The 144,179-nt window shown below is 41.3% G+C and overlaps 3 protein-coding genes across 3 annotated transcripts in view; 1 reads left to right on the top strand and 2 right to left on the bottom strand.

Annotated features, from left to right (window-relative positions):
- Positions 1-2,173, bottom strand: part of LOC136121549 (zinc finger protein 709-like) — a 2,811-nt gene extending 638 nt beyond the window's left edge. Inside the window, 5 exon segments of the mRNA XM_065875444.1 lie at positions 75-476; positions 479-583; positions 586-781; positions 1,153-1,213; positions 2,131-2,173. Coding sequence (XP_065731516.1) covers positions 75-476; positions 479-583; positions 586-781; positions 1,153-1,213; positions 2,131-2,164 — 798 coding nt within the window. The 5' untranslated portion in view covers positions 2,165-2,173.
- An 83,520-nt stretch (positions 2,174-85,693) lies between these two features.
- Positions 85,694-117,621, top strand: LOC136120413 (adhesion G protein-coupled receptor E2-like). The gene is given in 12 exon segments (XM_065873824.1): positions 85,694-85,778; positions 97,973-98,044; positions 98,047-98,079; positions 98,269-98,489; positions 98,673-98,852; positions 101,548-101,745; positions 102,024-102,259; positions 110,284-110,350; positions 110,714-110,805; positions 111,787-111,955; positions 112,039-112,149; positions 117,370-117,621. Coding segments are annotated over 12 exon segments (1,716 nt in total).
- Positions 117,622-118,739: 1,118 nt separating this feature from the next.
- Positions 118,740-137,752, bottom strand: ZNF333 (zinc finger protein 333). Its single transcript, XM_065875443.1, has 10 exons — positions 137,635-137,752; positions 137,115-137,210; positions 133,699-133,781; positions 130,512-130,628; positions 129,208-129,295; positions 122,156-122,244; positions 121,429-121,555; positions 120,917-121,012; positions 120,340-120,416; positions 118,740-119,837 (listed from the first exon to the last, which is right to left on the bottom strand). The coding sequence occupies exons 2-10, from the start codon at positions 137,152-137,154 to the stop codon at positions 118,740-118,742; spliced, it is 1,815 nt and encodes a 604-aa protein (XP_065731515.1). The 5' UTR covers positions 137,155-137,210; positions 137,635-137,752.
- Positions 137,753-144,179: the final 6,427 nt, after the last annotated feature.

The raw sequence follows: 144,179 nt of genomic DNA, 5'->3' as shown, positions 1-144,179 counted from the left end.
AACAAACTGGGACAAATGGAGGCTTTCCCAGATTCCTTACGTTTATAAGGTTCATCTCCAGTATGTGTTATCATGTGTGTACGAATGCTTGAAAGAGAAATGAAGGCTTTACCACATTGCTTACATTCATAGGGTTTCTCTCCAGGGTGAATTCTTTCATGTATTCGCAAACCTAGAGGAGAACGGAAGGTTTTCTCACATAGTTTACATTCGTATTGTTTCTCTGCAGTGTGAATCCTTTCATGTCTTCGAAAGGAACTGGGACAACTGAGGGCTTTACCACACTGCTTACATTCATAGGGTATTTCTCCAGTGTGATTTCTTTCATGTGCTCGAAATGAAGTGGAACAACTCAAGGCTTTCCCACATTCCTTCCATTTATAGGGTCCTTCTCCAGTGTGTGTTATCATGTGTCTTTGAAAGGTTGTGAACCATGTGAAGGCTTTCCCACATTCCTTACATTCATAGGATTTCTCTCTCCAGTGTGAGTCCTTTCATGTCTGTGAACAGATTTGTGGTAACTGAAGGCTTTCCCACATCCCTTGCATTTATATGGCTTCTCCTCATATTCACGATACTCATATATGGTTTGTGTCCACTGTGAGATCTGATGTGCCTATTAAGGAATGAATGACGTACGAAGACTTTCCCACACACGTTACAGTCACATGGTTTTACTCCAGAAAGAGTTTTCTGGTTCAGATTAAGATTTGGAATCTGGCTGACAATTTCTCCATCTTGATTACCTTCTTTGCTTTCACAGAGTTTTTCTACCATATGACTTCTGTAAAAAAATGAGAAATTATCGATGATTTCTTTAACAATTTCACATTTATTAGTAGGGTATTAGAATTACATTTTTATATTTTATAGCAAAAGTGAAGGTTTTTTGCCCTTTCTGAATTTTTTGAGGGTGATTTATATTGAAAGCTCTGTAAGAGGACTTGACATACCTATTATGAAAACAGTAATATTAATATATTGGGTTTCTTAATATTGTTTCCAAAAACACTGGACATCTGTGTCACATTTAAGTAAATGTTTTTGGTGAAAAAAATTTATGGATAACTTTGAAGCTGGGGTTGTTTTAAAGTTTATGACATACCAGGATTCTCATGTGGCACACTGCTATCTACTGTGTGTGTGACTCACCTTAGTTTTCTCCCTTGGATTTTGTACCAATCTTCAGTGTTATGATTGTCCTTTTTTTCCCCTAAAATGCAGACCCAGAAAAATAATGCAAATTATTAGAAGTTATAGAAATATTTTAGGTCCACAATGAACTGTGACCATGCTTAGTTTATTTACCAATGTACAGCAGTTCCCCCTTACCCACAGTTTCGCTTTCGGTGGTGTCAGTTACCTATGGTCAATTGCAGTCTGAAAATATTAATTTACGCTGTGCACCCTTCCAAGTAATATGATGAAATCTTGCAATGTCCAGGTCTGTCCTGTCCAGGATGTGAATCATCCCTTTGTTCAGTGTATCCATGCTGTATATGCTACCTGCCCATCAGTAACTTAGTAGCCATCTCAGTTTTCAGATCACTGTGGTGGCATTGCAGTGCTTGTGTTCAAGAAGTCCTTATTTTAATTAACGATGGCCCCAAAGTGCAAGAATAGTGATGTTGGTAATTAGGATATGCCAAAGAAAAGTTATAAAGTGCTTCATTTCAGTGAAAAGATGAAAGTTCTTGATTTAAGGGAAGAAAATAATCATACATTGATGTTGCTAAGATCTATAGGAAAAATGAATCTTCTATCATGAAATTGTGAAGAAGGAAAAAGAATTTGATCTTAGTTTTGCTGTCTCATCTCAAACTGCAAGTTATGGACACTTAACACTTATGCATGTTAAGTTCATGTCTATTTTACATGTTCTATTCTTAGTTATTATCAATCTCTTACTGTGCACCAAATTTCTAAATTAAACTTATTATCATAGGTATGTATGTATAGGATTCAGTGCTATCTGCAGTTTCAGGCATCCACTGGTGGTCTTGGAATGTATCCCCTGCGGATAAGGGGGGACTACTGTATTACTTTTCCATATTCCACATCTTGGAACAGTATTGATGGGCAAGAAATACTTGTTCTCTAACTGAAGTGAAGGAATGTTGTCATGCTTACCTATTGAGGCCAGGTTCCTCAAGATTTCCTGCATCACATCTCTATAAAGTTTCCAGTAAGATGTGTGAGTCTGACAGAACTGGGGATTTATACTCAATTTACAGGAAGATTACATATGATTCTGTCACCTTCATTTATTTATTTTATGTCTTGGTCATCAGAAACTGACTCTATGTCCTTACTTACTTCTTCATGAATTTAACAGTATAATGAACACATGCAATTTATTTATTCATTTTCACTGTGATTACTTTAAATGTTATTGCTCTCTGATGTCAGGGTCTAGAGCACCCTGGAGAAATGAGAGAAATGCTACACAAATGAATCATTTTAAACACATCAATCTCTTGTGAGAAAAACTCATCTCCTTTGTTATTACACACCATTTAACTCAGTACGCTCCATGATGTATGAGGTCAAATCTGCAGGAGCGTTCAATGAATAAAACACAGTGAAGAACTGGAAGCTTTTTCTTCTATTCTCATCACCAAACATGAGAGTCCAGGAGGCCTGTGGAAATCCAACTTGTGACAAGGATCAGTTTGCCATACTGGCCTGAGAATTACTCCAGGTGATAAGAAATAGCCAGGTGCAACTGGCTAGATTAAAGTATTCTTGTAAAGAAGTAGTACTTTTAGCTTGTGTAAAATTTATTGCAGACTCAGTTTCTCCATTCTCTCTCTGTCCCATTCATGGAGCTAGGAAGTTATTCACAAGTTAAGGCTCAGACAACTTTGCATGATATGACACGCTAAAAAGACACAGCTACTTAGACCTCCACAAAACCCTATACACAATGAGCCTCAGGGATGCTTCTCACTAGTTTTTAGCACACACAGGCACACATAATGAAACGATAAAGTGCTAAAACATTTCGTTTTGGTCAAAGCCCTTGCTAAATAACCTTGAGGAATGGGTTAAGAGCTGCATATTGCACAGGCATTCACAGCACTCCACAAAGGTCTGATGGTGAATCTGCCCATGATTATATAATACATAAAGAATTCACAGCGCTTTCCTCCAAACAATGTAAAACCTCCATTCTCTAATTTCAGATGGAAGTTTCCTGGCCAGCCACTCCAGAGGCAATCCTCCCAACATCTCTCACTTCTGAACTCCCATATGGTGCACAGAAGCCTAACAGCCCAGCCCCGAGTACAGGAATATGTAAGTTGATGACACCACACACTGCCAATAGTGTACAAAGGGTTTATTACTTCCATAATTGAGGTCTCTGGGGAGTAAGGCAGGCCTCTCAAGAAGGCATGAAATGGCTTGAGAGTGCAAGGAAAAGTACATGGACTTATTTTTTAGTTGAGGTTGTGGGTGGACTGAAGAGAGAGTTCACATACAAGGGCAGGAGCAGGCATGAATTGAATCTCTTGTCACTGCCACAGGAAGGAAACTAAGGCTTTCCTATCATCATGGATACATGTGGGTCACAAGAGGAGAAAGGAGGGATGAGGCTTCAAAGCTGTCAGCAGTCAAAAAACTTGAGTCAGAGACTTCTCTTTTCTTGTTCTTTGTATAAAGAACTTAGAAACCATCCTTCCTAACCTCACAAGAAGAAAAGCAAAGAACTGAAGACACAGAGAAAACCACTGTTTCCAAAATTGGAAAGAAAGAAAGAAGCTATTTTGAAATAACTATTCTTAACAAGGCCTATCCTCAAAAGAGACCGTTTCACCAGGGCTTAATGCAAAGACAAAAAAGAATACAACATCTAAGAACTTTGGGACAATGACAGCAGGTGTAAAATACACAAAATGAGAATACCTGATAGAAAAGCAAAAAGGAACAAAAAAAAAATAAGTGAAGCAATCATCACTGAGATTTTCCTAACATTAGTGATAGACAGCAAACCGCAGATCCAGGAAGCTAAGAAAAACAAAACATGAAAAAAAAAGAACACCAAAAACTGCACTGCCAAGCACATCATTTTCAACTGGAGAAAAATCAAAGACAAAGGGAACATTCTGAAAGAAGCCAGAGGGAAAAACAAACCTTAGTTTTACTTAAACAAGGATAAGAATTAAATCAGACCTCTTTTCAAAAACTATGCAAGCAAGAAATATCATATAACTGGAATCACATCGTATTTATCCTTTGGAATCTGGGTTCTTTCACTTAGCAATATATATATATATATATATATATACACACACACATAACTATACATATATATACATATATATATAAGATTTATCCATGTTGTTGCACATATTAACTGTTCATTACTTTTTATTGCTGAGTAGGATTGCATGTACAGATGTACTATAATTTATTCATTCACCAGATGACATTTGAGTTGTTTCCAGGTTTTGGTGATTATGAATAAAGCTGCTGTAAACATTAACATACCAAAACCAAACAAAACAACAACAACAAAAAACCCCAACTATGCCACCAAGAAGAGAGTGGAATGAAATATTTAAAACTCTGTGTCAAGCAAAATTATTCTTCAAAAGTGAGGGAGAATATTTTGTAATAACCTATATGTGAAAAGCATCTGGAGAATAATTATATATATATATAAAATAACTGAATATATATATAATAACTGAATAACTTTGCTGTATACCTGAAATGAACACACACTGTAAATCAACTATACTTCAATAAAAAAATATTAAAAAGCAGATAAGCCTTTGTAATAAAAAAAATCTCTAGGACTGCTGCATCTCAGGAAAAACAGTGACGGAGAAATACTTTCTGAGAAAAATTGAGGGACTCTAACATCAATACACCTGGTTTTACAAGAAACAGTAAAAGAAATTCATTAGAAGGTACAGGCATACCTTGGAGACAATGAGGGTTCAGTTCCAGACTACCACAGTAAAGCAAATCACATGCATTTTTTGGTTTGCCAGTGCATGTAAAGTTATGTTTATACTATTCTGTACTCTGTTAAGTGTGCACTAGCGTTATGTATAAAAATACAATGTACATACCTTAATTTAAAAATACTTTATTGCTAAAAAATGCTAACCATCATCAGAGCCTTCAGCAAGTGATGGCAGTAACATCAAAGATTACTGATCACACACCACCATAACAAATGTAACAAAAATTTGAAATACTGTGAGAATTACCAAAATGTGACAGACACACAAAGTGAGCAAATGCTATTGAAAAAAAGGTGCCGATAGATTTGCTTCACACAGGGTTACAACCAACCTTCAACTTGCAAAAAATGCATTACCTGTAAAGTGCAGTAAAGTGAATCACAATAAAATAAGGTATGTCTGAAAATGATATAAACAGGTGGAACATTAGAAAAGAGGACCCTTTAAGAGCTGTTCTCAGTTCACTATAGCCTTGTTGGTCTCATGGACACAAGCCCCACTGGTTTTCAAAGCTAGATGTTTTGGGACTTCCCTGGTGGTCCAGTGGCTATAAGATTCTACCCTTCCACTGCAGGGGACGTGGGTTCCATCCCTGATCAGGGAACTAGGATCCCACATGCTGTGTGGTTGTGCCCCCCATACCTGAAAGGCTAGATGTTTGGGGGACTTGTCTTCATGTGTGACTTTTAAAAGCTGGGGTGCCAAGTGTGGGGTTTAAACCCTTTGCTCCTTAAGGAGAAGCTTGGAGTTTTGAGTGCCTTCCTGAAGGTGGGGTGCCATACATGGGTTGGGGGTTGGTTATGGTAAGATAGTGCCTCAGCTTCTACCCACTTTGATGTGGGTGTTCTCATTTGCCCTATGCATAGGGAATTGCCAGTTATGGGCAATAAGAGATGAGTTGCTGTATGTTCCTATACGCATGACAACATCTGCTGCTGCCCTGCCTGGATCACACCCGGGTTCTCCAGGCTGTCTCTGCATAGCTAGACTGAGTCCTCTCCCAGAGCCTGTCTGCCCAGGATTCCTGGGGTGCTGCCCTGTGTGGGCAAGGACAATGGTTGCTTCTAGCTGCCCCACCAAGATCACACCCAAGACCCTTGGTCTGTCTTTGTGTACAGACTGAGTCTTTTCCCAGGGCCCAGTTGGCCCAGACCTCCCACCAGGCTGTGGCATGGAGTGTAGAGGGCCAGGGTGTTTGCCCAATTCACACTGGGGAGTGGCGAGGCATCAGCTGCCAGTGCCAGGCTCTCTTTGCACTGATGGTTGACAAGCCAGCATGTGCACACTCCTTGCGAGTAGCATCTTGGCTTCTCCAGCCCTTCTGACTGTCCCAGTGGTTCTCCGAGCAGCCAAGAGGGCTAGTCTCCTCTCTACAGGACCCCAGGGCTGGGATACACAGATTGTGGCTCCACCTGCTTGCTCCCCAAGGTGAGGGGCTGCCCGTGTGGACCTTCTCTTCCTTTCAGATCCCTCCCAAGGGCACAGATCCCAACCTAATGTCTTTTTTTCTGTCCTACCCAGTTACATGGAGATCTTTCTTGTGGCTTTGGTTGTACAGAAGTTCTTCTGGGGACCTCCCTGGTAGTCCAGTGGTTAAGACTCTGCACTTCCACTGTAGGGGCATGTGTTCAATTCCTGGTTGTGTAACTAAGATCCTGCAAGCTGTGCAGTGTGGGCCAAAAAAAAAAAAAAAGTTCTTCTGCCAGGTTCCAGTTAATTTTCTGTGAGAACTGTAGAAGTATTTTTGATGTGTTGTAGGGGTAGGGGAGTTCCACATCCTCCTACCCTGTCATCTTGATTCCCCTTTCTCCTTTCAAATTATTATACTATTTGTTATGGTGATCTGTGATCAATGATCTTTGATGTTACTACAATGACTCACTGAAGGCTCAGATGATGGTTGGTATTTTTTAGCTCTAAAGTATTTTAAAAGTAAGGTATATACACTTTTTATACATAATGCTGTTATACACTTAATAGACCATAATATAGGATAAACATAGATTTATGTACACTAGGAAACCAAAATTCATGTGATAATTGCTTCATTGTGATAACTGCTTTATTGCAGTGGACTGAACCTGCAATATCTCTGTGGTATACCTGTGGTATATACACAAAAGAAAAAGGTAAAGGAATCTAAGCATACCAAAAAAGACAGGAATCTAAGCAAGCAAAGGAGACAGGAAAATAGGAATTACAAAACAGCCAGAAAACAGTGAACAAAATAGCAATAAGGACATACCAATCAATAATTACTTTAAATATAAAACAAATAATAAATTCTCCCATCAAAACACAGAGTGGCTGAATGGATTGAAAAAAAAAGACTCACCTATATACTGCCTACAGAAACCTCACCTGAGGTACAAGTGCACACACAGACTGAAAGGATGGAAAAAAAATATTCCATGCAAATGGAAATCAGAAGAAAGCTGGGGCAGATATACTTGTAACAGTCAAAATATATTGAAGATAAAGACTGTTATAAGAGACAAAAAAGGTCATTATATAAGGATAAAGGAGTAAATCCAAAAAGAGAATATAACATTTGTAAACATTTATGCACTCAAAAAAGGAACATCTGAATATGTAAAACAAAATTTAACAGATCTAAAGGGAGAAGTAGAAAGCCATACAATAACAGAAAGGGGGCTTCCCTGGTGGCGCAGTGGTTGAGAGTCCACCTGCCGATGCAGGGGACACGGGTTCGTGCCCCGGTCCGGGAAGATCCCACATGCTGTGGAGCGGCTGGGCCCGTGAGCCATGGCCACTGAGCCTGCGCGTCTGGAGCCTATGCTCCGCAAAGGGAGAGGCCACAACAGTGAGAGGCCCGCGTACAGCAAGAAAAATTTAAAAAAATAATAAATAACAGAAAGGGACTTTAATACCCCAATTTCATCAGTGGATACATCATTCAGACAGAAAATCAATAAAGAAACACTGGACTTCAGTGACACATTAGTCCAGTCATTCCATCCAAAAGCAACAGAATACACAATCTTCTCAAGGGCACACAGAACATTCTCCAGGAGAGAGCATATGTTAGGCCACAAAACAAGTCAATAAATTTAAGAAGATGAAAGTCATATAAAGCATCTTTCCTGACCACAGTGCCATACAACTAGAAATCCATTATGAAAAGATACCTGGAAAATTCACATGTGGAGATTAAAAATGATATTGAAAAACCAATAGGTTAAAGAAATCAAGAGAGAAAATTTAAAAAGTACCTTGAGACAAATGAAACAGAAATATAGTAGAACCCCATTATTTGTGAGGGATACATTTCAAGACACTGAGTGCATGCCTGAAACCATTTATAGTAATTAACCCCACAAATATTATGTTTTTTCCTATACATACACATGCACACACAGTGTGTATACAATGAAAAAAGGGATGATTCATATCCCAGGCAAGATGGAGCAGGATGGCACAAAGTTTTATCATACTCCTCAGGACAATGCACAATTCAAAACTTTATTTTAAAAAATGTTTCAAGTATTTTTAAAATGTCTATTTCTGTAATTTTCCATTTAATATTTTCAGACCACAGTTGACTGCAGGTAACTGAAAGTGTAAAAAGCAGAACTTCAGGGCTTGCCTGGTGGCGCAGTGCTTGAGAATCTGCCTGCCAATGCAGGGCAAACAGGTTTGAGCCCTGGTCTGGGAAGATCCCACATTCCGCGGAGCAACTGGGCCTGTGAGCCACAACTACTGAGCCTACACGTGTGGAGCTTTTGCTCTGCAACAAGAGAGGCCACGACAGTGAAAGGCCCGTGCAGCGCCATGAAGAGTGGACCCAGCTCGCCGCAACTAGAGAAAGCCCACACACAGAAACGAGGACCCAACACAGCCAAAAATAAATAAATTTTAAAAACCTTAAAAAATAAAAAGAAAAACTGCAGGTAAAGGGGGACTATTGTGCAACATACTGAAACATACAGGATGCAGCAAAAGCATTTCCAAGAGGGAAGTTCATAGTGATAGTGATTAAATCAAGAAACAAAAAACCTAACTTTATATATTAAAAAACTAGAAAAAGAAGAAAAAGCAAATGGAAAAGTTAGTAAAATGAAAGAAATAACAAAGATCACAGTGGAAATAAACACTAAAAAGAGAGGAGAAAAACAATAAATGAAACTAAGATCTTTAAAAATATAAGGTAGATACCAGGAAAAAGACGTGGAGATCACTTTCCTCCACACAAATACACCACACATACATCTACATGTGGAACAACTACAGAACACCTACTAAACGCAGGCAGAAGACCTCAGACTTCCCAGAGGGCAAGAAACTCCCCACGTACCTGGCCGTGTGGCTGACAGGGTCTTGGTGCTCCAGCCTGCTGTGAGGGCTGAGCCTCTGAGGTGGGAGAGCTGAGTTCAGTACACCGGACCACCAGAGACCTCCCGACCCTATGTAGTATCTATCAGTGAGGGGTCTCCCAGCGATTTCTGTCTCAACCCTAAGACCAGGCTCAACTCAATGGCCAGCAAGCTCCAGTGCTGGACACCCCATGCCAAACAACTAGCAAGACAGGAACACAACCCAATCCAGTAGCAGAGAGACTGCCTAAAATCATACTAAGTTCACAGACACCCCAAAACACACCACTGGACACGGCCCTACCTGCCAGAAAGACAAGATCCAGCCCCACCCAGCAGAACACAGGCACCAGTCCTCTCTACCAGGAAGCCTACCCAAGCCCCTTAACCAACCTTACCCACCAGGGGCAGACACCAAAAGCAACGGGAACTATGAACCTGTAGCCTGTGAAAAAGAGACACCAAACACAGTAAGTTAAACAAAATGAAAAGACAGAGAAATATGCAGCAGATAAAGGAGCAAGATAAAAACCCACCAGACCAGGGCTTCCCTGGTTGCGCAGTGGTTGGGAGTCAACCTGCTAATGCACAGGACATGGATTCGTGTCCTGGTCCAGGAAGATCCCACATGCCGCAGAGTGGCTAGGCCCATAAGCCATGGCCACTGAGCCTGTGTGTCTGGAGCCTTTGCTCCACAACAGGAGAGGCCACAACAGTGACAGGCCCGCATACCGCAAAAAAAAAAAAAAAAAAAAAAATCCCAGAACACCAAACAAATGAAGAGGAAATAGGCAGACTACCTGAAAAAAATTCAGAGTAATGATAGAAAAGATGATCCAAAAATCTTGGAAATAGAATGGAGAAATACGAGAAATGTTTAACAAGACCTAGAAGGACTAAAGAGCAAAGAAACAACAATGAACAACACAATAAATGAAATTAAAAATTCCCTAGAAAGAATCAATGGCAGAATAAATGAGGCAGAAAAAAGGATAAATGACCTGGAAGATAAAATTGTGGAAATAACTGCTGCAGAGCAGAATAAAGAAAAAAGAATGAAGAGAATTGAGGACAGTCTCAGAGACGCCTGGGACAACATTAAATGCACCAACACTCGAAATATAGGAGTCCCAGAAGAAGAAGAAAACAAGAAAGGGTGGAGCTTCAAGATGGTGGAAGAGTAAGACGCAGAGATCACCTTCCTCCCCACAACTACATCAGAAATACATCTGCATGTGGAACTGCTCCTATAGAACACATACTGACTGCTGGCAGAAGACCGCAGACCTCCCAAAAGGCAAGAAACTTCCCACATACATGGGCAGGCCAAAAGAAAAAACAGACAAAAGAATAGGGATGGAACCTGAACCAGTGGGAGGGAGCTGTGAAGGAGGAAAGGTTTCCAAACACTAGGAAGCCCCTTCGCGGGTGGAGACTGTGGGTGGCGGAGGGGGGGAAGCTTTGGAGCCATGGAGGAGAGCGCAGCAACAAGGGTGTGGAGGGCAAAGCAGATAGATTCCCGCACAGAGCAACGGTGCTGATTAGCACTCACCAGCCTGCGAGGCTTGTCTGCTCACCTGCCAGGGCTGGCGGGGGCTGGGAACTGAAGCTCGGGCTTTGGTTGGATTCCAGGGAGAGGAGTGGGGTTGGCTGTGAGAACACAGCCTGAAGGGACTAGTGCACCACAGGTAGCCGGGAGGGAGTCTGGGAAAAACTCTGGAGCTGCCGCAGAGGGTAGAATCTTGTTATTCCCTGGTAGAATCTTGTTATTCCCTCTTTGCTTCTTGGTGCGCTAGAAGAGGGGATTAAGAGTGCCCCTAAAAGGAGCTCCAGAGACGGGTGTGAGCTGCGGCTATCAGCGTGGACCCCAGAGACGGGCATGGGATGCTAAGGCTGCTGCTGCAGCCACTAAGAACCCTGTGTGCAAGCACAGGTCACTCTCCACACCTCGCCACCCGGGAGGCTGTGCAGCCTGCCACTGCTAGGGTCCTGTGATCCAGAGACAACTTCCCCGGTAGAACGCACAGCGTGCCTCAGGCTGTTGCAACGTCACACAGGCCTCTGCCAATGCAGGCTAGCCCCGATTCCGTGCCCCTGCCTCCCCCCGGCCTGAGTGAGCCAGAGACCCCGAAGTAGCTGCTCCTTTAAGCCTGTCCTGTCTGAGCAAAGAACAGATGCCTTCAGGCGACCTACACACAGGGCAGGTCCAAATCCAAAGCTGAACCCCGGGAGCTGTGTGAGCAAAAGAGAAAGGGAAATTTCTCCCAGCAGCTTCAAGAGAAGCGGATTAAATCTCCACAATCAACTTGATGTACCCTGCATCGGTGGAATACCTGAATAGACAACGAATCATCCCAAATTAAAGAGGTGGAGTTGGGGAGCAAAGATATATATTTTTTTCCCTTTTCCTCTTTTTGTGAGTGTGCCTGTGTATTCTTTCTGTGATTTTGTCTGTATAGCTTTGCTTTTACCATTTGTCCTAGGATTCTGTTCATCCCGTTTTTTTTTACTTTCATCTTCTTTCTTTCATTCCTTCTTTCTTTCTTATTTTTTCTTTCTCTTATTCTGAGCTGTGTGGATGAAAGGCTCTAGGTGCTCCAGCCAGGAGTCAGGGCTGTGCCTCTGAGGTGGGAGAGACAACTTCAGGACACTGGTCACAAGAGGCCTCCCAGCTCCACATAACATCAAGTGGTGAAAAACTCCCAGAGATCTCCATCTCAACACCAAGACCCAGCTTCACTCAACGACCAGCAAGCTACAGTGCTGCACACCCTATGCCAAAGAAGTAGCAAGAGAGGAACACAATCCCATCCATTAGCAGAGAGGCTGCCTAAAATCATAATAAGGCCACAAACACCCCAAAACATACCACCAGACGTGGATCTGCCCACCAGAAAGACAAGATCCAGCCTCATCCACCAGAACACAGGCACTAGTCCTCTCCACTAGGAAGCCTACAGAACCCACTGAACCAACCTTAGCCCCTGGGGACACACACCAAAAACAACGGGAACTACGAACCTGCAACCTGCGAAAAGGAGACCCCAAACACAGTAAGTTAAGCAAAATGAGAAGACAGAGAACTACATCACAGATGAAGGAGCAAGGTAAAAACCCACCAGACCGAACAAATGAAGAGGAAATAGGCAGTCTACCTGAGAAAGAATTCAGAATAATGATAGTAAAGATGATCCAAAATCTTGGAAATAGAATAAACACAAGAAACGTTTAACAAGGACCTGGAAGAACTAAAGAGCAACCAAACAATGATGAACAACACAATAAATGAAAGTAAAAACTCTCTAGCAGGGATCAATAGCAGAATAACTGAGGCAAAAGAATGGATAAGTGACCTGGAAGATAAAATAGTGGAAATAACTACTGCAGAGCACAATAAAGAGAAAAGAATGAAAAGAACTTAGGACAGGCTCAGAGACTTCTGGGACGTTAAACGCAACAACATTCAAATTATGGGGGTCACAGAAGAAGAAGAGCAAAAGAAAGGGACTGAGAAAATATTTGAAGAGAGTATACTTGAAAACTTCCCTAATATGGGAAAGGAAATAGTCAAGTCCAGGGAGAGGAGTGGGGTTGATGCACAGAGTTTAATGTACAGAGTCCCATACAGGATAAATTCAAGGAGAGAAAAACGACAAGACACATATTAATCAAACTATCAAAAATTAAATACAAAGAAAAAATATTAAAAGCAGCAAGGGAAAAAAAAACAACACACAAGGGAATCCCCATAAGGTTAACAGCTGATCTTTCAGCAGAAAGTCTGCAAGCCAGAAGGAAGTGGCAGGACATATTTAAAGTGATGAAGGAGAAATATCTACAACCAAATTATTCTACCCAGGAAGGATCTCATTCAGATTTAATGGAGAAATTAAAACTTTCTTAGACAAGCAAATGCTAAGAGAATTCGATAGCACCAAACCAGCTTTACAACAAATGCTAAAGGAATTTCTTTAGGAAGGACACAGAACAGAAGGAAAAGACCTAAAATAACAAACTCAAAACAATTAAGAAAATGGGAATAGCAACATACATATTGATAATTACCTTAAATGTAAATGGATTAAATGCTCCAAAACAAAAGACATAGACTGGCTAAATGGATACAAAAACAAGACCTGTATATACACTGTCTACAAGACACCTACTTCAGACATAAGGGCACATACAGACTGAACGTGAGGGGATGGAAAAAGATATTCCATGCAAATGGAAATCAAAAGCAAGCTGGACAAGCAATTCTCATATCAGACAAAATAGATTTTAAAATAAAGACTATTAGAAGGGACAAAGAAGGACACTACATAAGGATCAAGGAATCGATCCAAGAAGAAGATATAACAATTGTAAATATTTATGCACCCAACATAGGAGCACCTCAATACATAAGGCAAATATTAACAGCCATAAAAGGGGAAATCAACAGTAACACAATCATAGTAGGGGACTTTAACACCCCACTTTCACCAGTACACAGATCACCCAAAATGAAAATAAATAAGGAAACACGAGCTTCAAATGATACATTAAACAAGATGGACTTAACAGAATACACTTTCTTCTCAAGTGCTCATGGAAACTTCTCCAGGATACATCATATATTGCGTCACAAATCAAGCCTTGGTAAATTCAAGAACATTGACATCATATCAAGTATCTTTTCCGACCACAGTGCTATGAGAATAGATATCAATTACAGGCAGAAATCTGTAATAAAATACAAACACATGGAGGCTAAACAGTACACTACTTAATAACCAAGAGATCACTGAAGAAATCAAAGAGGAAATCAAAAAATACCTAGAAACAAATGACAATGACAATACGACGAACCAAAACCTATGGGATGCAGCAAAAGCAGTTCTAAGAGGGAAGTTTATACCAATACAGTCCTACCTTAAGAAACAAGAAACATCTCAAGGAAACAACCTAACCTTGCACCTAAAGCAATTAGAGAAGGAAGAACAAAAAAAACCCCAAAGTTAGCAGAAGGAAAGAAATCATAAAGATCAGATCAGAAATAAATGAAAAACAAATGAAAGAAATGATAGCAAAGATCAATAAAACTAAAAGTTAGCTCTTTGAGAAGATAAACAAAATTGATAAACCATTAGCCAGACTCATCAAGAAAAAAAAGGGAGAAGACTCAAATCAATAGAATTAGAAATGAAAAAGGAGAAGTAACAACTGACAATGCAGAAATAAAAGGATCGTGAGATTACTACAAGCAACTCTTTGCCAATAAAATGGACAACCTGGAAGAAATGGACATATTCTTAAAAATGCACAACCTGCTGAGACTGAACCAGGAGGAAATAGAAAATATGAACAGACCAATCACAAGCACTGAAATTGAAATTGTGATGAAAAATCTTCCAACAAACAAAAGCCCAGGACCAGATGGCTTCACAGGCGAATTCTATCAAACATTTAGAGAAGAGCTAACACCTATCCTTTTTAAACTCTTCCAAAATGTAGCAGAGGGAGGGACACTCCCAAACTCATTCTATGAGGCCACCATCACCCTGATACCAAAACCAGACAAAGATCTCACAAAGAAATAAAACTACAGGCCAATATCACTGATGAACACAGATGCAAAAATCCTCAACAAAATACTAGCAAACAGAAGCCAACAGCACATTAAAAGGATCATACACCATGATCAAGTGGGGTTTATTTCAGGAATGCAAGGATTCTTCAATATACGCAAATAAATCAATGTGATACACCATATTAACAAATTGGAGAAAAACCACATGATCATCTCAATAGATGCAGAAGAAGTGTTCGACAAAACTCAACACCCATTTATGATAAAAACCCTGCAGAAAGTAGGCATAGAGGGAACTTTCCTCAACATAATAAAGGCCATATATGACAAACCCACAGCCAACAACATCCTCGATGGTGAAATACTGAAAGCATTTCCACTAAGATCAGGAACAAGACAAGGTTGCCCACTCTCACCACTATTACTCCACATAGTTTTGGAAGTTTTAGCCACAGCAATCAGAGAAGAAAAGGAAATAAAAGGAATCCAAATCGGAAAAAAAGTAAAGCTGTCACTGTTTGCAGATGACATGATACTATACATAGAGCATCGTAAAGATGCTACCTAGAAGCTAACTAGTAGCTCTAGAAAACTACTAGAGCTAATCAATGAGTTTGGTAAAGTTGCAGGATACAAAATTAATGTACAGAAATCTCTGGCATTCCTATACACTAATGATGAAAAATCTGAAAGGGAAATTAAGAAAACACTCCCATTTACCAGTGCAACAGAAAGAATAAAATATCTAGGAATAAACCTACCTGAGGAGACAGAAGACCAATATGAAGAAAATTATAAGACACTGATGAAAGAAATTAAAGATGATACAAATAGATGGAGAGATATACCATGTTCTTGGATTCGAAGAATCAACATTGTGAAAATGACTCTACTACCCTAAGCAATCTACAGACTTAATGCAATCCCTATCGAACTACCACTGGCATTTTTCACAGAACTGGAACAAAGAATTTCACAATTCGTATGGAAACACAAAGGACCCTGAATAGCCAAAGCAATCTTCAGAACGAAAAGTAGAGCTGGAGGAATCAGAATCCCTGAGTTCAGACTATATTACAAAGCTACAGTAATCAAGACAGTATGGTACTGGCACAAAAACAGAAAGATAGATCAATGGAACAGGATAGAAAGCTGAGATGAATGCATGCACATATGGTCATCTTATCTTTGATAAGGAGGCAGGAATGTACAGTGGAGAAAGGACACCCTCTTCAATAACTGGTGCTGGGAAAACTGGACAGGTACATGTAAAAGAATGATCACTCCGTAACACCATACACAAAAATAAGCTCAAAATGGATTAAAGACCTAAATGTAAGTCCAGAACTATCAAACTCTTAGAGGAAAACATAGGCAGAATACTCTATGTCATAAATCACAGCAAGATCCTTTTTGACCCACCTCCCAGAGAAATGGAAATAAAAACAAAAACAAATGGGACCTAATGAACTTCAAACCTTTTGCACAGCAAAGGAAACCATAAACAAGACCAAAAGACAACCCTCAGAATGGGAGAAAATATTTGCAAATGAAGCAACTGACAAAGGATTAATCTGCAAATTTTACAAGTAGCACATGCAGCTCAATATCCAAAAAATAAACAATCCAACCCAAAAATGGGCAGAAGACCTAAATAGACATCTCTCCAAAGAAGATATACAGACTGCCAACAAACACCTAAAAGAATGCTCAACATCATTAATCATTAGAGAAATGCAAATCAAAACTACAATGAGATATCATTTCACACCAGTCAGAATAGCCATCATCAAAAACTCTAGAAACAATAAATGCTGGAGAAGGTGTGGAGGAAAGGGAACACTCTTGCACTACTGATGGGAATGTGAATTGGTACAGCCACTATGGAGACCAGTATGGATGTTCCTTAAAAAACTAAAAATAGAACTACCATACGACCCAGCAATGCCACAATTGGGCATATACACTGAGAAGACCATAATTCAAAAAGAGACATGTACCAAAATGTTCATTGCAGCTCTATTTACAATAGCCAGGACATGGAAGCAACCTAAGTGGCCATTATCGGATGAATGGATAAAGAAGATGTGGCACATATATACAATGAAATATTACTGAGCCATGAAAAGAAACGAAATTGAGTTATTTGTAGTGAGGTGGATGGACTTAGAGTCTGTCATACAGAGTGAAGTAAGTCAGAAAGAGAAAAACAAATACCAGATGCTAACACATATATATGGAATCTAAGAAAAAAAAAAAGGTCATGAAGAACCTAGGGGCAAGATGGGAATAAAGACACAGACCTACTAGAGGATGGGCTTGAGGATATGGGGATGGGGAACGATAAGCAGTGACAAAGTGAGAGTGGCATGGACATATATATACTACCAAACGTAAAATAAATAGCTAGTGGGAAACAGCTGCATAGCACAGGGAGATCAGCTTGGTGCTTGTGACCACCTACAGAGGAGGGAGGGAGACGCAAGAGGGAGGAGATATGAGAACATATGTATATGTATAACTGATTCACTTTGTTATAAAGCAGAAGCTAACACACCACTGTAAAGCAATTACACTCCAATAAAGATGTTAAAAAAAAAAGAAAGGAACACTGGCCTTCAGTGACACATTAGGCCAGTCATTCCATCCAAAAGCAACAGAATACACAATCTTTTCAAAGCCACGTGGAACATTTTCCAGGACAGAGCATATGTTAGCCCACAAAACAAGTGTTAATAAATTTAAGAAGATTAAAGTCATATTAAGCATCATTCCCGACCACAATGCAATACAACTAGAAATCCATTATGAGAAGATAACTGGAAAATTCACACATGGAGATTAAAAATGATACTGAACAACCAATAGGTTAGGTTAAACAAATCAAAAGAGAAATTTTAAAAAGTACCTTGAGACAAATGAAATGGAAATATAGTAGAACCCCATTATCTGTGAGGGATACATTCCAAGACACTGAGTGGATGCCTGAAACCATGGATAGTAATTAAGCCCACAAATATTATGTTTTCTCCTATGCATACACATGCACACACAGTGTGTATACAATGAACAAAGGGATGATTCACATACCAGACAAGATGGAGCAGTATGGCACAAAGTTTTATCACACTCCTCAGGACAATGCACAATTCAAAGCTGTACTTTAAAAAATGTTTAAGGTATTTAAAAAATGTCTATTTCTGTAATTTTCCATTTAATATTTTCAGACCACTGTTGACTGCAGGTAACTGAAACTGTAAAAACCAAAACTGCAGATAAAGGGGGACTATTGTGCAACATACTGAAACTTACATTATGCATCAAAAGCATTTCCAAGAGGGAAGTTCACAGTGATAGTGATAAGTCAAGAAACAAAAAAGATCTCAAAAAACCTAACTTTACATATCAAGGAACTAGAAAAAGAAGATAAAGCAAATGCAAAGTTAGTAAAATGAAAGAAATAAAAAAGATCACAGTAGAAATAAGTGAAAAAGACTAAAAAGAGAGTAGAAAAACAAGCAATGAAACTAGGAGCTTTTAATATATAAGATAGATATCCAATAGAGATGGTGGAGGAGTAGGACGTGGAGATCACCTTCCTCCTCAAAAATACACCGCAAATACATCTACATGTGGAACAACTACAGAACACCTACTAAATGCAGGCAGAGAACATCAGACTTCCCAGAGGGCAGAAACTCCCCACATACCTGGCTGTGTGGCTGACAGGGTCTTGGTGCTCCAGCCTGCTGTCAGGACTGAGCCTCTGAGGTGGGAGAGCTGAGTTTAGTACACTGGGCCACCAGAGACCTCATGGCCACATGTAATATGAATCAGCGAGGGCTCTCCCGGAGGTCTCTGTCTCAACCCTAAGAACCAGCTCCACTCAATGGCCAGCAAGCTGAAGTGCTGGACACCCCATGCCAAACAACTAGCAAGACAGGAACACAACCTAACCCAGTAGCAGAGAGACTGCCTAAAATCATACTAAGTTCACAGACACCCCAAAACACACCACTGGACACAGCCCTGCCCACCAGAAAGACAATATTCAGCCCCATCCACCAAAACACAGGCACCAGTCCTCTCTACCAGGAAGCCTACACAAGCCCCTTAACCAACATTACCCACCAGGGGCAGACACCAAAAGCAACAGGAACTATAAACCTGTAGCCTGCGAAAAAGAGACACCACAGTAAGTTAAACAAAATGAGATGACAGAGTAATATGCAACAGATGAAGGAGCACAAGGAAAAACTCACCAGACCAAACAAATGAAGAGGAAATAGGCAGCATACCTGAAAAAGAATTCAGAGTAATGACAGAAAAGATGATCCAAAAAACCTTGGAACTAGAATGGAGAAAATACGAGAAATGTTTAACAAGACCTAGAAGGACTAAAGAGCAAAGAAGCAACAATGAACAACACAATAAATGAAATTTAAAATTCCCTAGAAAGAATCAATAGCAGAATAAATGAGGCAGAAGAAAGGATAAATGACCTGGAAGATAAAATAGTGGAAATAACTGCTGCAGAGCAGAATAAAGAAAAAAGAATGAAAAAAATTGAGGACAGTCTCAGAGACCTCTGGGACAACATTAAATATACCAAGATTCGAATTATAGGCGTCCCAGAAGAAGAAAACAAGAAAGGGAGGAGCTTCAAGATCATGGAACAGTAAGACGTGGAGATCACCCATCCTCTCCACAACTACATCACAAATACATCTGCATGTGGAACTGCTCCTATAGAACACCTACTGAACATTGGCAGAAGACTTCAGACCTCTAGAACACCTACTGAACATTGGCAGAAGACCTCAGACCTCCCAAAAGGCAAGAAACTCCCCACGTACCTGGGTAGGGCAAAAGAAAAAACAGAGACAAAAGAATAGGGATGGGACCTGCACCAGTGGGAGGGAGCTGTGAAGGAGGAAAGGTTTCCACACACTAGGAAGCCACTTCATGGGCAGAGACTACAGGTGGCTGAGGGGGGAAGCTTCAGAGCCACAGAGGAGAGCGCTGCAACAGGGGTGTGGAGAGCAAAGCGGAGAGATTCCCACACAGATGAATGGTGCCAACCAGCACTCACCAGCCCGAGAGGCTTGTCTGCTCACCCACTCTGGCTGGTGGGGGCTGGGAGCTGAGGCTCGGGCTTCAGTTGGATCTCTGGGAGAGGACTGTGGTTGGCTGTGTGAACACAGCCTGAAGGGACTACTGCACCACAGCTACCTGGGAGGGAGTCTGGGAAAAAGTCTTGAGATGATGCAGAAGCAAGAGACTTTCTTCCCTCTTTGTTTCCTGGTGCATGAGAAGAGGGGATTAAGAGCACCGCTTAAAGGAACTCCAGAGACGGGCGCGAGCTGCAGCTATCAGTGCAGACCCCAGAGATGGGCATGGGATGCTAAGGCTGCTGCTGTAGCCACCAAGAAGCCTGTGTGCAAGCACAGGTCACTCTCCACACCTCCCCTCCTGGGACCCTGTGTAGCCTGCCACTGCCAAAGTCCCGTGATCCAGGGACAACATCCCAGGGAGATCGCACAGCCCGCCTCAGACTGGTGCAACATCACACCAGCCTCTGCCGCCACAGGCTCTCTGGGCATCTGTACCCCTCCCTCCCCCTGGCCAGAGCCAGAGCCCCCAAATCAGCGGCTCCTTTAACCCCATACTCTCTGAGCAAGGAACAGACACCTTCAAGCAACCTACAGGCAGAGGCGGGGCCAAATCCAAAGCTGAGCCCCTGGGAGCTGTGAGAACAAAGAAGAGAAAGGGAAATCTCTCCCAGCAGCTTCAGAAGCAGCAGATTAAAGCTCCACAATCAAACTGATGTACCCTGCATCTGTGGAATACATGAATAGACAATGAATCATCCCAAAATAAGGAGGTGGACTTTGAGAGCAAGATTTATGATTTTTTCCCCTTTTCCTCTTTTTTTGTGTATGTGTATGCTTCTGTGTGAGATTTTGTCTGTATAGCATTGCTTTCGCCATATGTCCTAGGGTTCTGTATGCCCATCTTTTTTCTTTTACTTTTAAAAAATATTTTTTTCTTAATAATTAAAAAAATTTTTATTTGTGGTACACGGGTCTGTGACGGTTGAGGCCTCTACCATCGTGGAGCACAGGGTCCAGACGCACAGGCTCAGTGGTCATGGGTAACGGGCCTAGCCGCTCCATGGCACATGGAGTCTTCCTGGACCGGAGCACAAACCAATGTCCCCTGCATCAGCAGGTGGACCCTCAACCAGTGCACATCCAGGGCAGCCCAATAATTATTTTTTATTTTAATAACTTTATTTCTTAAACTTGCTTTATTTTATTTTTATTTTATCCTCTTTCTTTTTCTTCTACATTTTCTCCCTTTTATTCTGAGACATGTGGATGAAAGGCTCTTGGTGCTCCAGCCAGGAGTCAATGCTCTGCCTCTGAGGTGGGAGAGCCAAATTCAGGACACTGGTCCACAAGAGACCTCCCAGCTCCACGTAATATCAAACCGTGAAAATCTCCCAGAGATCTCCATCTCAAAGCCAACACCCAGCTTCACTCAAAAACAGGCAAGCTACAGTGCTGGATTCCCTACAACAAAGAACTAACAAGACAGGAACACAACCCCACCCATTAGCAGAGAGGCTGCCAAAAATCGTAATAAGGCCACAGACAACCCAAAACACACCACCAGACATGGACCTGCCCACCAGAAAGACAAGATCCAGCCTCATCCACCAAAACACAGGCACTAGTCCTCTCCAACAGGAAATCTACACAACCCACTGAAGCAACTTTAACCACTGGGGACACACACCAAAAACAATGGGAACTACGAACCTGCAGCCTGCAAAAAGGAGACCCCAAACACCATAAGATAAGCAAAATGAGAAGACAGAAAAACACACAGCAGGTGCAGAAGCAAGGTAAAAACCCACCAGACAGAACAAATGAAGAGTAAATAGGCAGTCCACCTGAAAAAGAATTCAGAATAATGATAGTAAAGATAATCCAAAATATTGGAAATAGAATAGATAAAATGCAAGAAACACTTAACAAGGACCTAGAAGAATGAAAGAGGAAACAATGAACAACACAATAAATGAAATTAATAATACTCTAGAGGGGCTTCCCTGGTTGCGCAGGGGTCAAGGGGCTTCCCTGGTTGTGCAGGGGTCGAGAGTCTGCCTGTCAATGCAGGGAACACGGGTTCATGCCCCAGTCTAGGAAGATCCCACATGCCGCGGAGCGACTGGGCCCATGAGCCATGGCTGCTGTGCCTGCATATCTGGAGCCTGTGTGTCTGGAGCCTCTACTCCACAACATGAGAGGCCACAACAGTAAGAGACCTGCGTACAGCAAAAAAAGAGAAAACAAAAAAAAGAAAAAAATACTCTAGAAGGGATCAATAGCAGAATAACTGAGGCAGAAAAATAGATAAGTGACCTGGAGATAAAATAGTGGAAATAACTACTGCAGAGCAGAAAAAAGAATGAAAAGAACTGAGGACAGTCTCAGAGACCTCTGGGACAACATTAAATGCATCAACATTCGAATTATAGTGGGCCCAGAAGAAGAAAAAAGAAAGGGACTGAGAAAATATTTGAAGAGATTATAGTTGAAAACTTCCCTAATATGGGAAAGGAAATAATCAAGTCCAGGAAGCACAGAGAGTCCCATACAGGATAAATCCAAGGAGAAACACGGCAAGACACATATTAAACTATCAAAAATTAAATACAAAGAAAAAATATTAAAAGCAGCAATGGAAAAACAACAAATAACACAGAAGAGAATCCCCATAAGGTTAATAGCTGATCTTTCAGCAGAAACTCTGCAAGCCAGAAGGGAGTGGCAAGACATATTTAAAGTGATAAAGGAGAAAAACCTACAACCAAGATTACTCTAGCCAGCAAGGATCTCATTCAGATGTGATGGAGAAATTAAAACTTTACAGACAAGCAAAAGCTGAGAGAGTTCAGCACCACCAAACCAGCTTTACAAAAAAGGCTGAAGGAACTTCACTAGGCAAGAAACACAAGAGAAGGAAAAGACCTACAATAACTAACGCAAAACAATTAAGAAAATGAGAATAGGAACATACATATCGATAATTACCTTAAATGTAAATGGATCAAATGCTCCCACCAAAAGACACAGACTTGCTGAATGTATAGAAAAACAAGACCCATATATATGCTGTCTACAAGAGACCCACTTCAGACCTAGGGACACATACAGACTGAAAGTGAGGGGATGGAAAAAGATATTCTATGCAAATGGAAATGAAAAGAAAGCTGGAGTTGCAGTTTTCATATCAGAAAAGTAGACTTTAAAGTAAAGACTATTACAAGAGATAAGGAAGGACACTACATAATGATCAAGGGATCCATCCAAGAAGAAAATATAACAATTGTAAATATTTATGCACTGAACATTGGAGCACCTCAATACACAAGGCAAATACTAACAGCCATGAAAAGGGAAATCGACACTAACACAATCATAGTAGGGGACTTTAACACCATACTTTCACCAATGGACGGATCATCCAAAATGAAAATAAATAAGGAAACACAAGATTTCAATGATACATTAAACAAGATGGACTTAGTTGACATTTATAGGACATTCCATCCAAAAACAACAGAATACACATTTTTCTCAAGTGCTCATGGAACATTCTCCAGGCCAGATCATATCTTGGGTCACAAATCAAGCCTTGGTAAAGTTTAGAAAATTGAAATTTTAGCAAGTATCTTTTCCGACCACAACACTGTGAGACTAGACATCAATTACAAGAAAAGATATGTAAAAAATACAAACACATGGAGGCTAAACAATACACGACTTAAAAACTAAGTGATCACTGAAGAAATCAAAGAGAAATTCAAAAAATACCTCGAAACAAATGAAAATGGAGACACGATGACCCAAATCCTATGGGATGCAGCAAAAGCAGTTCTAAGAGGGAAGTCTATAGCAATACAATCCTACCTTAAGAAACAGGAAACGTCTCGAATAAACAACCTAACCTTGCACCTAAAGCAATCAGAGAAAGAAGAACAAAAAAACCCCAAAGATAGCAGAAGGAAAGAAATCATAAAAATCAGATCAGAAACAAATGAAAAAGAAACGATAGCAAAGATCAATAAAACTAAAAGCTGGTTCTTTGAGAATATAAACAAAATTGATAAATCATTAGCCAGACTCATCAAGAAAAAAAAGGGAGAAGACTCAAATCCATACAATTAGAAAGGAAAAGTAACGACGCTGCAGAAATACAAAAGATCATGAGAGATTACTACAAGCAACTCTATGCCAATAAAATGGACAATCTGGAAGAAATGGATAAATTCTTAAAAATGCACAACCTGCTGAGACTGAACCAGGAAGAAATAGAGAATATGAACAGACCAATCACAAGCACTGAAACTGAAACTGTGATTAAAAATCTTCCAACAAACAAAAGCCCAGGACTAGATGGCTTCACAGACAAATACTATCAAAGATTTACAGAAGAGCTAACACCTTTGCTTCTCAAATTCTTCCAAAATATAGCAGGGGGAGGAACACTGCCAAACTCATTCTATGAAGCCACCATCACCCAGATAACAAAACCAGACAAAGATGTCACAAAGAAAGAAAACTACAGGCCAGTATCACTGATGAACATAGATGAAAAAATCCTCAACAAAATACTAGCAAACAGAATCCAACAGCACATTGAAAGGATCATACACCATGATCAAGTGGGGTATATTCCAGGAATGCAAGGATTCTTCAACATACGCAAAACAATCATTGTGATACACCATATTACCAAATTGAAGGAGAAAAACCATACGATCTCAATCAATGCACAGAAAGCTTTCAACAAAATTCAACACCATTTATGATAAAAACCCTGGAGAAAGTAGGCATACAGAGAAATTTGCTAAACATAATAAAGGCCACATATGACAAACCCATATACAACATCATGCTCAATGGTGAAAAACTAAAACAATTTACACTAAGATGAGGAAAAAGACAAGGTTGCTCACTCTCACCACTATTATTCAACATAGTTTTGGAAGTTTTAGCCACAGCAATCAAAGAAGAAAAAGAAATAAAAGGAATCCAAACCAGAAAAGAAGAAGTAAAGCTGTCACTATTTGCAGATGAAATGATACTATACATAGAGAATCCTAAAGATGCTACCAGAAAACTACTAGAGCTAATCAATGAATTTGGTAAGGCAGCAGGATACAAAATTAATGCACAGAAATCACTGGCATTCTTATACACTAATAATGAAAAATCTGAAAGGGAAATTAAGAAAACGCTCCCATTTACCATTGCAACAAAAAGAATAGAATATCTAGAGATAAACCTACCTAAGGAGACAAAAGACCTGTGTGCAGAAAATTATAAGACAATGATGAAAGAAATTAAAGATGATACAAATAGATGCAGATATATACCATGTTCTTGGATTGGAAGAATCAACATTGTGAAAATGACTCTACTACCCAAAGCAATCTTCAGGTTTAATAATGCAATCCCTATCAAACTACCATTGGCATTTTTCACAGAACTAGAACAAAATATTTCACAATTTGTATGGAAACATTAAAGACCTCGAAAAGCCAAAGGAATCTTGAGAATGAAAAACGGAGATGGAGGAATTGGGCTCCCTGACTTCAGACTACACTACAAAGCTACAAAATCAAGACAGTATGGTACTGGCACAAAAACAGAAATATAGATCAATGGAACAGGATAGAAAGACCAGAGATAAACCCACGCACATATGGTCACCTTATCTTTGATAAAGGAGGCAAGAATATACAGTGGAGGAAAGATAGCCTCCCTAATAATTGGTGCTGGGAAAACCATACAGGTACATGTAAAAGTATGAAATTAGAACACTCCCTAACACCATACACAAATATAAACTCAAATTGGATTAAACAGCTAAATGTAAGACCAGACACTATCAAACTCTTAGAGGAAAACATAGGCAGAACACTCTGTCATAATTCACAGCAAGACCCTTTTTGACCCACCTCCTAGGGAAATGGAAATAAAAACACCAACAAATGGGACGTAATGAAACTTAAAAGCTTTTGCACAGCAAAGGAAACCTTAAACAAGGCCAAAAGACAACCCTCAAAATGGGAGAAAATATTTGCAAATGATGCAGCTGACAAAGGATTAATCTCCAAAATTTACAAGCAGCACATGCAGCTCAATATCAAAAAAACAAACAACCCAATCCAAATATGGGCAGAAAACCTAAATAGATATCTATCCAAAGAAGATATACAGATTGTCAACAAACACATGAAAGAATGCTCAACATCATTAATCATTACAGAAATGCAAATCCAAATTACAATGAGATATCATCTCAAACCAGTCAGAATGGCCACCATCAAAAAATCTAGAATAAATGCTGGAGAGGGTGTGGAGAAAAGGGAACACTCTTGCACTGTTGGTGGGAATGTAAATTGATACAGCCACTATGGAGAACAGTATGGAGATTCCTTAAAAACTAAATATAGAACTACCATACGACCCAACAATCCCACTACTGGGCATATACCCTGAGAAAACCAAAATTCAAAAGAATCATGTACCAAAATGTCCATTGCTGCTCTATTTACAATAACGAGGACATGGAAGCAACGTAAGTGTCCATCAACAGATGCATGGATAAAGAAGATGTGGCACATATATGCAATGGAATATTAGCCATAAAAAGAAAGGAACTGAGTTATTTGTAGTGAGGTGGATGGACCTAGAGTTTGTCATACAGAGTGAAGTAAGTCAGAAAGAGAAAAGCAAGTACTGTATGCTAGCACATATATATGGAATCTAAGAAAAAAGGTCATGAAGAACCTAGGGGCAAGATGGGAATAATGACATAGACCTGCTAGAGAATGGACTTGAGGATATGGGGAGGGGGAAGGGTAAGCTGTGACAAAGTGAGACAGTGGCATGGACATATATACACTACCAAAGGTAAAATAGATAGCTAGTGGGAAGCAGATGAATAGCACAGGGAAAACAGCTCGGTGTTTTGTGACCAGCTACAGGGGTGGGATAGGGAGGGCGGCAGGGAGACCCAAGAGGGAAGAAATATGGGAACATACGTATATTTGTAACTGATTTACTTTGTTATAAGGCAGAAAGTAACACACCATTGTAAAGCAATTATACTCCAATAAAGAAAAAGAAAGAAAATAAAGATTTATGTACCAAAATGTTTACTGCATATCTATTTACAATAGCCAGGACATGGAAGCAACCTAAGCATCCACTGACAGATGAATGGATAAAGAAGATGTGGCACATATATACAATGGAATATTACACAGCCATAAAAAGAAATGAAATTGAGTTATTTGTAGTGAGGTGGATGGACTTAGAGTCTGTCATACAGAGTGAAGTAAGTCAGTAATAAAAAAGCAAGTACCATATGCTAGCATGGCCCTATGGAAAAAATAAAAACAGTCATGAAGAAACTAGGGGCAAGATGCGAATAAAGACACAGACCTACTAGAGAATAAACCTGAGGATATGGGGAGGGGGAAGGGTAAGCTGTGACAAAGTGAGACAGTGCCATGGGCATATATACACTAGCAAACGTAAAATAGATAGCTAGTGGAAACACACATAGCACAGGGAGATCAGCTCGGTGCTTTGTGACCACCTACAGGAGAGGGATAGGAGGGGTGGTAGGCAGGGAGATGCAAGAGGGAAGAGATATGGGAACATATGTATATGTATAACTGATTCACTTTGTTATAAAGAAGAAACTAACACACCATTGTAAATCAATTATTCTCTAATACAGATGTTTAAAAAAAAACAAACATTGCACTTCAGTGACACATGAGGCCAGTCATTCCATCCAAAAGCAACAGTATACACGATCTTCACAAGGGTACATGGAACATTATCCAGGACAGAGCATATGTTAGGCCACAAAACAAGTCTTAATAAATTTAGGAAGACTGAAGTCATATTAAGCATCTTTCCCGACCACAATGCAATACACCTAGAAATCGATTATGAGAAGATAACTGGAAAATTCCCATGTGGAGATATTAAATGATACAAGAACAACCAATAGGTTAAAGTAATCAAAAGAAATTTGAAAAATTACATTGAGAGAAATGAAATGGAAATATAGTAGAACCCCATTATCTGTGAGGGATACATGCCATGACACTGAGGGGATGCTTGAAACCATGAATAGTAATTAACACCACAGATATTATGTTTTTTTCCTATACATACACATGCACACACAGTGTGTATAAAATGAACAAAGGGATGATTCATATCCCAGGCAAGATGGAGCAGGATGGCAAAAAGTTTTATCACACTCCACAGGACAATGCACAATTCAAAACTTTATTTTAAAAAATGTTTAAAGTATTTAAAAACTGTTTATTTCTGTAATTTTCTATTTAATATTTTCAGACCACAGTTGCCTGCAGGTAATTGAAACTGTAAAAAGCAAAACTGCAGATAAAGGGGGACTATTGAGCAACACACTGAAACTTACAGGATGCAGCAAAAGCATTTCCAATAAGGAAGTTCATAGTGATAGTGATAAATCAAAAAACAAAGATCTCAAAAAACCTAACTTTACATATCAAGGAAGTAGAAAAAAAAAAGCAAATGCCAAAATTAGTACAATGAAGGAAATAACAAAGATCACAGTGGAAATAAATGAAATAAAACTAAAAAGAGAGTAGAAAAACAATAATGAAACTAAGAGCTTTTAAAATACAAGATAGATATCCAGTAGAGACGGTGGAGGAATAAGATGTGGAGATCAACTTCCTCCACACAAATACACCGCAAATACATCTACATGTGGAATGACTACAGAACATCTACTAAATGCTGGCAGAAGACCTCAGACTTCCCAGAGGGCAACAAACTCCCCACGTACCCAGCTGTGTGGCTGACAGGGTCTTGGTGCTCCAGCCTGCCGTCAGGCCTGAGCCTCTGAAGTGGGAGAGCTGAGTTCAGTACACTGGACCACAAGAGACTTCCTGACCCCATGTAATATCTATCGGCGAGGGATCTCCCAGCGATCTCTGTCTCAACCCTAAGACCCAGCTCCACTAAACAGCCAGCAAGCTCCAGTGCTGGACACCCCATGCCAAACAGCTAGCAAGACAGGAACACAACCCGACCCATTAGCAGAGAGACTGCATAAAATCATACTAAGTTCACACATATGCCAAAACACACCAATGGACACTGCCCTGCCCTCCAGAAAGACAAGATCCAGCCCCACCCACAAGAACATAGGCACCAGTTTTCTCTACCAGGAAGCCTACACAAGCCCCTTAACCAATCGTACCCACCAGGGGCAGACACCAAAAGCAACGGTAACTATGAAACTGTAGCCTGTGAAAAAGAGACACCAAACACAGTAAGTTAAACAAAATGAAAAGACAGAGAAATATGCAGCAGATGAAAGAGCACAAGTAAAAACTCACCAAACCAAACAAATGAAGAGGAAATAGGCAGCCTACCTGAAAAAGAATTCAGAGTAATGATAGAAAACATGATCCAAAAATCTTAGAAATAAAATGGAGAAAATACAAGAAATGTTTAACAAGGACCTAGAAGGACTAAAGAGCAAACAAACAACGATGAACAACACAATAAATGAAATTTAAAATTCCCTAGATGGAATAAAGAGCAGAATAAATGAGGCAGAAGAAAGGATAAATGACCTGGAAGATAAAATAGTGGAAATAACTACTGCAAAGAAGAATACAGAAAAAAGAATGAAAAGAATTGAAGACAGTCTCAGAGACTTCTGGGACAACATTAAGTCTACCAACATTCGAATTATATAGGTCCCAGAAGAAGAAGAAAAAAGGGAGGAGCTTCAAGATGGTGGAAGAATAAGACGTGGAGATCACCTTCCTTCCCACAACTACATCAGAAATACATCAGCACGTGGAACTGCTCCTATAGAACACCTACTAAACACTGGCAGAAGACCTCAGACCTCCCAAAAGGCAAGAAACTCCCCACGTACCTGGGTAGGCTAAAAGAAAAAAGAGACAAAAGAATAGGGACGGGACCTGCACCAGTGACAGGGAGCTGTGAAGGAGGAAAGGTTTCCACACACTAGGAAGCCACTCCGTGGGCAGAGACTGTGGGTGGCAGAGGGGGGAAACTTTGGAGCCATGGAGGAGAGAGCAGCAACGGGTGCAGAGGGCAAAGTGGAGAGATTCCTGCACAGAGGAATGGTGCCAATCAGCACTCACCAGCCCGAGAGGCTTGTATGCTCACCCGCCGGGACGGGTCGGGGCTGCGAACTGAGGCTCGGGCTTCGGTTGGATACCAGGGAGAGGACTGGGGTTGGCTGTGGGAACACAGCCTAAAGAAACTAGTGAGCTACATTTAGCCGGGAGGGAGTCTGGGAAAATATCTGGAGCTGCGAAAGAGGCAAGAGACTATTTCTTCCCTTTGTTTCCTGGTGCAGGAGAAGAGGGGATTAAGAGCGCCGCTTAAAGGAGCTCCAGAGACGTGTGCGAGCCGCGGGTATGAGGGCGGACCCCAGAGACGGCCATGGGACGCTAAGGATGCTGCTGCAGCCACCAAGAAGCCTGTGTACAAGCACAGGTCACTCTCCACACCTCCCCTCCCGGGAGCCTGTTCAGCCCACCACTGCCAGGGTCCCGTAATCCAGGGACAACGTCCGCGGGAGAATGCATGGCACGCTTCAGGCTGTTGCAATGTCACACCGGCCTCTGCCGCCACAGGCTATCTCCACTTTCCATGCCATTCCCTTCCCCTGGCCTGAGTGAGCCAGAGCCCCTGAAGTCGCTGCTCCTTTAACCCCGTCCTCTCTGAGCAAAAACAAACTCCTTCAGGCGACCTACATGAAGAGGCAGGTCTAAATCCAAAGCTGAACCCCGGGAGCTGTGTGAACAAGAAGAGAAAGGGAAATTTCTCCCAGAAGCCAAAGAGGCAGCGGATTAAATCTCCACAATCAACTTGATGTACCCTGCATCTGTGGAATACCTGAATACATATCGAATCATCCCAAATTGAGGAGGTGGACTTGGGGAGCAAAGATACATATTTTCCCCTTTTTCTCTTTTTGTTAGTGTGTATGCTTCTGTGTGTGCTTCTGTCTATATAGATGTGCTTTACCATTTGTCCTTGGGTTCTGTCCATCCGTTTTTTTTTTTACGTTTAAAATTGTTTTTCTTCATAATTTTTTTATTTTAATAAATTTATTTCATTTCATTTTATTTCTTTCTTTCTTTTCTTCTTTCCTTCTTTCTTTCTTATTTTTCCCCCTTTTACTCTGAGCCATGTGAACGAAAGTCCCTAGGTGCTCCACCCAGTAGTCAGGGCTGTGCCTCTGAGGTGGGAGAGCAAACTTGAGGACACTGTTCCACAAGAGACCTCCCAGCTCCACATAATATCAAATGGCGAAAATCTCCAAGAGGTCTCGATCTCAACACCAAGATCCAGATTCACTCAACAACCAGCATGCTACAGTGCTAGACACCCTATGCCAAACAACTTGCAAGACAGGACCACAACCGCATCCATTATCAGAGAGGCTGCCTAAAATCATAATAAGGCCACAGACACCCCACAACACACCACCAGACATGGACCTGCCCACCAGAAAGACAAAATCCAGCACGATCCAACAGAACATAGGCACTAGTCCCCTCCATTAGGAAGCCTACACAGCCCACTGAACCAACCTTACCCACTGGGGACACACATGAAAAACAACGGGAACTATGAACCTGCAGCCTGTGAAAAGCAGACCCTAAACACAGTAATTTAAGCAAAATGAGAAGACAGAGAAACACACAGCAGATGAAGGAACAAGGTAAAAACCCACCAGACTGAACAAATGAAGAGGAAATAGGCAGTCTACCTGGGACAGAATTCAGATAATAATAGTAAAGATAATCCAGAATCTTGGAAATACAATAGAGAAAACACAAGAAACGTTTAACAAGGACCTAGAAGAACTAAAGAGCAACCAAACACTGATGAACAACATAATAAATGAAATTTAAAATTCTCTGGAAGGGATCAATAGCAGAATAACTGAGGAAGAAAAACAGATAAGTGACCTGGAAGATTAAATAGTGGAAATAACTACTGCAGAGCAGAATAAAGAAAAAATAATGAAAAGAACTTAGGACAGTCTCAGAGAACTCTGGGACAATATTAAACACACCAATATTCGAATTATAGGGGTCACAGAAGAAGAAGAGAAAACGAAAGGGACTGAGAAAATATTTGAAGAGATTATAGTTGAAAACGCCCCTAATATGGGAAAGGAAATATTTAATCACGTCCACAAAGCACAGAGAGTCCCACAGAGAATAAATCCAAGGAGAAACACGCCAAGACTCATATTAATCAAACTATCAAAAATTAAATACAAAGGAAAAATATTAAAAGCAGCAAGGGAAAAACAACAAATAACACACAACGGAGTCGCCATAAGGTTAACAGCTAATCTTTCAGCAGAAACTCTGCAAGCCAGAAGGAATTGGCAGGACATATTTAAAGTGACTAAGAAAAAAACCTACAACCAAGATTACTCTACCCAGCAAGGATCAAATTCAGATTCAAAGGAGAAATGAAAACCTTGAAAGACATGCAAAAGCTAAGAGAATTCAGCACCACCAAACCAGCTTTACAATAAATGCCGAAGGAACTTCTCTAGGCAGGAAACACAAGAGAAGGAAAAGACCTACAATAACAAAGCCAAAACAGTTAAGAAAATGGGAATAGGAACATACATACTGATAATTACCTTAAATATAAATGGATTACATGATCCAACCAAAAGACATAGGCTGGCTGAATGGATACAAAAACAAGACCCGTATATATGCTGTCAACAAGACACCTACTTCAGACTTAAGGGCACATACAGACTGAAAGTGAGGGGATGGAAAAAGATGTTCCATGCAAATGGAAATCAAAAGAAAGATGGAGTAGCAATACTCATATCAGACAAAATAGACTTTAAAACAAAGACTATTACAAGAGACAAAGAAGGACACTACATAATGATCAAGGGATCGATCCAAGAAGAAGATAAAACAATTGTAAATATTTATGCACCCAGCACAGAAGCACCTCAATACGTAAGGCAAATACTAACAGCCATAAAAGGGGAAATCAACAGTGACACAATCATAGTAGGGGACTTTAACACCACACTTTCACCAATGGACAGATCATCCAAAATGAAAATAAATAAGGAAACACAAGCTTTAAATGATACATTAAACAAGATGGACTTGATATTTATAGGTCATTCCATCCAAAAACAACAGAATACACAGTCTTAAGTGCTCATGGAACATTCTCCAGGATAGATCATATCTTGGGTCACAAATCAAGTCTTGGTAAATTCAATAAAATTGAAATCATATCAAGTATCTTTTCCGACCACAGTGCTGTGAGACTAGATATCAATTACAGGCAAAAACCTGTAAAAAGTCAAACACATGGAGGCTAAACAATACACTAATAACGAAGTGATCACTGAAGAAATCAAAGACAAAATCAAAAAATACCTAGAAACAAATCACAATGAAAACACGATGACCCAAAACTTATGGGATGCAGCAAAAGCAGTTCTAAGAGGGAAGTATACAGCAATACAATCCTACCTTAAGAAAAAAGAAACATCTGATATAAACAACCTAAACTTGCACCTACAGCAATTAGAGAAAAAAAAAATACCCCAAAGTTGGCAGAAGGAAAGAAATCATAAAGATCAGATCGGAAATAAATTAAAAAGAAATGAAGGAAACGATACCAAACATCAATAAAACTAGAAGTTGGCTCTTTGAGACATAAAATTGAAAAACCATTAGCCAGACTCATCAAGAAGAAAGGGAGAAGACGCAAATCACTACAATTAGAAATGTAAAAGGAGAAGTAACAACTGACACTGCAGAAATACAAAGGGTCATGAGAGATTACTACAAACAACTCTATGCCAATAAAATGGACAACCTGGAAGAAATGGACAAAATCTTAGAAATGCACAACCTGCCAAGAAAGAACCAGGAAGAAATAGAGAATATGAACAGACCAATCACAAGCACTGAAATTGAAACTGTGATTTAAAATCTTCCAACAAACAAAAGCCCAGGACCAGATGGCTTCACAGGCGAATTCTAACAAACATTTAGAAAAGAGCTAACATCTATCCTTGTCAAACTCTTTCAAAATATAGCAGAGGGAATAACACTCCGAAACTCATTCTACAAGGCCACCATTACCCTGATACCAAAACCAGACAAAGATGTCACGAAGAAAGAAAACTACAGGCTAGTATCACTAATGAACATAGATGAAAAAATTCTCAACAACATACTAGCAAACAGAATCCAACAGCACATTGAAAGGATCATAACCATAATCAAGTGGGGTTTATTCCAGGAATGCAAGGATTCTTCAACATACACAAATCAATGTGATACACCATGTTAACAAACTGAAGGAGAAAAACCACATGATCTCAATCGCTGCACAGAAAGCTTTCGACAATATTCCACACCCATTTATGATAAAATCCCTGCAGAAGGTAGGCATAGAGGGAACCTTCCTCAACATAATAAAGACCATATATGACAAACCCATAGCCAACATCGTGCTCAATGGTGAAAAACTGAAACAAAATCAACTAAGATCAGGAACAAGACAAGGTTGCCCACTCTCACCACTATTATTCAACATAGTTTTGGAAGTTTTAGCCACAGCAATCAGAGACGAGAAAGAAATAAAAGGAATCCAAATTGGAAAAGAAGAAGTAAAGCTGTCACTGCAGATGTCATGATGCTATACATAGAAAATCCTAAGGATGCTACCAGAAAACTACTAGAGCTAATCAATGAATTTGGTAAAGTAGCAGGAAACAAAATTAATGCACAGAAATCTCTGGCATTCCTATACACTAATGATGAAAAATCTGCAAGGGAAATTAAGAAAACACTCCCATTTACCACTGCAACAAAAAGAATAAAATATGTAGGGATAAACCTACCTAAGGAGACAAACGACTTGTGTGCAGAAAATTATAAGACACTGATGAAAGAAATTAAAGATGATACAAATAAATGCAGAGATATACCATGTTCTTGGATTGGAAGAATCAACATTCTGAAAATGACTATACTACCCAACGCAATCTGCAGGTTTAATGCAACCCCTATCAAACAACCACTGGCATTTATCACAGAACTGGAAAAAAATACATCACAATTTGTATGGAAAAACAAAAGACCCTGAACAGCCAAAGGAATCTTGAGAACGAGAAATGGTGCTGGAGGAATCAGGCTCCCTGACTTCAGACTACACTACAAAGCTACAAAATCAAGATAGTATGGTACTGGCACAAAAACAGACATATAGATCAATGGAACAGGATAGAAAGCCCAGAATAAACCCATGCACATATGGTCACCTTATTTTTGACAAAGGAGGCAAGAATATACAGTGGAGGAAAGATAGTCTCCCTAATAATTGGTGCTGGGAAAACCATACAGGTACATGTAAAAGTATGAAATTAGAACAGTCCCTAACACCATACACAAAAATAAACTCAAATTGGATTAAAGGCCTAAATATAAGGCCAGACACTATCAAACTCTTAGAGGAAAACATGGGCAGAACACTCTATGACATAAATCACAGCAAGATCCTTTTTGACCCACCTCCTAGAGAAATGGAAATGAAAGCAAAAACTAACAAATAGGACCTAATGAAACTTAAAAGCTTTTGCACAGCAAAGGAAACCATAAACAAGGCCAAAAGACAACCCTCAAAATGGGAGAAAATATTTGCAAATGAAACAACTGACAAAGGATTAATCTCCAAAATTTACAAGCAGCACATGCAGCTCAATGTCAACAAAACAAACAACGCAATCCATAAATGGGCAGGAAAACTAAATAGACATGTATCCAAAGAAGATATACAGATTGCGAAGAAACACATGAAAGAATGCTCAACATCGTTAATCATTAGAGAAATACAAATCAATAATACAATGAGATATCATATCACACCAGTCAGAATGGCCACCGTCAAAATATCTAGAAAGAATAAATGCTGGAGATGGTGTGGAGGAATGGTAACACTCTTGCACTGTTGGTGGGAATGTAAATTGATACAGCCCCTATGGAGAACAGTACGGAGGTTCCTTAAAAACTAAATATAGAACTACCATACGACCCAGCAATCCCACTACTGGGCATATACCCTGAGAAAACCATAATTCAAAAAGAATCATGTACCAAAATGTTCATTGCTGCCCTATTGACAATAGCGAGGACAGAGAAGCAATGTAAGTGTCCATCAACAGATGCATGGATAACGAAGATGTGGCACATATATGCAATGGAATATTACTCAGCCATAAAAAGAAATGAAATTGAGTTATTTGTAGTGGGGTGGATGGACCTAGAGTCTGTCATACAGAGTGAAGTAAGTCAGAAAGAGAAAAGTAAGTACCGTATGCTCGCACATATATATGGAATTTAAGGAAAAAAGGAAAAAGGTCATGAAGAACCTAGGGGCAAGGTGGGAATAAAAACATAGACCTATTAGAGAATGGACTTGAGGATATGGGGAGGGGGAAGGGTAAGCTGTGACAAAGTGAGACAGTGGCATGGACATATATACACTACCAAACATAAAACAGATAGCTAGTGGGAAGCAGATGCACAGCACAGGGAGAACAGCTCGGTGTTTTGTGACCACCTACAGGGGTGGGACAGAGTGTTGGAAGGAGGGAGACCCAAAAGGGAAGAGATATGGGAACATGTGTACATTTATAACAGATTAACTTTGTTATAAAGCAGCAACTAACACACCACTGTAAAGCAATTATACTCCAATAAAGGAAAAGAAGAAAAAAAAAGTCGTGTACCAAAATGTTCACTGCAGATCTATTTACAATAGCCAGGACATGGAAACAACCTACGAGTCGATCAACAGATGAATGGACAAAGAAGATGTGGCACATATATACAATGGAATATTACTGAGCCATAAAAAGAAATGAAATTGAGTTATTTGTAGTGAGGTAGATGGACCTAGTGTCTGTCATACAGAGTGAAGTAAGTCAGAAAGAAAAAAGCAAGTACCGTATGCTAGCAAATATAAATGGAATCTATATAGAAAATAAAAACAGTCATGAAGAACCTAGGGGCAAGATGAGAATAAAGACACAGACCTACTAGAGAATGAAGTGAGGATATGGGGAGGGGGAAGGGTAAGCTGTGACAAAGTGAGACAGTGGCATGGACATATATACACTAGCAAACGTAAAATAGATAGCTAGTGGGAAGCAGAGGCATAGCACAGGGAGATCAGCTCGGTGTCTTGTGACCACCTACATGAGTGGGATAGGAAGGGTGGGAGGGAGGGAGACGCAAGATGGAAGAGATATGGGAACATATGTATAACTGATTCACTTTGTTACAGAGCAGAAACTAACTCACCATTGTAAATCAATTATACTCTAATAAAGATGCTTAAAAAAAAAAAGAAACACTGGTCTTCAGTGACACATGAGGCCAGTCATTCCATCCAAAAGCAGCAGTATACACAATCTTCACAAGGGCACATGGAACATTTTCCAGGATAAAGCATATGTTAGGCCACAAAAGAAGTCTTAATAAATTTAAGAAGACTGAAGTCATATTAAGCATCTTTCCCAACCACAATGCAATACAACTAGAAATCGATTATGAGAAGATAACTGGAAAATTCCCATGTGGAGATTAAAAATGATACAAAAACAACCAATAGGTTAAAGAAATCAAAAGAGAAATTTTAAAAATTACCTTGAGACAAATGGAATGGAAATATAGTAGAACCCCATTATCTGTGACGGATTCATGTCACGACACTGAGTGTATGCCTGAAACCATGAATAGTAATTAACCCCACAAATATTATGGTTTTTTCCTACACATATACATGCACACACAGTTTGTATACAACGAACAAAGGGATGATTCATATCCCAGGCAAGATGGGGCAGGATGGCACAAAGTTTCATCACACTCCTCAGGACAATGCACAATTCAAAACTTTATTTTAAAAAATAAAGTATTTAAAAAATGTTTATTTCTGTAATTTTCCATTTAATATTTTCAGACCACAGTTGACTGCAGGTCATTGAAACTGTAAAAAGCAAAACAGCAAATAAAGGGGGACTACTGTGCAACATACTGAAACTTACAAGATGCAGCAAAAGCATTTCCAAGAGGGACGTTCATAGTGATAGTGATAAATCAAAAAAAAGATCTCAAAAAACCTAACTTTACATATCAAGGAAGTAGAAAAAGAAAAAGCAAATTCCAAAATTAGTAAAATGAAGGAAATAACAAAGATCACAGTGGAAATAAAGGAAAAAGACTAAGAAGAGAGTAGAAAAACAATAATGAAACTAAGAGCTTTTAAAATACAAGATAGATATCCATTAGAGATGGTGGAGGAATACGGTGTGGTGATCAACTTCCTCCACACAAATACACTGCAAATACATCTACATGTGGAACGCCTACAGAACACCTATTACATGCTGGCAGAAGACCTCAGACTTCCCAGAAGGCAACAAACTCCCCCACATACCTGGCCATGTGGCTGACAGGGTCTTGGTGCTCTGGCCTGCTGTCAGGCCTGAGCCTCTGAGGTGAGACAGCTGAGTTCAGTACACTGGACCACCAGAGACCTCCCGAACCCATGTAATATCTATCAGTGAGGGCTCTCCCAGAGATCTCTGTCTCAACCCTAAGACCCAGCTCCACTAAACAGCCAGCAAGCTCCAGTGCTGGACACCCCATGCCAAACAACTAGCAAGACAAGAACACAACCCGACCCATTAGCAGAGACTGCCTAAAATCATATTAAGTTCACACATACACCAAAACACACCAATGGACGTTGACCTGCCCACCAGAGAGACAAGATCCAGTCTCACCCACCAGAACACAGGCACCAGTCCTCTCTACCAGGAAGACTACACAAACCCCTTAACCAATCTTACCTACCAGGGGGAGACACCAAAAACAACGGTAACTACGAACCTGTAGCCTGCGAAAAAGGGACCCCAAACACAGTAAGGTAAACAAAATGAAAAGACAGAGAAATATGCAGCAGATGAAGGAGCACAAGTAAAAACTCACCAAACCAAACAAATGAAGGGGAAATAGGCAGCCTACCTGAAAAAGAATTCAGAGTAATGATAGAAAACATGATCCAAAAATCTTAGAAATAAAATGGAGAAAATACAAGAAATGTTTAACAAGGACCTAGAAGGACTAAAGAGCAAACAAACAATGATGAACAACAGAATAAATGAAATTAAAAATTCCCTAGATGGAATAAAGAGCAGAATAAATGAGGCAGAAGAAAGGATAAATGACCTGGAAGATAAAATAGTGGAAATAACTGCTGCAAAGAAGAATACAGAAAAGAGAATGAAAAGAATTGAAGAGTCTCAGAGACCTCTGGGACAACATTAAATATACCAACATTCAAATTATAGGGGTCCCATGAGAAGAAGAATAAAAGAAAGGGAGGAGCTTCAAGATGGTGGAAGAATAAGACGTGGAGATCACCTTCCTTCCCACAACTACATCAGAAATACATCAGCACATGGAACTGCTCCTATAGAACACCTACTAAACGCTGGCAGAAGACCTCAGACGTCCCAAAAGGCAAGAAACTCCCCACCTACCTGGGTAGGCAGAAAGAAACAAAAAACAAGAGACAAAAGAATAGGGACAGGACCTGCACTAGTGGCAGGGAGCTGTGGAGGAGGAAAGGTTTCCACACACTAGGAAGCCCGTTTGCGTGCAGAGAATGTGGGTGGCAGAGCGGGGAAACTTCGGAGCCACAGAGCAGAGAGCAGCAACGGGTGCAGAGGGCAAAGTGCAGAGATTCCCGCACAGAGGAATGATGCCAATCAGCACTCACCAGCCTGAAAGGCTTGTACGCTCACTTGCCGGGGCGGGCGGGGGCTGGGAGCTGAGGCTCGGGCTTCGGTTGGATACCAGGGAGAGGACTGGGTTTGCCTGTGGGAACACAGCCTGAAGGGACTAGTGATCCACAATTAGTTGGGAGGGAGTCTGCGAAAATATCTGGAGCTGCCAAAGAGGCAAGAGACTATTTCTTTCATCTTTATTTCTTGGTGCACGAGAAGAGGGGATTAAGAGCACCGCTTAAAGGAGCTCCAGAAAAGGGCGCAGGTTGCGGCTATGAGCGCGGACCCCAGAGACGGGCATGGGATGCTAAGGCTGCTGCTGCAGCCACCAAGAAGTCTGTGTGCAAGCCCAGGTCACTCTCCACACCTCCCCGCTCAGGAGCGTGTGCAGCTTGCCACTGCTAGGGTCCCATGTTCCAGGGACAACTTCCCCGGGAGAATGCACGGCATGCCTCAGGCTGTTGCAATGACACACTGGACTCTGCTGCCTCAGGCTATCCCTGCTTTCTGGGCCCCTCCCTCCCCCTGGCCTCAGTGAGCCAGAGCCCTCGAAGTAGCTGCTCCTTTTACCCCATCCTTTCTGAGCGAAGAACAAATGCCTTCAGGCGACCTACATGCAGAGGCAGGTCCAAATCCAAAGCTGAACCCCGGAAGCTGTGCGAACAAAGAAGAGAAAGGGAAATTTCTCCCAGAAGCCAAAGAAGGAGTGGATTAAATCTCCACAATCAACTTGATGTACCCTGCATCTGTGGAATACCTGAATACACAACGAATAATCCCAAATTGAGGAGGTGTATTTGGGGAGCAAAGATACATATTTATTCCCCTTTTTCTCTTTTTGTGAGTGTGTATGTGTATGCATTTGTGTGTGATTTTGTCTATATAGATTTGCTTTTATGATTTGTCCTAGGGTTCTGTTCATCCGTTTTTTTTACTTAAAAAATTTTTTTTCATAATTATTGTTTATTTTAATAAATTTATTTTATTTTCTGTTCTTTCTTTTCTTCTTTCTTTCTTTCTTTCTTATTTTTCTCCCTTTTATTCTGAGCCATGTGAATGAAACACTCTAGGTGCTCCAGCCAGGAGTCAGGGCTGTGCCTCTGAGGTGGGAGAGTGAAATTCAGGACATTGGTCCACAAGAGACCTCCCAGCTCCACATAATATCAAATGGCGAAAATCTCCCAGAGATCTCCATCTCAACAGCAAGATCCAGATTCACTAAACGACCAGTATGCTACAGTGCTAGACACCCTATGCCAAACAACTAGCAAGACAGGAACAGAACCCCATCCATTAGCAGAGAGGCTGCCTAAAATCATAATAAGGCCACAGACAACACACAACACACCACCAGATGTGGACCTTGCCACCAGAAAGACAAGATCCAGCATCATCCAACAGAACACATGCACTAGTCACCTCCATTAGGAAGCCTACACAATCCACTGAGCCAACCTTACACACTAGGGACACACATCAAAAACAACGGGAACAATGATCCTGCAGCCTGTGAAAAAGAGACCCAAAACATAGTAAGTTAAGCAAAATGAGAAGACAGAGAAACAAACAGCAGATGAAGAAGCAAGGTAAAAACCCACCAGACCAAACAAATGAAGAGGAAATAGGCAGTCTACTTGGGACAGAATTCAGATAATGTTAGTAAAGATAATCCAGAATCTTGGAAATAAAATAGAGAAAACACAAGAAAATTCTCTAGGCAGGAAACACAAGAGAAGGAAAAGACCTACAATAACAAAGCCAAAACAGTTAAGAAAATGGGAATAGGAACATACATATTAATAATTACCTTAAATGTGAATGGATTAAATGTTCCAACCAAAAGACATAGACTGGGTGAATGGATACAAAAACAAGACCTGTATATACGCTGTGTACAAGACACCTACTTCAGACTTAAGGGCATATACAGACTGAAAGTGAGGGAATGTAAAAGATATTCCATGCAAATGGAAATCAAAAGAAAGCTGGAGTAGCAATGCTCATATCAGACAAAATAGACTTTAAAGCAAAGACTATTACAAGAGAAAAAGAAGGATACCAAATAATGGTCAAGGGATCGATATAAGAAGAAGATTAAAAAATTGTAAATTTTTATGCACCCAGCACAGAAACACCTCAATACGTAAGGTAAATACTAACAGCCATAAAAGGGGAAATCGACAGTAACACAATCATAGTAGGGGACTTTAACACCCCAATTTCACCAATGGACATACCATCCAAAATGAAAATAAATAAGGAAACACAAGCTTTAAATGATACATTAAACAAGATGGACTTGATATTTATAGGACATTCCATACAAAAACAACAGAATACACATGCTTCTCAAGTGCTCATGGAACATTCTCCAGGATAGATCATATCTTGGGTCACAAGTCAAGCCTTGGTAAATTCAAGAAAATTGAAATCGTATCAAGTATCTTTTCCAACCACAGCAGTGTGAGACTAGATATCAATTACAGGCAAAAATCTGTAAAAGCTCAAACTCATGGGGGCTAAACAATACACTACTTAATAACCAAGTGATCACTGAAGAAATCAAAGATGAAATCAAACAATACCTAGAAACAGATCACAATGAAAACTCGATGACCCAAAACTTATGGGATGCAGTAAAAGCAGTTCTAAGAGGGAAGTTTACAGTAATGCAATCCTACCTTAAGAAAAAAGAAACATCTGAAATTACAACCTAACCTTGCATGTAAAGCAATTAGAGAAAGAACAAAAATACCCCAAAGTTGGCAGAAGGAAAGAAATCATAAAGATCAGATCAGAAATAAATGAAAAAGAAATGAAGGAAACGATACCAAACATCAATAAAACTAGAAGTTGGCTCTTTGAGACATAAAATTGATAAACCATTAGCCAGACTCATCAAGAAGAAAAGGGAGAAGACGCAAATCACTACAATTAGAAAAGAAAAAGGAGAAGTAAAAACTGACACTGCAGAAATACAAAGGGTCATGAGACATTACTACAAACAACACTATGCCAATAAAATGGACAATATGGAAGAAATGTACAAATTCTTAGAAATGCATAACCTGCCGAGACTGAACCAGGAAGAAATAGAGAATATAAACAGACCACTTACAAGCACTGAAATTGAAATTGTGAATAATAGTCTTCCAACAGGGCTTCCCTGGTGGCGCAGTGGTTGAGAGTCTGCTGGCTGATGCAGTGGAAATGTGTTCTTGCCCCAGTCTGGGAATATCCCACATGCCGTGGAGCGGCTAGGTCCATGAGACATGGCTGTTGAGCATGTGCATGCAGAGACTGTGCTCCTAAACAAGAGAGGCTACAGCAGTGAGAGGCCCACGTACAGCAAAAGAAAAAATAATCTTCCAACAAACAATACCCCAGGACCAGATGGCTTCACAGGCGAATTCTAACATTTAGAAAAGAGCAAACACCTATTCTTCTCAATCTCTTTCAAAATATAGCAAAGGGAAGAACACTCCCAAACTCATTCTACAAGGCCACCATCACCCTGATACCAAAACCAGACAAAGATGTCACAAAGAAAGAAAACTAAAGGCCAATATCATTGATGAACATAGATGCAAAAATCCTAAACAAAATACTAGCAAACAGAAGCCAACAGCACATTAAAAGGATCATACACCACGATCAAGTGGGGCTTATTCCAGGAATGTAAGGATTCTACAGTATATGCAAATGAATCAATGTGATACACCGTATTAAAAAACTGAAGGAGAAAAACAATATGACGATCTCATTTGATGCAGAGAAAGCTTTCAACAAATTCAACACCCATTTGTGATAAAAACCCTGCCGAAAGTAGGCATAGAGGGAACTTTCCTCAACATAATAAAGGTCATATATGACAAACAGACAACATCATCATTAATGGTGAAAAACTGAAACAATTTCACTAAGATCAGAAAAAAGACAAGGTTGCCCACTCTCACCACTACTATTCAACATAGTTCTGGAAGTTTAGTGACAGCAATCAGAGAAGAAAAGGAAATAAAAGGAATCCAAATCAGAAAAGAAGAAGTAAAGCTGTCACTGTTTGCAGATGACATGATACTATACACAAAGAATCCTAAGGATGCTACCAGAAAACTACTAGAGCTAATCAATGAATTTGGTAAAGTAGCAGGATACAAAACTAATGCACAGAAATCTCTGGCATTCCTATACACTAATGATGAAAAATCAGAAAAGGAACTTAAGAAAACACTCCCATTTACCATTGCAACAAAAAGAATAAAATATGTAGGGATAAACCTACCTAAGGAGACAAAAGACCTGTATGCAGCAAATTATAAGATACTGATAAAAGAAATTAAACATGATACAAATAGATGGAGAGATATACCATGTTCTTCGATTCGAAGAATCAATATTGTGAAAATGACTCTACTACCAAAAGCAATCTACAGATTCAATGCAATCCCTATCAAACTACCACTGACATTTTTCACAGAAGTAGAACAAAAAATTTCACAATTAGTATAGAAACACAGACGACCCTGAATAGCCAAAGCAATCTTGAGAATGAAAAACGGAGCTGGAGGAATCAGGCTCCTGACTTCAGACTATACTACAAAGCTACAGTAATCAAGACAGTATGGTACTGGCACAAAAACAGAAAGATAGATCAATGGAACAGGATAGAAAGCCGAGATGAATGCATGCACATATGGTCACCTTATCTCTGATAAAGGAGACAGGAATGTACAGTGGAGAAAGGAAAGACTCTTCAATAATTGGTGCACGGAAAACTGGACAGGTACGTGTAAAAGTATGAGATTAGATCACTCCCTAACACCATACACAAAATTAAACTCAAAATGGATTAAAGACCTGAATGTAAGGCCAGAAACTATCAAACTCTTAGAGGAAAACATAGAAGACTCTATGACAAAAATCAGAGCAAGATGCTTTTTGGCCCACCCCCCAGAGAAATGGAGATAAAACAAAAATAAACAAATGAGACCTATTGAAACTCCAAAGCTTTTGCACAGAAAAGAAAACCATAAACAAGACCAAAAGACAACCCTCAGGATGGGAGAAAATATTTCCAAATGAAGCAACTGACAAAGGATTAATCTCCAAAAGTTACAAGCAGCATATGCAGCTCAAAAACATAAGAACAAACAACCCAATCTAAAAATCGGCAGAAGACCTAAATAGACATTTCTCCAAAGAAGATATACAGACTGCCAACAAACACATGAAAGAATGCTCAACATCATTAATCATTGGAGAAATGCAAATCAAAACTACAATGAGATATCATCTCACAACAGACAGAATGGCCGTCATCAAAAAATCTAGAAACAATAAATGCTGGAGAGGGTGTGGAGAAAACGGAACACTCTTGCACTTCTGATGGGTATGTGAATTGGTAAAGCCACTATGGAGAAGAGGATGGAGGTTCCTTAAAAAACCACAAAGAGAACTACCATTTGACCCAGCAATCCCACTACTGGGCATATACCCTGAGAAAACCATAATTCAAAAAGAGTCATGTACCAAAATGTTCATTTCAGCTCTATTCACAATAGCCCGGAAATGGAAACAACCTAAGTGTCCATCATCGGATGAGTGGATAAAGAAGATGTGGCACATATATACAATGGAATGTTGCTCAGCTATAAAATAAACAAAATTGAGTTTTTTGTCGCAAGGTGGATGGACCTAGACTCTGTCATACAGAGTGAAGTAAGTCAGAAAGAGAAACACAAATACCGTATGCTAACACATATATATTGAATCTAAGAAAAAAAAGGTCATGAAGTACCTATGGGCAAGATGGCAATAAAGACACAGACCTACTAGAGAATGGACTTGAGGATATGGGGAGGGTGAAGGGTAAGCTGTGACAAAGTGAGACAGTAGCATGGACATATATACACTAGCAAACGTAAAATAAAAATAGCTAGTGGGAAGCAGACGCATAGCACAGGGAGATCAGCTCTGTGCTTTCTGACCACCTATACAGGTGGGATAGGGAGTGTGGGAGGGAGGGAGACAGAAGAGGGAAGAGACATGGGAACATATGTATAACTGATTTACTTTGTTATACAGCAGAAACTAACACACCATTGTAAAGCAATTATACTCCAATAAAGATGAAAAAAAAAAAAAAGAAACACTGGCCTTCAGTGACACATTAGGCCAGTCATTCCATCCAAAAGCAACAGTATACACAATCTTTGCATGGGCACATGGAACATTCTCCAGGACAGAGCATATGTTAGGCCACAAAACAAGTCTTAGTAAATTTTAAAAGATTAATGTCATATTAAGCATGTTTCCCAACCACAATGCAATACAACTAGAAATCAATTATGAGAAGATAACTGGAAAATTCCCATGTGGAGATTAAAAATGATACTGAACAACCAATAGGTTAAAGAAATCAAAAGAGAAATTTAAAAAATTACTTTAAGACAAATGAAATGGAAATATAGTAGAACCCCATTATCTGTGAGGGATACATGCCAAGACACTGAGTGGATGCCTGAAACCATGAATAGTAATTAACCCCACAAATATTATGCTTTTTTTCTACACATACATATGCACACACACAGTGTGTATACAACGAACAAAGGGATGATTCATATCTCAGGCAAGATGGAGCAAGATGGCACAAAGCTTTATTGCATTCCTCAGGACAATGCACAATTCAAAACTCTATTTTAAAGTATTTGAAAAATACTTATTTGTGTAATTTTCCATTTAATATTTTCAGACCACAGTTGACTGCAGGTAACTGAAACTGTAAAAAGCAAAACTGCAGATAAAGGGGGACTATTGTGCAACATACTGAAACTTACAGGATGCAGCAAAAGCATTTCCAAGAGGGAAGTTCATAGTGATAGTGATAAATCAAGAAACAAACAAGATCTCAAAAAACCTAACTTTACATACCAAGGAAGTAGGAAAAGAAGAAAAAGCAGATGCCAAAGTTAGTAAAATGAAGGAAATGACAAACATAACAGTGGAAATAAATGAAAAAGACTAAAAAGAGAGGAGAAAAACAATCAATGAAACTAAGAGCTTTTAAAATATAAGTTAGATATCCAGTAGAGACGGCAGAGGAATAAGACGTGGATCACCCTCCGCCACACAAATACACCGCAAATACATCTACATGTTGAACAACTACAGAACACCTACTAAACGCAGGCAGAAGACCTCAGACTTCCCAGATGTCAAGAAACTCCCCGTGTACCCGGCCGTGTGGTTGACAGGGTCTTGGTGCTCTGGCCTGCTGTCAGGCCTGAGCCTCTGAGGTGGGAGAGCTGAGTTCAGTACACTGGACCACCAGAGACCTCCGGGCCCCATATAATATCAATCTGCGAGGGATCTCCAAGAGATCTGTGTCTCAACCCTAAGACCTAGCTGACTCAATGGCTAGCAAGCTCCAGTGCTGGACACGCCATGACAAACAACTAGCAAGACAGGAACACAACCCGACCCATTAGCAGAGAGACTGCATAAAATCATACTAAGTTCAGAGACACCCCAAAACACACCACTGGACACGGCCCTCCCCACCAATAAGATCCACCCACACCCACCAGAACAAGGCTCCAGTCCTCTCTACCAGGAAGCCTACACAAGCCCCTTAACCAACCTTACCCATTGGGGGCAGACACCAAAAACAATGGGAAGTACAAACCTGTAGCCTGCGAAAAAGAGACACCAAACACAGTAATTTAAACAAAATGAGAAGACAGAGAAATATGCAGCAGATAAAGGAGCAAGGTAAAAACCCACCAGACCAAACAAATGAAGAGGAAATAGGCAGTCTACCTGAAAAAGAATTCAGACTAATGATAGAAAAGATGATCCAAATATCCTGGAAATAGAATGGAGAAAACACAAGAAGTGTTTAACACGGACATAGAAGGACTAAGAGCAAACAAACAATGATGAACAACACAATATATGAAATTAAAAATTCCCTAGAAAGAATCATTAGCAGAATAAATGAGGCAGAAGAAAGGATCAATGACCTGAAAAATAAAATAGTGGAAATAACTGCTGCAGAACAGAATTAAAAAAGAAAGAAAGAAGTGAGGACAGTCTCAGAGACCTCTGTGACAACATAAAATGTACCAACATTTGAATTATAGGGGTCCAAGAAGAAGAAGAAAAAAAGAAAGGGAAGGGGCTTCCCTGGTGGCGCAGTGGTTGGGAGTCCGCCTGCCGATGTGGGGGGCGCGGGTTCGTGCCCCGGTCTGGGGGGATCCCGCGTGCCGCGGAGCGGCTGGGCCCGTGGGCTGTGGCCGCTGGGCCTGCGCGTCTGGAGCCTGTGCTCTGCAGCGGGAGGGGCCGCAGCGGTGAGAGGCCCGCGCACCGCAAAAAAAAAAAAAAAAAAGAAAGGGAAGAGCTTCAAGATGGTGGAAGAGTAACATGCGGAGATCACCTTCCTCCCCACAACTACATCAGAAATACATCTGCATGTGGAACTGCTCTTATAGAACACCTACTGAATGCTGCCAGAAGACCTCAGACCACCCAAAAGGCAAGAAACTCCCCACGTACCTGGGTAGGCCAAAAGAAAAAACAGACACAAAAAATATGGACGGGACCTGCACCAATGGGAGGGAGACGTGGAGGAGGAAAGGTTTCCACACACTAGGAAGCCCCTGCATGGGCAGAGACTGCGGGGAGTGGAGGGGGGAAGTTTCGGAGCCACAGAGCATAGCAGAGCAACAGTGGTGTGGAGGGCAAAGCAGAGAGATTCCCACACAGAGGGATGGTGTCAACCAGCACTTATCAGCCCGAGAGACTTGTCTGCTCACACAGCAGGGCGGTTGGGGGCTGGAGGCTGAGACTCGGCTTCACTTAGATCCCAGGGAGTGGACTGCGGTCGGCTGTGCGAACACAGCCTGAACAGACTAGTGAGCCACAGCTAGCCTAGAGGGAATCTGGGAAAGGGTCTGGAGCTGCCGAATAGGTAAGAGACTTTTGCTTCCCTTTTTTTCCTGCTGCTCCAGAAGAGGGGATTAAGAGCGCCACTTAAAGGAGTGAGCTGCGGCTATCAGTGTGGACCCCAGAGACGGGCATGGGACGCTAAGGCTGCTGCTGCAGCCATAAAGAAGACTGTGTGCAAGCACAGGTCACTCTCCACACCTCCTATCCCGGGAGCCTGTGCAGCCCGCCACTGCCAGGGTCCCGTGATCCAGGGACAACTTCCCTGGGAGAATGCACAGCATGCCTCAGGCTGTTGCAATGTCACACAGGCCTCTGCTGATGCAGGCTCGCCCCACATTCCATGCCCTTCCTTCCCCTCCCAGGCCTGAGTGAGCCAGAGCCCCTGAAGTAGCTGCTCCTTTAAGCCTGTCCTGTCTGAGCAAAAAGAGACACCTTCAGGCGACCTACACGCAGAGGCGGGTCCAAATCCAAAACTGAACCCCGGGGACTGTGTGAACGAAGAAGACAAAGGGAAATCTCTCCCAGCAGCCAAAGGAGCAGCAGATTAAATCTCCACAATCAACTTGATGTACCCTGCATCTGTGGAATACGTTAATACATAACAAATCATCCAAATTGGACTTGGGGAGCAAAGATATATAATTTTTTCCCCTTTTTCACTTTTTTGTGAGTGTGTATGTGTATGCTCCTCTGTGTGATTTTGTCTGTATAGCTTTGCCTTTACCATTGGTCCTATGGTTCTTTCCTTCTGTTTTATTTTTTTTTTAATTTAAAATTTTTTTTCATAGTCATTATTTTTTATTTTTAACTTTAATAATTTTATTTAATCTTCTTTCTTTCCTTCTTATTTTTTCTCCCTTTTATTCTGAGCTGTGTGGATGAAAGGCTCTAGGTGCTCCAGCCAGGGGTCAGGGATGTGTCTCTGAGGTGGGAGGTCCAAATTCAGGACACTGGCCCATGAGAGACCTCCCAGCTCCATGTAATACCAAATGGCAGAAATCTCCCAGAGATCTCCACCTCAACGCCAAGACCCAGCTTCACTCAATGACCAGCAAGCTACAGTGCTGGGCACACTATGCCAAACAACTTACAAGACAGGAACGCAACCACATCCTTTAGCATAGAGGCTGCATAAATTCATAGTATGTCCACAGACATCCCAAAACACACCAACAGACGTGGATCTGCCCCCAAGAAGGACAAGATCCAGCCTCACCCACCAGAATGCAGGCACTAGTCCCCTCCACTAAGAAGCTTACACAACCCACTGAACCAACCTTAGCTACTGGGGACACACACCAAAAACAACGGGGACTGTGAACCTGCAGCCTCTGAAAAGGAGACCCCAAACACAGTAAGTTAAGCAAAATGAGAACACACAGCAGATGAAGGAGCAAGGTAAAAACCCACCAGACTGAACAAATGAAGAGGAAATACGCAGTCTACCTGAGAAAGAATTGAGAATAATGATAGTAAAGATGATCCAAAATCTTGGAAATAGAATAGAGGAAACACAAGAAACGTTTAACAAGGAACTACAAAAACTAAAGGGCAACCAAACAATGATGAACAACACAATAAATGGAATTAAAAACTCTCTAGAAGGGATCAATAGCAGAATAACTGAGTCAGGACAGATAAGTGGCTTGGAAGATAAAATAGTGGAAATAACTACTGCAGAGCAGAATAAAGGAAAAAGAATGAAAAGAATTGAGAACAGTCTCAGAGACATCTGGGACAACATTAAACGCACCAACATTCGAATTATAGGGCTCACAGAAGCAGCAGAGTTAAAGAAAGGGACTGAAAATATTTAAAGAGATTATAGTTGAAAACTTCCCTAATATGGGAAAGGAAGTAGTTAATCAAGTCCAGGAAGCACAGAGACTCCCATACAGGATAAATCCAAGGAGCAACACGCCAAGACACATATTAATCAAACTGTCAGGAATTAAATACAAAGAAAAAATATTAAAAGCAGCAAGGGTAAAACAACAAATTACACACAAGTGGATCCCCATAAGGTTAAGAGCTGATCTTTCAGCAGAAACTCTGCAAGCCAGAAGGAAGTGGCAGGACATATTTAGAGTGATGAAGGAGAAAAACCTACAACCAAGATTACTCTAACCAGCAAGGATCTCTTTCAGATTTAATGGAGAAATTAAAACCTTCACAGACAAGCAAAAGCTAAGAGAATTCAGCATCACCAAACCAGGTTTACAAAAATGCTAAAGGAACTTCTCTAGGCAGGAAACACAAGAGAAGGAAAAGACCTACAATAACAAACCCAAAACAATTTAAAAATGGCAATAGGAACATACATATTGATAATTACCTTAAATGTAAATGGATTACAGGCTCTAACCAAAAGACATAGACTGGCTGAATGGATACAAAAACAAAACCTGTATATATGCTGTCCACAGGAGACCCACTACAGACCTAGGGATACATACAGACTGAAAGTAAGGGGATGGAAAAAGATATTCAATGCAAATGGAAACTAAAGGAAAGCTGGAGTAGCAATTCTCATATCAGATAAAATAGACTTTAAAATAAAGACCACTAGAAGAGACAAAGAAGGATACTACATACTGATCAAAGGAATGATCCAAGGAGAAGATATAACAATTGTAAATATTTATGCACCCAACATAGGAGCACCTCAATACATAAGGCAAATACTAACAGCCATAAAAGGGGAAATCAACAGTAACACATTCATAGTAGGGTATTTTAACACCCCACTTTCACCAATGGACAGATCATCCAAAATGGAAGTAAATAAGGAAACAGAAGCTTTAAATGATACATTAAACAAGATGGACTTAATTGATATTTATAGGACAGTCCATCCAAAAACAATACAGTACACATTTTTCTCAAGTGCTCATGGAACAGTCTCCAGGATAGATCATATTTGGGTCACAAATCAAGTCTTGGTAAATTCAAGTAAATTGAAATTGTATAGAGTACCTTTTCCGACAACAATGCTATGAGACTAGATATCAATTTGAGGAGAAGATCTGTAAAAAATATAAACACATGGAGGCTAAACAATACACTACTTAATAACCAAGTGATCACTGAAGAAATCCAAGAGGAAATCCAAAAATACCTAGAAACAAATGTCAATGGAGACATGACAACCCAAAACCTATGGAATGCTGCAAACGCACTTCTAAGAGGGAAGTTTATAGCAATACAATCCTACTTTAAGAAACAGGAAACATCTCGAATAAACAACCTAACCTTGCACCTAAAGCAACTAGAGAAGGAAGTACAAAAAAAACCCCTAAGTTACCAGAAGGAAAGAAATCATAAAGAGCAGGTCAGAAAGAAATGAAGGAAACAATAGCAAAGATCAATAAATTAAATCTGGTTCTTTGAGAAGATAAACAAAATTGATAAACCATTAGCAAGACTCATCAAGAAAAACAGGGAGAAGACTCAAATCAACAAAATTAGAAATGAAAAAGGAGAAGTAACAACTGACACTGCAGAAATACAAAAGATCATGAGAGATTACTGCAAGCAACTCTATGCCAATAAAATGGACAACGTGGAAGGAATGGAAAAAATCTAGGAAATGCACAAGCTGCCAAGACTGAATCATGAATAGAAAAATTGAACAGACCAATCACAAGCATTGAAATTGAAACTGTGACTAAAAATCTTCCAACAAGGCTTCCCTGGTGGCGCAGTGGTTGAGAGTCCGCCTGCCAATGCAGGGGACGTGGGTTTGTGCCCTGGTCTGGGAAGATCTCACATGCTGCAGAACGGCTGGGCCCGTGGGCCATGGCCACTGAGCCTGTGCGTCCAGAGCCTGTGCTCCGCAACGGGAGAGGCCACAACAGTGAGAGGCCCATGTACCAGAAAATAAACAACAAAAAAATCTTCCAACAAAAAAAAAGCCCAGGACCAGATGGCTTCACAGCTGAATTCTATCAAACATTTACAGAAGAGCTAACACCTATCCTTCTCAAACTCTTTCAAAACATAGCAGAGGGAGGAACACTGCCAAACTCATTCAACGAGGCCACCATCACCCTGATATCAAAACCAGACAAAGATGTCACAAACAAGGAGAATTACAGGCCACTATCACTGATGAACATAGATGAAAAAATCCTCAACAAAATACTAGCAAACAGAATCCAACAGCACATTGAAAGGATCATACACCATGATCAAGTGGGGTTTATTCCAGGAATGCAAGGATTCTTCAACATACGCAAATCAGTCAATGTGATACACCATATTACCAAATTGAAGGAGAAAAACCATATGATCTCAATCGATGCACAGAAAGCTTTCAACAAAATTCAACACCATTTATGATAAAAACCCGGGAGAAAGTAGGCATAGAGAGAAATTTGCTAAACATAATAAAGGCCACATATGACAAACCCATATACAACATCATGCTCAATGGTGAAAAACTAAAACAATTTACACTAAGATGAGGAAAAAGACAAGGTTGCTCACTCTCACCACTATTATTCAACATAGTTTTGGAAGTTTTAGCCACAGCAATCAGAGATGAAAAAGAAATAAAAGGAATCCAAATTGGAAAAGAAGAGGTAAAGCTGTCACTGTTTGCAAATGTCATGATACTATACATATAAATCCTAAGGATGCTACCAGAAAATTACTAGAGCTAATGGATGAATTTGGTAAAGTAGCAGGATACAAAATTAATGCACAGAAATCTCTGGCATTCCTATACACTAATGATGAAAAATCTGAAAGGGAAATTAAGAAAACGATCCCATTTACCATTGCAAGAAAAAATGAAATATCTAGGGATAAACCTATCTACGGAGACAAAAGACCTGTGTGCAGAAAATAATAAGACACTGATGGAAGAAATTAAAGATGATACAAATAGATGCAGAGATATACCATGTTCTTGGATTGGAAGAATCAACCTTCTGAAAATGACTCTGCTACCCAAAGCAATCTGCAGGTTTAATGCAATCCCTATCAAATTATCATTGGCATTTTTCACAGAACTAGAACAAAATATTTCACAATTTATATGGAAACACAATAGACCCCGAATAGCCAAAGGAATCTTGAGAACGAAAAGTGGAGCTGGAGGAATCGGGCTCCCTGACTTCAGACTACACTACAAACGTACAAAATCAGGACAGTATGGTACCGGCACAAAAACAGAAATATAGATCAATGGAACAGGATAGAAAGACCAGAGATAAACCCACGCACATATGGTCACCTTATCTTTGATAAAGAAAGCAAAAATATACAGTGGAGGAAAGACAGCCTCCTCAATAATTGGTGCTGGGAAAACTGGACAGGTACATGTAAAAGTATGAAATTAGAACAGTCCCTAACAGCATACACAAAAATAAACTCAAATTGGATTAAAGACCTAAATGTAAGGCCAGACACTTTCAAACTCTTAGAGGAAAACATAAGCAGAACACTCGATGACATAAATCACAGCAAGATCCTTTTTGACCCACCTCCTACAGAAATGGAAATAAAAACAAACAAATGGGACCTAATGAAACTTAAAAGCTTTTGCACAGCAAAGGAAACCATAAACAAAGCCAAAATAAAACCCTCAGAATGGGAGAAAATATTTGCAAATGAAGCAACTGACAAAGGATTAATCTCCAAAATTTACAAGCAGCTCATGCACCTCAATATCAAGAAAACAAGAAACCCAATCCAAAAATGGGAAGGAAACGTAGACATCTCTCCAAAGAAGACATACAGATTGCCAACAAACACATGAAAGAATGCTCAACATCATTAATCATTAGAGAAATGCAAATCAAAACTACAATGAGATATCATCTCACACCAGTCAGAATGGCCACCGTCAAAAAATCTAGAAAGAATAAATGCTGGAGAGGGTGTGGAGAAAAGGGAACACTCTTGCACTGTTGGTGGGAATGTAAATTGATACAGCCACTACGGAGAACAGTATGGAGGTTCCTTAAAAACTAAATATAGAACTACGATATGACCCAGCAATCCCACTACTGGGCATATACCCTGAGAAAACCATAATTCAAAAAGAATCATGTACCAAAGTGTTCATTGCTGCCCTATTGACAATAGCGAGGACATGGAAGCAACGTAAGTGTCCATCAACAGATGCATGGATAAAGAAGATGTGGCACATATATGCAATGGAATATTACTCAGCCATAAAAAGAAACAAAATTGAGTTATTTGTAGTGAGGTGGATGGACTTGGAGTCTGTCATACAGAGTGAAGTAAGTCAGAAAGAGAAAAGCAAGTACCGTATGCTAGCACATATATATGGTATCTAAGGAAAAAAGAAAAAAGATCATGAAGAACCTAGGGGCAACATGGGAATAAAGACACAGACCTACTAGAGAATGGACTTGAGGATATGGGGAGGGGGAAGGGTAAGCTGTGACAAAGTGAGACAGTGGCATGGACATATATACACTACCAAATGTAAAATAGATAGCTAGTGGGAAGCAGATGCATAGCACAGGGAGATCAGCTCGGTGCTTTGTGACCACCTACAGGGGTGGGATAGGGAGGGTGGAGGGGGGGAGACCCAAGACGGAAGAGATATGGGAACATATGTATGTTTATAACTTATTTACTTTGTTATAAAGCAGAAACTAATACAGCATTGTAAAGCAATTTTACCCCAATAAAGAAAAAGAAGAAAAAAAAACGAGTCATGTACCAAAATGTTCATTGCAGAGCTATTTACAATAGCCTGGACATGGAAGCAACCTAAGAGTCCATCAACAGATGAATGGATAAAGAAGACGTGGCACATATATACAATGGAATATTACTCAGCCATAAAAAGAAACGAAATTGAGTTATTTGTAGTGAGGTGGATGGACTTCGTGTCTGTCATACAGAGTGAAGTAAGTCAGAAAGAAAAAAACAAGTACCATATGCTAACATATATAAATGGAAAAAATAAAAATTGTCATGAAGAACCTAGGGGCAAGATGGGAATAATGACACAGACCTACTAGAGAATGAACTTTAGGATATGGGGAGGAGGAAAAGTAAGCTGTGACAAAGTGAAAGAGTGCCATGGACATATACACACTAGCAAACGTAAAATAGATCGCTAGTGGGAAGCAGATGCATAGCACAGGGAGATCAGCTCACTGCTCTGTGACCACCTACAGGAGTGGGATAGGAAGGGTGGGAGGGAGGGAGACACAAGAGAACACAGATATGGGAACATATGTATATGTTTAACTGATTCACTTTGTTATAAAGCAGAAACTAACACACCATTGTAAATCAATTATTCTCTAATACAGATGTTTTAAAAAAAAGAAACACTGGCCTTCAGTGACACATGAGGCCAGTCATTCCATCCAAAAGCAGCAGTATACACAATCTTCACAAGGGCACATGTAACATTTTCCAGGACAGAGCATATGTTAGGCCGCAAAATAAGTCTTAATAAATTTAAGAAGATTAAAGTCATATTAAGCATCTTTCCCGACCACAATGCAATATAACTAGAAATCGATTATGAGAAGATAACTGGAAAATTCCCATGTGGAGATTAAAAATGATACAAGAACAACCAATAGGTTAAAGAAATCAAAAGAGAAATTTTTAAAAGTACCTTGAGACAAATGGAATGGAAATATAGTAGAACCCCATTATCTGTGAGGGATACATGCCAAGACACTGAGTGGATGCCTGAAACCATGAATAGTAATTAACCCCACAAATATTATGCTTTTTTTCTACACATACATATGCACACACACAGTGTGTATACAACGAACAAAGGGATGATTCATATCTCAGGCAAGATGGAGCAAGATGGCACAAAGTTTTATCACACTCCTAAGGACACTGCACAATTCTTTATTTTAAAAAATATTTAAAGTATTAAAAAATGTTTATTTTTGTAATTTTCCATTTAATATTCTCAGATCACAATTGACTGCAGGTCATTGAAACTGTAAAAAGCAAAACTGCAGATAAAGGGGGAGTATTGTGCAACATACTGAAACTTACAGGATGCAGCAAAAGCATTTCCAAGAGGGAAGTTCATAGTGATAGTGATAAAACAAAAAATATCTCAAAAAACTTAACTTTACATATCAAGGAAGTAGAAAGAGAAAAAGCAAATGCCAAAATTAGCAAAATGAAGGAAATCACAAAGATCACAGTGCAAATAAATGAAAAAGACTAAAAAGAGAGGAGAAAAACAATAATGAAACTAAGAACTTTTAAAATATAAGATAGATATCCAGTAGAGATGGTGGAGGAATAAGATGTGGAGATCAACTTCCTCCACACAAATACACTGCAAATACATCTACATGTGGAACAACTACAGAACACCTACTAAATGCTGGCAGAAGACCTCAGACTTCTCAGAGGGCAAGAAACTCCCCATGTACCCGGCTGTGTGGCTGACAGGGTCTTAGTGCTCTGGCCTGCTGTCAGGCCTGAGCCTCTGAGGTGGGAGAGCTGAGTTCAGTACCCTGGAGCAGCAGAGACCTCCCGACCCCATGTAATATCTATCGGTGAGGGCTCTCCCAGAGATCTCTGTCTCAACCCTAAGACCCAGCTCCACTAAACAGCCAGCAAGATCCAGTGCTGGACACCCCATGCCAAACAACTAGCAAGACAGGAACACAACCCGACCCATTAGCAGAGAGACTGCATAAAATCATACTAAGTTCACACATACACCAAAACACACCAATGGAAACTGCCCTGCCCACCAGAAAGACAAGATCCAGCCCCACCCACCAGAACACAGGCACCAGTCCTCTGTACCAGGAAGCCTACACAAGCCCCTTAACCAATCTTACCCAACAGGGGCAGACACCAAAAGCAATGGTAACTACGAACCTGTAGCCTGTGAAAAAGAGACACCAAACATAGTAAGTTAAACAAAATGAAAAGACAGAGAAATATGCAGCAGATGAAGGAGCACAAGTAAAAACTCACCAAACCAAACAAATGAAGAGGAAATAGGCAGCCTACCTGAAAAAGAATTCAGAGTAATGATAGAAAACATGATCCAAAAATCTTAGAAATAAAATGGAGAAAATACAAGAAATGTTTAACAAGGACCTAGAAGGACTAAAGAGCAAACAAACAACGATGAACAACACAATAAATGAAATTTAAAATTCCCTAGATGGAATAAAGAGCAGAATAAATGAGGCAGAAGAAAGGATAAATGATCTGGAAGATAAAATAGTGGAAATAACTGCTGCAAAGAAGAATACAGAAAAAAGAATGAAAAGAATTCAAGACAGTCTCAGAGACTTCTGGGACAACATTAAATGTACCAACATTCGAATTGTAGGGGTCCCATGAGAAGTAGAAAAAAAGAAAGGGAGGAGCTTCAAGATGGCGGAAGAGTAAGACACGGAGATCAACTTGCTCCCCACAACTACATCAGAAATACATCAGCACATGGAACTGCTCCTATAGAACACCTACTAAACGCTGGCAGAAGACCTCAGACTTCCCAAAACACAAGAAACTCCCCCACGTACCTGGGTAGGCCAAAAGAAAAAAGAAAAAACAGAGACAAAAGAATAGGGACGGGACCTGCACCAGTGGAAGGAAGCTGTGAAGGAGGAAAGGTTTCCACACACTAGGAAGCCCCTTCGTGGGCAGAGACTGTGAGTGGCGGAGGGGGAAAATTTGGGAGCCATGGAGGAGAGAGCAGCAACGTGTGCAGGGGGCAAAGTGGAGAGATTCCTGCACAGAGGAATGGTGCCAATCAGCGCTCACAAGCCCGAGAGGCTTGTATGCTCACCAGCCGGGGTGGGCGGGGGCTGGGAGCTGAGGTTCGGGCTTTGGTTGGATCCCAGGGAGAGGACTGGTGTTGGCTGTGGGAACACAGCCTGAAGGGACTAGTGAGCCACAGTTAGCCGGGAGGTAGTGTAGGAAAATATCTGGAGCTGCCAAAGAGGCAAGAGACTATTTCTTCCCTCTTTGTTTCCTGGTGCGTGAGAAGAGGGGATTAAGAGCGCCCCTTAAAGGAGCTCCAGAGACAGGCGCGAGCCACAGCTATCAGCGTGGACCCCACAGACGGGCATGGGATGCTAAGGCTGCTGCTGCCGCCACCAAGAAGCCTGTGTGCAAGCACAGGTCACTCTCCACACCTCCCTTCCCAGGAGCCTGTGCAGCCCGTCACTGCCAGGGTCCCGTGATCCAGGGACAACTTCCCCGGGAGAATGCACGGCACGCCTCAGGCTGGTGCAACGTCACGCTGGCCTCTGCTGCAGCAGGCTATCCCCGCTTTCTGTGCCCCTGCCTCCCCCCAGCCTCAGTGAGCCAGAGCCCCCGAAGTAGTTGCTCCTTTAACCCCGTCCTTTCTGAGTGCAGAACAAATGCCTTCACGCGACCGACATGCAGAGGCAGTGCCAAATCCAAAGCTTAACCCCGGGAGCTGTGTGAACAAAGAAGAGAGAGGGAAATTTCTCCCTTAAGCCAAAGAAACAGCGGATTAAATCTCCACAATCAACTTGATGTACGCTGCATCTGTGGAATACCTGAATGCAAAACGAATCATCCCAAATTGAGGAGGTGGACTTGGGGAGCAAAGATACATTATTTTTTCCCCTTTTTCTCTTTTTGTGAGTGTGTATGTGGATGCTCCTGTGTGTGGTTTTGTCCGTATAGATTTGCTTTTACTATTTGTCCTAGGGTTCTCTCTGTCCTTTTTTTTGTTTTTTTTACTTCTTAAAATTTTTTTTCTTCATAATTATTTTTATATTAATAAATTTATTTTATGTGATCTTCTTTCTCTCTTTTCCTCTTTCCTTCTTTCTTTCTTTCTATCTTATTTTTTCTCCATTTTATTCTGAGCTGTGTGAATGAAAGGCTCTAGGTGCTCCAGCCAGGATTCAAGGCTGTGCCTCTGAGGTGGGAAATCGAACTTCAGGACACTGGTCCCCAAAAGACCAACCAGCTCCACATAATTTCAAATGGCTAAAATCTCCCAGAGATCTCCATCTCAACACCAAGATCCAGATTCACTAAACGACCAGCATGCTACACTGCTACACACCCTATGCCAAACAACTAGCAAGACAGGAACACAACCCCATCCATTAGCAGAGACGCTGCCTAAAATCATAAGGCCATAGACACGCCACAACACACCACCAGACGTGGACCTGCCCACCAGAAAAACAAGATCCAGCATCATCCAACACAACACAGGCATTAGTCCCCTCCATTACGAAGCCTACACAATCCACTGAACCAACCTTACCAACTGGGGACACACATCAAAAAAAAAAAGGTAACTACGAACCTGCAGCCTTTGAAAAGGCGATCCCAAACACAGTAATTTAAGCAAAATGAGAGGACAGAGAAACACCCAGCAGATGAAGGAGGAAGGTAAAAACCCACCAGACCGAACAAATGAAAAGGAAATAGGCAGTCTACCTGGGAAAGAATTCAGATAATGAGAGTAAAGATGATCCAGAATCTTGTAAATACAATAGAGAAAACACAAGAAAAGTTTAACAAGGACCTAGAAAAACTAAAGTGCAATGAAACAATGATGAACAACACAATAAATGAAATTAAAAATTCTCTAGAACTGATCAATAGGAGAATAACTGAGGAAGAAAAACAGATAAGTGACATTAGCATAAAATAGTGAAAATAACTACTGCAGAGCAGAATAAAGGAAAAAGAATGAAACGAATTGAGGACAGTTTCAGAGACATCTGGGACAACATTAAACGCACCAACATTCGAATTACAGGGGTCACAGAAGAAGCAGAGATAAAGAAAGGGACTGAGAAAATATTTGAAGAGAGTATAGTTGAAAACTTCCCTAATATGGGAAAGGAACTAGTCAATCAAGTCCAGAAAGCACAGAGAGTCCCATATGGGATACATCCAAGGAGTGGCACGCCAAGATGCATATTAATCAAACTGTCAGGAATTAAATACAAAGAAAAAATATTAAAAGCAGCAAGAGAAAAACAACAAATAACATACAACAGAATCCCCATAAGGTTAACAGCTGATCTTTCAGCAGAAACTCTGCAAGCCACAAGGAAGTGGCAGGACATATTTAGAGTCATGAAGGAGAAAAACCTACAACCAAGATTACTCTACCCAGCAAGGATCTCATTCAGATTTAATGGAGAAATTAAAACCTTCACAAACAAGCAAAAGCTAAGAGAATTCAGCATCACCAAACCAGCTTTACAACAATGCTAAAGGAACTTCTCTAGGCAGGAAACACAAGAGAAGGAAAAGACCTACAATAACAAACCCAAAACAATTAAGAAAATGGGAACAGGAACACACATATTGATAATTACCTTAAATGCAAATGGGTTACAGGATCCAACCAAAAGACATAGATAGACTGGCTGAACGGATACAAAAACAAAACCTGTATATATGCTGTCTACAGGAGACACACTTCAGACCTAGGGACACACACAGACTGAAAGCGAGGGGATGGAAAAAGATATTCCATGCAAATGGAAATGAAAAGAAAGCTGGAGTAGCAATTCTCATATCAGACAAAATAGACTTTAAAATAAAGACTACTATAAGAGACAAAGAAGGACACTACATAATGATCAAGGGATAGATTCAAGAAGAAGAGATAACAACTGTAAATATTTATGCACCAAATACAGAAGCACCTCAATACATAAGGCAAATACTAACAGCCATAAAAGGGGAAATTGACAGTAACACAATCATAGTAGGGGACTTTCACACTCCACTTTCACCAATGGACAGATCATCCAAAATGAAAATAAATAAGGAAACAGAAGCTTTAAATGATACATTAAACAAGATGGACTTAATTGATATTTATAAGACATTCCATCCAAGAACAACAGAATACACATTCTTCTCAAGCACTCATGGAACATTCTCCAGGATAGATCATATCTTGGGTCACAAATCAAGCCTTGGTAAATTCAAGAAAATTGAAATCGTATCAAGTATCTTTTGTGAGCACAGCGCTATGAGACTAGATATCAATTAAAGGCAAAACTCTGTAAAAAATACAAACACATGGAGGCTAAACAATACACTAGTTATAAGTAAGTGATCACTGAAGAAATCAAAGAGGAAATCAAAAAATACCTAGAAACAAATGATAATGAAAACACGATGACCCAACACCTATGGGATGCAGCAAAAGCAGTTCTAAGAAGGAAGTTTATAGCAATACAATCCTAACTTAAGAATATAGAAACATCTGATATAAACAACCTAAACTTGCACGTAAAGCAATTAGAGAAAGAAGGGGAAAAAAACCCTAAGTTAGCAGAAGGAAAGAAATCATAAAGATCAGATCAGAAATAAATGAAAAAGAAATGAAGGAAACGATAGCAAAGATCAATAAAACTGAAAGCTGGTTCCTTGAGAAGGTAAACAAAACTGATAAACCATTAGTCAGACTGATTAAGAAACAAAGGGAGAAGAATCAAATCAATAGAATTGGAAATGAAAAAGGAGATGTAACAACTGACACTGCAGAAATACAAAGGATCATGAGAGATTACTACAAGAAACTCTATGCCAATAAAATGGACAACCTGCAAGAAATGGACAAATTCTTAGAAATGCAAGCCTGTCGAGACTGAACCAGTAAGAAATAGGAAACACGAACAGACCAATCACAAGCACTGAAATTGAAACTGTGATTAAAAATCTTCCAACACAAAAAAGCCCAGGACCAGATGGCTTCACAGGCGAATTCTATCAAACAATTACAGAATAGCTAACACCTATCCTTCTCAAACTCTTCCAAAATATAGCAGAGGCAGGAACACTCCCAAACTCATTCTACAAGGCCATCATCACACTGATACCAAAACCAGACAAGGATGTCACAAAGAAATAAAACTACAGGCCAATATCACTGAACACAGATGCAAAAATCCTCAACAAAATACTAGCAAACAGAATCCAACAGCACATTAAAAGGATCATACACCATGATCAACTGGGGTTTATTCCAGGAATGCAAGGATTCTTCAATATATGCAAATCAATCAACGTGATACACCATATTAACAAATTGAAGGAGAAAAACCATATGATCTTCTCAATAGATGCAGAGAAAGCTTTCGACAAAATTCAACACCCATTTATGATAAAAACCCTGCAGAAAGTAGGCATACAGGGAAATTTCCTCAACATAATAAAGGCCATATATGACAAATCCACAGCCAACATCATCCTATATTGTGAAAAACTGAAAGCATTTCCACTAAGATCAGGAATAAGACAAGGTTGCCCACTCTCACCACAATTATTCAACATTGTTTTGCAAGTTTCAGCAACAGCAATCAGAGAATAAAAGGAAATAAAACGAATCCAGATCAGAAAAGAAGAAGTAAAGCTTTCACTGTTTGCAGATGACATGTTACTATACATAGAGAATCCTAAAGATGCTACCAGAAAACTACTAGAACTAATCAATGAATTTGGTTAAGTAGCAGGTTACAAAATTAATGTACAGAAATCGCTGGCATTCCTCTACACTAATGATGAAAAATCTGAAAGTAAAATTAAGAAAACACTCCCATTTACCACTGAAACAAAAAGAATAAAATATCTAGGGATACACTACCTAACGAGACAGAAGACCTGTATGCAGAAAATTATAAGACAATGATGAAAGAAATTAAAGACGATACAAATAGATGGAGAGATATACCATGTTCTTCGACTGGAAGAATCAACCTTGTGAAAATGACTCTACTACCCAAAGCAATCTACACATTCAATACAATCCCTATCCAACTACCACTGGCATTTTTCACAGAATTAGAACAAAAAAATTCACAATTTGTATGGAAACACAAAAGACCCTGAATAGCCAAAGCAATCTTGACAAGGAAAAACGGAGCTGGAGGAATCAGGCTCCCTGACTTCAGACTATACTACAAAGCTACAGTAATCAAGACAGTATGGTACTGGCAACAAAAACAGAAAGATCAATGGAACAGGATAGAAAGCCCAGAGATAAACACACGCACATATGGTCGCCTTATCTCTGATAAAGGAGGCAGGAATGTACATTAGAGAAAGGACAGCCTCTTCAATAACTGGTGTGGGGAAAACTGGACAGGTACATGTAAAAGTATGAGATTAGATCACTCCCTAACACCATACACAAAAATTAGCTCAAAATGGATTAAAGACCATTGTAAGGCCAGAAACTATCAAACTCTTAGAGGAAAACATAGGCAGAAGACTCTATGACAAAAATCACAGCAAGATCCTTTTTGACCCACCTCCCAGAGAAATGGAAATATAAACAAAACTAAACAAAGGGGACCTAATGGAACTCCAAAGTTTTTGCACAGCAAAGGAAACCATAAACAAGACCAAAACACATCCCTCAGAATGGGGGAAAATATCTGCAAATGAAGCAACTGACAGAGGATTAATCTCCAAATTTTATAAGCAGCTCAGGCAGCTCAAGAACAAAAGAACAAAGAACCCAATCCAAAAATGGGCAGAAGACCTAAATAGACATTTCTCCAAAGAAGATATACAGACTGCCAACAAACGCATGAGAGAGTGCTCAACATCATTAATCACTAGAGAAATGCAAATCAAAACTACAATGAGGTATCATCTCACACCAGTCAGAATGGCCATCATCAAAAAATCTAGAAACAATAAATGCTGGAGAGGGTGTGGAGAAAAGGGAACACTCTTGCACTGCTGGTGGGAATGTAAATTGACACAGCCACTGTGGAGAACAGTATGGAGGTTCCTCAAAAAACTACAAATAGAACTACCATAAGACCCAGCAATCCCACTACTGGGCATATACCCTGAGAAAACCATAATTCAAAAAGAGTCATGTACCAAAATGTTCATTGCAGCTCTATTTACAGTAGTCTGGCGATGGAAACAACCTAAGTGTCCATCATCAGATGAATGGATAAAGAAGATGTGGCACATATATACAATGGAATATTATTCAGCCATAAAATAAATGAAATTGAGTTCTTTGTAGTGAAGTGGATGGACCTAGACTCCTTCATACAGAGTGAAGTAAGTCAGAAAGAGAAAGACATATACCGTATGCTAACACATATACATGGAATTTAAGGGGAAAAAAATGACATGAAGAACCTAAGGGTAAGACAGGAATAAAGAATAAGACCTACTAGAGAATGGACTTGAGGATATGAGGAGGTGAAAGGGTAAGCTGTGACCAAGTGAGAGAGTGGCATGGACATATATACACTACCAAACATAAAACAGATAGCTAGTGGGAAGCAGACGCATAGCACAGGGAGATCAGCTCGGTGCTTTGTGACCACCTAGAGGGGTGGGATAGGGAGGGTGGGAGGGAGGGAAATGCAAGAGGGAAGAGATAAGGGAACATATGTATGTAGAACTGATTCACATTGTTACAAAGCAGAAACTAACACACCATTGTAAAGCAATTATACTCCAATAAAGATGAAAAAAAAAAAACAAGAGTCATGTACCAAAATGTTCATTGCAGCTCTATTTACAGTAGACAGGACATGGAAGCAACCTAAGTGTCCATTAACTGATGAATGGATAAAGAAGATGTGGCACATATATACAATGAAATATTACTCAACCATAAAAAGTAATGACATTGAGTTATTTGTAGTGGGGTGGATGGACCCAGAGTCTGTCATACAGAGTGAAGTTAAGTCAGAAAGAGAAAAACAAATACTGTATGCGAACACATATATATGGAATCTAAGGGGAAAAAAAGGTCATGAAGAACCTACGGGCAAGATGGCAATAAAGACCCAGACCTACTAGAGAATGGACTTGAGGATATAGGGAGGGTGAAGGGTAAGCTGTGACAAAGTCAGAGAGTGCCATGGACATATATACACTAGCAAAGGTAAAACAGATAGCTAGTGGGAAGCAGACGCATAGCACAGGGAGATCAGCTCGGTGCTTTGTGACCAACTACACAGGTGGGATAGGGAGGGTGCGAGGGAGGGAGACACAAGAGGGAAGAGATATGGGAACATATGTATATGTATAACTGATTCACTTTGTTATAAAGCAGAAAATAACACACCATTGTAAAGCAATTATACTCCAACAGAGATGTTAAAAAAAAAAAAAAGAAAGAAACACTGGCCGTCAGTGACACATTAGGCCAGTCATTCCATCCAAAAGCAACAGCATACACAATCTTGTCAAGGGCACATGGAACGTTCTCCAGGAGAGAGAATATGTTAGGCCACAATAAAAGTCTTAATAAATTTTAAAAGATTAATGTCATATTAAGCATGTTTCCCAACCACAATGCAATACAACTAGAAATTGATTATGAGAAGATAACTGGAAAATTCCCATGTGGAGATTGAAAATGATACTGAACAACCAATAGGTTAAAGAAATCAAAAGAGAAATTTTAAAAAGTACCTTGAGAGAAATGAAATGGAAATATAGTAGAACCCCATTATCTGTGAGGGATACATTCCAAGACACTGAGTGGATGCCTGAAACCATTAATAGTAATTAACGCCACAAATATTATGTCTTTTCCTATACATATACATGCACACACAGTGTGTATACAACGGACAAAGGGATGATTCATATCTCAGGCAAGATGGAGAAGGGTGGCACAAAGTTTTATTGCATTCCTCAGGACAATGCACAATTCAAAACTCTATTTTAAAGTATTTGAAAAATGTATACTTCTGTAATTTTCCATTTAATATTTGCAGACCACAGTTGACTGCAGGTAACTGAAACTGTAAAAAGCAAAACTGCAAATAAAGGAGGACTATTGTGCAACATACTGAAACTTACAGGATGCAGCAAAAGCATTTCCAAGAGGGAAGTTCATAGTGATAGCGATAAATCAAGAAACAAACAAGATCTCAAAAAACCTAACTTTACATATCAAGGAACTAGGAAAAGAAGAAAAAGCAGATGTCAAAGTTAGTAAAATGAAGGAAATGACAAACATAACAGTGGAAATAAGTGAAAAACACTAAAAAGAAAGGAGAAAAACAATCAATGAAACTAAGAGCTTTTAAAATATAAGATAGATATCCAGTAGAGATGGTGGAGGAATAAGATGTGGAGATCACCCTCCGCCACACAAATACACCACAAATACATCTACATGTTGAACAACAGAACACCTACTAAACGCAGGCAGAAGACCTCAGACTTCCCAGAGGGCAAGAAACTCCCCGTGTACCCGGTCGTGTGGCTGACAGGGTCTTTGTGCTCTGGCCTGCTGTCAGGCCTGAGCCTCTGAGGTGGGAGAGCTGAGTTCAGTACACTGGACCACCAGAGACCTCTGGGCCCCATGTAATATCAATCTGCGAGGGATCTCCAAGAGATCTGTGTCTCAACCCTAAGACCCAGCTGACTCAACGGCCAGCAAGCTCCAGTGCTGGACACCCCATGCCGAACAACTAGCAAGACAGGAACACAACCCGACCCATTTGCAGAGAGACTGCCTAAAATCATACTAAGTTCAGAGACACCCCAAAACACACCACTGGACACGGCCCTGCTCACCAGTAAGATCCAGCCCCACCCACCAGAACACAGGCTCCAGTCCTCTCTACCAGGAAGCCTACACAAGCCCCTTAACCAACCTTACCCACCGGGGGCAGACACCAAAAACAACGGGAATTACAAACCTGTAGCCTGTGAAAAAGAGACACCAAACACAGTAAGTTAAACAAAATGAGAAGACAGAGAAATATGCAGCAGATGAAGGAGCAAGGTAAAAACCCACCAGACCAAACAAATGAATAGGAAATAGGCAGTCTACCTGAAAAAGAATTCAGACTAATGATAGAAAAGATGATCCAAATATCTTGGAAATAGAATGAAGAAAACACAAGAAATGTGTAACACAGATGTAGAAGGACTAAGAGCAAACAAACAACGATGAACAACACAATAAATGAAATTTAAAATTCCCTAGAAATAATCATTAGCAGAATAAATGAGGCAGAAGAAAGGATAAATGACCTGAAAGATAAAATAGTGGAAATAACTGCTGCAGAGCAGAATAAAAAAAAAAAGAAAGAATTGAGGACAGTCTCAGAGAACTCTGGGACAACATTAAACGTACCAACATTCGAATTATATGGGTCCCAGAAGAAGAAGAAACAAAGAAAGGGAGGAGCTTCAAGATGGCGGAAAAGTAAGACACGGAGATCACCTTCCTCCCCACAACTACATCAGAAATACATCTGCACGTGGAACTGCTCCTATAGAACACCTTGTGAATGCTGGCAGAAGACCTCAGACCTCCCAAAAGGCAAGAAACTCCCCACGTACCTGGGTAGGAAAAAAGAAAATCCAGAGACAAAAATTAGGGACGAGACCTGCACCACTGGAAGGAGGAAATGTTTCCACACACTAGGAAGCCACTTTGTGGGCAGAGACTGCGGGTGGTGGAGGGGGGAAGCTTCGGAGCCACAGAGGAGAGCGGAGGAACAGGGGTGCGGAGGGCAAAGCGGAGAGATTCCCGCACAGAGGAACGGTGTCGACCAGCACTTACCAGCCCGAGAGGCTTGTCTGCTCACCCACCAGGGCGGGCGGGGGCTGGAGGCTGAGGCCCGGCTTCACTTGGATCCCACGGAGAGGACTGGGGTTGGCTGTGCGAACAGCCTGAAGAGACTAGTGCACCACAGCTAGACGAGAGGGAGTCTGGGAAAGAGTCTGGAGCTGGCAAAAAGGTAAGAGACTTTTGCTTCCCTCTTTGTTTCCTGCTGCTCCAGAGTGGGGATTAAGAGCGCCTCTTAAAGGAGCTCCAGACACGGGAGCGAGCTGCGGCCATCAGCGTGGACCCCAGAGACAGGCATGGGACACTAAGGCTGCTGCTGCAGCGATAAAGAAGGCCACTCTCCACACCTCCTATCTCGGGAGGCTGTGCAGCCCGCCACTGCCAGGGTCCTGTGATCCAGGGACAACTTCCCAGGGCGAATGAACAGCATGCCTCAGGCTGTTGCAATGTCACACAGGCCTCTGCTGACGCAGGCTCGACCCGCATTCCGTGACCCTCCCTCCCAAACCCCACCCCCACCCCTGGCCTGAGTGAGCCAGAGTCCCTGAAGTAGCTGCTCCTTTAACCCTGTCCTGTCTGAGCAAAGAACAGACGCCTTCAGGCGACCTACACGCAGAGGTGGGTCCAAATCCAAAGCTGAAACCCTGGAGCCATGCGAACAAAGAAGAGAAAGGGAAATCTCTCCCAGCAGCGAAAGGAGCAGCGGATTAAATCTCCACAATCGACTTGATGTGCCCTGCGTCTGAGGAATACCTGAATACACAGCAAATCATCCAAATTGAGGAAGTGGACTTGGGAGAATAGATATATATTTTTTCCCCTTTTTCACTTTTTTGTGAGTGTGTATGTGTATGCTTCTGTGTATGATTTTGTCTGTATAGCTTTGCCTTTACCATTTGTCCTAGGGTTCTGTCCATCTGTTTTTTGTTTTTACTTTAAAAAAATTTTTTCTTAAAAATTTATAATTTTAATAAATTTATTTTATTTTATCTTCTTTCTTTCTTTCCTTCTTTCTTTCTTTCTTTCATTCTTATTTTTTCTCCCTTTTATTCTGAGCTGTGTGGATGAAAGGGTCTAGGTGCTACAGCCAGGAGTCAGGGATGTGCCTCTGAGGTGCGAGATCCAACTTCAGGACACTGGTCCACGACAGACCTCCCAGCTCCAAGTAATATCAAATGGCAAAAATCTCCCAGAGATCTCCACCTCAATGCCAAGACCCAGCTTCACACAACGACCAGCAAGCTACAGCACTGCACACACTATGCCAAACAACTTGCAAGACAGGGACACAACCACATCCATTAGTGTAGAGGATGCCTAAAATCATAATAAGGCCACAGACACCCCAAAACACAACACCAGACGTGGACCTGCCCACAAGAAAGACAAGATCCAGCCTCATCCACCAGAAGGCAGGCACTAGTCCCCTCCACAAGGAAGCCTACACAACCCACTGAACCAATCTTAGCCACTGGGGACACACACCAAAAACAACGGGAACTATGAACCTGCAGCCTGTGAAAAGGAGACCCCAAACACAGTAAGTTAAGCAAAATGAGAAGACAGAGAAACACATAGCAGATGAAGGAGCAAAGTAAAAACCCACCAGACCGAACAAATGAAGAGGAAATACGCAGTCTACCTGAGAAAGAATTGAGAATAATGATAGTAAAGATGGTCCAATATCTTGGAAATAGAATAGAGAAAACACAACAAACGTTTAACAAGGAACTAAAAGAACTAAAAGGCAACCAAACAACGATGAACACAATAAATGAAACTAAAAACTCTCTAGAAGGGATCAATACCAGAATAACTGAGGCAGAATGGATACGTGGCTTGGAAGAGAAAATAGTGGAAATAACTACTGCAGAGCAGAATAAAGGAAAAAGAATGAAAAGAATTGAGGACAGTCTCAGAGACATCTGGGACAACATTAAACGCACCAACATTCGAATTACAGGGGTCACAGAAGAAGCAGAGATAAAGAAAGGGACTGAGAAAATATTTGAAGAGAGTATAGTTGAAAACTTCCCTAATATGGGAAAGGAAGTAGTTAATCAAGTCCAGGAAGCACAGAGACTCCCATACAGGATAAATCCAAGGACCAACAGGCCAAGACACATATTAATCAAACCGTCAGGAATTAAATACAAAGAAAAAATATTAAAAGCAGCAAGGGAAAAACAACAAATAACACACAAGGGAATTCCCATAAGGTTAACAGCTGATCTTTCAGCAGAAACTCTGCAAGCCACAAGGAAGTGGCAGGACATATTTAGAGTGATGAAGGAGAAAAACCTACAACCAAGATTACTCTACCCAGCAAGGATCTCATTCAGATTTAATGGAGATATTAAAACCTTCACAGAGAAGCAAAAGCTAAGAGAATTCAGCATCACCAAACCAGCTTTACAACAATGCTAAAGGAACTTCTCTAGGCAGGAAACACAAGAGAAGGAAAAGACCTACAATAACAAACCCAAAACAATTAAGAAAATGGGAATAGGAACGTACATACTGATAATTACCTTAAATGTAAATGGATTACATAATCCAACCAAAAGACATAGACAGACTGGCTGAATGGATACAAAAACAAAACCCGTATATATGCTGTCTACAGGAGACACACTTCAGACCTAGGGACACAAACAGACTGAAAGTAAGGGGATGGAAAAAGATATTCCATGCAAATGGAAATGAAAAGAAAGCTGGAGTAGCAATTCTCATATCAGACAAAATAGACTTTAAAATAAAGACTATTATAAGACACAAAGAAGGACACTACTTAATGATCAAGGGATCGATTCAAGAAGAAGAGACAACAACTGCAGTAAACACAGAAGCACCTCAATACATAAGGCAAATACTAACAGCCATAAAAGGGGAAATTGACAGTAACACAATCATAGTATGGGACTTTCACACCCCACTTTCACCAATGGACAGATCATCCAAAATGAAAATGAATAAGGAAACAGAAGCTTTAAATGATACATTAAACAAGATGGACTTAATTGATATTTATAAGACATTCCACCCAAGAACAACAGAATACACATTCTTCTCAAGTGCTCATGGAACATTCTCCAGGATAGATCATATCTTGGGTCACAAATCAAGCCTTGGTAAATTCAAGAAAATTGAAATCGTATCAAGTATCTTTTGTGAGCACAGCGCTATGAGACTAGATATCAATTACAGGCAAAAGTCTGTAAAAAATGCAAACACATGGAGGCTAAACAATACACTACTTAATAACTAAGTGATCACTGAAGAAATCAAAGAGGAAATCAAAAAATACCTAGAAACAAATGACAATGAAAACATGATGACCCAAAACCTATGGGATGCAGCAAAAGCAGTTCTAAGAAGGAAGTTTATAGCAATACAATCCTACCTTAAGAAAAAAGAAACATCTGATATAAACAACCTAAACTTGCACGTAAAGCAATTAGAGAAAGAAGGGGGAAAAAAACCCTAAGTTAGCAGAAGGAAAGAAATCATAAAGATCAGATCAGAAATAAATGAAAAAGAAATGAAGGAAACGATAGCAAAGATCAATAAAACTAAAATCTGGTTCTTTGAGGAGGTAAACAAAACTGATAAACCATTAGCCAGACTGATTAAGAAAAAAAGGGAAAAGACTCAAATCAATAGAATTAAAAATGAAAAAGGAGATGTAACAACTGACACTGAAGAAATACAAAGGATCATGAGAGATTACTACAAGAAACTATGCCAATAAAACGGACAACCTGTAAGAAATGAACAAATTCGTAGAAATGCAAACCTGCCAAGACTGAACCAGAAAGAAATAGGAAATATGAACAGACCAATCACAAGCACTGAAATTGAAACTGTGATTAAAAATCTTCCAACAAACAAAAGCCCAGGACCAGATGGCTTCACAGGCAAATTCTATCAAACAATTACAGAATAGCTAACACCTATCCTTCTCAAACTCTTCCAAAATATAGCAGAGGCAGGAACACTCCCAAACTCATTCTACAAGGCCACCATCACACTGATACCAAAACCAGACAAGGATGTCACAAAGAAATAAAACTACAGGCCAATATCACTGATGAACACAGATGCAAAAATCCTCAACAAAATACTAGCAAACAGAATCCAACAGCACATTAAAAGGATCATACACCATGATCAAGTGGGGTTTATTCCAGGAATGCAAGGATTCTTCAATATATGCAAATCAATCAACGTGATATACCATATTCACAAATTGAAGGAGAAAAACCATATGAACTTCTCAATAGATGCAGAGAAAGCTTTCGACAAAATTCAACACCCATTTATGATATAAACCCTGCAGAAAGTAGGAATACAGGGAAATTTCCTCAACATAATAAAGGCCATATATGACAAATCCACAGCCAACATCGTCCTATATTGTGAAAAACTGAAAGCATTTCCACTAAGATCAGGAACAAGACAAGGTTGCCCACTCTCACATTATTCAACATTGTTTTGCAAGTTTTAGCAACAGCAATCAGAGAATAAAAGGAAATAAAATGAATCCAAATCAGAAAATAATAAGTAAAGCTTTAACTGTTTGCAGATGACATGTTACTATACACAGAGAATCCTAAAGATGCTACCAGAAAACTACTAGAACTAATCAATGAATTTGGTAAAGTAGCAGGATACAAAATTAATGCACAGAAATCGCTGGCATTCCTCTACACTAATGATGAAAATTCTGAAAGTGAAATCAAGAAAATACTCCCATTTACCACTGCAAGAAAAAGAATAAAATACCTAGGGATAAACCTACCTAAGGAGACAAAAGACCTGTATGCAGAAAATTATAAGACAATGATGAAAGAAATTAAAGACGATACAAATAGATGGAGAGATATACCATGTTCTTCGACTGGAAGAATCAACATTGTGAAAATGACTCTACTACCCAAAGCAATCTACAGATTCAATGCAATCCCTTTCAAACTACCACTGGCATTTTTCACAGAACTAGAACAAAAAATTTCACAATTTGTATGGAAACACCAAAGACCCTGAAGAGCCAAAGCAATCTTGAGAACGAAAATCGGAGCTGGAGGAATCAGGCTCCCTGACTTCAGACTATACTACAAAGCTACAATAATCAAGACAATATGGTACTGACACACAAACAGAAATATAGATCAATGGGACAGGATAGAAATCCCAGAGATAAACCCACACACCTATGGTCACCCTATCTCTGATAAAGCAAGAATATACAATTGAGGAAAGACAGCCCTCTTCAAAAAGTGGAGCTAGGAAAACTGGACAGGTACATGTAAAAGTATGAAATTAGTACACTCCCTAACACCATACACAAAAATAAACTCAAAATTGATTGAAGACCTAAATGTAAGGCCAGACACTATCAAACTCTTAGAGGAAAACATAGGCAGAACACTCTATGACATAAATCACAGCAAGATCCTTTTTGACCCACCTCCTAGAGATATGGAAATATAAACAAAAATAAACAAATGGGACCTAATGAAACTTAAAAGCCTTTGCACAGCAAAGGAAACCATAAACAAGACCAAAAGACAAACCTTGAGAATGGGAGAAAATATCTGCAAACAAAGCAACGGACAAAGGATTTATCTCCAAAATATACAAGCAGCTCATGAAGCTCAATATCGAAATAACAAACAACCCAATCCAAAAATGGGCAGAATACCTAAATAGACATTTCTCCAAAGAAGATATACAGACTGCCAACAAACACATGAAAGGATGCTCAACAGCACTAATCATTAGAGAAATGCAAATCAAAACTACAATGAGGTATCACCTCACACCATTCAGAATAGCCATCATCAAAAAATCTGGAAAAAATAAATGCTGGAGAGGGTGTGGAGAAAAGGGAACACTCTTGCACTGTTGGTGGGAATGTAAATTGATACAGTCACTATGGAACACAGTATGCAAGATCCTTAAAAAACTAAAAATAATTTTTAGTTTTACCATATGACCCAGCAATCCCACTACTGGGCATATACCCTGAGAAAACATAATTCAAAAAAAGTCATGTACCACAATATTTACTGCCGCACTATTTACAAAAGCCAGGATATGGAAGCAACCTAAGTGTCATTGATAGATGAGTAGAAAAAGAAGATGTGGCACATATATACAATGGAATATTACTCAGCCATAAAAAGAAACGAAATTGAGTTATTTGTCGTGAGGTGGATGGACCCAGAGTTTGTCACACAGAGTGAAGTAAGTCAGAAAGAGAAAAACAAATACCGTATGCTAACACACATGTATGGAATCTAAAAAAAAAAATGGTTCTGATTAACCTAGGGGCAGGACAGGAATAAAAGAGCAGACGTAGAGAATCGACTTGAGGACACGGGGAGGGGGCACGGTAAGCTGGGATGAAGTGAGAGAGTGGCATTGACGTATATACACTACAAAATGTAAAACAGATAGCTAGTGGGAAGCAACCACATAGCACAGGGAGATCAGCTCCATGCTTTGTGTCCACCTAGAGTGGTGGGATAGGGAGAGTGGGAGGGAGCTGCAAGAGGGAGGGGATATGGGAATATATGTATACGTATAGCTGATTCACTGTTATACAGTAGAAACTAACATAACATTGTAAAGCAATTATACTGCAATAAAGATGTTAAAAAATAAAATATAAAATAAACTGAAAAAGCTTTAGCTAGACTCATGGATACAAAAAAGAGAAAATCCAAATAAATAAAATCAGAAATGAGAGATGTAACAATAGGTACCACAGAAATACAAAGGATCAGAAGATACTTCTATGAACAATTACACACCCCCAAAATTGGACAGCCTAGAAGAAATTCCTAGAAACATACATCCTACCAAGGCTGAATCATGAAGAAATAGAAAATCTGAACAGGCCAATTACTAGTAAGGTGATTCAATCAGTAATCTAAAACCTCCCATCAAAGAAAAGTCTAAAAAAAAAAAAAAAAAAAAAAAAAGAAAAGTCTAGGGCCAGCTGGCTTCACTTGTGAATTCTAACAAACATTTAGAGAAAAACTATGATCAATCCTTTGCAAACTCTTCCAAAAAAACAGGACAGAACACTTCCAAACTCATTTTACAAGGCCAACATTCTGCTCATACCAAAACCAGACAAGAACTCCATAAGAAAATTACAGGTCAGGAAGAACATAGATATAAAAATCCTGAAGAAACTATTATTATACGAAGTTCAACAACAAATTAAAGGGATCACACACCATGTTCATGTGGGATTTATTCCAGGGATGCAAGGATGGTTCAACAGCTATGTATCAATCAATGTGATACACCACATTAACAAAATAAAGGATAATAATCACATGGTCATCTCGATAGATGCAGAAAAAGCGTTTGACAAAATCCAACATCTATTTATGATAAAAATTCTCAATAAAGTGGGTATAGAGGTAATGTACCTCAACATAATAAAGACCATATATTACAAGCCCACAGTTAACATCATACTCATCAGTGAAAAGCTGAAAGTATTCCCTCTAAGATCAGGAACAAGGCAAGGATGTCCACTCTTGCCACTTTTATTCAACATAGTATTGGAAGTCCTAGCCACAGCAATCAGAGAGAGAGAGAGAATCCAAATTGGAAAGGAAGAAGTAAAATTGTCACTTTTTGCAGATGACATAACACTATACATAGAAAATCCCAGAGATATCACCAAAAAAACTACTAGGGCTCATTAATGAATTCGGTACAGTTTCAGGATACAAAATTAATATACAGAAAAGCTGAAAGTTTTTCCTCTAAGATCAGGAACAAGACAAAGATGCCCACCACATAGTATTGATGATAAGCTACAACAATTAGGCAAGAAAAAGAAACAAAAGGCATCCAAATTGGAAAGAAAGAAGTAAAACTGTCACTATTTGAAGATGACATGACATCATATATAGAAAGCTCTAAAGACTCCATCATATCTGTTGGAACCAATAAACGAATTCAGTAAAGCTGCAGGATATAATATCAGTATACAAAAATCTATCTCTATGCACTAACAATGAATTATCAAAAAGAGAAATTAAGAAAACAATACTAATTAGGAGTTTGGTATTAACAGATACACACTACTATACAGAAAATAAATAAGGACCTATTATTTAGCACAACGAGCTATATTCAATATCTTGTAATAACCTATGATGGGAAATAATCTGAAAAAGGATTATATATAATTGAGTCACTTTTGCTGTATACCTGAAACACAATATTGTAAATCAAGTATACTTCAATTTTTTAAAAAAAGCAAATTAGTAATTAGCAAATCAGATAAGATTCTGATTAGATCAAACTCTTGAAAACCAGGAATTTCAGTCTGAGAAAAAAGAGATACACATTTAGTAGAGAGACTAAAATCCTGTAGTCCTGTGGAAACATCAGTATAAATTTAAATTTTATCTTTTGCAAAAAAACAAAAAATTCTCTACTTCAATGACAAAAAAAGAAAGAAAACAATCCTATTTACAATTGCATTAAAAAGAATAAAATACCTGAGAATAAATTTAACCAAGGACGTGAAAGATTTGTATACTGAAATTTATAAGGTGCTGATGAAAGAAACTGAAGATACAAATAAGATATTTTGCCCTCAGATTGGAAAAATATCCATACTACCCAAAGCAATGAACAATTCAATGCAATCCATATCAAAATTTCAATGGCACCTTCCATAAAATAGAACAAACAATACTAAAACTTGTATGGAACCACAAAGACCCTGAATAGCCAAAGCAATCTTGAGAAAGAACAAATCTGGTAGCATAATGCGTCCTGATTTCAAACTACATTACAAAGCTAAAGTAATCAAAACAGTATGATATTGGCATAAAACAGACATATATAGATCAGTGGAACAGAATAAAGAGTCTAAGGAAAAAATCCCATGCTTATATGGTCAATTAATTTTTGGCAAAGGAACCCAGAATTTACAATGGGAAAAGGACAGTTTCTTCAATAAACAGACTGGGAAAACTGGACAGCTACATGCAGAAAAATGAAGCTGGACCACTATCTTACACCATACACAAAAATCAACTCAAAAGAGTCCACCTGCCAATGCAGGGGACACAGGTTCCATCCCTGGTCCGGGAAGATCCCACATGCCACAGAGCAACTAAGCCTGTGCACTGCAACTACCGAGCCTGCTCTCTAGAGCCCACGAGCCACAACTACTGAGCCCACGTGCCACAACTACTGAAGCCTGCACGCCTAGAGCCCATGCTCCGCAACAGGAGAAGCCACTGCAATGAGAAGCCTGTGCACCACAACGAAGAGTAGCCCCCTCTCGCTGCAACTAGAGAAAGCCTACATGCAGCAAAGAAGACCCAGCACAGCCAAAAATAAATTTATTTTTTAAAAAAGATAATAAGGACCTACTGTATAGCACAGGCAACTCTACTCAATACTCTGAAATGACCTATATGGGAAGAGAATCTAAAGGAGAGTGGATATGTTTATAACTGATTTACTTTGCTATACACCTGAAACTAACACAACATTGTAAATCAACTATACTCCAATTTAAAAAAATTTTTAAAGGGCAGGATTGAACATAAGCCTCGATACCGTAAGAATCCTAGAAGAAAACACAGGAAGTAACTTCTCTGACCTCAGTCTTGGAGATGATTTTTTTGGTTTTGACATCAAAAACAAAGGCAACAAAAGCAAAAGTGAACAAGTGGGACTACATCAAACTACAAAGCTTCTGCACGGCAATGGAAACCATCAATGAAATGAAAAAGCAAACTACTGAGTGGGAGAAAATACTTGCAATCATATCTGATAAGGAATTACTATCCAAAATATATAAAGAACTCATACAACTCAACTGCACATAAACTATATGATTAAGAAAAGTGAACAGAGGATCTGAACTGATACTTATCCAAAGACATACAGATGGCCAGTAGGTACACGAAATGTGCTCAACATTACTGCCACAATGAGGTATCACCTCGCACCTGTTAGAATGACTATTATCAAAAAGACAAAAACTGACAAGTGTTGGTGAGTAAGTGCAGAGAAGGCAACTTTTGCGCATTGTTGGTGGGAATGTAAATTGATGAAGCCACTATGGAAACCAGTGTGGAGGTTCCTCAAAAAAATCAAAAAATCCAAACAAACTTTTTGGCCAACCCAATATTTGCACCCCCATGTTCTCTGCAACACTACTTACAATTGCCAAGACATGGAAACAACCTAAGTGCCCAATGATGGATGAATGGATTTTAAAAATGTACACACACACACACACACACACAATGGAATATTAGTCATAAAAAAGGAAATCTTGCCATTTGTGACATGGATATACCTTAAGGGTATTATGCTAAGTGAAATAAGTCAGAGAGAAAAATACCATGTGCTCTCACCTATATATGGGATCTGAAACAAAGAAAGAAAACCCTGGGAATTCCCTGGCAGTCCAGTGATTAGGATGTGGTACTTTCATGGCCATGGGCCTGGGTTCAACCCCTGTTCAGGGAACTAAGATCCTGCAAGCCATGCAGCAAAACAAATAAACCAAAAAACCCAAGTTCACAGAAATGGAGAACAGATTGGTGGTTGCCAGAGGTGGGACATGAAGGTGTGTGTGTGTCAAGGCGTGGGTGAAATAGGTGAAGGCAGATCAAAAGTTACAATCTTTCAGTTATAAAATAAGTCAGGGGATATAATGTGCAGCACTGTGACTATAATTAATAATACTTTATTACAATTGGAAAGTTGAAAAGAGAGGAAATTTCAAAAATTTTCATCACAAGAAAAAAAACTAACTGTGATGATGTTAGTCTAGTTAGCTAGACTTATTGTGGTAATACTTCACAATGTGTACAAATATCAAGTCATTATGTTGTACACTTAAAAGCAATATTATATGTCAATTATATCTCAATAAAAATTAGTAAAATGACCAAAAAAAGAAATAAGTATGGAAGACATAAAAATTGCAGGAATACAGACTATCAACAAAACCAAAAGCTGGTGCGCTTTGAAATAATCAGTAAAATTGATAAAGGTCTAGTCAAGCTAACTGAGAAAAGAGGGTAGACAGAAGTTAGTAATATCAGGAATGAAAGGAGTGTAAATAATATGGAAAAGCATTTGATAGAATCTAACAACCACTTATGATAACACACTAGGGATAGAGGGGCGTTCAGGCTCTTGAGATACAACATCTTCATGAAACTTGTAGGCAACATCACAATGGTGAGAAACTAGATGCTTTTTTTTTTGTAAGGTAAGAAACTAGATAAGGAAGTCTCCTCTCACCACTCCTATTCAACACTGTACTGGAAGACCTAGCTAACGCAATACGGCAAGAAAAGGAAATAAAATGTATACAGATTGGGAAGAAAGAAAGAAAACTGTCTTTGTTGTGTATGACATGATTTTCTATGTAAAATATCTGAAAGAAACCATAACACCAGAGATCCCTCCAGGAATTAATGAGAGTATAGAAAGACTGAGAATACAGAAGTCAACTGCTTTCTTATAGACCCAGAGAAATATAGCCAACTGATCTTTGATAAAGGACTAAAAGGCAATTCAATGGAAAAAAGAAAGTCTTTTCAACAAACAGTGCTGGAAATAGTGGATATCCACACGCAAAAAACAAATAAGTAAACCTAGACACAGACCTTACACAAAACTTAAAATAGACCATAGCTCTAAATGTAAAATGCAAAAGTAAAAAACTTCTAGAAGATAACGTAGGAGAAAATCAAGGTTGCCTTATGTTAATTGATGAATTTTAAGATACAACACCAAAAGCAAGATCCAAGAAAGAAAACAATAAGCTTCACTTCATTAAAATCCCCTGTGCTACAAAAGACAGTGGTAAGAGAATATAAAGACAGTCACAGATTGGGGAAAAAATCTTTGCAGAACACTTATCTGACAAAGGACTGGTATCCAACATGTCTAAAGAACTCTTAAAATGCAACAGTAAGATGACAAACAATCCAGTTAAAAAATGGGCAAAATTTGGGACACTTCCCTGGTGGTCCAGTGGCTAAGACTCCACGCTTCCAATGCAGGGGGCGTGGGTTTGATCCCTGGTTGGGGAACTAAGATCCCACATGCTGTGTGGCACAGCCAAAAAAAGGGGGGGGGCAAAATTGAAAAAAAAACAAGAATCCCTGGGGGACAAAAATAAAGTCCCAACCATGGGGGAGAAAATGGGTGAAAGATTTTCACACACATCAATAAAGAAGATATACAGATGTTAAACAAGCATATGAAAAGAAACTCAACATCAAATGTCTTTAGGAAATTGCAAATAAAACAAATAGATACCACTAAACGGTTATTACAACGGGTAAAATACAAAACACTCAGAATACCAAATACTGATGAAGATGTAAAGCTAGAGGAATCCTTACTCATTGCTGATAGGAATGGAAAATGGTATGCCTACTTTGGAAGACAGGCGGTTTTTTCACAAAACTAAACATACCCTTATCATAGGATCTAGCTCCTAGATTATACTCCTTGTATATTTATATTTACCCAAATGAGTTGAAAACTTGTCTTCACACAGAAATATGCAAATCAGTGTTTACAGGTGTTTTATGCATAATTGCCAAGACTTAGAGTTAAGCAAGATATACTTCAATAGTTGAATAAACAACCAGTGGTATATCCATATGATGAAATATTGTTCAGTGATAAAAAGAAATGAGCTATCAAGCCATGAACAGACAAGGAGGAAACTGCTGTGTATTCGTTTGTTATAATTTTAAACTTACGCATTTATGGCTTAAGTGAAGCTGTTTTGATCTACTTGTTTATGGCTCAAGTAAAGATGTTTTGGTCCAAGAGTGAATTTGTTTACTTTGGGAGGCCATGTCAGGATGACGCCATCAAAATTGTGCTTACCATGATGAACATGTGGAGGAGTGACAATCACGTGACGGCCATTTAAACTTTAAACACCAAGAATCTGTGAGGACTTAAGTTGAGTGTTCAGTCTGGGTAAGGCTACCCTTTGCTAATCTAAAAAGCTCTCAGAGGATCACGAGACACTTGCTCCTGCTGTGGCCAGGTTACTCTTGGATAGCAGTGGAGTTAAACCAAGCAGCAGCCTCAGGAAGAGAAGGGACATATTTGTTTCTGCCTTGGCGAGCCTACTCCTCATAGGCAGTGGTGCAAGCCATGAAATGGTCCCTGGACCAAGCAGCCTACCTTGCCCGCCAACACTAGTGCCTTTGCCCAGCAGGGAAGGATCTAAGCGGGCATCTGATACCCAGCTTTTAGTTGGAAGGACGGACGCTATCAAGAACCAATTCATATAAAGGTGAAACTCAACTAAATTTGGACTTTATTTCTTTCATCTTCCCTTTGGCTGGAACAACAGTGTAATTAAACTATCACTGGTTTGGGGTACGTTATGTCTTTACTGGCTTATTAAGAGACATTATCCTATTTGCTATTGGCTTGTTAAATATTATAAATTATAATTCCTGCAGTGAACCTGTGTTAAATAAATTACTGGCAAAGACAGTCTCAGTCTCTGAGCATAATTTGCCTGAACGAAACAGGAAACTTAGAAGCATATCGCTAAGTGAAAGAAGACACTCTGACAAGGCTACATACTGTATGATTCCAAGTATAGGACATTCTGGAAGAGATAAAACTATGAGCCAGTAAAAAGATCTTTGCTTGGGAAGGATTTGGGGGTTTGAGGGAGGGATGAATGGATAGGTGAAGCACAGGGTATCCTTAGCAAAATTAAACTATTCTATATGATATAGAAATGATGGATACATGTCATTATACCTTTGCCAAAACCCCTACATTGTATAACACAGAGTCAAGGCTAATATAAACAGTGGACTTTATAGCATCAATATTGGTCCATCGATTGTAACAAATATACCATAATAATATGAGATGTAAAAAAACAGTACAAACTGTGTGGATGCAGAGGGGTCAAGTGGGAACTCTCTGTACTTTCTGATCAATTTTTCTGTAAGCCTAAAATGTCCTAAAAACCCAGAAATCTCACTGTTTCATATCTTACAATTTTATAAATCCTTTATAAACATTATTTAAAATTAAGAGAAATTTATATACACCATACTTTCCTACCTAGTAGTCTGTTTTTAATTACCTTTTGCTACTTTAAATTTATTTTAAAAGTAATTTTAACTTTTCTACAAAGGAAATCATTCTAAATTTAATTCTTTAAACACTATTGGGTATACAACTGCAAACTGTAGAAAGTGAAAGACTTCAAATGTCTTTCTAACTAAAAGGACAAATGACATCATAGTTTGTCCCTCCACTATATTTCACACTCAGGATATGGTCAGGAGTGAGTATCGTATTATAATGCATTAGGGGTTTGCATTTAATCCATGAAGAAACCTACTAGGATTTTCAGAGACTCCCCTAAGTTTGAGTAGTTTTTATCATATCAATTAAAACAGAAATTCAATAGTTTTTCTCACTCATCAATACAAGTAGAAATTCACTTGCCTTAAGAATTGTACAGCCTTTTAAATATCAAAGTTCTCTAGGGACAAGCACATACAAAAACTGATCTAAAAATGAAAGATGTGCCTGAGAACCTAAACATACCCATCTCACAGCTTAAGATTCTGTTGCCTAAAAGGTGCAGAAATTCTGTTTGGTTCCAGGACTTTCTTGCCTTAAACACATATTTTTCAATCAACTTATATTTTTCAAAGTCCAAGAAATCAAAAATCATATACACTCACCAAGGAAATAAAATTTCAAACTGCTAAGGGAACCTAGAGTTAAAGGACTGAAATATCCAATAGATAAAGGCATCTAAAGAAAAGAAACACAAATATTCAAATCGGCTCAGGTAAGAAGCCTGCTTACCCACAGTTAAGACCGAAAACCCACATTCAGAAAGTTAAACACATTCCCAAGCTTGGGGTCTAGATACCCAGGTTGAGATACAACCCCTAAGGTGGGTCAGTCCCTGGTGAAGGAGGGTAGGGACACCTGAGCAGTCACTGGAGAGAGCTCTCCTCACATTCTCACGTGAGGAAACTCTCAGGCAGATTCAGTTTAATATCCGACTCAAACTCCCAAATTCATAAACTTTTTGTCCAGGAGACAGAACTCCTGACCACAGGCTTTTTTAATACACAAAATACACTCCGGGTGCACCTATATCATGGATGCAGAACTCAAACATAAAACATCTAGGCCAAAGAAACCCCCCCCCCCCCACTGCCAGCTCCAGATGGGAACTTTAGTTTGGAGTCACTGGCCTCAGGCCTCTGCTCCAGTCACAATACTTTGGATCACCACTGATAATTTAAATGATATAAACCCAGTGTTTCAATAATCCAGAAAAATCACTCAATCCAGTGTTTATGTGTAAAGGAAGAGAGAAGACTGTAAGGCAATTTTATTTTTTCAACAGGAAAATCCCAAAACATCTATTCCTGTCGGAAAATGAAGATGTCAATGACTTATTTCCAAAAAGAGAAACTGATTTGTAAACAATCATATTGGAACACTTCTAGATTTTGCAAGTCTAAGTCCTGATATGCCATTGGAAATCACCCAAAGGACCTCAGAATATTACTACATCCGCTCAGGGTGGGAAAAAAAAAAGGGGGAAACAAAAATTTTCATACACAGAATGTAATAATGAAATATTTTTCCAAAATTCACCTTTCTTGCCTCTTTGGAAAAAATTTATACTGTCTCCCCAGGTCTACTGAATAAATAAAATTTACATTTATTGAAAAACTGAGTCTCAAATAAGTGAATAAATCTTTTCAAAGAGAGAAACTCAGGAACGGAGGCAGTGCTGAAAAAAGATCACCCAGGAAAGTTTCTCAAGACCTCCACCCAAAGGTCTTCCCATAGGATGTCCGTGACCAAGGAAGATTTTGAGAGGAGAGGTGCAAGCATTCCATATAACATATTCCAGGTGGTGGTTCTCTGCTTTCCTCTCAAGTAAAACAGCTGTAACAATAAATCTTTAAATTAAAGAGCCATCCATGGCTCTATTGATAAATGATTAAACAATTAAAATACTGCATCGGTTTGAAACGCACCACGGAGAAAAAGTTAATAGTGATACTATGAACTGCAGAGGGGAAGATGGCATTTGGGAATGCGGGGAAACATCTGTAAATTTAGGGATTTATTGCCAGCCCTAGGAAGAGCTAGGCTGGGGGGACAGGGTCGTGGATTTGAGATCCTGTTCCTCAAACATTTTAAAAAATGAGAGTAAAATGATTCCCCTGGAGAGAAACGGGGAACCGGACATCCCCAGACCACAGCTGCTCCCACACGTGTACCCCAGAGACCGAGTCCCGAATGCCCCGAGTCCCTCCCTATGGCCACCGCGCCGTGTGGGGGAGACTCGGGTTCGCAGGGACAGGACACCCGGGGGTCCCAGCTGTCGACGCAGCCCCTAGGCTGTGTGGCGCGCCACCGGCTGACTCGGGTCCGCAGACTCGAGTTGGCCGCACAGGAGGCCCGGTTCCATCAGTCCCACCGCCGCCCTCTCCCAACACCCGACCGCGCACACTCACCGTTTTTCGGTTTCTGCAGTTTCCGATTGTCCACCCCATGACCGCCGCGGCATGCCGGTCACAGCGACACAGAGTGCGGCAGAGCCACCTGGAGCCTTTAAGGGCAGCAGGAGCTGATGCGGCCACTGCCAGAGCCAGCGGCACTGAGCATGCAGTCCACGCCTCCACCGTCATCGTAGCAGCACCGCCACGTAAAACAATTGGTGACTCCCCTGTTTGGACAGTTCACAGGGCCCCGCCCTCCCGTGCCTGAGTGACAGGAGGTCGGAGGTCGCGTCTTTGAGCAGACCTTGTCCTGCCACTGGGTGGGAAATGTTCTCTCCAAGGACCCAGCGTCAAACCATAAGGCCACTGAGGCCTGGCACAGAACTGTGACCCTTCACAAACATGGACACTTTTGTGTCCTCACTATTCGGTAATAATGAGGCTGTTCCAGGAATTCCCTGGCCGTCCAGTGGTTAGGGCTCCGTGCTTCCACTGCAGGGGGCACGGGTTGGATCCCTGGTCTGGCAACCAAAGTCCCGCAAGCCTCGCAGAGCAGCTCTCCCACTCCCCCACCCCAACCAGAAAAAAGAGTGTTCCGTTCTACTTTCATCTTTTCACCATTTCCTTTAGGAGAATTCTGTCCCTCCCTCCCCACCCCCACTCATTTGGTACTTTAAAAAGTCCCCTTGCCTCAGGGGCACTTGGCTCTGGTGGGAGGATGAACCCCACAGCCCTAGACCAGCCCTGAAGCCTCAGACACTAGCATGTGTGAAACACAGGCAGAGAAACCACCGGAAAACCTTTTCAGTGGAATTCCATTAATACTCGATTGTCGAAAGGTCAAAGCAGGTAAAACTGAAAGAACACTGCTGAGTGAAAAATAATATTTAGATGGTAAGAGTATGTAGATAAACAAATCAGGACAGTGGTCATGAATGGGGCAGGATGGAGATAAGTCAGGGATGGGAACATCAGGACACCTCACCACTGCCCACAGGCCATTTAAGAATCTTCACGATGATTCCAAGGATGTGTATATTATTACTAAATCTTACCACAAAACATTTTGTACATTTTTCCCTGAATATATTTTATGATAAAAATTTTAAGAAGAAATTCAGTTTGGAAAGTAACATAATTTGTATATGTTTGTTTGCCCTGTCAGGTGGCAATCTGAGTTTTCATTCATGGTTTTGGCAGCAAAAATTAGTAATATCGACTGAAAAAATGCACAAGATAAAAGTTGAGAATTATGTTTTATTTGGCGGACTTTCTGAGGACTCAAGCTTGGGAGGCCATCTCTCAGGTAGCTCTGAGGGACTGCTCCAAAGACGTAAGGGAGAAGCCAGGATATACAGGAGTTTTGCGATAGAAACCAGGTAGTGGAACATCAAAAGATTACTGTTAATTAAAGAAAACCAGATATCTCAAGTTAATGAATTAGCGCTTTTCTACATGTGGGAAGATGCGAGAGTCTGGGCTCACTGAAAACATTCCTTTGATATGCACCTTAACTATCTAGGGCCAGTATCCTTTTTTCCATCCTGAATCCCCTCACGGTGCACAGTTGGGGATGGCTTGATGGCTGATGACTTGATGGCTGCAACATCCTTTGTTTATCGATACGGCAGGCAGCATTTTTCATCCACAGTAACAAGCCATGTATCTATTGGGTTGGTCAAAAAGTTCGTTTGGGTTTTTCCACCTTATGGAAAAACCCAAACGAACATTTTGGCCAACCCAATATTTAGAAAAAATGGATTACATAAATTCATCATCATTTGTACCTTCTAAAAATAAAGGGTGGCGTGCATTGATACGTAAAAATCTGGAGTATTTATCAATAGAACAATTAAGCAAAGTGTATTGATAAAGATACTGAGAAATAAAATATTGCCTGCCATATCAGTAAGCAAAGGATGTCACAGTCATCAGGGATTGCAGCTCCGAAAAGGTGAGCCGGTGACCCCGGAGGAAACTCAGGATGTGAAAACACAGGATACTGACCCCAGATAGCTGAGGTGCATATCAAAGGAATGGTTTCAGTGAGCCCAGACTCTTGCATCTTCCCATACATAGAAAAGCGCTCAATTCCTTAACTTGAGATACAGTAAGTCCCTGCAAACGACCCTTCAAGTTGAGAACTTTCAAAGATGCAAATGAGCGTTCCATCAACGTTAGGCGCGAGTGAAACTGCAGCTTGCCCTCCACCTCCTACGGCTGAGGTCCTTCAGCTCTACCGTCTCCCACCTCCTCCCTCTCCTCCAGTAACTCTTCTTGCCTGTTCACTCGATGACAGCCCTGTATGCCAGCTGTTGTACTGTACTACTGTACTTTTCAAGGGACGGTACTGTAAGATTTAAAATGTTTTATTTATTCTTTGTTTTTTTATGTATTATTTGTGTGAAAAGTATTATAAACCTATTTCAGTACAGTACCATATAGCCGATGGTGTTAGTTGGATACCTAGACTAACTCTGTTGGACTTTCAAACAAATCGGACTGATGAACGTGCTCTCAGAACCAGAACTCAATTCTTATGTAGGGGACTTACTGTACCTAGTTTTCTTTTATTAACAGTAATCTTTTGTTCCTACTACCTGCCCTTTGTTGCAAAACTCCTATATATCCTAGCTCCCCTCTCGCCTCCTCAGAGCAGTTTTCTCAGGGTTACTTGAAATGCTGCCTCCGGACTTGAAGTCCTCAGTATGTCCACTGAAGAAAACATAACTCTCAACTTTCAGGTTGTGAATATTTTTTTTCAGTTGACCAATACCTTACCCCTTCTATAACTGTTATGGTAACCTACCGTGTTAGGGGGGTCCCTACCCTAGGTTTGATTGACAACACATTACTGCCAGGAACGTATGAAAGAGTTTATTACTTCCATAATGGAAGTGTCTGGGGAGGGCAGGGAAGGCCTCTTAAACAGGTGGGAAATGCCTTGACAGAACAAGGCAAGGAGACTGGCCTGAGTTTTTTGTTTTTTGTTTTTTTAATTTTTATTGGAATATAGTTGATTTACAATGTTGTGTTAGTTTCTGCTGTACAGCAAAGTGAATCAATTATACATAAACATATATCCACTCTTTTTTAGATTCTTTTCCCGTATAGGTCATTACAGAGTCCTGAGTAGGGCTCCCTGTGCTATACAGTAGGTCCCTATTTGTTATCTATTTTATTTATTTTAATTAAAACAAAATTTTTGGCCGCACCACGCAGCACATGGGTCTAGTTCTCAGACCAGGGATTGAACCTGTGCCTCCTGCATTGGAAGTGGAGAGTCTTAACCACTGGACACCAGGGAAGTTCCTCTATTTTATATATGTTAGTGTGTATATGTCAATCCCAATCTCCCAATTTAACCTTCCCCACCCCCCTTTCCCCCCAGTAACCATGTTTGCTTTTCACATCTGTGACTCTATTTCTGTTTTATAAATAAGTTCAGTTGTGCCATTTTTTTAGATTCCACATATAAGTGATATAATATGATATTTGTCTTTGTCTGACTTACTTCACTCAGTATGAGAACCTCTAGGTTCATCCATGTTGCTGCAATTTTTGCCTGAGGTTTTTGTTTGTTTGTTTGTTTTAATTGAGATTAGGAGGTGGACTAGTGTGAGGTTTTGCACATAAAGGCAGAGGCTACCAAGGATTTAATCTCTTACCAGCACCAAAGAAGTAAGCACTCAGGGCTTCTTGTCATCTTGTACAGATGTGGGGCACCAGGAGAAGGAAGGATGAGGCTTTAAAAGTTGTCAGCAGTCAAACATAAAAAAACGGAGTCAGACTTCTAAATTCTCATCTGGCATGCAAAGAGCTTAGAAGGGGACATCCCTATAATCCTCACCAGAAAAAAGCAAACAAACTTAAAATTAACAACTCAGATCTATCAAACCATTAATCACAGGGCTGACTGCTGTCTCCAAAATTGGAGAGACAGTAAAATAGCAATTTTGAAATATGCCCATAATATTCTGCTCTTAACAATGCCTGTCCTCAAAAGATTCTGTTTTATCAGTGCTTAACTGACATGGTGGGAGGGTGAAGTAGGAGATAGATGGGCCCCCCTGGGCCAGACAGCTGGTGTTTGTCAAGTGGAGCAAAACTGAAGTTTTGTCCTCAGCCAGACAAGAATGATGCCCGTTTCCCTTCCTCCACTGGTATGGAGGGAATGAACTAGCAGTGGGGAGTGTGTTGCAGCAAAAATAGAAATGAAGTTTTCCCTCTCCTGAGAACAAGGAAAGTAAAGGGAACAGTGATCAGGCTAGAGAAGAAACAAACAGGCCTGAAAGAGTTAATCACTCCTAGCTATATTTTAACTGTTACTAATCTGTAGTGTCTGTAACTAGATTAGTCCTTCACAAAGCTAACCTATCACTACCTGACACTATGTGAATTACATCCTACACCTATCACTCCCTAACTCTGTGTGATGTAAATTACATCCTGCACCTGGTATTTAATTAAGCTCCCTGCACTCCCTTGTTACAAGTCACCCCCTTGTTGCTTTTTGCATTTCAGAAAGAAGGTCACAGGCCAATAAAACCAGAGACAAACAGGCCCAGTTACTGGCCGCTCCGCCTGACGCCAGCTGTGACTGTTTTGAAATAATGCAAGAAGAAGAAAAAATGCAAGACCTTCATGACTTCGATCCTTATCATACACCCTCGGACTTTGGACTTCGAGCCCCACCTATAAGATCTCCTCTGATTCCTCGGGAAGTGAAGGCACAGTTCTTGAGGCGCTAGCCTGCTGTGTTTTCCCCTTTGCCTGGCAAAGAATTAAAAGCTATCTTTCTTTTCCTCCAAAGACTCTTGTCTCCATATTGCTGTTCAGCATCAGTGCACAGACAGCCAAGATTTTTTGGCAACAGGGGAAATTGCTAACTTGAGTCCCCTCTAGCCTTTCTGCCTGACCTAAGTTGAGGGAGAGAGAGACCTCAGAAAGACTTGTGAGGTTGAGAGTTTTGTTTTGTTTAAACCCCAATAGCAAACACGTGGCGTGTTTTCTGAAACCACTTCACCAGCTCTCCAATTCCAACTGAGTGTCTTACAACTCAATTCTACCACTAACCAAAGTTAACATCAGATTCCACAGTTGAAGGGCCCAGTCCTGTTGTTGGGGGAACCTCTGACCGTAACTGCCCACCCTGGCCAGACACGATAGTAACCACTTGAATGAGTTATCTTACAACAGGAGGTGCTGGTAAGGAATGCAGAATTAACAAGCTACCACCAACCGTAAACATTCGGGAAAGGTCAAAAGGAGAGAAGAGATGTCAGTCTGTATATCTTACCAACCTCCCAGAATCCTTCTCCATCTTGGCTGAGCGATGGGCGTGCCACCAGGAAGGACCCTGAGTCAGAATGATCGGCCAGAGACAACCCAGAAACGAACCCCATTACTATAAAATATGAGACTTTGAGCCATGTGGCAGAGCAGTTCTTCTGGGTTCCCTTACCCTGCTGCTCTCCAGCTGGGCGCCCCTTCCCAGTGAAATCTCTCGCTTTGTCAGCATGTGTGTCTCCTTGGACAATTCATTTCTGAGTGTTAGACAAGAGCCCATTCTCAGGCCCTGGAAGGGGTTCCCCTTCCTGCAACACCACAAGACTGCCCCCACGTCAGATGCCAGCTACAAATGCAAGGCCCAGGCCACACACGTTTCTGGATGGCCGACTACAAATTCGGAAGTTCCCTATAACCCCTCATGTCTGTTAATTTGATAGAACGACTATTAGAACTAAGAAAAATGCTTTACTTATTATTATCAGTTTATCTGAAAAGATACAAGTCAGGAACAGCCAAATGGACAGGGTGCACAGGGCAAAGTAGGCGAACAGGGGTAGGAAGGTTCCATGCCCTCTCCTGGCATGACAGCCTCCCAGCACAGTGATGTGTTCACCAACTCAGATATCTCTGAATCCCGAAGTTTAGGGGTTTTGATGGAGTTTTCAACACTGGGGGCTTGAGGGTGGGCTGGGCTGAAAGTTCTAAGCCTCTAATCATAGCTTTGTTCTTCCTGGTAACCATCCCCCATCATGAAATCATCTATGGGTCTGGAAACAGTTGCCTCATTAGAACATAAGATGCTACTATCACCCTTATCACATGGGAAATTCCAAGGGCTTTAGGAGGTCTTTGTTAAGAACCATGGACAAAGGCCAAATATCCTTCTTATACCACAGAAGTTCACAGTCCATGGTCACATACTGAGACCCAATCATGGGACTATAAAACATTTCCTTTCCACCCTCAACGTACCACCACATCAAGAAGATAGCTAATAACAGTATAAAACACTGACAGAACTGTATGTTTCAGAACTTATTTACAAGTCTCTTTAGTACTCCTAAAGATGACATGGGAGACAAAAGCAAGGACACCTGAAGATATTTTAGCCTCTGACAGCCACAGCAAATAATAAGTCCAAACCCTAGTCAGATAAACCTAACATCTCATACTACAGGCCTAAAAACCTCAGTTCCTTTTCACGGGACATCATGTCTGGTATTCAACAAAAGATTAAAAGGCACAATAAAAGATTTAAAAAACACATCTCCTAAAAAAATAACAAAAAGGGGGGAGAGAGAAAACAAACCACCCCAACACATCTCTGGGATTAGGACAAGCAAAAGAACCTGATTCAGATGTAGCAGATATGCTGGAATTATCAGACCAGTAATTTAAAGCAACCATGATTCATATGCTAAGTGCTCTAATGGAAATAATGGAAGACCTGCAAGAACAGATAGGTGACATGTGCAGAGCTGGAAACTCTAAAAAAGAACCAAAGGGAAATCAAAGAAATTTTTTTTAAAAAAGCAAAAGAACAGAAGTAAAGAATTCCTTTGGGGGGGACCTTATCATTACAGTGGAAATGTGTGAGAAAAAAGAATCGGCATCCTTGAGGAGCTGTCACTAGAACCTTCTGAACTGAAACGCAAAGATAAGAAAAGGGTAAAAAGAACAGAAATCCAAGAGCTTTGGGACAATTAAAAAAGGTGTAACGTATACAACATGGGAATACATGAAGGAGAAGAAATAAACAGGATACATAAAATAATAATGAGATTTTCCCCCAAATCAATAATGGATACCAAAATACAGATGTAGGCAGCTCAGAGGTCACCAAACAGGATAAAAACCCTAAAAATGCACACCTAGAAATATATATTCAAACTCAAGAAAAATCAAAAACAAAAAAAATCTTGAAAGAAGTCAGGGGAAAAAAAACCTTAGTTACAGAGAAACAAGGATAGGAAGTAAATTGGACTTTTCTTTTCAGAAACCATGCAAGCAGGAAGAGAGTTCTGTGAAACACAGCGTTGAAAGAGAAACCTCCCAACTAGAATTTTGTGTCAAGCAAAACTATCTTTCAAGTGAGGGAGAAATAAAGACTTCCAAAGAAATGGAGGGAATTTGTCACCAAAATCCCTGCTTTGCAAAAAAACTTAAAAGAAATTCATCAGGAAGAAGGTAAATGATAAAGGTTAAGTGTTAGAGAAGGAACAAATGAAGGTAATAATAAAATCATTTGTTTTTGTTATTCTTAATTAATCTGACATAACATTTTGTTGAAAATAATAATAGCAGCAACATATTCAGTAATTATAGCTTTTGGATGAGTGAAATGAATGACAGAAATGTTACAAGGGGCAAGGGAGAGAATTTGCACATCCAGTGAAATGCTATGGTATTACTTCAGAGAGGAGTTGGGTTAGTTGTAAATGTATACTACAAACTCAAGGGCAATGACCAAAAATGTAAAAAAAAAAAAGTTATAATGATATGCTAAGAGAAAAAATGGAATCAAGTAAAATGTCCCCTAAAAGGTAGAGAAGACAGAAGAGAAGTGGAAGACAAAAAAGAAACAAAGAACAAGGGCAACAAATAAAAAATGTTAAAATATGGTAGATATTAATCCAGCTGTATCAATAATCACTTTAAACATCAGTGGTCTAAATACAATAAGTGAAACCAAAAAAACCTGTCACAGTAGATTAAAAAACAAAACAAAACTGGGCTTCCCTGGTGGCGCAGTGGTTAAGAATCCACCTGCCAATGCAGGGGACATGCGTTCCAGCCCTGGTCCGGGAAGATCCTACAAGTCATGGAGCAGCTAAGCCCGTGTACCACAACTACTGAGCCTGCGCTCTAGAGCCCACGAGCCACAACTGTTGAAGTCCACGTGCCCTAGAGCCAGTGCTCCGCAGCAAGAGAGGCCACCGCAATGAGAAGCTCATGCACCGCCACTAAGAGTAGCCCCCACTCACCGCAACTAGAGAAAGCCTGTAGGCAGCAAAGAAGACCCAACGCAGCCAAAAATAAATAAATAAAAAAGAATACCAAGGGGGTCAGCATGGATGAGTGGCTGAAAGGCTGGTACCAGGAAGTCAAGAGGACTCACACCAACCAGGGCTTGGAAGTCCAAAAAAGGGCTGCAGACACTACTAATTGCTCACTGAATCCATCAGGAGCCTTGCACACCAGCTGCTTGGGATACTCTGCCTGCAGACACTTCCAACTGGCCATGGGCACACCCAATGCTCCATATACGTCAAACCCCACCCTATGTCTGGCTCCTCACATGACCCCCAGATGAGGAGCGCAAGACTGCACAGTAAGCACACACATGTAGCTCATAAGCACACACATGACTAGGTGGGATTGGGAAGACATACAGACCTGAGCATTTCAGGGGAAGCAAACACAGCACCCAGCCTGGATGTGAGGGATCAAGGAAAGGCATAGAATCTTAAGAATTCTGTCCAAAAGAGGGAACAAGAGGCATGAGGTGGGCATCCACAGAGAAAGCCTGAGAGAAGCTCAGAATATCCATCTGGGTTGAATGGTAAAGGTGTTTCTCTCCCAAAGCCAGTCAGTAGAAACTGGAGGAGGTGACTGTTTCTTCAAATGCAAAGACAGCAACACAACACTTCATGAAAAATGAAGAAGGGAAAAAAAAAAGAAGATTGTAAGGCATTCTGCTAGCTCAACAAGAAAAGCCACGAGTATCTATTGACTCCAGAAAATAATGATGCTGGTTTTATTTCCATGACAAGAAACTTTTGTAAACAATCATACTTGAGCACTTCTGCTCTGCAAGCCTAAGCCCTGGAATTACTGATACATTCGAAAGCACCCAAAAGTAAGCAAAAGACTTCAGAAACACCCGCTAAGGGCAGGAAAAAAGGGAAACAAATTTTAACACAGGCAATGTACTAATGTTATATTATACTTCTCTGAAATTCACCTCTTTCTTTAGTTTACAATTACTGTAAAACGGTGACTAAAAAGTGAATAAAACTTTTTAGGGTGACAAACCCATGGAGGAGCAGAAACATTTCTCAGGGGGTAGCTACACCCAAGGGCTTCCCATAGGATACAGGATGTCTGTGCCCAGCAAAGACGCTGGGGGGAGACACCCAAGGGTTTCACACAGCCTAGATACAGGTGGTTATTCTCTGCTTTCCTCTCATGGTAAAGAGAGGAAAACCAAAAACGACACCTTTAAACATGAGCCACTCATTGGCTGTGGGAAAATGACAAAATTCTGCATCCCCCTCTGCCAAAGAGTGGCTGTGGGACCCTGTGTAAGGATTTAACTTCTTGGATCCTTCAATGTTTGCTTCTAAAAAGCGAGCTTAATATTTATTGCATGTTAGGATTAAATGAGATCTGTGTGTTTGCACAGTCCCTGATATATGGTGAGCATTAAATAATTTTTATTTCCATTAATAATACTATTGATTTTATTGTTTTGTTTGTTTTGCGGTACGCGGGCCTCTCACTGCTATGACCTCTCCCGTTGCGGAGCAACAGGCTCCGGACGCGCAGGTTCAGCGGCCATGGCTCACAGGGCACAGCCGCTCCGCGGCATGGGGGATCTTCCCAGACCGGGTCACGAACCCGCGTTCCCTGCATCGGCAGGCGGACTCCCAACCACTGCGCCACCAGGGAAGCCCTGGCTTTATTATTTAATAAATGAACACACAAATTTTCTGCCCTGGAAAGAAAAATACGGCGTCTGTTTGACATGCACCACGGAGGACAAAGAGTTGATAATGATACTGTGAATTAGAGACGCAGTTGGCTTTGGGAAGGCGGGGAGGGACCTGGAATTTATGGATTTAATGCCAGCCCTAGGAAGAGCTAGGCTGGGGCGACAGGTTCGTGGATTTGAGACTCTGCTTCCCCAAACATTTGGAAAGCTCAGGAGAAAACGGGTCCTCTTGGGGAGAAAACTGGCACAGGGGTCCCCACAGACAAAAGCTCCACCCACACTTAAAGACCAGACACAGAGTCTGAAGACTCTACCCGAGGTCAATGCACAATCTGAGGAGAGACGGGTTGCGGGTGCAGAGCTGCCCAGAGAGGCTCCGGGCCAAAGTCACCACGCACAGCGATGGGACAGGACGCCCGAAGTCTCGGCTGCTGGCGCAGCCCCCGCGCTGAGAGCTGGAGGGGGCTTAGGTCTGAGCTGAGCCCCGGGCGGACTTGGGTCTGCAGACTCCGGAGTTGACCGCAGCAGGGTACGGGTCCCACAGTGGCAGGTTCCGACTCAACCCCTCCTCCCTGTCCTGGGACACCTGGCCCCTCAACTCACCATTTCCTGGCTTCTGGGGTCCCCCTGGGGTCCTCCGTTCCACTCCTGCCGCCTCTGTAGTTCACAGCATCATAACCGCTACAGAGAGACACCTGGGACCCGGGAGAGCCGATGAAACGCTACACTGAGCACCTACAGGAGCCTTTAAGTGGTCGGCTAAGTGTTACCCCACCCACCTTCCCGTGCTGCGCCCCTGATTGGACAGTTCATGAGACCCCACCCCCTTTCCCTGAGTGACAACAGGGCAGAAGGTCACGTGGTTGAACATAATGAGTTTCAGCCAGTGGGCTGGAACTTGCCCCCTCCAGGGAAGTTTGCTCTTAAACAAGACTTTTTCATAGGTGTTCCTAACCAATATTGTGCGTAATCACACAGTGAAAGCCACAGGGCTTATGGGAAAAATGGGATTGGGTGGGGTTCAACACTCAAAACTTGTCACTAACATTTAAAAAAAAGGAATCTAAGAAAACAGCATCTTACATATATTGAATGATTAAGAAACACAAAAGCACTACAAGAAACAGAGCACTTTACCTTGAAAGAGGCCTGTCCTTTGCTTGTAGAAGTGATCATCAGGATTGACACTTGTGAGTTATAATGAAGAGGTGGAAGGAGAGATACCTAAATTCAGACAAAGTCAGAACCCAGATGGATATTGGGATCCTTCATAACACCTGAGAGGCACTGAATGCACTGGCAGTGTCTTGAGCGGTGCACATGTGTTTTGTGTATTTCTGAGCAGCTAGGTTCACCTGGGTGCAGTTTTCTGCAGTTAACTCCTGTTTCTCTTGTGTGCCTTGCAGATGAAATTACACATAAGCAAACATGAAATTAACATTATGCTCAAATTGTTTCCGAATTTATCAATACCCAGAAAAATATCATGTTTTCAAAACAAGCATTATAGCAGAACTGACTGCATGTAGATGTAGATATAATTTTTTTCTGAACCATTTGAAAGTTGAAAATATCATGACACTTCACCATTAAATATTTCAGCATGAATCACCCAGAATCAGGACATTGTCCTGTGTAACCATAATACCAATACCACGCTTCAAAAGTTAAGACTATTTTGGTATCATCTAATATTCAGTCCATATCAAACCAAGCAGAACCTGTGGGGACTTTACACGGGACAGACCCCTGTATCCCCCACCTGATACTTATATTGTAGAAAATCTTTAGCCTCCTAGGCCTTCCTGGAGTTCCAAAGAGCAAATTTAATAAGAGAAGGGGGAGAATGCTGAAAGAAAGGAAAAGGGTCAAGCAAGACAAAATAATAATAGTTCAGCCAGAAAACAAAGCCAAGGACCTGAGTTCCTCCTCGAGGGTATATATAATAATCTGAGCTGTATCTTTGAGTTGTTTTCCTGATAAGAAAACTCCCACCAGGTGGAAGAAGTTAACTGCATGCTGACCACAAACACATGGACCCCAGAGTGGCTGGAACATAGATTGGTAGTAAGTTTTGAAATGAGGAATTGTAACTCCTCCGAATTTGTTTTTCATTTTCAAGATTGCTTTGCATAGCCAGGCCACTCGTAATTCCCTATGAATTTTAGGATGAGCTTTCCATTTCTGCCAAAAAATTAATTTAATGATGTCAGAATTTTGGTATGGCTTGCACTGAATCTATAGACCACTTTGGGGACTACTGCCATCTTAACAATATGAACCTTAACAATATGAACTCTCCAATCCATGAACATAGGATGTCTTATGATATATTTAGGGTTTCTAATTTCATTCAACAATCTTTTGTAGTTTTCAATATATGTCTTGAGTTTCCTTGGATAAAATTTTTCCTAATATTTTATTGACTATTTGTGTATCCATGTTCATAATGGATATTGGTCTATGGAGTTTTTGTGATGTCTTTATCTTATTTTATTTATAGGGTAATGATGGTCTCATAGAAATATTTAGGTAGTGTTCCTGTCTCTTCTATTCTATGGAGAGGTTTACAAAGGATTAGTGTTAATTCTTCCATGAATGGCTGGGAGAATTCAACACAGAAGCCATCTGTTCTGTTCTTTTCTTTTGGGGAAGTTTTGGATACTGATTCAACCTGCTTACCTGTTACCAGATCACTCTGATTTTCCATTTTCTTAAGTCACTTTTGGTATTTTGTGTGTCTCTAGGAATTTCTCCTTTTCATCTAGGTTGCCTAACTTGTTGTGGAATAAATTTCTTATAGTGTTCTATTATAATCCTTTGTAGGTTCAAAAGATATACCATTATTATGTGTACCAAATGTTATTACTTATAACAAATAATATCATTATATATATGTTATGTAATATATAAAGTATTTACATATTTATATAATATAGTAAAACATTTTCTTATATATACAAATAATAGTATTATGTTTACCACTGTAGGCACAATTGCTAATCTAACTTCCTTGTATAACCCCCACAACTCTTAGAACTCTCCCTGAAGGTGTTGGAGGAAGAAGACAGGAATATCACCTTGATTCAGAATCAGACACAGATGATGCTACCTGGGATACAGTGCACGAATCTAATGACTCAGGTAATGGTTGAGGCAGGGAAACGGTCCCTGAGGATTCACAGTGGGAAAAGATACACAAAGAAGTGACAAACAGAAAACTAAACTTTAAAGGGAATTGCGGGTTATGGTGGGGCCACAAGGAAAGAGTCCATCTAAAGGAGGGGTCATGTTGGGCACCCCCAAGATGTCAACCTTGCTCTTATCCTGCAGGTACTATTGTGGTGGGCCTTGTCTCCACCCCAGGGATAGGGAAGTTGTTGGATAAAGTCCCCCTGGTCCTGGATACTGAAGAACAGGCAGTTCTGCATGAGACACACAAGGGTTTGCCGCAAGAAATCTCCCACATCCTGCTGTCAGATGTTGTATCCACCTTTATCACCAGCAATAACACCCAGAACCTCAGCTCCCCAGTCACCTTTGTCTTCCAACATGTGAGTCCAGGTGGGATGGACCTGTGGGGTGGAAGACACCTGTGTCCTGGGCACAGCCTTGGGCTTCAGGGGGCTCCCCCATGGGTACATAATATCCCCAGGAAAGCCCTTCATGAGCCAGATTTGGGTCAGCATTTCTGAGTTACAGAACGACCATATCACACCTATTTCCTGTTCCTAAAGTCAGTGATCCCTGGGCCAAGGGAGAAGATATGCTGTGTTTTCTGGGAGTGTGGCCAGAATGGAATTGGTCATTGGGCCACCAAAGGCTGCAGGATGGCCAGCATCAGAGACAACAGCACCATCTACCAACGTACCCACCTCAGCAGCTTTGCTGTCCTCATGGCCCAATACGATGTGCAGGTGAGAGCCCTGAGAAGGGCTGCATTCAGTGTCAACCACTGTGTAACAAATTCCCCCATATGTAAAACCTGAAAGAATTATCTCACGGTTATTGCTGATCAGCAATCTGGCATGGTATAGCTAGGTTGTCTGCTCAGGTTCTTACAAGGCTGAAATCATTCTGTCAGCCTGGACTGCACTGTCATCTGAGGCTTGGGGTCCTCCTCTAACCCTCTGATTCTGGGCACAATTCAGTGCCTTGTGATGGTAGGACTGAGGTCTCCTTGTCTCCTATCTAACAGCAGGGGTCCAGGTTTAGCTCTCAGGGGCTACCTGAATTCCTTCTCATGTGGACCTCTCCTGGGCCCTCACACAGTGTATCAGTGTTCCTATCTGGAGGCCAGCAAGAGAAGCTTCCTCACATCAAAACTCTCTCAAACTTTGAATCTTTTCTCCAATAAAAAGCCCAGATCTCTTAGGAGCTCACATGATTAAGGCAAGCCCATGCAGGATAAACTTTCTTAACATCAGTTAATGTGGGATATGAATTCCATTTGCAAATCCCTTCACAGCAGAACCTACATTGGCATTTGACTTCAAACCTGGAAGTGGTTATGTGTACCTCAGGGGATGGGATATGATTGCCAATTAGAATTCTGCTTACCACAGGGGTCTTCAGACCAGGGACGCACAGGGGCTGCATAAAGGAAGATTTGGTGATAGCAGATGGGGCCAAGGGAGCCAGTGAGTACAGGTGGGTCGGGAGAAATCTTTGCCTCCTCACCTGGCCAGGTGAGCCGCTTACTTTCTCTGGTTCACCAAAACCAAATACTCTCTGGTGATCTCAAGTAATGGGGAATTTACTGAAGTAAAGGTGGCACTCACATGAAAGTAAGCATGGAAATGATCACAGCACCATGGTCAGACCTCATAGGAGCCCCCAGAAGTTTGAACGATACTCCGAGTCCATGTTTCCTACAGCCATGTCCCTAAATACCACAATATTCATACTTTTACTTATATACTGCTTCCTGTTTATTGAAGAGTTCAGATAGTTGAGTTTTGAATTCCAACAGAAAAAGAGAGGAAACACTGGAGATTCTCCATCTCAATCTTAGCCCCAGACACTTAGTTCCTCTTGCTTCAACAACCAAAGTTGTTAATTTCTCCTGCAAATTTCAATAGATATTTTACACATATAAATATAGTATATGTATTTCTTCTTTGGCTCTCCTTTTTTCACACAGCTGATAGATTATTCTCTTGAGTCATCCAAGGATTCTTCATTACTTTCTGGCCAAATACATTCTGTTGTGTGAATGTGCTGTAAATTCTATATCAAGGCCTCTCATAATGGGCGTTTTTATTAGATCACTTACTAATACAAATAATGTTGCAACTGTTTACACTTACCTCATTGATCTCATGTTTGAATATGCAGTTAGAATGGATACTGGGTCAAATTCATAATTGCATGTTGGTAGATATTTCCGTATTTCAACATCTTGAGGTCGCACCTGTGGACACTGACACAGGTATTATGTAAAAGTTTGTGATTCCTCAAACCATTACCACAAGTTTACTAGCAAATTTTTGGATGTTTACCCATCTAAGACGTAAATATCGTATCTAGGAAAAACTGTGTGTGTTTTTTATTATTAATGGACTGTTAACATCTTCATTTAGGGGCTATTAGTATTTCTGTCTCTGGAAACAATTTGTTCACATCCTTGGTATATTTTTCCACTGTCTTGTTGATAAATTTCTTATGGATTTGGGGGAGCTCTTAATACAGTAGGAAAATTAGTTTTATTCAATAAACCAAATATTCTCAAAATTTATAGTTCATCAAAATCATCTGGTGGCCTCATTATTTATTTTTAAACATTTTATTCCTAAACAAAATCAAACTTAGAGATATGTTGCAAAATAAAATTTGTGCTAAAAATACTCAATTGCTCTTTATCCAGATGCACCTACTTTGAATGTTTTAATCTTCATTTTCTCCTTCATCCTTTCCTCTCTTTGTCTCTCTCTCTCCACCTCTCTCCATCTCTCGATCTCTCTCCTTCCCTGACTTAACACTAAAAGGGAATTGGTGAGGGTTTTTTTCCTTGTCCTCAGGGATTTTAGGATGTATTCCAAAAAGTGGCAGAAAAATATGAATTTTAACCCACCACCGTCAACAAAATGTATCAGTTTTCCTCTTTTAACCAAGGATTTAATTCTAAATCTGTAAGGATTTGTGATGAGCCAGGAACAATTATTACAGGATGAGGTGTGTGGAGTTCAGGGTCACGGTTTATACCTGGACATCATGACTCCAGGTACAGACTATGTCACACACCATCACATGATGGGGATGGAGGCTTGCTCAATATGGAACTACATGCCTATGTGAACCTCTTGTGGTGACCCATAAGCTTAGTCATGCCCAAAAGTCTAAAGGAAAATAAACCCTTGTGAGTTCCAGGGCTTGGTCTTGACTAAGGACTCTCCTGTCCCTCAATCCTTCCAGAGACAGAATTAATCATATCAGATCCCATAAAATTCTAACATTCTGAACCTGTAGAAAGTTAGCCATAAACATCACATACCTACTTGGCTCCTCCATTCCTGGTTTTTATATGCCTAAAGATAAAAACAAAAATGGTGGAAGCATCATTACCCCAGAGCAGGAAAGGGTGACTGTGATGTCCTCTCTGATGTGTCCCAGGAGGAGGATCCTGCACTGACTGTGATCACCTACATGGGGCTGAGCCTCTCTCTGCTGTGCCTCCTCCTGGCAGCCCTCATCTTCCTGCTGTGCAAAGCCATCCAGAACACCAGCACTTCGCTCCACCTGCAGCTCTCACTCTGCCTCTTCCTGGCCCACCTGCTCTTCCTAACAGCCATCGATAGAACTGAGATCAAGGTACTTATACTGTCCCAAAATACCCCTGCTCTGCCCCAGGGGATGCTGAGTTCATGAAGCCATGCTACCTTGGACTCCTTAATAAAATGGCATTCCAGGTAAAGTTAGATATGTAAGTAGCCAATTTCGCATTGACTGGCACAATTAGAAGACAAACACTCCACTGACAACTCCTTCATATACGTCAGAGTTCTCCCCAGTGATGAAGTATAGAAGAGGTCCTGGGGTCATGCTACACCCTGACAATCCCTCCTGGTGACACCTTCCTCCTTCCCCAGGTGCTATGTGCCATCATCGCAGATGCCTTGCACTATCTCTACCTGGCCTCCTTCACCTGGATGCTGCTGGAGGGCCTGCACCTCTTCCTCACTGTACACAACCTGACAGTGGTCAACTACTCTAGTGTCAACAAGTCCATGAAGAAACTCACATTCCCAGTGGGCTACGGAGTCCCGGCTGTGATTGTGGCCATTTCTGCAGCATCCAGGCCCCATCTTTATGGAACACCCACCCGGTAAAAGCAAATCTCCACTGTACTTATCTTCTCCAGCATGACCATGGCCATCACAGAACCAACATGGCACTTTAGTTTTTTAAGATATAGTTTTTATTGAAGTAACATTGTTTTGTAACACTATATACGTTTCATGTATACAACTTTATATTTCTACTTCTGTATACCTACAACTTGCTCACCACCAGAAATTGAGTTTCCATCCATCACCATAAAGTTGACCCACTTTACCCATTTTGCCTCCCCTCAACCATGCCCCTTCCCCTGTGACAGCCAGTACTCTGTTCTCTGTATCTACGGGGGGAGGAGGCTTGTTTGGTTTGGTTTGTTCATTTCTCATGTTTGTTTATAGTTTGTTGTATTCCACATATGTATGAAATCAGACTGTATTTGTCTTTCTCCACCTGACTTATTTCACTTAGCACAATACCCCCAATGTCCATCCCTGTTGTCACAAATGGCAAGATTTCATCAGTTTTATGGCTGGGTAGTACTCCATGGCTGGTGTGGCTGTGTGTGTGTGTGTGTGTGTATCATGCCTTCTTTATCCGTTGATGGGCACTTAGGTTGCTTCCATATCTTATCTATTGTAAATAATGCTGCAGTGAACATAAAGGTCCATATATCATTTTGAGTTAGTGTTTTTGTAGTCTTTGGATAAGTATCTAGACGTGAGATACCTGGATCAGATGGCAGTTCTATTCTTAATTTTTTTTTGAGGATCTCCATACTGTCTTCCATAGTGGCTGCACCAATTTACATCCCTACCAACAGTAATATAAGGGTTCCCTTTTCTCCACATCCTCACTGTTATTTCATGCCTTTTTGGTAAGAGCCATTCAGACAGCTGTGCTGGGATATCTCATTGTGGTTTTGATTTACATTTCCCTAACATTAGTGATGTGGAACATTCTTTCATGTGCCTGCTGGCCATCTCTATGTCTTCTTTGAAAAATGTCTATTCAGCTCCCCTGCCATTTTTAAATCAGGTTATCAGTAGCAGAGATGTGAGCAAGTGCAGACTGTCACCCACAACAAAGTCCTATGCTGATAAAAATGTTAACCTGCATCAGATGGGCCCTGGCACGCCGGCCTTCCTAGATATCTTAGCAAAAATGTCAGCAAACTTTCTCTGTGAAAGGCAAGATAGTATATATTTTGGCTTTGTGGGTCATATGGTCTCTGTTGTAATGACTCACCTCTATCCTTGTAGCTCAAAAGCAGCCACAGAAAAGCTATAAGAAATGAATGTGACTGTGACTGAGTAAAACACATTTCCAAAATCAGACAGCAGCCCAACGTGGACCACAGGCTGCAGTTTGCTAACTCCTGCCTTAGTAGCTCTCTCTTAGGTTCTTCCTGGTGGATCCAGCTAACCCTCTCCATGGTCCTCACACCTCCCAAATCATTCACAATTCCCTACTTGGGATGAAACACCAACTTGATCATTTCTATTAGTGTGAACTTCAGTTACTGACTTTGTATCCTTATGCCTCAGATGTCTGACCTGTGATCAATTGATTACCTATGTTGTCATGAAGTATAAATTACATAATGCTCATGAACCCTGCCATAGCAGTGTCAGGCTTACTGTTGTTTCTCTCTCTCATACTCTCTCGCTCTCTCTCTCCTTGGCTGTCCCAAATGTTTTTATCCTATCTACACCTACTCATCATCCACATCTCAGCATAAACACAGTTTAATTCTCTCAGGGAATCCTTCCCAATATCTGAATCTCCTATAACCCTGACTAGGTTATAGATCCAGCTACATGTTCAGACAGTTCCTCATATTTGATTGTAAACTTCATCATTTTGATTGTTTCTATTTTCTGATTGTTGATGTGCCCACCTAGCTAGGAACTCCCTGATGACAGACATCACTCTGTCTTAACAAGAACTGGGCCTTCAAAACCAAGTACAAATCCTTATACAGGAGGAGACACTCAATATTGCTCCAATAAACCATAAATTATCTTCTCTATTCATTTTTTCTTTAAAACATGTATATTTTTCTGCCAGTGTATCTGAAGACCAAAACTTAAAACACCTTTTAAAAAAATTTTTCTTTTTTAAAACCACTTTTTAACTTTGCTGTACATGTAAAAAGCGGCACATAATTCATGTATACAGCCTGATGAATTGGGAGTAAGTATACAGCCATGTCCCTTACCAAAATAAAGGGTATACACAAACTTTCAATTCTGCAAAATAATAACTTCAGGAGCTCTACTACAGAGCATAGTGCCTATAGCTAATAATAGTGTGTTGTATATTTAAAATTTGCTAAGGGTGTAGCTCTTATGTGAAATATTCTTACCAAAAAAAGCAATAATAATATTTATTATTATTATTAATAACGGAGGCAGAAAAATACTTTGGAGGATGACGGATATGTTTATTTATCGATTCTTTATCCACAAAGGCCAATATATTCTTTTATTTTTAACATCTTTATTACAGTAAAATTGCTTTACAATGTTGTGTTAGTTTCTGCTGTATAACAAAGTGAATCAGCTATATGTATACATATATCCCCATATCCCCTCCCTCTTGGGTCTCCCTCCCATCCTTCATATCCCTCTCCGTGGGCACAAAGCACCGAGCTGATCACCCTATGCTATGCGGCTGCTTCCCAGTAGCTATCTATTTTACATTTGGTAGTGTATATATGTCAGCGCTACTCTCTAACTTACTCCCAACCTACATTTCCCACACCCCATGTCCTCAAGTCCATTCTCTACGTCTGTATCGTTATTCCTGTCCTGCACCTAGGTTTGTCAAAACCATTATTTTTCTTCTTTAGATTCCATATATATGTGTTAGCATATGGTATTTGTTTTTCTCTTTCTGACTTACTTCACTCTCTATGACAGACTCAAGGTCCATCCACCTCACTAAAAATAACTCATTTTCGTTTCTTTTTATGGCTAAGTAATATTCCATTGTATATATGTGCCACATCTTTTTCATCCTGTCATCTGTTGATGGACACTTAGGTTGCTTCCATGTCCTGGCTATTGTAAATGGAGCTGCAATGAACATTGTGGTACATTAATCTTTTTGAATTATGGTTTTCTCAGGGTATATGGCCAAAAGTGGGATTGCTGGGTCGTATGGTAGTTCTATTTTTGATTTTTAAGGAACCTCCGTACTGTTCTCCATAGTGGCTGTATCAATTTACATTCCCACCAAGAGTGCGAGAGGGTTCCCTTTTCACCACACCCTCTCCAGCATTTATTGTTTCTAGATTTTTTGATGATGGCCATTCTGACCGGTGTGAGATGATATCTCAATGTAGTTTTGATTTGCATTTCTCTAATGATTAATGATATTGAACGGTCTTTCATGTGCTTGTTGGAAATCTGTATGTCTTCTTTGGAGAAATGTCTATTTAGGTCTTCTGCCCATTTTTGGACTGGGTTGTTTGTTTTTTTGATATTGAGCTGCATGAGCTGCTTGTAAATTTTGGAGATTAATCATTTGTCACTTGTTTCATCTGCAAATATTTTCTCCCATTCTGAGGGTTGTCTTTTCACCTTGTATATGGCTTCCTTTGCTGTGCAAAGCTCTTAACTTTCATTAGGTCCCATTTGTTTATTTTTGTTTTTATTTCCATTTCTCTATAACGTAGGTCAAAAAGGATCTTGCTGTAATATATGTCATAGACTGTTCTGCCTATGTTTTCCTCTAAGAGTTTGACAGTGTCTGGTCTTACATTTAGGTCTTTAATCCATTTTGAGTTTATATTTGTGTATGGTGTTAGGGAGTTTTCTAATTTCATTCTTTTACATGTAGATGTCCAGTTTTCCCAGCACCACTTATTGAAGAAGCTGTCTTTTCTCCACTGTATATTCTTGCCTCCCTTGTCAAAGATAAGGTGACCATATGTGTGTGGGTTTATCTCTGGGCTTTCTATCCTGTTCCATTGATTTATATTTCTGTTTTTGTGCCAGAACCATACTGTCTTGATTACTGTAGCTTTGTAGTATAGTCTGAAGTCAGGGAGCCTGATTCCTCCAGCTCCGTTTTGCTTTCTCAAGATTGTTTTGGCTATTCGGGGTATTTTGTGTTTCCATACAAATTGTGAAATTTTTTGTTCTAGTTCTGTGAAAAATGCCAGTGGTAGTTTGATAGGGATTGCATTGAATCTGTAGATTGCTTTGGGTAGTAGAGTCATTTTCACAACGTTGATTCTTCCAATCCAAGAACATGGTATATCTCTCCATCTATTTGTATCATCTTTAATTTCTTTCATCAGTGTTTTTTAATTTTCTGTATACAGATATTTTATCTCCTTCAGTAGGTTTATTCCTAGGTATTTTATTCTTTTTGTTGCAATGGTAAAAGGGAGTGATTTCTTAATTTCACTTTCATATTTTTCACCATTAGTGTATAGGAATGCCAGAGATTTCTGTGCATTGGTTTTGTATCCTGCTACTTTACCAAATTCATTGATTAGCTCTGGTAGTTTTCTAGTAGCATCTTTAGGATTCTCTATCTATAGTATCATGTCATCTGCAAACAGTGACAGCTTTACTTCTTCTTTTCTGGTTTGGATTCCTTTTATTTCTTTTTCTTCTTTGATTGCTGTGGCTAAAACTTCCAAAACTATGTTGAATAATAGTGGTGAGAGTGGGCAACCTTGTCTTGTTCCTGATCTTAGTGGAAATGGTTTCAGTTTTTCACCATTGAGGATGATGTTGGCTGTGGGTTTTTCATATATGGTCTTTATTATGTGGAGATAAGTCCCCTCTATGCCTACTTTCTGGAAGGGTTTTATCATAAGTGGGTGTTGAATTTTTTTCGAAAGCTTTCTCTGCATCTATTGAGATGACCATATGATTTTATCCTTAATTTTGTTAACATGGTGTATCACATTGATTGATTTCCGTATATAGAAAAATCCTTGCATTCCTGGGATAAACCCCACGTGATCATGGTGTACGATCCTTTTAATGGGCTCTTGGCTTCTGTTTGCTAGTATTTTGTTGAGGATTTTTCCGTCTATGTTCATCAGTGATATTGGCCTGTAGAGACCTTTCTTTGTGACACCTTTGTCTGGTTTTGGTATCAGGGTGATGGTGGTCTCGTAGAATGAGTTTGGGTGTGTTCCTCCCTCTGCTATATTTTGGAAGAGTTTGAAAAAGATAGGTGTTAGCTCTTCTCTAAATGTTTGATAGAATTCGCCTGTGAAGCCTTCTGTTCCTGGACTTTTGTTTGTTGGAAGATTTTAAATCACAGTTTCAATTTCAGTGCTTGTGACTGGTCTGTTCATATTTTCTATTTCTTCCTGGTTCAGTCTCGGAGTGTTGTGCATTTCTAAGAATTTGTCCATTCCTTCCAGTTTGTCCATTTTATTGGCATATAGTTGCTTGTAGTAATCTCTCGTGATCCTTTGTATTTCTGCAGTGTCATTTGTTAATTCTTTTTCATTTCTAATTCTCTTGATTTGAGTCTTCTCCCTTTTTTTCTTGATGAGTCTGGCAGTGGTTGATCAATTTTCTTTATCTTCTCAAAGAACAAGCTGTTAGTTTTATTGATCTTTGCTATTTTGGTTTTTTTTTTGTTGTTGTTGTTCTATTTCATTTATTTCTGCTCTGATCTTTATGATTTCTTTCCTTCTGCTAACTTCGGGTTTTGTTTGTTCTTCTTTCTCTAATTGCTTTAGGTGTAAGTTTAGTTTGTTTATTTGAGATTTTTCTTGTTTCTTGAGGTAGGATTGTATTGCTATAAACTTCCCTCTTAGAACTGCTTTTGCTACATCCTTTAGGTTTTGGGTCGTCATGTTTTCATTGTCATTTTCCTCTAGGTATTTTTGATGTCCTGTTTGATTTCTTCAGTGATATCTTGGTTATTTAGTAGCATATATATATATATATATATGTATATACATATATATGTATATACATATATATATATATATATATATATTTTTTTTTTTTTTTGCGGTACATGGGCCTCTCAATGTTGTGGCCTCTCCCGTTGCGGAGCACAGGCTCCAGACGCACAGGCTCAGCGGCCATGCCTCATGGGCCCAGCCACTCCGCAGCATGTGGGATCTTCCTGGACCGGGGCACAGACCCGTGTCCCCTGCATCGGCAGGCGGACTCTCAACCACTGCACCACCAGGGAAGCCCCAGCATATTTTTTAGCATCCACTGTGTTTCGATTTTTTACATTTTTTTCCCCTCTAATTGATATCTAGTCTCATAGCATTGTGGTCAGAAAACATAGTTGAAACGATTTCAATTTTCTTAAATTTACCAAGGTTTATTTGTGACCCAAGATGTGATCTGTCCTATAGAATGTTCCATGAGCACTTGAGAAGAAAGTGTACTCTGCTGTTTTGGGGTGGAATATCTATAAATATCAATTAAGTTCATCTTGTTTAAGGTGTCATTTAAAGCTTGTGTTTCCTTATTATTTTCATTTTGGATGATCTCTATTGGTGAAAGTGGGGTTTAAAGTCCACTAATATGATTGTGTTACTGTCGATTTCTCCTTTTATGGCTGTGAGCATTTGCCTTATGTATTGAGGTGTTCCTGTGTTGGGTGCATAAATATTTACAATTGTTATATCTTCTTCATGGACTGATCCCTTGATCATTATGTAGTGTCCATCTTTGTCTCTTGTAATAGTCTTTATTTTAAAGTCAATTTTGTCTGATGTGAGAATTCCTACTCCAGCTTTCTTCTGATTTCCATTTGCATGGAATATCTATTTCCATCCCCTCACTTTCAGTCTGTATGTTTCCCTAAGTCTGAAGTAGGTCTCTGTGGATAGCATATATATGGGCCTTGTTTTTGTATCCATTCAGCCAGTCTATGTCTTTTGGTTGGAGCATTTATTTTATATATGTTTAAGGTAATTATCGATATGTGTGTTCCTATTACCATTTTCTTAATTGTTTTGGGTTTGTTTTCGTAGGTCTTTTCCTTCTCTTTTGTTTCCTGCCTGGAGAAGTTCCTTTAGCAGCTGTTGTAAAGCTGCTTTGGTGATGCTGAATTCTCTTAGCTTTTGCTTGTCTGGAAAGGTTTTAATATCTCCGTCTAATCTGAATGAGTTCCTTGCTGGGTAGAGTAATCTTGGTTGTAGGTTTTTCCCGTTCATCACTTTAAATATGTCCTGCCACTCCCTTCTGGCTTGCAGAGTTTCTGCTGAAAGATCAGCTGTTAACCTTATGGGGATTCCCTTGTTTTTTATCTATTGCTTTTCCCTTTCTGCTTTTCATAATTTTTCTTTGTATTTAATTTTTGATAGTTTGATTAATATGTGTCTTGGTGTGTTTCTCCTTGGATTTTTCCTGTATGGGACCCTCTGCACTTCCTGGACTTGATTGACTCTTTTCTTTTCCATGTTAGGGAAGTTTTCAACTATAATCTGTTCAAATATTTTCTCAGCCCCTTTCTTTTTCTCTTCTGCTTCTGGGACCCCTATAATTCGAATGTTGGTGCGTTTAATGTTGTCCCAGAAGTCTCTGAGACTGTCCTCAGTTCTTTTCATTCTTTTTTCTTTATTCTGCTCTGCTGTAGTTATTTCCACTATTTAATCTCCAGGTCACTTATCCATTCTTCTGCCTCAGTTATTCTGCTATTGTTCCTTCTAGAGAAGTTTTTTTATTTATTGTGTTGTTCACCATTGTTTCTTTGCTCTTTACTTCTTCTAAGTCCTTTTTACACGTTTCTTGTATTTTCTCCATTCAATTTCCAAGATTTTGGATCATCTTTAGTATCATTATTCTGAATTCTTTTTCAGGTAGACTGCCGATTTCCTCTTCTTTTGTTTGCTCTGGTGGGTTTTCACCTTGCCCCTTCATCTGCTGCATATTTCTCTGTCTTCTCATTTTGTTTAACTTACTGTGTTTGGCGTCTCCTTTTTGCAGGCTGCAGGTTTGTAGTTCCCATTGTTTTTGCTGTCTGCCCCCAGTGGGTAATGTTGGTTCAGTGGCTTGTGTAGACTTCCTGGTGGAGGGGACTGGTAAGGCCAATATATTCTTGAATCTCCTTCCACCTCTCTCACAGATGCTGGCTCCACACAGACAAAGGATTTATATGGACCTTTCTTGGCCCTGTCTGCACCATCTTCTCTGTGAGTAATGGATGACATCAGAGCATCCTTCCTATCTGGTTGAGCGTGAATCAAAAGCAGAGGTGTAAAGAGGAGTATAGGCAGAGTGACCAATTTTTCCAGTTTGTTCAGGAATGAGTGGACCCCCAGGATGCAGGAATTTCCATTTTAAAAACAGGAAGGATTGTTTCCTTAGACACGGGACTTTCAGTGTTTAAAGATGTAAATTCCCATGCAAACTGAGTTACTGGGTGTTTGCTCTGGTGTTCTATGACTGTAGTGAAATAAAAAACCTTCCTACCTGCTGGTTTAGGTGTTGGATGAGCCAGGAGGAACATTTAGCAGGTGTGGATGTATTCAATATGCCTTATGGTGTTTCTGCAGATTAATTTAGCTTTCTTCCTGATAACCTTCTGGATTGTGAAGAACAAGCTCTCCTCACTAACACTGATGATGTCCACTCTCTGGATCACTAGGTGAGATGGATCAGAGGTACACATTGCTCCTCATAAAAAGCATGACCCGGGAGCGAGGCCATACGGTTCCAAGCTCCTGATGTACATTCACAGGAATTCTAAGCAGACTTGAGGGAAGATGTACAGCCACACACCTTGGAAGTTCAGATACAGTGTTTTTCTGCTAACACCCAAGCCAAAAACATTCCATTCGTCTATAACCCAAGAATGAAACTACATCAGCTACAAAGAGAATTGACTTTGTTCTGAAAAACAGGGATTACTACCATGGCCCTATGAGAAAGGTCCTGAGAACATTTACATCCTTATAAACCACTTAGGAAATTACATACCTGACCCAGAACCCAGGATGCCCTTTCATGCCCATACCTTTATTCAAGCTCCTCCTGCTACCCTCAACCACACTGTGCTACCTGATGAAATCAGGTTCATTAGCCACATATCACATCTTCTAAGAGGCTAGGGATGTGCTTTGCTTTCCTCAAGTTTACAAAGAGTGAATCATCTGGGCAAAGCATGCTCTGGGTCAGTTCATAGAGAGGAAAAGGATAGGAACAGCATTGGAGGGACCAAGGACAGAGGTACCTAACATTCACAAATTAATCATTGACCATTTGTATTTGGCTTTCCAGTAGACTGTAAGGTTTGTGAAAACAAAAATCTTGCCCTTGTTATTTTTAATGCACAGGGTCCAACACACAGCCAGGTGTACAGAACATCCACAGTAATATCAGTTGATTGAAACTGGGGATATTCATGCAACATCATATTACTGAAACCCACATTATGAAGTGTCACTACCAACTTCAGTCCAAGTCTAAATGCCATCCGGGATCGAAAAAGCATTTCTTTTTGAGAATCATTGACAGTAAATATCAGGGTGGCCACAACTCAGTCAGAGGCATCCATGGTGTAGAAAAGAAATGGCTTTGATTGTTTTGCTCAGGGTGCACCACGAGCCTCCTTTCGCTTCCTACCCAGGATGCTGACATTTAAAGCCACAGCTCAGCTCTTCATCTTGGGATGCACATGGTGTCTGGGAATCCTGTAGGTGGGACCGGCTGCCCACATCATGGCCTACCTCTTCACCATCATGAACAGCCTGCTGGGTGTCTTCATCTTCCTGGTGTACTGCCTCCTAAGCCATCAGGTATCACTGTCTGACTCCCACTCAAAACTCTTCCCATCCTCATTCCTCTCTGTTCTGACCCAGAGCACGTTTTGCATCTACAGGTCAAAGAGCAGTACAGGACATGGTTCAAAAGGATGAAGAAAACCAAAGCCAAGTCTGAGGAGTACACACTCTCCAGCAAGACCTTGTTGGATCCCTCTAAACACAGTGTGGTAAGATCATGTACTGCTCCCAGAGCACTTCACTAAAAGATCCATTGAGCAGCACATGCTTATCATGCTGAATAATTGGGTATAAAGCAGGTGATATCCTATGATGGCTCACAGTGGTTTACATCTAGACTCACCGAAGACATTCATCTATCATGAAAGAAAGTTTATAGGACATTCCTACCAAAAACAGCAGATTACACTTTCTTCTCAAGTGTGCATAGAACATTCTCCAAGATAGATCACATCTTTGGTCACAGATCAAGCCTCAGTAAATTTAAGAAAACTGAAATCATATCAAGCATCTTTTCTGTCCACAACGCTATGAGATTAGAAATGAATAACAGGGAACAAAATGTAAAAAACACAAACACATGGAGGCTAAACCATACGTTACTAAATAACCAGGAGATCACTGAAGAAATCAAAGAGGAAATCAAAAAATACCTAGAGACAAATGACAATGAAAACACGATGGCCCAAAACCTATGGGATGCAGCAAAAGCAGTTCTAAGAGGGAAGTTTATACTATACAAGCCTACCTCAAGAAACAAGAAAAATCTCAAATAAACAATCTAACCTTACACCTAAAGGAACTAGAGAAAGAAGAACAAACAAAACCCAAAGTTAGCAGAAGGAAAGAAATCATAAAGATCAGATCAGAAGTAAATGAAATAGAAGCAAAGAAAACAATAGCAAAGATGAATAAAACTAAAAGCTGGTTCTTTGAGAAGATAAACAAAATTGATAAACCATTAGCCAGACTCATCAAGAAAAAGGAGAGGACTCAAATCAATAAAATTAGAAATGAAAAAGGACAAGTTACAACAGACCCCGCAGAAATACAAAGCATCCTAAGATACTACTACAAGCAACTTTATGCCAATAAAATGGACAACCTGGAAGAAATGGACAAATTCTTAGAAAGGTATAACCTTCCAAGACTGAACCAGGAAGAAATGGAATATATGAACAGACCAATCACAAGTAATGAAATTGAAACTGTGATTAAAATCTTCCAACCAAAGCCCAGCCCAAACACCAAAGCCCAGAACCATATGGCTTCACAGGCGAATTCAATCAAACATTTAGAGAAGAGTTAACACCTATCCTTCTCAAACTCTTCCAAAAATAGCAGAGGGAGGAACATTCCCAAACTCATTCTATGAAGCCACCATCACCCTGATACCAAAACCAAATAAAGATTTAACAAAAAAAAGAAAACTACAGGACAATATCACTGATGAACATAGATGCAAAAATCTTCAAAATACTAGCAAACAGAATCCAACAGCACATTAAAAGGATTGTACACCATGATCAAGTGGGGTTTATCCCAGGAATGCAAGGATTCTTCAATATATGCAAATCAATCTATGTGATACACCATATTATCAAATTGATGAATAAAAACCATATGATCATCTCAGTAGGTGCAGAAAAAGCTTTTGACAAAATCCAACACCCATTTATGATAAAAACTCTACAGAAAGTAGGCATAGAGGAACTACCTCAACAGATAAAAGCCATATATGACAAACCCATAGCCAACATCGTTCTCAATGGTGAAAGACTGAAACCATTTCCTCTAAGATCAGGAACAAAGCAAGCTTGCCCACTGTCACTGCTATTATTCAACATAGTTTTGGAGGTTTTAGCCACAGCAATCAGAGAGGAAAAAGAAACAAAAGGAATCCAAATTGGAAAAGAAGTAAAGCTGTCACTGTCTGCAGTAACATGATACTATACACAGAGAATCCTAATGATGCTACCAGAAAACTACTAGAGCTAATCAATGAATTTGGTAAAGTAGCAGGTTACAAAATTAATGTACAGAAATCTCTTGCATTCATATACACTAATGATGAAAAATCTGAAAGAGAAATTAAGGAAACACTTCCATTTACCACTGCAACAAAAAGAATAAAATACCTAAGGATAAACCTACCTAAGGAGGAAAAAGACCTGTATGCAGGAAACTATAAGACACTGAAGAAAGAAATTAAGGATGATACAGACAGACAGAGAGATATACCATGTTCTTGGATTGGAAGAATCAACATTGTGAAGATGACTATACACCCAAAGCAATCTACAGATTCAATGCAATCCCTATCAAACTACCAATGGCATTTTCCCCAGAACTAGAACAAAAAGCTTCACAATTTGTATGGAGACACAAAAGATGCCAAATAGCCAAAGCAATCTTGAGGGAAAAAAAAAAAACAGAGCTGGCAGAATCAGCGCCCTGACATCAGACTCTACTACAAAGCCCCAGTAATTAAGATAATATGGTACTAGCACAGAAACAGAAATATAGATCAGTGTAAAAGGATAGCAACCCCAGAGATAAACCCACGCACATATGGTCACCTTACCTTTGGTAAGGGAGGCAAGAATATACAATGGAGAAAAGACAGCCTCTTCAATATGTGGTGCTGGGAAAACTGGACAGCTACAGGTAAAAGTATGAAATTAGAACGCTCCCTAACACCACATACAAAAATAAACTCAAAATGGATTAAAAACCTGAAATGTAAGGGCAGACACTCTAAAATTCTTAGAGGAAAACATAGGCAGAACAATCAATGATGTAAATCACAGCAAGATCCTTTTTGACCCACCTCCTAAAGAAATGGAAATAAAAACAAACAAATGGGACCTAATGAAACTTCAAAGCTCTTGCACAGCAAAGGAAACCATAAACAAGTCGAAGAGACAACCCTCAGAATGGGAGAAAATATTTGCAAATGAAGCAACTGACAAAGGATTAATCTCCAAAATATACAAGCAGGTCATGCAGCTCAATATCAAAAAAACAAACAACCCAATCCAAAAATGGACAGAAGACCTAAATAGACATTTCTCCAAGAAGATATACAGATTGCCAATAAACACATGAAAGGATGCTCAACATCACTAATCATTAGAGAAATGCAAATCAAAACTGCAATGAGGTATCACCTCACGCCGGTCAGACTGGCCATTATCAAAAAATCTACAAACAATAAATGCTAGAGAGGGTGTGAAGAAAAGGGAACCCTCTGTTGGAGGCAATGTAAATTGATACAGCCACTATGAGAACAGTATGGAGGTTCCTTAAAAAACTATAAATAGAACTACTATACCACCCAGCAATCCCACTCCTGGGCATATATCCCAAGAAAACCATAATTCAAAAAGAGACATGTACCACAATGTTCATTGCAGTACTGTTTACAATAGCCAGGACATGGAAGCAACCTAAGTGTCGATCAACAGATGAATGGATAATGAAGATGTGGCACACATGTACAATGGAATTTTACTCAGCCGTAAAAAGAAATGAAATTGAGTTATTTTTAGTGAGGGGGATGGACTTAGAGTCTGTCATACAGAATGAAGTAAGTCAGAAAAAGCAAACAAATATTGTATGGTAACACATACATATGGAATCTAAAAAAAAAAAAAAAAAGGTTCTGATGAACCTAGGAGCAGGACAGGAATAAACACACAGATGTAGAGAATGGACTTGTGGACACAGGGAGGGGGAAGCATAAGCTGGGACGAAGTGAGAGCATAGCATTGACATATATATACTACCAAATGTTAAATAGCTAGCTAGTGGGAAGCAGCTGCATAGCACAGGGAGATCAGCTCGGTGCTTTGTGACCACCTAGAGGGGTGGGATAGGGAGGCTGGGAGGGAGACGTAAGCGAGAGGGGATATGGGGATATATGTATACATATAGCTGATTCACTTTGTTATACAGTAGAATCTAACTCAACATTGTAAAGCAATTATACTCCAATATAGATGTAAAAAAAATAAAATTTAATTAAAAAAAAGAGTAAACTGCTGATAATGTGACAAAGATAAATTTCATGGGCACTATATTAAGTGAAAACACCAGACACCAGGCACCAGACACAAGAAATAGAACCACATACTGTGTGGTTCTATTTCTCTGAACAGGAAAAACAGATTTATGGTGATAGAAGTCAGAATACTGGTTACCTCTGATGATGGGACTTATTGACTGGGGTAGGGACCAAGGGAAACTTCCGGGGAGATAAAATATTTTATATTTGATGTGGGTGGTATAGACATATATAAAATTCATTGAGGTATACACTAAAACTTATGAAATTTTACCGAATTTATGCCTCAATTAAAGAACTTTAAAACACAAAAATAGAATCATGTGAGTACAGGTTAAAATGGAGAATGGCCCCCTGGGGTGAAGCTCTGTAGAAAGAGCCAGACTCTGTCACTTACCACCTTACATACCTCTGTAAACTCACCTCAACTTTCCAGGCCTCAGTTTCCTCATCTGTGAATTGGGGATAATAACCAGTACCTTCCTGAAAGTCTGTGAGGACTAAATAACCTAAAAGATATGAAGTTTAGGGTAGTAGCTACTATCTAGTAATAATAAGCACTAAATAATTATTTGCTAGTATGATGATGAATGGTTGAATATTCATTGCTAGGGAGAAAGATGGTCACTATAAGAATAAAAGGAACAATTATCTGGAAACATAAAATGTCAAAAATATTTTCATTTAATTCCATTTCTTCAAAATAGATGAAACTTAAAATTGACAGAATTATAAGACTTATTCAGTAATCCATACTTATGGTGGGAGAGTATCATATACTGAGAGGCTTCTCAGTATATGATAGATCAGAAACTGCTAAGGACTGTATGTTTGTGCTCCCCAAAATTCACATGCTGAAGCCTCAGCCCCAAGAGGATGGTATTAAGAGGTGGGGCCCTTGGGAGGTAACTAGGTCATGGGGATGTAGCCTTCATGAATGGGATCAGTGCCCTTATTTATATAGAGACCCCAGAGAGCTCTCTTGCTCCCCTTCTGCCACATGAGGACACAGCGAGAGTATGGCCATCTATGAACCAGGAAGTGGGCCCTCACCAGACATCAAATCTACCAGCCTTGATCTTGGACTTCCAGCCTCCAGGACTGTGAGAAATAAATTTCTGTTGTTTATTAGTTACCCAGTCAACAGTATTTTTGTTATAGCAGCCTGAGCTAAGACAGAGACCAATATTTTAAAACGTGTAAAAGACTTTTAAACACAAATAATATGCTCCATCTAGTGAATATATGTAGAATACATTGATTTCAACTACCCACGAAGCATTTATAAAAATTGACCATATACTAAGTGCACCAGTTAGAGACTGCATTCAGCCATAATAAACCCATCCCTGCCTTCCCCCAGCCTCCCCCCAAAAAAGACAATGTCATGTACCAGCAAGAGGTACATCTTATTCGTGTAACAGAATGTCCAGAAATAAACAATCTAGGGCTGGTACAGCCATACAAGGACACCAACTGGGGAACCAGGATGGTTGTGACTTCTGGCCACACTCTCTTTAGCCTGTGGCTTTCACTAGCCCAGGAGCCCTGGATGGCTCCTCCAGCCCTGGACACGGTGTCTGCTTGTACGGAAGAAGGAGAGGGATCTGGCTAAAGGAAACCACTCCTTTGCAACATCTTTCCCAGGACTCACACCCAGCGATGTCTCATACTGGCCAGGACTGGAGGATGTGGTCTCGCCTGGCAGCAAGGACAGGAAGATGGAGGTGTTTTAATAGTGCACATTCCCTGATGGTGTTGTGGTTTGAATGATGCCCCCACCAACGATATGTCCACCTGGAAACTATGGATGTGATCTGATTTGGAAAAGGGTCTTTGCAGATGTAATTAAAGATCTCGAGATGAGACCATCCTGGATATCTGGGTGGACCCTAAATCCAATGACAAGTGTCCTTATAAGAGACAGAAGAGGAGAAGACACAGACACACAGAGGAGAAGTCCATTTGAAAACGAAGGCAGAGATGGGAGAGATGCTGCCACAAGACAAGGAACACCTGGAGCCACCAAAAGTTGGAAGAGGCAAGGAAGGAACCTCCCCTAGAGCATTTAGAGGGAGTGTGGTCCTGCAGACACCTTGATTTCAACTTCTGCCCTCCAGAACTCTGAGAGAATAAAATTCTGTTGTTTTAAGCCACACACACAAAAAAAAAAATAGTGCACAGACCCAATGTGAACAAAAAAAAACCTAAGTGCTTTGGTAAGCAAGAAGGGGCAATTTTGGTAGGCAACTAACAGGATGCGCCACACTAGACCTAAAAGCAAATCTCCACAAATACTTAACATTCAACAACATAAAGACCACACACCCTGCTAAGAGTGTAATTAAATTAGAAACCAACAACAAAAAGGCAACTAAAAAGAAACACCCATATATATGCAGGAACTTTCCAGGACGACAGAAACAGTCTATATCCTGAATGGAGTATTGATTACATACAAGTATACATCTGTCAAACTCATCCAACTGTACACTTAAGAGTTATGCATTTCACTACAATTACGCCTCTATAAAAATATACCCATGTACTTTTATTTAAAAACCTAATTCCATATAACTCGTGTGTCAAAGAATAAGTGGTAAAAGAAACTAAGACAATATGGAGAATTAAACCAAAATGAAAATATTATACATCAAAACATGAGATGTCGCTTAACGAGTACTATCAGAGATGATCACAGCCTTGGATGTTTATGTTTTTACAAATTGGAAGTTAATCAGCATGGGGCCCACCGTATGCAAGAGACACTGATAAAGGCAGGCCGCCAGTCCTGACGTTTTCTCTCCTGGCGTGAGTCCTTTTATGCACGGTAAGTGAAGAGCTGTGCCTGAAGGCTTTCTCACACTGATTACATTCGTAGGGTCTCCCTGCAGTGTGGGTTCTCACATGTACGATAAGGTGTGAAGACTGGCCGAAGGCTCGCCCACACTCCTGACACGCGTAGGGCTTCTTGCCGGTGTGGGTCCTCAAGTGTTTCCTGAGGGATGAGGGCTCACTGAAGGCTCGCCCACACTCCTGACACGCGTAGGGCTTCTCTCCCGTGTGGGTCCGCATGTGACTCTTAAGGGTCGAGAGACGACTCAAGACCTGCCCACAGGTGGCGCACTCATAAAGCTTCTCCCCTGTGTGGATCCTCTTATGTACATTCAGGTGAGTGCTCGTCCGGAAGGGCTTCCCACACTGGTTACATTCGTATGGTTTCTCTCTGGTGTGGGTCCGCAGGTGTGTCTTCAGCGATGAGTGTTCCCTGAAGGCTTTCCCGCACTGGCCACATTCAAAAGGCTTCTCTCCGGTGTGAGTTCTCACGTGGCTCCTCAGAGAGGACGGCTGGTTGAAAGCTTTCCCACAGTCCTTACATTCGTAGGGCTTCTCGCCCGTGTGGTTTCTCTGGTGCAAGATCAGGTTAAAGTTCCTTGTGAAGGTTTTCCCACACTGACTGCACTCGAAGGGTTTCTCTCCAGTGTGAGTTCTCATGTGCCGCCGCAGATTTGAGGAATACTTGAAGGCCTGCCTGCACTCCTGACACTCGAAGCACTTCTCCACAGTGTGAGTCTTCTCGTGCCTGATGAGATCGGAGCTGTATCTGAACGATTTTTCACATTTGTTACATGCATAGGTTTTATCCCCGCTATGGATTTTCTCAGACACGATTAGGTGAGTGGTCTGGAAGAAGGGTTTTCCACTCTCTCGGTATTCACAGGGGTTCCCTCCTGCAGGAATTCTCTGGTACTGAAAAAGTGGTTTGATGCTGTTAATAGGTTTCCCTAGTACATTGCATTTATAGAGTTTTTCTCCAGTCTGAGGTTGCTCCTGTCAATTGAGGAAAATGGGAAGACCAGAGGCTTTATTGCATTCACAGATATTCTCCCCCAAGTGAACTGAGTGTAGGAAAGAGACATTCCTATAGCTGAAAATTTTACCATTTTAGTGTATTTATACCATTTCTACCCTGAGTTCCTTCAAGCAGATACTCTGCCACAAAGAGCTATCATTTTCATTACTTTCATGGGGCTTCTTCGATGTAGACTTTTTCTCTATTATGTAAGGCTATATTAAGTTTTAAATGCTCTACATCTGTGTCAGATTTACGAAAATGGTTAGCTTTGGGAACTCTGTAAAGCCACATCTTGATCTACATTTAGAGTTTTCCCCCAATTCATGACATTCACAGACTCTCTCCCAAGAAACTGCTTTCTCCTTGGTGAGTACCACTTGCCTTGAATCTCTCTCTGGGTTTCTTGTGTTTCCCACCTACAGCAATCCCAGACATTTCCTACTGTAGAGGAACAAGAATAATCCCTTTACGCCTTACCCTTTTCGTGCCAATGGATGGAATCTCTGCAAAAATATCTTGGTTAGGAATTGAGTCTTGGGGTTGAAGTTGAGGTTCTGGAATGAATTAAGGGGAGGAAATATTAAGCACACAGAGAAGGAAACTGTGGGATCAAGATGACAAAAAAAGCTAGGCATGTGCAGATTTTTTTTTAATACTGATCCTAAATATGGGAAGAATCTATGAATAAGAGGAATGTATCAGAGAGTAAAGGAAAATTTTAAGGTGTTTGGCTATGTGAGGAGTCACGTAATCATAGGAACAAGGAATGGAAATAGTAGATAATTTACTAAGAAGGGGTTCTATGAAGATTGGGACTATGTTGAGAGAAAGTATTAGTAAGAACATACAGTGGGGAGGAACTGGATGAAATATACACATGGACGTGCTAAATGTGAAAAGGAGGTAGGATAAATATTTCTATGAAGCCAAAGTAAAGCATTAGAGATAAAAAGGGAAAGGAAAGAGGAAAGAAAGTGGAATTTACTGAGGGAGCTCAACCCAACAGCCTTCCCCATCAAGGGCACTAAGCACCCCTAATCTGCCTGGTGCTCACCTAAGTGGGTTCCTGGGAAGATCCCTCTCTCAGTGACACACAGCTCTTCTCTTTGCTCCAAATGGGAAAATGTACTGGCTTTGCAGAGTTGATCTCCTGCTCATGGGAAAAGATGCAGGGTATGAGCAACTGTGCCTGCCATGCAACAGGAGCCGATATTCTGAAGTCTTTAGGGTCACTGGAGATAGGAATAGCAAAACGGGCGCAGCTATATTCTGATGGCATGGCCAAGCTCTTTCACTAAGGAACCAAAGTACAAGCTCCCTCACTGGGTCCCGAAGGACAGTGGGACTCTCCAGTCCCCAAAACCCGGGGCCTGGCTCAAGGACAAACTTGAGAAGACCAGAAACAATGGACAGATCTTCATTTCCAAGAAGAAACCACTAGACTATAAGCACAATGAAGGCAGGACCTTCCTGTCTCTTCACCTCTCGATTTCCGAAACCAGCACAGTTCCGGGAAACCATAGTAGCTGCGCAAGTGTGTGGATGAAACAGCGAGGCCAGTCTTACCCACAGAGGCCAGGTTCCTATAGTTCTCCAGCATCACGTCTCTGTACAGGCTTCTCTGAGCAGAGTCTAGAAACAGCCATTCTTCCGGTGTGAACAGCACGGCCACATCCGCAAAGGTGACTGGTTCCTAAAACGCACACCCATCCCTGCTCAGCCAGGGGCCACCCCGACCAATACTCAAGAGGACAGTGTGGGGCTTGCAGGCCTGGGAAAGGGACACTTACATGTAGAAGATGTTCAGACACAGTTCTGAGGTCTCTCTGCTCAGGCCTCAGAACTAGAACTCTTCTCCATCTACTCTTCCCTCCCTAAATGACAGCATCCCAAGGGGTGGCAGAAAAGGACCTAAACTTCATGACAGGACTTAGTTATTAACAACTAGCTGGGAAGTCCTTCCCCTCTAGCCCCAGGGTCCAGCAGACCTGATCGTGTTACAGGCAAGAGAAAAATGTTTGGTAAATGACAACTGTTTGCTCTTGGGAGACCATGATGACTATAAGACAAGGACAGCTCACGTCCTCACCCTGCTTTCCCTCCTGACATTCAGCTGAACATGGCCCTTGATAACTGGGGGAAGGCCTGAATGAGGGAGTGGGGTCACTACCCACCCACCACTAGAGGCCCAGTGCCTGGAAGCCTGGAGACCAGTCCTCTGGGGTCAAGAAACTCCCAGACAGGGGAAGGGGACAAGGAGGCAAAGCAAGAAGAACAAGTATTTGTTACTTACCTGCAGACAAGTGTTCAGTGTCCCAGGAGCCACAGCTTCTTCCTCTGTGCTCTCCTCCTGGAGCCAGGTGGGGTCCTGAGCAGGCACTGCTGGAGGAGAAGAGGGGAGCCGTTAGGGTCTGGGCCTGGCCCAGTGACCCCACTTGCAGGGCCAAGGGCTGCCCACCCTGTGAATGACCACATGTGCACACACACATGCACACACTCCCAGGGACACACACATGTAATGTACACAGAGAGATGCATGCACATATGCTTGCACACACTCCCAGCTGCTTGGGCACACATGTACACTCACACACACCAGTACATATGCATGCATACACTCACACAAATGTTTACATACACACCACGCATACCCAGTATGCGCATACCCACACTGACAAGCACAAACACACAGAAATATACAGACACAGACACACATGCATGCACACACGCATGCACGCACACACACGTTTCCTCTGTTCCAAATCTCTGGAGCCACAGTCTCAATTCACCAACAGACTCTGAAGTTTCTGGGGCACCCCTCTCTCCCCCTTGATTCAGTCCTGGGTCAGCTGTCCTGCCTTAGCTGCTGGGCCCCTTCCTCTGCCCCAACTCTGCAGGGCCGATAGCACCCCAGGACTTACCACAAGTAGGGGACAGAGAAACCGCCACCTCCCTGTGAGTGTGCCTGAGAAGGAAGCATCCTTCCTTTCCTGCCTTCAAATCAATAACATCCCTCATCCGCACCAGGCCTCCTCACTCTGGCCTGTTACAGAGGAGCAAGTGATTCCCCAGCCAACCCTTGTCTCCCTGCACCCTCACCTCCCCTCTCGATGGGACCTTTCCCCTTGGTAATTAAACCTGAATCACATCCAATCCCTGACCCCATGTCATTAGTTTCCCGGGGCTGGTGTAAAAATACCACACCTGAGTGGCTTAAAGCAACAGAAATGTATTCTCTCAGAGTTCTGGAGGCCAGAAGCCCAAAATCAAGGTGTGGGCAGGGTCACACTCTCTCTGAGACTCTGGGTAGAGTCCTTCCTTGCCTCTTCTTAGCTTCTGGTGGTGAAGGTCAATCCTGGGCTTGTAACTGCGTGTCCCTCCAATCTCTGCCTCTGTCATCACATTGCTGTCCTCCCCACTGTGTGTTCCTGTCTTCACATGGCATTTTCCCCTTCTTACGAGGGCACCATTCATATTAGATTAGGGCCCACCATGATGACCTCATCTTAACTTGATGGCATCTACAAAGACCCTATTCCCAAATAAGGCCACATTCACAGGTACTGAGGGTTAGGACTTCAATATAGCTTTTTTGGGGGTGGTCACAATTCAAGCTGTAATACTCCACACTTCCCTCTAGCTACTGTTCTATCTCTCTGTTCCCCATCGTGGGCAATCTCTGTATCCATTTTCTCACCTCCTACTCACTTCCCAACATCACCATTCCAAGGACCAGCACCTCACTAGGATCACCTGTGACCTCCATCCAGAGTGGGGATCTAGTTGACATGTTCAGTCATCCAATCCCTCCATCTTAAAACCCACCCCCCTGGGCTTCAGTGCCCACCCCCACCCCGCAGCCTCCCTCCCAGTTTCCTGTATAGGCTCCTCCTCCATCACTTGCTGGTGTCCCCAAGGTGCACACCTTCCTCTTCTCACCTTGTAGTCTCCGCCTCGGAAGGCACCGTCCCCAGCTCTGGGCGTCAATTCCCAACTACCTGACAAGGCCCAAATCTCCAGGCTGACTCTCACATCTGCACTCCAGACCCATATACACAACCATTGGCTCCGATATCTCCACTCATCTACCTGGGGGAATACGAATGAAACATCCAAAATGAGCTAGATGGGGGGAGCTGTTGCCCCAGGAGGCGGAGGACAGAGATTCAAGCCACAGAGGATCATTCTCAGGCTTTGAATTTGCCCTGCTGGGTTTCAAACGTACGTGAGACCCGGGACCCTTGTTTCCTCTCCCTTTGGGAATGGGAATGTCTATCCAATGCCTGCCCCACCATTGTATTTTGGAAGCAGAGAACCTGGTTCTACCAATTTACAAATGGAGAGGAATTATGCTCCCAGGATGGATCACACCCCCAGTCTCACCATACCTGATTTAGATTATTTAGATGACAAGATCTGGGATATTTTGAGTCAATATCTAGATGAGATTTTAGACAGAGTTGATGCTGGAATGGGTAAAAACTTTGGGGATGTTGGGATCATGTGACTGTATTTTGCATGTAAGGAGGATATGAATTTGGGGGGTCCAGAGAGCAGACTTTATGAGTTGAACTGTGTCCCCCCAAAAAATAACAAGTGCTAACCCCCAGTACCTCAGAATATGACCTTGCTTGGAAATAGGGTTTTTGCAGATGTTAAGATAAAGTTATGGTGGAGTAGAGGGCCCTTAATCCAATACAAGTGGTGTCCTTATAAGAGGAGAAGAGATACCGAATGAGGGGAGAAAGCCACGTGGCAAGGCAGGCAGAGATGGGAGCGATGCATCCACAAGCCAAGGAATACTGAGGCTTACAGCAACCACCAGAAGCTAGGAAGAGGCAAGAAAGATTATTTCCCTACAGGTTTCACAGGAAGCATGGCCTTGCAGACACCTTGATTTCAGACTTCTGACCTCAGAACTGTGAGGTATAAATTTCTGTTGTTTCACCCACTCCATCCAAAAAAAAAAAAAAAAATGCACTTATCACCTTCTTCTCAAAGCCTGTCCTTCCAATGTCCCTGATCTCAGATGAGCAATCCCTCCCCCTCTGACCCCAACAGTCAAAAGAAAAACAAATCAGTGATGACATTTCTATACCCACCTCCCCACCTCCACCCACCCCATTCCCCTTCCTCCCACCCTGTCCCTGCTATGAGGAACGCCTATATCATAACTTCTCATTTGGACCCACCTAAATGTCACTCCTTCGGAGAGTCTCTCTTCCCCAATACCCTTCTTTTCTCTAAAAAGACCCTCTCCTTTCTTCACAGCCCTTACCTATCTATAACCAGCTACTTTTTTTTTTTTTTTTTTTGCTTCCTTAGGTGATTATCTTCCGTCTCCCCCAATGGACTGGCAGCTTCGGAAGAAAAAGCCTGGGGTCCTTTTCCTTTTGCTACACCCTCACCCCCCAACTGTGCTTGGCATATAAAAATGCCCTGGGGAGGGGGAAGGGTAAGCTGTGACAAAGCAAGAGAGCAGCATGGACATATATACACTACCAAACGTAAGGTAGATAGCTAGTGGGAAGCAGCCGCATAGCACAGGGATATCGGCTCGGTGCTTTGTGACTGCCTGGAGGGGTGGGATAGCGAGGGTGGGAGGGAGGGAGACGCAAGAGGGAAGAGATATGGGAACATATGTATATGTATAACTGATTCACTTTGTTATAAAGCAGAAACTAACACACCATTGTAAAGCAATTATACTGCAATAAAGATGTAAAAAAAAAAAAAGCCCTGGAATGTCTGGTAAACGAATGCACACATGACTCACCAAACTATCTCAACTCGACCTCCTGTGTACATCTTACATGGTTCCTAGCTTACCTGCTGTGCAGATAAGAGTTAACACAGCAGGCCTGACTGCTCTCCTCAGCAAGGCCTGCCAGCAAGGTTGACCCTTAGCTGGCCTCTGCGAACTTGGATTTCGAGAGGGTTCCCACCACCCTAACTGATAAGAGGGGCTCACTCTCTGCTTAAACTGTTTGTACAAACGGTGCGGTTTATGCTGAATGCCTGTTTTCCTTCTGGAAGTCTGGAATTTAGGTATGTGCTGGGCAGAGGGTGCCTACATGACCAGCCCCCAGGGAAAACCCTGGGCTCTGAGTCTCTAATGAACTTCCCTGTAGATAACACTGCACACGTGTTGTCACAGCTTGTTGCCGGGGGAATTAAGCGTGTCCCACGCGACTCCCTTGGGAGAGGACTCCAGAAACTTGTGTCTGAATTCCTCCAGACTTCACCCCATGAGCTTTTTCCCTTTGCTGATTTTGCTTTGCATCCCTTCAATGGAAATCATAGCCATGAGTACAACCGTAAGCTAAGTCCTGAGTCCTCCTAGCAAATCGTCAAACCTGGGAGTGGTCTTAGGGACCCGACACACCTACTCCACACTCACCCCCAAGTCTAGGCCACCACCATCCTTTTCCTAACTGCCTCCACCCACCACTCATATCCTCCCGAGGCCCATCCTCCTCCCAGGTGCTGAAAGACCAGGCTCTTCTTCCCCGGTGCCCAGTGGATTTTACAGATGCCATTCCTAGGCCTGAACTCCTCTCCCCAAACCTCCAAAGAGACCAACATCTAAACGATACAGTAATTATTATGGTCTTAAGCCACCCCTGTCCCCAGAGGTCAGGTGGCAGTGTCTAGTATCTTAGCTCGGGCAGCGGTAACAAAATACCACAGACTGGGTGGCTTAAACGACAGAAATTTATTTTCTCACAGTTCTGGAGGCTGGAAGTCTGAGATCAGGGTGCCACCATGGTCCGGCTCTGGTGAGAATGCTCTTCCTGGCTAGCAGACATCTGCCTTCTCACTGTGTCCTCACATGGTGGAGAACTCTGCTTTTTCTCTTCCTGTTCTTATAAGGACACCAGTTCTATGGGATCAGGGCTCCACCCTTAAGACCTCATTTAACCCTAACAACCTCCTTCAAGGCCCTGTCTCCAATACAGCCACATAGGAGGTTATGGCATCAACATGTGCATTAGAGGGGGACAATCCATAGCACCTGAAGATGTCTTTGGTCGTCATGACTAGGGTGTTATGGGCTGAATTGTGTCCCTCCAAAGATTCATATGTTGAAGTCCTAACCCCTAGAATCTCAGAATATAACTGTATTTGGACATAGGGTCTTTTCAGAGGTCATTAAATTAAAATGAGGTCAGTAGGATGGGTCCTAATCCAATGTAATTGGTGGAAATTTGGACACGGACACATACAGAGGGAAAATGCAGGAAGAAGACGGACATCAACAAGCCAAAGAACAGATCACGGCCCTCTTGATCTTGGACCTCTGTCCTCCAGAACTGTGAGAAAACAAAGTTCTGTTGTTTAAGCCACCCAGCCTGTGGTACTTTGTTATGGGAGCCCTAGCAAACTAATACAGGGGGAGGTGGTACTGCCAGCTAGTGAGTGGTGGCCAGGGATGCTGCTAAACATCCTACAACATGCAGGATGGCCCCCACCACAGAGATCCAGCCCCTGTATCAGGAGTGCTGCAGTTGAGAAACTTGGTCTAAACTTAAATTTCCCAGAGCTCCTCTCTGCCCCCCAAGATAAAGCCCTCCTGTTATATGCTTCCATTGCATTCCAGTCTCCATTGAAAAATCTGACCACCGAGCCAGACTGTGAACTCCATGGGGGAGGGCCTCAGGGTTTGGTCTGCAATTGTTTCCCAGTGCCCATCTCACCACAGGATGACAGCGGTGAGTACTTCAAGAGTACCTTCCAGAGTACTTCAAAAGCACGGAGCACACCAAGTACTTCAACAGTACTTTATGGCACAGATGGCCAAAAAGCACATGAAAAGATGCTCAACATCACTAATTATTAGAGAAATGTAAATCAAAACTACAATGAGGTATCACTTCACACAGGTCAGAATGGCCATCATTAAAAAGTCTATAAACGATAAACGCTGGAAAGGGTGTGGAGAAAAGGGAACCCTCCTACACTGCTGGTGGGAATGTAAATTGGTACAGCCACTATGGAGAACAGTATGGAGCTTCCTTAAAAAGCTAAAAATAGAGCTACCATATGATCCTGCAATCCTGCTCCTGGGCATATACCCAAAGAAAACTATAATTTGAAAAGATACATGCACCCCAATGTTCACTGCAGCACTATTTACAATAGCCAGGACATGGAACCAACCTAAATGTCCATCAACAGAGGAATGGATAAAGAAGATGTGGTACATGTATACAATGGAATATTACTCGGCCATAAAAAAGAATGAAATAATGCCATTTGCAGCAACATGGATTGACCTAGGGATTGTCATACTGAGTGAAGTAAGTCAGACAGAGAAGGACAAATATCATATGATATCATTTATATGTGGACTCTAAAAAAACGGTACAAATGAAGTTATTGACAAAACAGAAATAGAGTCACAGATGTAGAAAACAATCTTATGGTTACCAGGAGGGAAAGGGGGGAAGGGATAAATTGGGAGACTGGGATTGACATATACACACTACTATATATAAAACAGATAACTAATAAGGACCTACTGTATAGCACAGGGAACTCTATTCAATACTCTGTAATGACCTAAAAGGGAAAAGAATCTAAAAAAGAGTGGATATATGGATATATGTAACTGATTCACTTTTCTGTACAGCAGAAAGTAACACAACATTGTAAATCAACTATACTCTAATAAAAATTTTAAAAATAAATAAATAAAACGAGTACATTACGGCAGAGCCTGGCCCAGAAGGCGTACCAAAAATATATAGAACAACAACATATAACCCAAATCTAAGAATTACTTCCTGTCAGTGGCATAATACAGAGTCCAAATGCAAGACTGGATGATATGATTAATAAACAAAATTTATTATTCTTACAATAAGGTAAGATGGAAGGAAACAAACGCCTTGCAGTACAAGCTACAATGTTATTTGTCCTCCAGAATTAATTTTTCCCCCCACTTCTCAGGAGATGTGGCTTTTAGCCTCATTTTTTAAAAGCTCAGTTCAAACATGTGCCACTTACAGTAAATTCAACTGTAACCTTCAGCATCGACATGCTTGCGCAGTGGAGAATTTAACCGTGCCCCAAGAGTGGTCTGGCCTTTGCCATAGTTGAGTGGGGACTGCTCTTCCATAACAGAAAGATCTGAGACTAAAAAAAAACAAAAAAGAATCCCAGCCCACAATCCCTAGAAAGTGCCTTTCCCCTTGCGTATGTAAATAATGAGAGATTGCTTCATATATTCTCTCCCTATGGCAACGACTGCAGTCATAGGAAAAGGCAGCGGATGCAAGTTCCCAGACACAACACAGCACAGCGGGGCCCTCTGGCTGTCAATTCCACCCAGCTCTCACTCACCAGAACCCCCAGCCCCCAACAGGTTGAGGAGGCGCAGCGCAGGCTCCGGCGTGGCCACCTTCTGAATCTGCACAGCCACCTTCAGCCCCTGGACACAGTGACAGGAACGTATTAGTCACACAGTCGGTGGGATCCACTCACACCTGCTCACCCAGACTGAATTGGCATGACTGGCCCTGCTTTGGGGAAACACACTGAACATACAGGCACAGGCCCTGTTCCCTTGTCCAGGTTTACAATTCTTCAGTATAAAGTTAACCACTGTTGTGGAATTTCAACTCCAAGATGGGATGGAGAGAGGGGGCCTGGGTAAGGGAGGCCTCCTCTGAGCAGCCTCCGGTAGTGGGGGAAATGCTGGAGCAGAGAGGGGCAGTGGATGGCCAGCAGATTGAGGGGTAGAGGGAGGATGCAGAGGTGGACCCCTGCAAATGAGGGGACATTAGTAAACTATTCCGGAGGGGAAGCCCTGCTGTGGGAGAAAGGACCTGAACTCTCCTCTACCGCCAGCCACTCCCTTGGGAAGGGTATTTGAACTGACTTGCATTTCTAAAGGGATGCCTCTGGCCTCGGTGTCCAGGGTGATGCCCAGTGGCAGCAGGAGCCTGTCAGGAGCAGTTCCCGGGGGTCCAGGAGAAATAACGGTGGCTCTGGGCAGGGTGGTGGCACCAGGAACAGAAGGAGCAGTCAGAGGTAGGTTTATATTTTGGAGGAAAAGTTTGTAGGACTTGGTGGTGGATGGGAAGTAAATGTGGCAGGTTCCTCAAGGCAGGTGATGGGCAGGGACAGGTGAGAGGAGGCCCCTCCTCCTCAGCGCGGGGCTCATAGCACACCTTAAAGTGTCCTTCTCTGTAACTCTGTCCACCTCAGTACCAAAACACAAGGCCCTGAGCCAAGAGCTTGGTTACCGGCCTGGACACTCTTCACACAGCCCTTGGACCCACTCATTCCTATAGGTTTCCTGGCCATGGACAGGGTGGGAATGAGGGTGGAAGGACTGGAGAAAGAAAGGCTGGCCCAGAGAGGCAGGGCCTGAACCCTAGGTGCTAGCCCCTCCCCTAGGACTGCTCTGGGCCTGACATCACACTAGGGATATTTACATTCAACGCAGAAACGCCACGGCATGTCCAGCAGTTCCTACCAGGAGGTAAGCCTGGGCCTCCAGCATGTTCCCAATTCCCCCAACAGTTGGCAGTTGGCCCTAGATTCATCCCTCCCTCCTGCCTCCCCGCCTAACAAAACTCCTGAACCCTAGGCTTTCCTGGCTGGGGCTGGGGCCCTCCCAGCAAACCACTTCCCAGGCTTACTGTGTCCTCAGAAGACCAAGGTGACTCCTGGAGAGCTGACCAGTCCCCTGGAGTCAGAGGTGTCCCCCTCTCTCCCATCATGGGCTTGATCTGCATCCTCAGGTCCAGCCCCAGCCCCTGGGAAAAGGCATGGAGGGTGCTGAGCAGGACAGAGGCGGTATGGAGGCTGTTCTCACCCTCAGAGACCCTAAGTTTGGGGCTCGTGCCATCAGAATTTGGGGAACGTGGGCCTGGTAGTTTCAGACCTCGTGACTCCCCCCATTGCACTGTGGGCCCCTGCCACCAACGAGGACTGATCATGCCAGAGACTTGGAGACAGACCTGACCCCTTTCTGGTTCTGGAGAGGCCCTGTCTGGAGGTCAGGCCACAAGCCCTTGGAGGCGCTACAAGACGTTTTACTAGAAAGGTTTCTATAGAAAGGCTGGGAGCCCTTGGCTCTGAATATGAACTTCATTCTATGTTTTCTTAGATTCCATATTTGAGGATGCCCCTGGCATCCATCAATCACAGGGCCAAACTAATGGCCACAGCTGTTTACATCTCCCCTGTGATCCACAGCTCGTACTCCGAACCACCTCCTTTATCTAGTTCTCACACACCAAGCCAACATTCCCCCTGCCTTAAATCACCAAGGCCAGGTACCAGACAACTGGGGACAGCCCCTGTGCCTCAAGGTCCCCCAGAATTATTACTCAAACTCATCAATCCTAAGCTGTTTACCCTGCCCTGCCTTGCCTTTCCTACAGAAAACCAGTGAAGGCTCTGGCCTAGAGTCTCCCCTCACTCCTGTCAGCCTCCTGACTGATGATGGTGCTTCCTCGTGTGGCCCTGTGTGGCGTGGCCAGCCCCCTCCTCTCAAGAAATGTAAGTCACTGTCACTGGCCTCTCCATGTCATCACTCAGTCACCTCCGTAAATTGAAATCCCGGGGGTACCATTTTGAGACAAGTGTTTTCATCAGAATAATTCTGACACAGATCACTTTTCTTGAAGGTTTTTAGGAGTTCCGCCTATTTGCTCAACACGTACTTATTAAGCACTGCTAGTATAGGCACTGTGGATCCAGCAGAAAACAGAAGAGGTGAAACCAGAGCCTTGAGGAGCTGGGTGTTGTGCAGGAGAGGTGGCGTGGGTGGCCCTGGGACAGTAGGAAGGCTGAGCCTGGAGATGCCCATTCTTTGGGGCTACAGGGCCTTGGTCTGTCCCTGGCCGCCAGCACTTATTCACACGTGACCTCAGAGCTGCCATAAGGGGCCCCAGTGATTGCGACAAGGCTCAGTGACACCCACATGGACTAGAAGGGATAACCAAAGGTTCAGCCACATCGACCAAGTATCAGGATGTGCGATCCTCAAGCAGAAGACCCTGGTGGCTAAGACGGCGGTCTCTAGAGACAGGCCTGCATTTGACTCCCGACCTCACATATGCTGGACCACTTAGGGGCATATTCAGGGATGAACTGCTTGATTCCTCTACACAGAAGGAACTGTAGTGGGATTCCTCTATATAGAAGGAAGTGGACCACTTATGCCCACTCAGAACATTCTGTGACTGCCTGTGTTTCCAGATGCAGCAGAAGCCCCTCCTCTCCCACACTCAGTACTCACTACTGAGCTGGCAGTGAAGTTCTGTGGAAAGTGCTGGAACCCCATACTGAGAGGAAAGAGCCCACAGAAACCACAGAGGACACCCATCCCTCATGGGCCGTACTCCCTCCCTCACACGGCCCATCTGCTGATTGAGGCATGGTGCCGGTAGGGGCCTGGAGCCGTCTTTACCAGCACCCATCTGCTCACTCCTTCATTCAACAGGCATCAATCGAGAGCTCTATAATGGCGCACAGAACACTCTATAATGGGGTTACTGCAACAACAACATCAGATGAGGCCCCTGGGATCCAGCAGCTCCAGTAAGACATTTGCAGATCTTAAGGTCTCAAAAGCCAGCGCCCTTTCCCAAGCAGCTAGTGGAGGACGTTCTCTTCCGAAACAAAAGTGTAAACCAAGGACAAGGAGGATCTGGGCACTAAGGAGAGGGCTCAGCTGCCTTGGGGTCTGATGCCAGCCATGCAGGGGCGAGAGTTTCAGCTGCCTGGCAGCCCACTCCTCACGAGGCTGTGCAGGGTTGAGGCTCCGCGTGCTCAGGGCACAGGAATGGAAAAGGGGTCTCTACTACCCCGGCCTCACCACCCCATGCACTGTGCCAGTGTCTCTGACACTCTGAGGCTGACACCATCCGTGATAGAGGTGGAGAGGCACATACTGAGGGAAGCTAGATACCTCATTGGCTCTGGGACAAAGAGGCCCAGCCTGGGGGTGAAGCTGGGCTCTGTATGTCCCTCTATCCAAATCTTAGCCCTAACCCTAAGCTTCAAATCCCCAAGAATGGGAACTCAAACGTGGAGGCTCGGTAGTTTAGGAAGGCAGGAATTCAGGGTCAAGGGGGGGATGGCAGGACTCTGCATTTTCTCACACACCATGCTGTGCAAGCTGGTTCTGAATGATTTTCCACTCTTTGACAAGGGCTTCCTTCCAGTGTGGGGTCTCAACTTGTCTCCCTAGGGCTGTGGGACCCCCGACAACTTTCCCACATTCTTTACAATCAGAGTGGCCCTCTCCTGCAGGTCCTCTTGTTCAGATCCAAGTTATAATTCCTCCAGGAGCCTTTCTCACCACAGTTAAATCAGCAGGTGGCTTCTCTCCAGGAGGAGTTTGCTCCTGACAAGCAGTGGATGACGACAAAAAGGTCACCCAGGGATGCTCCTTGTCAGGGGCACATTTTCAGCATTTTCAAAGGTGCGCCTTGTTCAGACAGGTCGAGTTCTTCCAGGGTGTTGCAGGTTCCACCACTAGGCTTTCTCACATCCTGAACTTACATGGGGGCATCTCTAACAGACAGCGTGTTTCTGATCACTGTTGAAGAGTAAATCACACTGCATACAATCGATGTCTGACTCTCACTGATGGAAATGTTTACTCAGGGGAACTTTCTAAGAAGAAAGAAACTTAAGTGATAGGTGGGATTTGCCCAAATTCATGGGTCATGGATGCTCCCTCCAGACACTTCATGTCCTTGAGGAAAAGCCCTGGCTCAAATATCTGCCTGGCCCTGGTGTGCATGTCCAACTCACGTATTCCTCAACTTCTTCTATGAGAGGGAGTAAAGAATCATCACCCGTGAATCTTACCATTTGCAAATCACGGGATGAATTTTCCTCCAAAATATCCTGCAGAGGAGTAGACTCTTTGGGTTTAAGTTGAGATTCCCAGTCTAAAATGAATTGGAAAAAAAAAAATTACCTTCTTTCAGAAAGAAGTAGCGGCATGATATTGACACATACAACATGTTTTTTTTTTTAATATTGACCCTAAACTTGGGTCAGTACTAAAATGGAAGAAGGTATCAGTGAGAAAGTGAGGCTCTAAGAGTAGGAATTGGGCAGTGATGGGAATGAGGTGGAAATGAGAGACTTTTTTCCCAGCAAAGGAATCCGTGGAGATTGAAAGTGACGTTATCAGACAGTGTTATCAGGCAAACAAGTAAGAAGCAATTAGACAAGGAACACACAAAGAAATGTTTGGTTTAAAGAGGAATTGGACAATAATTGTTTGTATGATATGGAGAAATTGGAATCCTCATGCACCGCTGGTGGGAAGGTGAAATAGTGTGACTATTCTAGAAAGCAGTTTGGCGGTTCTTCAAAAAGTTTAAAAAATGACCCAGCAATTCCACACCTAAGTATATACTCAAGAGAAATGAAAACATATCCACATAAATTCTTTTTTTTTTGAATTTTATTTTATTTTTTTATACAGCAGGTTCTTATTAGTCACCAATTTTATACACATCAGGGTATACATGTCAATCCCAGTCGCCCAATTCAGTACACCACCACCACCACCCCACCATGGCTTTCCCCCCTTGGTGTCCATACGTTTGCTCTCTACAACTGTGTCTCAACTTCTGCCCTGCAAACCGGTTCATCTGTACCATTTTTCGAGGTTCCACATACATGCATTAATATACGATATTTGTTTTTCTCTTTCTGACTTACTTCACTCTGTATGACAGTCTCTAGATGCATCCACATCTCAACAGATGACTCAATTTCGTTCCTTTTTATGGCTAATATTCCATTGTATATATATACTACATCTTCTTTATCCATTCATCTGTCAATGGACATTTAGGTTGCTACCATGACCTGGCTATTGTAAATAGTGCTTCAATGAACGTTGGGGTGCATGTGTCTTTTTGAATTATGGTTTTCTCTGGGTATATGCCCAGTAGTGGGATTGCTGGATCATATGGTAATTCTATTTTTAGTTTTTTAAGGAATCTCCGTACTGTTCTCCACAGTGGCTGTATCAATTTACATTCCCACCAACAGTGCCAGAGGGTTCCCTTTTCTCCACACCCTCTCCAGCACTTGCTGTTCGTAGATTTTCTGATGATTTCCATTCTAACTGGTGTGAGGTGATACCTCATTGTAGTTTTGATTTTCATTTCTCTAATAATTAGTGATGTTGTGCAGTTTTTCATGTGCTTCTTGACCATCTGTATGTCTTCTTTGGAGAAATGTCTATTTAGGTCTTCTGCCCAATTTTGGATTGGGTTGTTTGTTTCTTTAATATTGAGCTGCATGAGCTGTTTATATATTTTGGAGATTAATCCTTTGTCCGTTGATTTGTTTGCAAATATTTTCTCCCATTCTGAGGGTTGTCTTTTCGTCTTCTTTATGGTTTCCTTTGCTGTGCAAAAGCTTTGAAGTTTCATTAGGTCCCATTTGTTTATTTTTGTTTTTATTTCCATTACTCTAGGAGGTGGATCAAAAAAGATCTTGCTGTGATTTATGCCAAAGAGTGTTCTTCCTATGTTTTCCTCTAAGAGTTCTATAGTGTCCGGTCTTACATTTAGGTCTCGAATCCATTTTGAGTTTATTTTTGTGTATGGTGTTAGGGAGTGTTCTGATTTCATTCTTTTACATGTAGCTGTCCAGTTTTCCCAGCACCACTTATTGAAGAGACTGTCTTTTCTCCATTGTATATCCTTGCCTCCTTTGTCATAGATTAGTTGACCATAGGTTTGTGGGTTGATCTCTGGGCTTTCTATCTTGTTCCATCGATCTATGTTTCTGTTTTATGCCAGTACCATATTGTCTTGATTACTACAGCTTTGTAGTATAGTCTGAAGTCAGGGAGTCTGATTCCTCCAGCTCCGTTTTTTTCCCTCAAGACTGCTTTGGCTATTCAGGGTCTTTTGTGTCTCCATACAGATTTTAAGATTTTTTGTTCTAGTTCCGTAAAAAATGTCATTGGTAATTTGATAGGGATTGCATTGAATCTGTAGATTGCTTTGGGTAATAGAGTCATTTTCACAACATTGATTCTTCCAATCCAAGGACATGGTATATCTCTCCATCTGTTGGTATCATCTTTAATTTCTTTCACCAGTGTCTTATAGTTTTCTACATACAGGTCTTTTGTCTCCCTAGGTAGGTTTATTCCTAGGTATTTTGTTCTTTTTGTTGCAATGGTAAATGGGAGTGTTTCCTTAATTTCTCTTTCAGATTTTTCATTATTAGTGTATAGGAATGCAAGAGATTTCTGTGCATTAATTTTGTATCCTGCAACTTTACCACATTCATTGATTAGCTCTAGTAGTTTTCTGGTGGCATCTTTAGGATCCTTTATGTATAGTATCATGTCATCTGCAAACAGTGACAGTTTTACTTCTTCTTTTCCAATTTGTATTCCTTTTATTTCATTTTCTTCTCTGATTGCCATGGCTAGGACTTCCAAAACCATGTTGAATAATAGTGATGAGAGTGGACATCCTTGTCTTGTTCCTGATCTTAGAGGAAATGCTTTCAGTTTTTCACCATTGAGAACGATGTTTGCTCCACATAAATTCTTATACATGAATGTTCAGAGTAGTACTACTCCCAATCACCGAAAAGTGGAAACCAGCCAGATGGCCATCATCTGATGAATGGATGAACAGAATGTGGTGCATCCACACAGTGGAATATCACTCAGCCTTAAAAAGGAATGAAGCATTTCATGCTACTACATGGAAGAACCTCAAAAACATGATGCTGAGTGAAAGAAGACAGATACAGACATATGATTCCACTTATATGAGATGTCCAGAACAGGCAAATCCACAGAGACAGAAAGTGAGTTAGTGGTTGCTGGGGGCTGCAGGAAGGGGGATGGGGGGGGGACTGCTAATAAGTACAGGGTTTCTTTTGGAGGTGATAGAAATGTTCTGGAAATAGATAGTGGTGATGGTTGCACAACTCTGTGAATATACTAAAAACCTCTGAATTGTACACTTTAAAAGGGTGAATTTTACAGTATGTATCTCAAATTTTTTTTTAAAAAAAAGAGAAATTGGAACAGATCTTTTTCTGAAACCAACAAAAAGTAAGAGAATTAAAAAGTGAAAAAAGAAGAGCTAAAGGAACTCACCCCAAAAAACCTTATTTCCCCTCAGAATAAAGAACCTTATAAATGCCCTCAGACTGACACTTCCCAGCAGCACCCACCCTCAAACCCCGGTCTGGATGGGTCACAATGTGCTACGCCCCCTGGTACTCACCCACACCCGTGGCACAGAGAATGCCTTGTTCTGCTGTCATCAGCTCTTCTCTTGGCCCCACTTGGGAGACCAGAAAGGCTTTGCAGGATGGAGTCCCTGCTGGTGGAGAAAAACATATGTGCTGAGGGAGGGGAGGGCTTGCAGAGGAAAATAAATGCTTCCCCTGCCTGCCCGCCCTCCACCTGGACCTCAGCTCCTGACCCCGAGCAAGTACGTGGGGTACCTAAGTGATCACATCCAGTTTTTAATGAACTCAGTGAGGTTCTTTCACAAGGGCCCAAACTACAAACGCTCCCGCTCTGCCCCATGGAACTGAGGTTCTCTAAGTCCCAAAGTCCAAGGTCAAGGTCAGTGAGACCCACACGAGTGACTATGGAGAGAATTAAGTAAAAGCAATGCATGGAGCTGTTATCCTGTGGAAGCCCATGAACTGGAAACCCACACTACATCACTGTGGTCATGTGGCAGGCGCTTAAAAAGCATTTGCATACAGGAAGGACCGGAGTAGCACCAGCCTTACCCCGGGGGGCCAGGGTCCTGCAGTTGTCCAGCAGCACGTATCTGCACAGATTCCTCCGAGCGTCATCCAGCAACGTCCACTCCTGGATGAGCCCCACTGCCACATCCTCCAAGGTGACTGATTCCTAAGACAGTACACATATTCTGGCTCAGCAAGGACCACCCTCACCATTCTGTAGGACGAGGGGTTATCCCTGGGGAAGGTAGACCCAATGCAAGAACATTCAGAGTGTTCTCTCCAAAGCAGGGCTTAGCAAACCCGGCCTGCCTCCTGTTTGTCTGAATAAAGTTTTACTGGCAAACAGCCACACCCGTTTGTTTACCTCTATGGCAGCTTTTGTGCTACAAGGGCAGAATTGAGGAGTTGCTGGGACAGAGCTCATATGGCACACCCAGCAGAAAATATTGACTTTCTTTTAACATTTGGACAGATCCAAAAGTATAAACTTTGGCTCTCTGTCACTCCACTAACCAGTGATGGCGGAGCCTGTCCTTCTCAGCTTTACAGAGCTTTTCCTAAACTCCTTATTTAAGACATCAAAAGTTTGGGTTTGATCTTTTAATTTTCATGAAGTCCCTAGGACGCCGCCCAAGACATAGATAAGCATTTAGTCATTTTTTATGCTTGTTAAAATAGGACTTCCATTGCATCTGAGAAACTTGATGGCCTTTTAATCTCAGAATTCTCTACAGCAGCACTCACTGGTAAAGCTCAATGGGAATGTTCTATGTCTGCACTTTCCAAAAAGGCAGCCACTGGCACGTGTGGCTATTAAGCACTTAAGAAATGTACTTTGGGTGACAGTCCCTGAGGTTTTAATTTTGTTGGATTTTAATGAATTTTAATTTTACTGTATAGAACCATTTGTTTTTGGTAGGTCTCACGAGCGATGGCAGGGATGGCCCTGGAGCTCTGCTGCTGCCGGCTCTAAATGAGCCCCGCACTGCAGTCAGACTCTGGAATTAGGCAGAGAACCCCAGGGTCTCTTTGGGAACCCTCCACCCAAACCAGTTCCCTCTGGAGGTCATGTACTGAAAGAGGTTGCCAGGTCCTGGGGACAGGGCTAAAGATGTTCCACACTTCCCTCTTCTTTATTCCTCAGTTGGGAGGCAGGCAGAGAGGAGACAGGACCCAGAGTACATAATTATTCCCCCCCCCAACCATCCTAACCACCTCCTTCCCCCTCACCATGACACCAGCGCCAGGGTTTAAAGTTTCAGTAGGTGTCCTTCCTGCAATAAGAGAGACAGAGGTAAAAGAAGAAATGAGAGTGGAAGCAGAACACCAAGCAGGGGTTTGGCCCAGATAATTCCATTTCTGTGGACCAGCAAGGCGGCCAAGCAAAACATGCTTACCCGGAAATTATCTCAATAAGGAACATATTGGGCCCTGAGCCACCTTTCACACCACAGGCCCTGACCGTTTCTACTGGCTCCAGTTACCTAATAAAAGGATCATTTCTCCTCTTATCTTCCCTCAAAACACCTCTAACATCCTCTACATTTCCTCCACTGCCCTTATCAAGTTGTGATTTTTTAATATGTATTTGTATAGGTAAGTTTGCCTCTCTCTCTCTCCAACCACGATGTAAACTCTCGAGGTATAGACCTGTGTCCACTTTTTTCAGGACTCCAAATCCTGCCACCAGAACCGCACTTGATAAGTACTAAGTTGGCAAACTTTCTGTAAAAGGCCAGACAGTAAAAATCTTAAAATTTGTGGGCCACATGTATGGCAACTATTTAACTGTGGTTATAGCACAGAAACAGCCACAGGGAACACATAAACACGTGTTCCAATAAAACCTTATTAATAGAAACCAGCACCAGGGCAGATTTGCCCACAGGCCACAGTTTGCCAAGCCCTATTCTATATCATGTTGTAGAGAGAATACATCGAGCACCAAATTCTGTTCTACCTCTTATGCATCGCAAACATTCCAACTTTTTCAATTCCACGATCACCACCAAGCCCCAACTTTTCCAACTCCACAATCTTCTGAGTCCTGAACTATAACCCAAGCTGCTATATGTGTGGACTTTGCATTCATTCTTGTCCATCCTAAACACCATGCTCAACCCAGGAGTTGGTGGTTTGTTTAAATCACAAACAAAATCATATTACTCCCTACTTAAAACTCTGATTCAGTGGCTTCCCACTGGCCTTAGAACAAGGTCCAAAGTTTACCATGGCCTTCAGGGCCCTGCCCTCCTCTCCTCCCGGCTTTTCCATTCGGTACTTTGTCTTCTGTGTTTTAGCTTTCCCTATCTTTTCTCAGCTCCTGGAATACACCAGGCTTGGTACTGCCTGAGGGATTACGCATCCACCGTTCTTTCAAATCTCCTCCCCACTCCGACTCCACAGCCTGACCCCTGTCTAGCTACATAAAACTCATCTTTTAAGTTCAAACATTTGTCCCGTTTAAGATATTTTTGCTGATCTCCTCCTCAAGTTCCCCTGTTCTGTGTTTCTACATCACCCTTTGTCATTATTAATTTAAAATCTGTCTTCCCAGCTAGAATATAACGTCCACAGGGGCAAGCATTAAATCTATTTCAGTCACGTTGTTTCCCCTGTACAGGGCCCGGCTCATTGAGGGCACCCCCAATGAAAATGTGCCAAACAATCAACACTCCTCAAGAATAACTCAATATAGTTAGACTAAGAAGGCATGTGCCCACATGCACACTCACACACTCTCACACACACACACAAAGACAACACCACAAGTCAAAACTAAAAATGACTTAAAATGCCTGTTCATATAACAAAAATCACAACACTAGATTTCAGCTGTCTTTAAGAAACGTTAACGCTTTCTAAAAAGACAAGGTGGGACATGAATCCTCTCTAAAAACAAACACTACACTCATCAAATTGAAATCTGATGCTTAATTTTCCTCCAGAATTAATTTTTTCTCCATTTCTCATTAGAAGTGAGTCTTAACCCTATGATTTAAAAAAGACATCCCGGGCTGCCCTGGTGGCGCAGTGGCTGAGAGTCCGCCTGCCGATGCAGGGGACGTGGGTTCGTGCCCCGGTCTGGGAGGATCCCACATGCCGCGGACCGGCTGGGCCCGTGAGCCATGGCTGCTGAGCCTGCGCGTCCGGAGCCTATGCTCCACAATGGGAGAAGCCACAACAGTGAGGCCCGCGTACCGCAAAAAAAAAAAAAAAAAGACATCCCATTTACTGCCAACTCAATTTCAATTCCCGGTACTAACAAAGCTCATGTTCTTTTTCCTGGAGTCCCATCTTTTGAAGCCTTATGGCGATTTACAGGCTGGAGCCAACTTGAAAAGAACTGAATAGTCTTACTTTTCTTTGATGTTAATAAGACTTGTGAGAAATAGCTTTTATTAGGACATGCTCCCCTTACAGTTAAGAAAACTGATACAAAGTAAAAGTCAGAAGTGAGGGAGGGAGGGAGGGGAAAGGAAAAGGAAAAGAAATCTAAGTTAACAGGTCCTAAGGTAAGCAAGTGCAAACTGTCAGTCACCAACTAATTCAGCCCTTGATAGAGGGTACATTCCATTTTTTAAATTCACATGACAAGTCACTCAAACCAGTTTGCACATGTAGACTCAGACCTAAATTTCCATTTGCAGAGCGAGATAACCTGAAACGTAATATGAAATAAAACGTGATTTATTAATAAACAGTTATCCTGCCTATGGGAGATACGGCAGGCCTACAAATCGGGGAAGACGGGTGAGTACTGGGGCCGGCTGGTGTCACCACTTGTTAGCTGCGGGACCTGTGCTGTACTTCGTGACTTCCCCTTCAATAGGCGGATGACAGTCCTGTTGGCCCGAACAAGGGGTACCTGAGAGCGACAGACCGAACAGGGGGAGCCCGGCTGCAGAGCCGAGCTGTGCGGGCTCCCATCCCGGCCCCGGGGTTACCGCGGGGAGGAAGCACCTCGGCCCGGGCAGCCGTCCTAGGCCCTTCGGCCTCTCCCCGCGCCCGCCGAGCCCTCCCCGCCCTCCCGAGGGGCCTGGCCGCACCTGCAGAACGGCCGGAGACACTCCCACCGCAGCGCGCCGTGCGGCCCGGTACCACAGCCACCATCCGCCGCCGCTGCGCACTTCTGCTTCCGGTGTCAGGGTCGCCGGGAGCGGAAGTGGTTGGAGCACCGGCCCTCAGGGCCAGAGGACCTCCGGGCAGTGGCGGAAAGGTTGACTCCTTCATCCAACCTTGGAGGAAAAATTCTAGTTTCCTTCCCCAGGGCTGCGGGCGAGGTTAAGCTCTGGGCTGGGGTCTGACCGGATCTAAAGAGTGGGGTTGGAGCGGAGTGTATGCCGACTGGTTGGGGCTAAGGACAAAGCTGAAGCCCGATGGGCGGGGATTGCGGAAGGGCCAGGGCTTGGTGGGCGGGATAGAGGTGGGGCCTTGCTGGTTCGTTGGCACGCTCCATGTTCTACTTTCCTCTCCCCCTTCCTTCCCCCCCACCCTGCCCCGCCCTGCCTTATCCTTTGCCTTAACCCAGTGCCCTGCAAAAACAGACCCATAAGTAAGATTGTTTTGTTTAGAATTTCTGATTTCTTATAAAAATAAGATTATATATTCTACTTCTTCTACAATTTGCCTTTCTCACTAAAAATAAAATGTGAAACTCTATTCAAGACAATAGATAGATCTGACTGTTCTTTTTAAAATTATGTATTTGTTATGTCGTACAGATAATACATACATATAGGAAAAGTTCAAATGGGGGATCTCCCTCCATCCCTAAGTTTTCCTCCCCAGAAACAACCACTGTGACCAGTTCCCTGATATCGTTTATATTTCAAGCACTGCGTGTATTATTTTTCTCAATAAGTAACCTACAGAGTATCAGTTGATTGCTACATGCTAAGGTTACAAAGCCCTTTCCTGCAGTGGAGGATTGGAGGGAAGATGTGGAGAGAGAGATGAGATTGATCCATTCCAATAAAACTAACTCAACACATTGTCATATGTGATGTATTAGCAGAATTTTTTTAACTGATTAGAAGATGTGGAAGAGAAAGAAATTTGACATAGTTGGTTGAAAGTAGATCTTAAAGGATGAATATCAAGTCATGGAGAATGGTTAGTGCAGTGGGTGAGAAATGATGCAACTTGGGGATATAGTGTGAGCAAAAACACAGAGGCAAGGGGGAAATACATGTTCTGGGAACACTGAGTAATGAGTTATGGCTAGAGATGAAAGCTCTTCGTGTGTGTTACTGTCACAGGAATACACAAATAGATCAAAGAAACAATAGCTCTGAAGCAGACTCAGGCATGTATGGACTTTTAGTATGGGTTAGGAGGTAGTATTTCAAATCAATGGGGGAAGGAGGCAGTGGGACAATTGGCTAAAGGATTAAGTTCTTAGATCCCCATTTCACATCATTCACAACAATAAATTCCAGGAAGACTGACTCAAACTTAAAAAAGAACTTTAAGATATTAGATGAAAGTATAGGAATAGTATTCCTAACAGATTTTGCTTTATATTTTTCAAAGGTATGGTATCAGTTGCATAGCCCAATGGTTAAGAGTACTGGTTTTTGATACTTAACTAGCCAACCTGTGACCTACCTAATTTCTCTGTGCCTCAAGTTTCCTAAACTGTTGAGTGGGGGCAATAATGAGATAGCACTGAGGATTGGATGATATAATGCCTATATGCAAAACACTTATCATAATACCTGACATGTTATAAGTGCTCAATAAATATTGGCTACTATCATTATCGTTTTTGATGACATAACCTTATATCAGTATAAAATCTCCCCCTCTTCCCTTTTTAAAGTTGGCCTTTAATTTTAGTCTAACATTGCCATAACATATTCTTGCTCTTGTTGTTAGTATTTGTATGATATGTCTCTTGTTTTCAACCTCTTTGTCATTTTCTCTTAATTGATGTTTTTAAATAAATAGTACATAGCTGAAGAAACAAAAGAAAAAAGAAATAGTACGTAGCTGGATTTTGTTTTTTAACGAAGTCTGAAAGTAACTCTCTTCTAACAGGGGAACTTAATCCACTTACATTTAATGTGATTATTGATATGTTTAATGTACTTTTGCCACCTTATTTTACATTTATCTTAGGTTTTCTATTTATCATGTGTGTTTTTTGTATGTTGATTGAGCCAGTTCTCTTTTTTTCTTAATTTTATTTATTTTTATACAGCAGGTCCTTATTAGTCATCAATTTTATACACATCAGTGTATACATGTCAATCCGAATAGCCCAATTCATCACACCACCACCACCACCACCACCACCACCACCGCTTTCCCCCCCTTGGTGCCTAAACGTTTCTTCTCTACATCTGTGTCTCAATTTCTGCCCTGCAAACCGGTTCATCTGTACCATTTTTCTAGGTTGCACATATATGCGTTAATATACAATATTTGTTTTTATCCTTCTGACTTCACTCTGTATGACAGTCTCTAGATCCATCCACGTCTCTACAAATGACCCAATTTCGTTCCTTTTTATGGCTGAGTAATGTTCCATTGTATATATGTACCACATCTTCTTTATCCATTCGTCTGTCGATGGGCATTCA

Source organism: Phocoena phocoena, chromosome 3, assembly GCF_963924675.1.
Source record: "Phocoena phocoena chromosome 3, mPhoPho1.1, whole genome shotgun sequence".
In the NCBI taxonomy this organism is placed as follows: Eukaryota; Metazoa; Chordata; class Mammalia; order Artiodactyla; family Phocoenidae; genus Phocoena; species Phocoena phocoena.
Note: the sequence above shows the minus strand (reverse complement) of the source record. Positions and strands in the feature narration are given on the sequence as shown.

What these genes read in the sequence shown, in the direction of transcription:
- ZNF333 (XM_065875443.1), bottom strand. Translation starts at nt 137,154, where the DNA reads ATGACAGCAGAACAAGGCATTCTCTGTGCCACGGGTGTGG. An exon ending in TCTCTGTGCCACGGGTGTGG is followed by an intron (nt 133,782 to 137,114) that starts GTGAGTACCAGG and finishes AATTCATTTTAG; the next exon opens with ACTGGGAATCTCAACTTAAA. An exon ending in CTTCCCAGGAACCCACTTAG is followed by an intron (nt 120,417 to 120,916) that starts GTGAGCACCAGG and finishes AATTCATTCCAG; the next exon opens with AACCTCAACTTCAACCCCAA.